Here is a 144,179-nt window from a genome sequence, read left to right as displayed (position 1 = left end):
CACCTAGTTAACCGGTGCAATAACTGGCCACTCTGTTAAATAAATAATTATCAAAATAACACAAGCGCCTATTACCAAATGACCTGGTGCGCTCACTGGAAACTCTGTTAAATAAATAAGTTTGAATATTACAAGTGCCTATAACATTATGACTCCGGGCGCTTACTGGCCACTTTGTTAAACAAATAATGTTAAATAACACAAGCGCTCATCACCTTATGACCTAAGGCGCTTACTGGCCACTTTTTTAAATTAATAATTATTAATAGATAACACAAGCGCTTGTTACTTAATGACTTGGGGTGCTTACTGGCCTTTCTGTTAAACAAATAATATTTAATAACACATGCGCCTATCACCTAATGACCTGAAGCGCTTATTGGCCACTCTGTTCAATATTTAAATACTAAAATAACACAAGTGCTTATCACCAAATAAACCAGGACGCCTACTGGCCACTCTGTTAAATAAATAATTAATAAAACAACACAAGTGCATATTACCTTATGACCCGAGGCGATTATTTGCCACTCCGTTCAATATTGAATTATATAAATAACACAAGCGCCTATCACCAATTGACCCGGGGTGCTTACTGGCCACTCTGTTCAATAAATAATTATTAAAACAACACAAGTGCTTATTACCTAATGACCCGAGGCGACTACTGGCCACTTCATTTAATAAATAATTATTAAAATAACACAAGCGCCTATCACCTGATGACCCGGGGTTCTTACTTGCCATTCTGTTCAATAAATTATTATTAATAACACAAGCGCATATTACCTGATGACCTGGGGCGCTTACTGGCCACTCTGTTAAATAAATAATCATTAAAATAACACAAGTGCCTAACACCTAATGACTCGAGGCGCTTACTGGCTACTCTGTTTGATAAATAATTATTATAATAACACAAGCAGCTATCACCTGATGACCCGGGCGGGTTACTTGCTACTCTGTTAAATGATTAATTATTAAAATAACACAAGTGCCTAACACCTGATGACTCAAGGCGCTTACTGGCTACTTTGTTTAATAAAAAATTATTATAATAACACAAGCAGCTATCACCTGATGACCCGGGCGGGTTACTGGCTACTCTGTTTAATAAATAATAATTAATAACAGAAGGGCCTATCACCCAATGACCCGGGGCGCTTACCTGCCGCTCTGTTATACAAATAATATTTAATAACACAAGCGCCTATCACTAAATGACCTGGGGCGATCACTGGCCACTCTTTTAAATGAATAATTTTTAATAACACAAGTGCCTATCACCTAATGTCCCGAGGCGCTTACTGGCCACTCTGTTTAATATTTAATTATTAAAATAATACAAGCACCTATCACCTGATGACCTGGGGCGCTCGCTTGCCGCTCTGTTAAATGAATAATTTTTAATAACACAAGTGCCTATCACCCAATGACCTGGGGCACTTACTGGCCACTTTGTTAAACAAAAAATATTGAAAAACACAAGCGCCTATTACCCAATGACTTGTGGAACTTACCGGCCACTCTGTTAAACAAATAATTCATAATAACACAAGCGCCTATCACCAAATGACCTGGGGCGCTCACTGGCCACTCTGTTCAATAAATTATTATTAATAACACAAGTGCCTATCACCCACTGACACATGGCTCTTACTGGCATTCGGATCGATAAATTAATATTAATAAGTCAAGCGCCTATCACCTGATGACCCAGGGCGCTTCTTGGCCACTCTGTTAAATAAATAATTTTTTAAATAACACAAGTGCCTATTACCCAATGACTCGGGGCGCTGACTAGCCATTCTTTTGAACAAATAATTATGTAAATAGTACAAGTGCCTATCACCTAATGATCTGGGGTGCTTACTGGCCACTTTGTTGAACAAATAATATTAAATAACACAAGCGCCTATCAACCAATGACCCGGGGCGCTCACCGGCCACTCTGTTAAACAAATAATATTTAAAAACACAAGCACCTATCACCAAATGACCTGGGCCGCTCACTGGCTACTCTGTTAAATAAATTAACAATAATAACACAAGCTCCTATCACCCACTGACACGGGGCCCTTACTGGCAACTCGGATCGATAAATTATTATTAATAACACAAGTGCCTATCACCTAATGACCCGAGGCGCTTATTGGCCACTCTGTTTAATATTTAATTATTAAAATAACACAAGCGCCTATCACCAAATGAACCAGGACGCCAACTGGCCACTCTGTTAAATAAAGAATTATTAAAACAACACAAGTGCTCATTACCTGATGACCCGAGGGAATTACTGGCCGATCCGTTCAATATTTAATTATTGAAATAACACTAGCGCCTATCACCAATTGACCCGGGACGCTTACTGGCCACTTTGTTAAATAAATAATAATCAAAACAACACAAGTGCTTATTACCTGATGACCCGAGGCGACTACTGGCCACTCCATTTAATAAATAATTATTATAATAACACAAGCGCCTATCACCTGATGACCCAGGCCGCTTACTGGCTACTCTGTTAAATAAAGAATTATTAAAACAAAACAAGTGCTCGTTACCTGATGACCCGAGGGAATTACTGGCCACTCCGTTCAATATTTGATTATTTAAATAACACTAGCGCCTATCACCAAATGACCCGGGACGCTTACTGGCCACTTTGTTAAACAAAGAATATTAAATAACACTAGCGCCTATCACCCAATGACCCGGGGCGCTTACCAGCCACTCTGTTAAACAAATAATATTTAATAACACAAGCGCCTATCACCAAATGACCTGGGGCGCTCACTGGCGAATCTGTTAAATATTTAATTATTAAGATAATACAACTGCCTATTACGTGATGACCGGGGGTGCTTACTGGCCACTCTGTTAAATAAATAATTTTTAACAACACAAGCGCCTATTACCCAATGACCCGAGGCGCTGACAACCCACTTTAAAAATAAATAATTGATAAAAGAGCACAAGCGCGTGTTACCTTATGACCTTAGGCGCTTACTGGCCACTCTTTTAAATAAATAATTATTAATAGATAACACAAGCGCCTATCCCCAAATGACCCGGGACGCTTACTGGCCACTTTGTTAAACAAAGAATATTAAATAACACTAGCGCCTATCACCCAATGACCCGGGGCGCTTACCGGCCACTCTGTTAAACAAATAATATTTAATAACACTAGCGCCTATCACCAAATGACCCGGGACGCTTACTGGCCACTTATTTAAATAAATAATAATTAAAACAACACAAGTGCTTATCACCTGATGACCCGGGACGCTTACTGGCTACTCTGTTGAATAAACAATTATCAAAATAACACAAGTGCTCATTACCTGATGACCCGAGGGAATTACTGGATACTCCGTTTAATATTTAATCATTTAAATAACACTAGCGCCTATCACCAATTGACCCGGGACGCTTACTGGCCCCTTTGTTAAATAAATAATAATTAAAACAACACAAGTGCTTATTACCTGATGACCCGAGGCTACTACTGGCCACTCCATTTAATAAATAATTATCATAATAACACAAGCGCCTATCACCTGATGACCGGGGATGTTCACTGGCCACTCTGTTAAATAAATAATTTTTATTAACACAAGCGCCCATACCCAATGACTTAAGGCGCTGACAAGCCACTCTTAAAATAAATAATTATTAAAATAGCACTAGCGCCTATTTTCTTATGACCTTAGGCGCTTACTGGCCACTTTTTTCAATAAATAATTATTAATAGATAATACAAGCGCCTATTACTGAATGACTTGTGGTGCTTACTGGCCATTCTGTTAAATAAATAATTATTAATAAATAACACTAGCGCCTATCACCAAATGACCTGGGACGCTTACTGGCTACTCTGTTGAATAAAGAATTATTAAAACAAAACAAGTGCTCGTTACCTGATGACCCGAGGGAATTACTGGCCACTCCGTTCAATATTTAATTATTTAAATAACACTAGCGCCTATCACCAAATGACCCGGGACGCTTACTGGCCACTTTGTTAATTAAAGAATATTAAATAACACTAGCGCCTATCACCCAATGACCCGGGGCGCTTACCAGCCACTCTGTTAAACAAATAATATTTAATAACACAAGCGCCTATCACCAAATGACCTGGGGCGCTCACTGGCCAATCTGTTAAATATTTAATTATTAAGATAATACAACTGCCTATTACGTGATGACCGGGGGTGCTTACTGGCCACTCTGTTAAATAAATAATTTTTAACAACACAAGCGGCTATTACCCAATGACCCGAGGCGCTGACAACCCACTTTAAAAATAAATAATTGATAAAAGAGCACAAGCGCGTATTACCTTATGACCTTAGGCGCTTACTGGCCACTCTTTTAAATAAATAATTATCAATAGATAACACAAGCGCCTATCCCCAAATGACCCAGGACGCTTACTGGCCACTTTTTTAAATAAATAATTATTAATTAACAACACAAGCGCCTATCACCCAATGACTTAGGACGCTAACTGGCCGACCTTTTAAATAAATAATTATTAATGAATAACACAAGCACCTATCACCAAATGACCTGGGGCGCTCACTGGCCACTCTGTTAAATTAATAATTTTTCACATAACACAAGCGCCTATTACCCAATGACGTGAGGCGCTTACTGGCCACTTTGTTAAACAAATAATATAAAATAACACAAGCGCCTATTACCCAATCACCCAGGGCGCTTACCGGCCACTCCGTTAAACAAATAATATTTAATAACACATGCGCCTATCACCAAATGACCTGCGGCGCTCACTGGCCACTCTGTTAAATGAATTAATAAGAATAACACAAGTCTCTATCACCCACTGACACGGGGCTCTTACTGGCAATTCGGATGAATAAATTATTATTAATAACACAAGTGCCTATCACCAAATGACCCGGGACGCTTACTGGCCAGTTATTTAAATAAATAATTTAAAACAAAACAAGTGCTTATCACCTGATGACCCGGGACGCTTACTGGCTACTCTGTTGAATAAATAATTATTAAAATAACACAAGTGCCTTACGCTTGATAACCTAAGACGCTTTCTCGTTACTCTGTTTAATAAATAATTATTAAAATAACACACGCGCCTATTACCTGATGACCGGGGGTTGTTACTGGCCATTCTGTCGAATAAATAATTATAAATGAATACTACAAGCGCCTATCACCTCATGACGCGGGACGCTAACTGGCCACCCTTTTAAATACATAATTATTAATAAATAACACAAGCGCCTATCACCCAATGACCCGGGGCACTTACTGGCCAATTTGTTAAACAAAGAATATTAAATAACACTAGCGCCTATCACTTAATGACCCAGGGCGCTTACCAGCCACTCTGTTAAACAAATAATTTTTAATAACACAAGTGCCTATCACCTAATGACCCAAGGCGCTTACTGGCCACTCTGTTCAATATTTAATTATTAAAATAATACAAGTGCCTTACTTGCGATGACTAAAGGCGCTTACTGGCTACTCTGTTTGATAAATAATTATTAATAAATAATACAAGCGCCTATCACCTGATGACTCGGGACGCTAACTGGCCACCCTGTTAACTAAATAATTATTAATAAATAACACAAGTGCCTATCACTAAATGACCTAGCGCACTTACTGGACACTCTGTTGAATAAATTATTTTTAATAACAGAAGTGTCTATCACCCAAAGACCCGGGGCACTTATTGGCCACTCTGTTAAAAAAATAATATTTAATAACACAAGTGCCTTTCACCCAATGACCCGGGGCGCTTACTGGCCACTCTGTTAAAAAAATAATATTAATTAACACAAGCACCATTCACCTAATGTTATGGGGCGCTTACTGGCAACTTGGATGGATAAATAATTAATACTAACACGAGTGGCTATTACCCACTGACACGGGTCTCTTACTGGAAACTCGGATTGATAAATAATTATCAATAACACAAGTGCCTATCACCAAATGACCCGAGGCGCTTATTGGCCACTCTTTTTAATATTTAATTATTAAAATAACACAAGCGCCTATAACTAAAGAAACCAGGACGCCAACTGGCCACTCTGTTAAATAAAGAATTATTAAAACAACACAAGTGCTCATATCTGATGACCCGAGGGAATTACTGGCCACTCCGTTCACTATTTAATTTTTTAAATAACACTAGCGCCTATCACCAAATGACCCAGGACGCTTACTGGCCACTCTGTTAAATAAATAATTATTAGAACATTACAATGCTTATTACCTGATGACCCGCGGTGACTACTGGCCACTCCATTTAATAAATAATTATCAAAATAACACAAGTGCCTATCACCTGATGACCCGGGCCACTGACTGGCTACTCTGTTAAATAAATAATTATTAAAATAACACAAGTGCTTTACACCTGATGACCCGAGGCGCTTACTGGTTACTCTGTTTAAAAAAAAATTCTTAAAATAACACAAGCGCCTATCACCTGATGACCGGGGATGTTCACTGGCCACTCTGTTAAATAAATAATTTTTATTAACACAAGCGCCCATACCCAATGACCAGGGGCGCTTACTTGCCACTTTGTTGAACAAATAATATTAAATAACACAAGCGCCTATCACCAAATGACCTGGTCCGCTCACTGGCTACTCTGTTAAATAAATTAACAATAATAACACAAGCTCCTATCACCCACTGACACGGGGCTCTTACTGGCAACTCGGATCGAAAAATTATTATTAATAACACAAGTGCCTATCATCTAATGACCCGAGGCGCTTACTGGCCACTCTGTTCAATATTTAATTATTAAAATAATACAAGCGCCTATTACGTGATAACCAGGGGTGCTTACTGGCCACTCTGTTAAATAAATAATTTTTAATCACACAAGCGCCTATTAGCCAATGACCCGAGTCGCTGACAAGCCACTTTAAAAATAAATAATTATTAAAATAGCACAAGTGCCTATTACCTCATGACCTTAGGCGCTCACTGGCCACTCTTTTCAATAAATAATTATTAATAGACAACACAAGCGCCTATTACTAAATGACCCGGGGTGCTTACTGACCACTTCTTCAAATAAATAATTATTAGTAAATAATACAAGTGCCTATCACCTAATGATCCGAGGCGCTGACATGCCACTCTTAAAATAAATAATTATCAAAATAGCACAAGTGCCTATTACCTTATGACCTTAGGCGCTTACTGGCCACTCTTTTCAATAAATAATTATTAATAGATAACACAAGCGCCTATTACTGAATGACCCAGGGGCTTACTGGCCACTTCTTGAAATAAATTATTATTAATAAATAACACAAAAGCCTATCACATAATGACTCGGGGCGCTTACTGGCCACTTTGTTAAACAAATAATATTAAATAACACAAGCGCCCATCACCTTATGACCTAAGGCGCTCACTGGTCACTTTTTTAAATTAATAATTACTAATAAATAACACAAGCGCCTATTACTAAATGAGCTGGTGTTTTCACTGGCCACTGTGTTAAATAAATATTTATTAGAATAAAACAAGTGCCTATAACCTAATGACCCGAGGCGCTTACTGGCCTCTCTGTTCAATATTTAATTATTAAAATAAAACAAACGCCTATTACGTGATAACCGGGGGTGCTTACTGGCCACTCTGTTAAATGAGAAATTTTTAATAACACAAGCGCCTATTACCCAATGACCCGAGTCGCTGACAAGCCACTTTAAAAATAAATAATTACTAAAATAGCACAAGCGCCTATTACCTCATGACCTTAGCCACTTACTGGCCGCTCTTTTCAATAGATAATTATAATTAGATAACACAAGCACCTATTACTAAATGACCCGAAGTGCTTACTGGCCACTTCATTACATAAATAATTATTAATAAATAACACAAGCGCCTATCACCTTATGACCCGAGGCGCTGACATGCCACTCTTAGAATAAATAATTATTAAATAAGCACAAGCGCCTATTGCCTTATGACCTTAGGCGCTTACTGGCCACTCTTTTCAATAAATAATAATCAATAGATAACACAAGCGCCTATTACTGAATGACCCGGGGTGCTTACTGGCCACTTCTTCAAATAAATAATTATTAATAAATAACACAAGTGCCTATCACATAATGACTCAAGGCGCTTACTGGCCACTTTGTTAAACAAATAATATCAAATAACACAAGCGCCCATCACCTTATGACCTGAGGCGCTTATTGGCCACTCTGTTCAATATTTAATTACTAAAATAACACAAGCGCTTATCACCAAATAAACCAGGACGCCTACTGGCCACTCTGTTAAATAAATAATTAATAAAACAACACAAGTGCATATTACCTTATGACCCGAGACGATTATTTGCCACGCCGTTCAATATTCAATTATTTAAATAACACAAGCGCCTATCACCAAATGACCCGGGGTGCTCCCTGGCCACTCTGTTAAATAAATAATTTTTAATAGATGACACAAGCGCCTATCACCAAAAGACCTGTGGCGCTTACTGGCCACTCTGTTAAATAAATAATTTATAATAACACAAGTGCCTATCACCTAATAACCCACGACGCTAACTAGCCACCCTTTTAAATAAATAATTATTAATAAATAACACAAGCGCCTATCACTAAATGACCAGGGGCGCATACTGGCCACTTTGTTAAACAAATAATATTAAATAACATAAGCGCCTATCACCCAATGACCCGGGGCGCTCACCGGCCACTCTGTTAAACAAATAATATTTAAAAACACAAGCGCCTTTCACCAAATGACCTGGGGCGCTCACTGGCCACTCTGTTAAATAAATTAATAATAATAACACAAGTGCCTATCACCCACTGACACGGGGCTCTTACTGGCAACTCGGTTCGATTAATTTTTATTAATAACACAAGTGCCTATCATCTAATGACCCGAGGCGCTTACCGGCCACTCTGTTCAATATTTAATTATTAAAATAATACAAGCGCCTATTACGTGATGACCTGGGGTGCTTACTGGCTACTCTGTTAAATAAATAATTTTTAATAACACAAAGGCATATTACCTAATGACCCGAGGCACTGACAAGCCACTCTTAAAATAAATAATCATTAAAATAGCACAAGCGCCTATTTTCTTATGACCTTAAGCGCTTACTGGCCACTCTTTTGAAAAAATAATTATTAATAGATAATACAAGCGCCTATTACTGAATGACCCAAGCTGCTTACTGGCAACTCTGTTAAATAAACAATTATTAATAAATTATACAAGTGCCTATCACCTAGTTAACCGGTGCAATAACTGGCCACTCTGTTAAATAAATAATTATCAAAATAACACAAGCGCCTATTACCAAATGACCTGGTGCGCTCACTGGGAACTCTGTTAAATAAATAAGTTTGAATATTACAAGTGCCTATAACATTATGACTCCGGGCGCTTACTGGCCACTTTGTTAAACAAATAATGTTAAATAACACAAGCGCCCATCACCTTATGACCTAAGGCGCTTACTGGCCACTTTTTTAAATTAATAATTATTAATAGATAACACAAGCGCTTGTTACTTAATGACTTGGGGTGCTTACTGGCCTTTCTGTTAAACAAATAATATTTAATAACACATGCGCCTATCACCTAATGACCTGAAGCGCTTATTGGCCACTCTGTTCAATATTTAAATACTAAAATAACACAAGTGCTTATCACCAAATAAACCAGGACGCCTACTGGCCACTCTGTTAAATAAATAATTAATAAAACAACACAAGTGCATATTACCTTATGACCCGAGGCGATTATTTGCCACTCCGTTCAATATTGAATTATATAAATAACACAAGCGCCTATCACCAATTGACCCGGGGTGCTTACTGGCCACTCTGTTCAATAAATAATTATTAAAACAACACAAGTGCTTATTACCTAATGACCCGAGGCGACTACTGGCCACTTCATTTAATAAATAATTATTAAAATAACACAAGCGCCTATCACCTGATGACCCGGGGTTCTTACTTGCCATTCTGTTCAATAAATTATTATTAATAACACAAGCGCATATTACCTGATGACCTGGGGCGCTTACTGGCCACTCTGTTAAATAAATAATCATTAAAATAACACAAGTGCCTAACACCTAATGACTCGAGGCGCTTACTGGCTACTCTGTTTGATAAATAATTATTATAATAACACAAGCAGCTATCACCTGATGACCCGGGCGGGTTACTTGCTACTCTGTTAAATGATTAATTATTAAAATAACACAAGTGCCTAACACCTGATGACTCAAGGCGCTTACTGGCTACTTTGTTTAATAAATAATTATTATAATAACACAAGCAGCTATCACCTGATGACCCGGGCGGGTTACTGGCTACTCTGTTTAATAAATAATAATTAATAACAGAAGGGCCTATCACCCAATGACCCGGGGCGCTTACCTGCCGCTCTGTTATACAAATAATATTTAATAACACAAGCGCCTATCACTAAATGACCTGGGGCGATCACTGGCCACTCTTTTAAATGAATAATTTTTAATAACACAAGTGCCTATCACCTAATGTCCCGAGGCGCTTACTGGCCACTCTGTTTAATATTTAATTATTAAAATAATACAAGCACCTATCACCTGATGACCTGGGGCGCTCGCTTGCCGCTCTGTTAAATGAATAATTTTTAATAACACAAGTGCCTATCACCCAATGACCTGGGGCACTTACTGGCCACTTTGTTAAACAAAAAATATTGAAAAACACAAGCGCCTATTACCCAATGACTTGTGGAACTTACCGGCCACTCTGTTAAACAAATAATTCATAATAACACAAGCGCCTATCACCAAATGACCTGGGGCGCTCACTGGCCACTCTGTTCAATAAATTATTATTAATAACACAAGTGCCTATCACCCACTGACACATGGCTCTTACTGGCATTCGGATCGATAAATTAATATTAATAAGTCAAGCGCCTATCACCTGATGACCCAGGGCGCTTCTTGGCCACTCTGTTAAATAAATAATTTTTTAAATAACACAAGTGCCTATTACCCAATGACTCGGGGCGCTGACTAGCCATTCTTTTGAATAAATAATTATGTAAATAGTACAAGTGCCTATCACCTAATGATCTGGGGTGCTTACTGGCCACTTTGTTGAACAAATAATATTAAATAACACAAGCGCCTATCAACCAATGACCCGGGGCGCTCACCGGCCACTCTGTTAAACAAATAATATTTAAAAACACAAGCACCTATCACCAAATGACCTGGGCCGCTCACTGGCTACTCTGTTAAATAAATTAACAATAATAACACAAGCTCCTATCACCCACTGACACGGGGCCCTTACTGGCAACTCGGATCGATAAATTATTATTAATAACACAAGTGCCTATCACCTAATGACCCGAGGCGCTTACTAGCCACTCTGTTCAATATTTAATTATTATTAATAACACAAGCGCCTATTACCCAATGACCCGAGTCGCTGACAAGCCACTTTAAAAATAAATAATTATTAAAATAGCACAAGCGCCTATTACCTCATGACCTTAGGCGCTCACTGGCCACTCTTTTCAATAAATAATTATTAATAGATAACACAAGCGTCTATTACTGAATGACCCGGGATGCTTACTGGCCACTTCTTCAAATAAATAATTATTAATAAATAACACAAGCGCCTATCACCTAATAATCCAGGACGCTAACTGGCCACCCTTTTAAATAAATAATTATTAATGAATAACACATGCGTATATCACTAAATGACCTGGGGTGCTCACTTGACGCTCTGTTAAATAAATTATTTTTTAATAACACAAGTGCCTATCACCTAATGACCCGAGGCGCTTACTGGCCACGTTGTTAAACAAAAAATATTGAATAACACAAGCGCTTAACACCTATTGACTTGGGGCACTTACCGGCCACTCTGTAAAACAAATAATTCATAATAAAACAAGCGCCTATCACCAAATGACCTGGGGCGCGCACTGTTCACTCTGTTAAATAAATTATTTTTCAAATAACACAAGCGCCTATTACCCAACGACTTGGGGCGCGGACTAGCCACTCTTTTAAATAAATAATTATGCACATAGTACAAGCGCCTATCACCTTACGATCTGGGGCGCTCAGTAACTACTCTGTTAAATAAATAATTTTTAATAACACAAGCGCCTTTCACTTACTAACACGCAGCTCTTACTGGCATCTCGGATCAATAAATAATTATTAATAACACAAGCGCCTATCACCTGATGACCCGGGCTGCTTACTGGCCACTCTGTTTAACAAATAATATTTATTAACACATGCGCCTATCACCCAATGACATGGGGCGCTAACTGGCAACTCGTATGGATAAATAATTATTAATAACACAAGCGGCTATCACCAACTCACACAAATCTCTTACTGGCAACTCGGATCGATAAATAATTGTTAATAACACAAGCACCTATTACCTGATGATCTGGGACGCTTACTAGCCATCCTGTTTATTAAATAATTACTAATAAATAACACAAGCGCCTATTACTAAATGAGCTGGTGTTTTTACTGGCCACTGTGTTAAATAAATATTTATTAAAATAAAACAAGTGCCTATAACCTAATGACCCGAGGCGCTTATTGGCCACTCTGTTCAATATTTAATTATTAAAATAACACAAGCGCCTAACACTAAATGAACAAGGACGCCAACTGGCCACTTTGTTAAATAAAGAATAATTAAAACAACACAAGTGCTCATTACCTGATGACATGAAGGAATTACTGGCCACTCCGTTCAATATTTAATTATTTAAATAACTCTAGTGCCTATCACCAAATGACCCGGGACGCTTACTGGCCACTCTGTTGAATAAATAATTATAAAAACAACACTAGCGCTCATTACCTGATGACCTGAGGCGACTACTGGCCACTTTATTTAATAAATAATTATAAAAATAACACAAGTGCCTATCACCTGATGACACGGGCCGCTTACTGGCCACTCTGTTGAATAAATAATTATAAAAACAACACTAGCGCTTATTACCTGATGACCCGAGGCGACTACTGGCCACTTTATTTAATAAATAATTATAAAAATAACACAAGCTCCTATCACCCAATAACCCGGGACGCTAACTGGCCACCCTTTTAAATAAATAATTATTAATAAATAACACAAGCGCCTATCACCCAATGACCAGGGGCGCTTACTTGCCACTTTGTTGAACAAATAATATTAAATAACACAAGCGCCTATCAACCAATGACCCGGGGCGCTAACTGGCCACTTTGTTAAAGAAATAATATTTAAAAACACAAGCGCCTATCACCAAATGACCTGGTCCGCTCACTGGCTACTCTGTTAAATAAATTAACAATAATAACACAAGCTCCTATCACCCACTGACACGGGGCTCTTACTGGCAACTCGGATCGAAAAATTATTATTAATAACACAAGTGCCTATCATCTAATGACCCGAGGCGCTTACTGGCCACTCTGTTCAATATTTAATTATTAAAATAATACAAGCGCCTATTACGTGATAACCAGGGGTGCTTACTGGCCACTCTGTTAAATAAATAATTTTTAATCACACAAGCGCCTATTAGCCAATGACCCGAGTCGCTGACAAGCCACTTTAAAAATAAATAATTATTAAAATAGCACAAGTGCCTATTACCTCATGACCTTAGGCGCTCACTGGCCACTCTTTTCAATAAATAATTATTAATAGATAACACAAGCGCCTATTACTAAATGACCCGGGGTGCTTACTGACCACTTCTTCAAATAAATAATTATTAGTAAATAATACAAGAGCCTATCACCTAATGACCCGAGGCGCTGACATGCCACTCTTAAAATAAATAATTATCAAAATAGCACAAGTGCCTATTACCTTATGACCTTAGGCGCTTACTGGCCACTCTTTTCAATAAATAATTATTAATAGATAACACAAGCGCCTATTACTGAATGACCCGGGGGCTTACTGGCCACTTCTTTAAATAAATTATTATTAATAAATAACACAAAAGCCTATCACATAATGACTCGGGGCGCTTACTGGCCACTTTGTTAAACAAATAATATTAAATAACACAAGCGCCCATCACCTTATGACCTAAGGCGCTCACTGGTCACTTTTTTAAATTAATAATTACTAATAAATAACACAAGCGCCTATTACTAAATGAGCTGGTGTTTTCACTGGCCACTGTGTTAAATAAATATTTATTAGAATAAAACAAGTGCCTATAACCTAATGACCCGAGGCGCTTACTGGCCACTCTGTTCAATATTTAATTATTAAAATAAAACAATCGCCTATTACGTGATAACCGGGGGTGCTTACTGGCCACTCTGTTAAATGAGAAATTTTTAATAACACAAGCGCCTATTACCCAATGACCCGAGTCGCTGACAAGCCACTTTAAAAATAAATAATTACTAAAATAGCACAAGCGCCTATTACCTCATGACCTTAGCCACTTACTGGCCGCTCTTTTCAATAGATAATTATAATTAGATAACACAAGCACCTATTACTAAATGACCCGAAGTGCTTACTGGCCACTTCTTTACATGAATAATTATTAATAAATAACACAAGCGCCTATCACCTAATGACCCGAGGCGCTGACATGCCACTCTTAGAATAAATAATTATTAAATAAGCACAAGCTTCTATTGCCTTATGACCTTAGGCGCTTACTGGCCACTCTTTTCAATAAATAATAATCAATAGATAACACAAGCGCCTATTACTGAATGACCCGGGGTGCTTACTGGCCACTTCTTCAAATAAATAATTATTAATAAATAACACAAGTGCCTATCACATAATGACTCAAGGCGCTTACTGGCCACTTTGTTAAACAAATAATATTAAATAACACAAGCGCCCATCACCTTATGACTTAAGGCGCTCACTGGCCACTTTTTTAAATTAATAATTTTTAATAAATAACACAAGCGCCTGTTACTTAATGACTTGGGGTGCTTACTGGCCACTCTGTTAAACAAATAATATTTAATAACACATGCGCCTATCACCTAATGACCTGAGGCGCTTATTGGCCACTCTGTTCCATATTTAATTACTAAAATAACACAAGCGCTTATCACCAAATAGACCAGGACGCCTACTGGCCACTCTGTTAAATAAATAATTAATAAAACAACACAAAAGCATATTACCTAATGACCCGAGGCGATTATTTGCCACTCCGTTCAATATTCAATTATTTAAATAACACAAGCGCCTATCACCAAATGACCCGGGGTGCTCCCTGGCCACTCTGTTAAATAAATAATTTTTAATAGATGACACAAGCGCCTATCACCAAAAGACCTGTGGCGCTTACTGGCCACTCTGTTAAATAAATAATTTATAATAACACAAGTGCCTATCACCTAATAACCCAGGACGCTAACTAGCCACCCTTTTAAATAAATAATTATTAATAAATAACACAAGCGCCTATCACTAAATGACCAGGGGCGCATACTGGCCACTTTGTTAAACAAATAATATTAAATAACATAAGCGCCTATCACCCAATGACCCGGGGCGCTCACCGGCCACTCTGTTAAACAAATAATATTTAAAAACACAAGCGCCTTTCACCAAATGACCTGGGGCGCTCACTGGCCACTCTGTTAAATAAATTAATAATAATAACACAAGTGCCTATCACCCACTGACACGGGGCTCTTACTGGCAACTCGGTTCGATTAATTTTTATTAATAACACAAGTGCCTATCACCTAATGACCCGAGGCGCTTACCGGCCACTCTGTTCAATATTTAATTATTAAAATAATACAAGCGCCTATTACGTGATGACCTGGGGTGCTTACTGGCTACTCTGTTAAATAAATAATTTTTAATAACACAAAGGCATATTACCTAATGACCCGAGGCACTGACAAGCCACTCTTAAAATAAATAATCATTAAAATAGCACAAGCGCCTATTTTCTTATGACCTTAAGCGCTTACTGGCCACTCTTTTGAAAAAATAATTATTAATAGATAATACAAGCGCCTATTACTGAATGACCCGGGCTGCTTACTGGCAACTCTGTTAAATAAACAATTATTAATAAATTATACAAGTGCCTATCACCTAGTTAACCGGTGCAATAACTGGCCACTCTGTTAAATAAATAATTATCAAAATAACACAAGCGCCTATTACCAAATGACCTGGTGCGCTCACTGGGAACTCTGTTAAATAAATAAGTTTGAATATTACAAGTGCCTATAACATTATGACTCCGGGCGCTTACTGGCCACTTTGTTAAACAAATAATATTAAATAACACAAGCGCCCATCACCTTATGACCTAAGGCGCTTACTGGCCACTTTTTTAAATTAATAATTATTAATAGATAACACAAGCGCCTGTTACTTAATGACTTGGGGTGCTTACTGGCCACTCTGTTAAACAAATAATATTTAATAACACAAGTGCATATTACCTTATGACCCGAGGCGATTATTTGCCATTCCGTTCAATATTGAATTATTTAAATAACACAAGCGCCTATCACCAATTGACCCGGGGTGCATACTGGCCACTATGTTCAATAAATAATTATTAAAACAACACAAGGGCTTATTACCTAATGACCCGAGGCGACTACTGGCCACTTCATGAAATAAATAATTATTAAAATAACACAGGCGCCTATCACCTGATGACCCGGGGTTCTTACTTGCAATTCTGTTTAATAAATTATTATTAATAACACAAGCGCATATTACCTGATGACCTGGGGCGCTCACTGGCCACTCTGTTAAATAAATAATCATTAAAATAACACAAGTGCCTAACACCTGATGACTCGAGGCGCTTACTGGCTACTCTGTTTGATAAATAATTATTATAATAACACAAGCAGCTATCACCTGATGACCCGGGCGGGTTACTGGCTACTCTGTTCAATAAATTATTATTAATAACACAAGTGCCTATCACCCACTGACACATGGCTCTTACTGGCATTCGGATCGATAAATTAATATTAATAACACAAGCGCCTATCACCTGATGACCCAGGGCGCTTCTTGGCCACTCTGTTAAATAAATAATTTTTTAAATAACACAAGTGCCTATTACCCAATGACTCGGGGCGCTGACTAGCCACTCTTTTGAATAAATAATTATGTAAATAGTACAAGTGCCTATCACCTAATGATCTGGGGTGCTTAGTAACTACTCTGTTGAATAAATAATTTTTAATAACACAAGCGCCTTTCACTTACTGACACGCAGCTCTTACTGGCTTCTCGGATCAATAAACAATTATTAATAAATAATACAAGTGCCTATCACCTAATTAACCGGGGCAATAACTGGCCACTCTGTTAAATAAATAATTATTAAAATAACACAAGCGCCTATTACCAAATGACCTAAGGTTCTTACTGGCCACTTTTTTAAATTAATAATCATTAATTGATAACACAAGCGCCTGTTACTTAATGACCGGGGGTGCTTACTGGCCACTCTGTTAAACAAATAATATTTAATAACACATGCGCCTATCACCCAATGACATGGGGCGCTTACTGGCAACTCGTATGGATAAATAATTATTAATAACACAAGCGGCTATCACCCACTTACACAAATCTCTTACTGGCAACTCGGATCAATAAATAATTATCAATTACACAAGTGCCTATCACCTGATGACCCGGGACGCTAACTTGCCACCCTGTTAAATAAATAATTTTCAATAAATGACACAAGCGCCTATCACCAAAAGACCTGTGGCGCTTTCCGGCCACTCTGTTGAACAAATAATATTTGATAACACAAGTGCCTATCACCTGATGACTCGAGGCGCTTACTGGCTACTCTGTTAAATAAATAATTATTAAAATAACACAAGTGCCTTACACCTGATGACCCGACGCGCTAACTGTTTACTCTGTTTAATAAATAATTATTAATAACAGAAGTGCCTAACACCCAATGACCTGGGGCGCTTACTGGCCACTTTGTTTAACAAATAATATTAAATAACACAAGCGCCTATCACCAAATGACCTGGGGCGCTCACTGGCCACTCTGTTCAATAAATTATTATTAATAACACAAGTGCCTATCACCCACTGACACATGGCTCTTACTGGCATTCGGATCGATAAATTAATATTAATAACACAAGCGCCTATCACCTGATGACCCAGGGCGCTTCTTGGCCACTCTGTTAAATAAATAATTTTTTAAATAACACAAGTGCCTATTACCCAATGACTCGGGGCGCTGACTAGCCACTCTTTTGAATAAATAATTATGTAAATAGTACAAGTGCCTATCACCTAATGATCTGGGGTGCTTAGTAACTACTCTGTTGAATAAATAATTTTTAATAACACAAGCGCCTTTCACTTACTGACACGCAGCTCTTACTGGCTTCTCGGATCAACAAACAATTATTAATAAATAATACAAGTGCCTATCACCTAATTAACCGGGGCAATAACTGGCCACTCTGTTAAATAAATAATTATTAAAATAACACAAGCGCCTATTACCAAATGACCTAAGGTGCTTACTGGCCACTTTTTTAAATTAATAATCATTAATTGATAACACAAGCGCCTGTTACTTAATGACCGGGGGTGCTTACTGGCCACTCTGTTAAACAAATAATATTTAATAACACATGCGCCTATCACCCAATGACATGGGGCGCTTACTGGCAACTCGTATGGATAAATAATTATTAATAACACAAGCGGCTATCACCCACTTACACAAATCTCTTACTGGCAACTCGGATCAATAAATAATTATCAATTACACAAGTGCCTATCACCTGATGACCCGGGACGCTAACTTGCCACCCTGTTAAATAAATAATTTTCAATAAATGACACAAGCGCCTATCACCAAAAGACCTGTGGCGCTTTCCGGCCACTCTGTTGAACAAATAATATTTGATAACACAAGTGCCTATCACCTGATGACTCGAGGCGCTTACTGGCTACTCTGTTACATAAATAATTATTAAAATAACACAAGTGCCTTACACCTGATGACCCGACGAGCTAACTGTTTACTCTGTTTAATAAATAATTATTAATAACAGAAGTGCCTAACACCCAATGACCTGGGGCGCTTACTGGCCACTTTGTTTAACAAATAATATTAAATAACACAAGCGCCTATCACCTAATGACCCGAGGCGCTTACTGGCCACTTTGTTCAATATTAAATTATTAAAATAATACAAGCGCCTATTACCTGATGACCGGGGGTGCCTACTGGCTACTCTGTTAAATAAATCATTTTCAATAACACAAGGGCCTGTTACCTAATGACCGAAGGCGCTGACAAGCCACTTATAAAATAAATAAGTATTAAAATAGCACAAGCACCTATTTTTTTATAACCTTAGGCGCTCACTGGCCACTCTTTTAAATAAATAATTATTAATAGATAATAAAAGCGCCTATTACTGAATGACCCGGGGTGCTTACTGGCCACTCTGTTAAATAAAAGACTATTAATAAATAACACAAGTTTCTATCACCTCATGACCCGGGACGCTGACTGGTCACATTTTTAAATAAATAATTATTAATATATAACACAAGCGTCCATCACCCAATGACCAGGGGTAGTTACCAGCCACTCTGTTAAACAAATAATATTAAAAAACACAAGCGCCTATCATCAAATGACCTGGGGCGCTCACTGGCCACTCTGTTAAATAAATTAATAATAATAACGCAAGCACCTATCACCCACTGACACGGGGCTCTTACTGGCAACTCGGATCGATTAATTATTATTAATAACACAAGTGCCTATCACCTTATGACCCGAGGCGCTTACTGGCCACTCTTTTCAATAAATAATTATTAATAGATAACACAAGTGCCTATTACTGAATGACCCAGGGTGCTTACTGGCCACTTTTTTAAATGAATAATTATTAATAAATAACACAAGCGCCTATCACCTAATGATCCAGGACGCTAACTGGCTACTTTGTTAAACAAAAAATATTGAATAACACAAGCGCCTATTACCCAATGACTTGGGGCGCTTACCGGCCACTCTGTTAAACAAATAATTCATAATAACACAAGCGCCTATTACCAAATCACCTGGGGCGCTCACTGGCCACTCTTTTAAATAAATTATTATGTGAATAGTACAAGCGCCTATCACCTCATGATCTGGGGCGCTTAGTAACTACTCTGTTAAAAAAATAATTTTTAGTAACACAAGCGCCTCTTACTTACTGACACGCAGCTCTTACTGGCAACTCGGATCAATAAATAATTATCAATCACACAAGTGCCTATCACCTGATGACCCGGGACGCTAACTTGCCACCCTGTTAAATAAATAATTTTCAATAAACGACACAAGCGCCTATTACCAAAAGACCTTTGGCGCTTACCGGCCACTCTGTTAAACAAATAATATTTAATAACACATGCGCCTATCACCCAATGACATGAGGCGCTTAATGGCAACACGGATGAATGAATAATTATTAATAACACGAGCGGCTATCACCCACTGACACAGGTCTCTTACTGGCAACTCAGATCGATAAATAATTATCAATAACACAAGCGCCTATCACCTAATGATCCGGGACGCTTACTAGCTACCCTGTTTCATAAATAATTATTAATAAATAACACAAGCGCCTATTACTAAATACCCTAGGGTGCTCACTGGCCACTGTGTTAAATAAATACTTATTAAAGATATACAAGCGCCTATCACCTGATGACCTGGGGCGCTTACTGGCCACTCTGTTAAATAAATAATCATTAAAATAACACAAGTGCCTATCACCTGATGACTCGAGGCGCTTACTGGCTACTATGTTTGATAAATAATTATTATAATAACACAAGCAGCTATCACCTGATGACACGGGCGGGTTACTGGCGACTCTGTTATATAAATAATTATTAAAATGACACAAGTGCCTTACACCTAATGACCCGAGGCGCTAACTAGTTACTCTGTTTAATAAATAATTATTAATAACAGAAGTGCCTAACATCCAATGACCTGGGGCGCTTACTAGCCACTCTGTTAAACAAATAATATTTAATACCACAAGCGCCTATCACTAAATGACCTAGGGCGCTCACTGGCCACTCTGTTTAATATTTAATTATTAAAATAATACAAGCGCCTATCACCTGATGACCAGGGGTGCTTACTGGCTACTCTGTTAAATAAATAATTTTTAATAACACAAGGGCCTATTACCTAATGACCCGAGGCGCTGACATGTAACTCTTAGAATGAATTAGTATTAAAATAGCACAAGCGCCTATTTTCTTATGACCTTAGGCGCTTACTGGCCACTCTTTTGAATAAATAATTATTAATAGATAATACAAGCGCCTATTACTGAATGACCTGGGTTGCTTACTGGCCACTCTGTTAAATGAATAACTATTAATAAATAACACAAGTGCCTATCACCTAATGACCCGGGGCGCTTACCAGCCACTCTGTTAAAAAAATATTATTTAATAACACAAGCGCCTATCACTATATAATATGGGGCGATCACCGGCCACTCTGTTAAATAAATAATTTTTAATAACACAAGTGCCTATCACATAATGACTCGGGGCGCTTACTGGCCACTTTGTTGAACAAATAATATTTAATAACACAAGCGCACATCACCTTATGACCTAAGGCGCTTACTGGCCACTTTTTTAAATTCATAATTATTAATAAATAACACAAGCGTCTGTTACTTAATGACTTGGGGTGCTTACTGGCCACTCTGTTAAACTAATAATATTTAATAACACAAGCGCCTATTATTCAATGACGTGGGGCGCTTACTGGCCACTTTGTTAAACAAATATAATTAAATAACACAAGCGCCTATCGACCAATGACCCGGGGCGCTAACCGGCAACTCTGTTAAACAAATAATATTTAAAAACACAAGCGCCTATCACCAAATGACCTGGGCCGCTCACTGGCTACTCTGTTAAATAAATTAACAATAATAACTTAAGCTCCTATCACCCACTGACACGGGGCTCTTACTGGCAACTCGGATCGATAAATTATTATTAATAACACAAGTGCCTATCACCTAATGACCCGAGGCGCTTACTGGCCACTTTGTTTAAAATTTAATTATTATTAATAACACAAGCGCCTATTACTAAATGACCCGGGGTGCTTACTGGCCACTTTAACAGATAAATAATTATTAATAAATAACACAAGCGCCTATCACTTAATGATCCAGGACGCTAACTGGCCACCCTTTTAAATAAATAATTATTAATGAATAACACATGCACCTATCACCAAATGACCTGGGATGCTCACTTGCCGCTCTGTTAAATAAATAATTTTTAATAACACAAGTGCCTATAATCTATTGACTCGGGGCGCTTACTGGCCACTTTGTTAAACAAATAATATTAAATAACACAAGCGCCTATCACCTTATGACCTAAGGCGCTTACTGGCCACTTTTTTAAATTAATAATTATTAATAGATAACACAAGCGCCTGTTACTTAATGACCCGGGGTTCTTACTGGCCCCTCTATTAAACAAATAATATTTAATAACACATGCGCCTATCACCCAAAGACATGGGGCGCTTACCGGCATATCGTATGGATAAATAATTATTAATAACACGAGCGGCTATCACCTACTCACACAAATCTCTTACTGGCAACTCGGATCGATAAATAATTGTCAATAACACAAGCACCTATTACCTGATGATCCGGGACGCTTACTAGCCACCCTGTTTAATAAATAGTTACTAATAAATAACACAAGCGCTTATTACTAAATGACCTGGTGTTTTCACTGGCCACTGTGTTAAATAAATATTTATTTAAACAAAACAAGCGCCTATAACCTAATGACCCAAGGCTCTTATTGGCCACTCTGTTCAATATTTAATTATTAAAATAACACAAGCGCCTAACACTAAATGAACAAGGACGCCAACTGGCCACTCTGTTAAATAAAGAATTATTAAAACAACACAAGTGCTCATTACCTGATGACCCGAGGGAATTACTGGCCACTCCGTTCAATATTTAATTATTTAAATAACACTAGCGCCTATCACCAAATGACCCGGGACGCTTACTGGCCACTTCGTTAAACAAATAATTTTAAATAACACAAGCGCCTATTAACCAATGACCCGGGGCGCTAACCGGCCACTCTGTTAAACAAATAATATTTAAAAACACAAGCGCCTATCACCAAATGACCTGGGCCACTCACTGGCTACTCTGTTAAATAAATTAACAATAATAACACAAGCTCCTATCACCCACTGACACGGGGCTCTTACTGGCAACTCGGATCGATAAATTATTATTAATAACACAAGTGCCTATCACATAATGAGTCGGGGCGCTTACTGGCCACTTTGTTAAACAAATAATATTAAATAACACAAGCGCCCATCACCTTATGACCTAAGGCGCTCACTGGCCACTTTTTTAAATTAATAATTTTTAATAGATAACACAAGCGCCTGTTACTTAATGACTTAAGGTGCTTACTGGCCACTCTGTTAAACGAATAATATTTAATAACACATGCGCCTATCACCTTATGACCTGAGGCGCTTATTGGCCACTCTGTTAAATAAATAATTTATAATAACACAAGTGCCTGTCACCTAATAACCCAGGACGCTAACTGACCACCCTTTTAAATAAATGATTATTAATAAATAACACAAGTGCCTATCACCCAATGACCCGGGGCGCTTACCGGCCACTCTGTTAAACAAATAATATTTAAAGACACAAGCGCCTATCACCAAATGACCTTGGGCGCTCACTGGCCACTCTGTTAAATAAATTAATAATAATAACACAAGCGCCTATCACCCACTGACACGGGGCTCTTACTGGCAACTCGGTTCGATTGATTATTATTAATAACACAAGTGCCTATCACCTAATAACCCGAGGCGCTCACCGGCCACTCTGTTCAGTATTTAATTATTAAAATAATACAAGCGCCTATTACGTGATGACCTGGGGTGCCTACTGGCCACTCTGTTAAATAAATAATTATTAATAGATAACACAAGCGCCTATTACTGAATGACCCGGGGTGCTTACTGGCCACTTCTTCAAAAAAATAATTATTAATAAATAACACAAGCGCCTATCACCTAATGATCCAGGACGCTAACTGGCCACCCTTTTAAATTAATAATTATTAATGAATAACACATGCACCTATCACCAAATGACCTGGGGCGCTCACTTGCCGCTCTGTTAAATAAATTATTTTTAAATAACTTAGTGCCTATCACATAATGACTCGAAGCGCTTACTGGCCACTTTGTTCAACAAATAATATAAAATAACACAAGCGCCCATCACCTAATGACCTAAGGCGCTTACTGGACACTTTTTTAAATTAATAATTATTAATTGATAACACGAGCGCCTGTTACCTCATGACTTGGGGTGCTTACTGGCCACTTTGATAAACAAATAATATTTAATAACACATGCGCCTATCACCTAATGACCTGAGGCGCTTATTGGCCACTCTGTTCAATATTTAATTACTAAAATAACACAAGTGCTTATCACCAAATGAACCAGGATGCCTACTGGCCACTCTGTTTAATAAATAATTAATAAAACAACACAAGTGCAGATAACTTTTTGACCCGAGAAGATTATTTGCCACTCCGTTCAATATTTAATTATTAAAATAATACAAGCGCCTATTACGTGATGACCTGGGGTGCCTACTGGCCACTCTGGTAAATAAATAATTATTAATAGATAACACAAGCGCCTATTACTGAATGACCCGGGGTGCTTACTGGCCACTTCTTCAAATAAATAATTATTAATAAATAAGACAAGCGCCTATCACCAAATGACCCGGGGTGCTTACTGGCCACTCTGTTCAATAAATTATTATTAATAACACAAGTGCCTATCACCTGATGACTCGAGGCGCTTACTGGCTACTCTGTTTGATTAATAATTATTATAATAACACAAGCAGCTATCACCTGATAACCCGGGCCGCTTACATGCTACTTTGTTAAATAAGTAATTATTAAAATAACACAAGTGCCTTACAACTGATGACCCGAGGCGCTTACTGGTAACTCTGTTTAATAAATAATTATTAAAATAACACAAGCGCCTATCACCTGATGACCGGGGGTGCTTACTGGCCACTCTCTTAAATAAATAATTTTCAATAACACAAGCGCCTATTACTCAATGACCCGAGGCGCTAAAATGCCACTCTTAAAATAAATAATTATTAAAATAGCACAAGTGCCTATTACCTTATGATCTTAGGCGCTTACTGGCCACTCTGTTATGTTGTTCTGTTAATTTCTAATGACACAAGTGCCTATTACCTAATATCCTGGGGCGGTGACAATCCACTCCTTTAAATAAATAATTATTAAAACAACAAAAGTGCTTATCATCTGATGACCCGAGGCGATTACTGGCCACTCTGTTTAATAAATAAGTATTGAAATAACACAAGTGCCTATCACCTAATGACCTGAGGCGCTTTTTAACCACTCTGTTTTATAAATAATAATTAAAATAACACAAGTGCCTATCTCATGATGACCCAAAGTGCTTTCTGACCACTCTGTTCAATAAATAATTATTAAAATAACACAATTGCCTATCACCTACTAATACAGGGCTTTTACTGGCATCTTAGATCGATAGATAATTATTAATAACAGAAGCGTTTATCACCTGATGACCCGGGACGCTCACTGGCCAACCTGTTTAATGAATAATTATTAATAAATAACACAAGCGCCTATTACTTAATGACCTGGGGTGCTTACTGGCCACTCTGTTGAAAAAATAATATTTAATAACATAAGCGCCCATCACCTAATGACACGGGGCGCTTACTAGCCACTTTGTTAAATATATAATTATTAACAAATTATACAAGTGCCTATTGCCTAATTAACCGGTGTGCTTACTGGCCCTCTGTTAAATCAATAATTATTAAAATAACACATGCGCCTATCACCCGATGACCCGGAATGCTTACTGGCCACTCTGTTAAATAAATAATTATCAAAACAACACAAGTGCTTATTACCTAATGACTCAAATCGATTACTGGCCACTCTGTTTAATAAATAATTATTAAAATAACACAAGCGCCTATTACCTAATGACCCGGGGTGCTTACTAGCCACCCTGTTTAATAAATAATTATTAATAAATAACACAAGCGCCTATCACCTAATGACACGGGGCGATTACTAGCCACTTTGTTAAATATATAATTATTAACAAATTATACAAGTGCCTATCACCCAATGAACCGGTGTGCTTACTGGCTCCCTATTAAATCAATAAGTATTAAAATAACACATGCGCCTATCACCTGATGACCCGGAATGCTTACTGGCAACTCTGTTGAATTAATAATCATTAAAACAACACGAGTGCTTATTACCTAATGACCCGAGGTGATTACTGGCCACTCTGTTTAATAAATAATTATTAAAATAACATAAGCGCCTATCATCTAATGACACGGGGCGCTTACTAGCCACTTTGTTAATTATATAATTATGAAAAAATTATACAAGTGCCTTACTCCTAATGACCCAAGGCGCTTACTGGTTACTCTGTTTAATAAATAGTTAATAATAAATAACACAAGCGCCTATAACTTGATGACCCGGAACGCTGACTAGGCACTCTGTTAAATAAATAATTATTAAAATAACACAAGCGCCTATCACCTGATGACTCAGGCCGCTTACTGGCCACTCTGTTAAATCAAAATTTATTAAAATAACACAAGTGCCTTACACCTAATGACCCGAGGCGCTGACAAACCACTCCTTTAAATAAATAATTATTGGAACAACACAAGTGCTTATCACCTGATGACCCGAGGCGATTACTGGCCATTCTGTTAAAAAAATAATTATTAAAATAACACAAATGTCTTACACCTGATGACCCAAGGAGCTTACTGGCCACCCTGTTAAGTACATAATTATAAATAAATAACACAAGCGCCTATCAGTAAATGACCTGGGGCGCTCACTGGCCACTCTGTTTAATAAATAATTTTTAATGACACAAGCGCCTATTACCTAATATCCTGGGGCCCTGACAAGCCACTCCTTTAAATAAATAATTATTAAAACAACAAAAGTGCTTATCATCTGATGACCCGAGGCGATTACTGGCCACTCTGTTTAATAAATAAGTATTGAAATAACACAAGTGCCTATCACCTAATGACCTGAGGCGCTTTTTAACCACTCTGTTTTATAAATAATAATTAAAATAACACAAGTGCCTATCTCATGATGACCCAAAGTGCTTTCTGACCACTCTGTTCAATAAATAATTATTAAAATAACACAATTGCCTATCACCTACTGATACAGGAATTTTACTGGCATCTTAGATCGATAGATAATTATTAATAACACAAGCGTTTATCACCTAATGACCCGGGACGCTCACTGGCCAACCTGTTTAATAAATAATTATTAATAAATAACACAAGCGCCTATTACTAAATGACCTGGGGTGCTTACTGGCCACTCTGTTGAAAAAATAATATTTAATAACATAAGTGCCTATCACCTAATGACACGGGGCGCTTACTAGCCACTTTGTTAAATATATAATTATAAACAAATTATACAAGTGCCTATTACCCAATTAACTCGTGTGCTTACTGGCCCTCTGTTAAATCAATAATTATTAAAATAACACATGCGCCTATCACCCGATGACCCGTAATGCTTACTGGCCACTCTGTTAAATAAATAATTATCAAAACAACACAAGTGCTTATTACCTAATGACCCAAATCGATCACTGGCCACTCTGTTTAATAAATAATTATTAAACTAACACAAGCGCCTATCACCTAATGACCCGGGGTGCTTACTAGCCACCCTGTTTAATAAATAATTATTAATAAATAACACAAGCGCCTATCACCTAATGACACGGGGCGATTACTAGCCACTTTGTTAAATATATAATTATTAACAAATTATACAAGTGCCTATCACCCAATTAACCGGTGTGCTTACTGGCCCTTTGTTAAATCAATAATTATTAAAATTACACATGCGCCTATCACCTGATGACCCGAAATGCTTACTGGAACTCTGTTAAATAAATAATTATCAAAACAACACGAGTGCTTATTACCTAATGACTCGAGGTGATTACTGGCCACTCTGTTTATTAAATAATTATTAAAATAACATAAGCGCCTATCACCTAATGACACGGGGCGCTTACTAGCTACTTTGTTAAATATATAATTATTAACAAATTATACAAGTGCCTATCACCCAATTAACCAGTGTGCTAACTGGCCCTCTGTTAAATCAATAATTATTAAAATAACACATGCGCCTATCACCTGATGACCCGGAATGCTTACTGGCCACTCTGTTGAATAAATAATTATCAAAACAACACGAGTGCTTATTACCTAATGACCCGAGGCGATTACTGGCCACTCTGTTTAATAAATAATTATTAAAATAACACAAGCGCCTATCTCTGATGACCCGAGGCGATTACTTGCCACACTGTTAAATAAATAATATTTAAAATAACACAAGCACCTATCACCTGATGACCTGGGGTGCTTACTGGCCACTCTGTTAAAAAAATTATTATTAATAACACAAGCGCTTATCACCCACTGACACGGGGCTATTACTGGCAACTCGGATCGATAAATTATTATTAATCACACAAGCGCCTATCTCTAAAGACCCTGGGCGCATAATGGTCACTCTGTTTAATAAATAATTATTAAAATAACACAAGCGCCTATTACCTGCTGACCCGGGCCGCTTACTGGCCACTCTGTTAAATAAATAATTATTAAAGCAATACAAGTTTTTAATTCCTAATGACCCGAGGCGATTACTGGCCACTCCATTTAATAAATAATTATTAAAATAACACAAGCGCCTATCTTCTGATGACCCGGGGTGCTTACTAGCTACTCTGTTAAATAAATAATTAATAAATTAACACAAGTGCCTATAACCTGATGACCCGAGGCACTTACAGGCCACTCTGTTTAATAAATAATTATTAAAATATCACAAGCGCCTATCACCTGATGACCCAGGCCGCTTACTGGCCACTCTGTTACATAAGTAATTATTAAAATAACACAAGTGCCTTACACATAATGACCCGAGAAGCTTACTGGCCACCCCGTTAAGTAAATAATTAAAAATAAATAACACAAGCGCCTATTACTAAATGTCCTGGGGCGCTTACTGGCCACTCTGTTTAATAAATAATTTTTAATGACACAAGTGCCTATAACCTGATGACCCGAGGAACTTACTGGCCACTCTGTTTGATAAACAATTATTAAAATAACACAAGTGCCTATTACCTTATGACCCAGGGTGCTTACTGGCCACTCTGTTAAATAAATGATTATTAAAATAACACAAGTGCCTATCACCTAATGACCCAAGGCGCTTACTGGTTACTCTGTTTGATAAATAATTATTAAAACGCCACAAGTGCTTATTACCTGATGACCCAAGGCGATTACTGGCCACTCCGTTCAATAAATAATTATTAAAATAACACATGCGCCTATCACCCGATGACCCGGAATGCTTACTGGCCACTCTGTTAAATAAGTAATCATCAAAACAACACAAGTGCTTATTACCTAATGACTCAAATCGATTACTGGCCACTCTGTTTAATAAATAATTATTAAACTAACACAAGCGCCTACCACCTAATGACCCGGGGTGCTTACTAGCCACCCTGTTTAATAAATAATTATTAATAAATAACACAAGCGCCTATCACCTAATGACACGGGGCGATTACTAGCCACTTTGTTAAATATATAATTATTAACAAATTATACAAGTGCCTATCACCCAATTAACCGGTGTGCTTACTGGCCCTTTGTTAAATCAATAATTATTAAAATTACTTATGCGCCTATCACCTGATGACCCGGAATGCTTACTGGAACTCTGTTAAATAAATAATTATCGAAACAACACGAGTGCTTATTACCTAATGACCCGAGGTGATTACCGGCCACTCTGTTTATTAAATAATTATTAAAATAACATAAGCGCCTATCACCTAATGACACGGGGCGCTTACTAGCCACTTTGTTAAATATATAATTATTAACAAATTATACAAGTGCCTATCACCCAATTAACCGGTGTGCTTACTGGCCCTTTGTTAAATCAATAATTATTAAAATTACACATGCGCCTATCACCTGATGACCCGGAATGCTTACTGGCCACTCTGTTTGATAAACAATTATTAAAATAACACAAGTGCCTATTACCTAATGACCCAGGGTGCTTACTGGCCACTCTGTTAAATAAATGATTATTAAAATAACACAAGTGCCTATCACCTGATGACCCAAGGCGATTACTGGCCACTCCGTTCAATAAATAATTATTAAAATAACACAAGTGCCTATCACCTGATGACCCGTTGTGCTTACTGGCCACTCTGTTAAAAAAATTATTATTAATAACACAAGCGCCTATCAGCCACTGACACGGGGCTCTTACTGGCAACTCGGATCGATAAATTATCATTAATCACACAAGCGCCTATCTCTGATGACCCTGGGCGCGTACTGGTCACTCTGTTAAATAAATGATTATTAAAATAACACAAGTGCCTATCACCTGATGACCCGAGGCGCTTACTGATCACTCTGTTTAATAAAGAATTATTAAAATAACACAAGCGCCTATCACCTGCTGACTCTGGCCGCTTACTGGCCACTCTGTTAAATAAATAATTATTAAAACAATACAAGTTCTTATTACCTAATGACCCGAGGCGATTACTGGCCACTTTTTTTAATAAATAATTATTAAAATAACACAAGCGCCTATCACCTGATGACCCGGGGTGCTTACTGGCCACTCTGTTCAAAAAATAATTAATAAATTAAAACAAGTGCCTATAACCTGATGACCCGAGGCACTTACAGGCCACTCTGTTTAATGAATAATTATTAAAATATCACAAGCGCCTATCACCTGATGACCCAGGCCGCTTACTGGCCCCTCTGTTTAATAAATAATTTTTAATGACACAAGCGCCTATTACCTAATGAACCGGGGTGCTGACAAGCCACTTCTTTAAATAAATTGTTATTAAAACAACACAAGAGCTTATTATCTGATGACCTGAGGCGATTACTGGCCACTCTGTTTAATAAATAATTATTGAAATAACACAAGTGCCTATCACCCAATGACCTGGGGCGCTTACTAACCACTTTGTTTTATAAATAATTATTAAAATAACACAAGTGCCTATCACCTAATGACCCAAGGCGCTTACTCGCCACTCTGTTCAAAAAATAATTATTAAAATAACACAAGCGCCTATCACCCAATGACTTGAAGCGCTTACTGGCAACTCTGTTACGTAAATAATTAATAATAACACAAGCGCCTATCACCTACTGATACAGGGCTCTTACTGGCATCTTGGATCGATAGATAATTATTAATAACACAAGCGTTTATCACCTGATGACCCGGGACGCTTACTGGCCAACCTGTTAAATAAATAATTATTATTAAATAACACAAGCGCCTATTTCTGAATGACCTGGGCTGCTTACTGGCCATTTTGTTGAAAAAATAATATTTAATAACATAAGCGCCTATCACCTAATGACACGGGGCGCTTACTGGCCACTCTGTTAAATAAATAATTATGAACAAATTATACTAGTGCCTATCACCCAATTAACCGGTGCGCTTACTGGCCCTCTATTAAATTAATAATTATTAAAATAACACATGCGCCTATCACCTGATGACCCGGAATGCTTCCTGGCCACTTTGTTGAATAAATAATTATTGAAACATTACAAGTGCTTATTACCTGATGACCCAAGGCGATTACTGGCCACTCCGTTTAATAAATAATTATTAAAATAACACAAGCGCCTATCACCTGATGATCCAGGGTGCTTACTGGCCACTCTGTTAAATAAATAATTATTAAAACAACACAAGCGCCTTACACCTAATAACCCGAGGCGCTTACCATTTACTCTGTTTATTAAATAACTTAAAATAAATAACACAAGCGCCTATCACTAAATGACCTGAGGCGCTAACTGGCTACTCTGTTTAATAAATGATTTTTAATGACACGAGCGCCTATGACCTAATGACCCGGGGCGCTGACAAGCCACTCCTTTGAATAAATAATTATCAAAACAACACAAGTTCTTATCACCTGATGACCCGAGGCGATTACTGGCCATTCTGTTAAATAAATAATTATTAATTTAACTCAAGTGCCTATCACCTGATGACCCCAGGATCTTACTGGCCACTCAGTTTGATAAATAATTATTAAAATAACACAAGCGCCTATCACCTGATAACCCGGGCCGCTTACTGGCCACTCTGTTACATAAGTATATATTAAAATAACAAAAGTGCTATACACCTGATGACCCGAGGAGCTTACTGGAAACCCTGTTAAGTAATTAATTATAAATAAATAACACAAGCGCCAATCACTAAATGACCTGGGGCGCTCACTGGCCACTGTGTTTAATAAATCATTTTTAATGACACGAGCGCCTATTACCTAATGACCCGGGGCGCTGACAAGCCACTCCTTTCAATAAATAATTATTAAAACAACACAAGTGCTTATCACCTGATGACCTGACGCGATTGCTGGCCATTCTGTTAATAAAATAATTATTAAAATAGTACAAACGCCTATCATCTGATGACCCGGGGTGCTTACTGGCCACTATGTTAAATAAATAATTAATAAATTAACACAAGTGCCTATAACCTAATGACTCGAGGCATTTACAGGCCACTCTGTTTAATAAATAATTATTAAAATATCACAAGCGCCTATCACCTAATGATCCGGAACGCTTATAGGCCATTCTGTTTAATATTTAATTACTTAAATAACACAAGCGCCTATCACCAAATAAATCAGGACGCCTACTGGCCACTGTGTTAAATAAATAATTATTAAAACAACACAAGTGCTTATTATCTAAAGACCTGATTCGATTACTGGCCACTCCGTTCAATATTTAATTATTTAAATAACACAAGCGCCTATCACCAATTGACCCAGGGTGCTAACTGGCTAATCTGTTAAATAAATAATTATTAAAACAACACAAGTGCTTATTACCTGATGACCCGGGGCAACTACTGGCCACTCTGTTCAAAAAATAATTAATAAATTAAAACAAGTGCCTATAACCTGATGACCCGAGGCACTTACAGGCCAATCTGTTTAATAAATAATTATTAAAATATCACAAGCCCCTATCACCTGATGACCCAGGCCGCTTACTGGCCCCTCTGTTTAATAAATAATTTTTAATGACACAAGCGCCTATTACCTAATGAACCGGGGTGCTGACAAGCCACTTCTTTAAATAAATTGTTATTAAAACAACACAAGAGCTTATTACCTGATGATCTAAGGCGATTACTGGCCACTCTGTTTAATAAATAATTATTGAAATAACACAAGTGCCTATCACCCAATGACCTGGGGCGCTTACTAACCACTTTGTTTTATAAATAATTATTAAAATAACACAAGTGCCTATCACCTAATGACCCAAGGCGCTTACTCGCCACTCTGTTCAAAAAATAATTATTAAAATAACACAAGCGCCTATCACCCAATGACTTGAAGCGCTTACTGGCAACTCTGTTACGTAAATAATTAATAATAACACAAGCGCCTATCACCTACTGATACAGGGCTCTTACTGGCATCTTGGATCGATAGATAATTATTAATAACACAAGCGTTTATCACCTGATGACCCGGGACGCTTACTGGCCAACCTGTTAAATAAATAATTATTATTAAATAACACAAGCGCCTATTTCTGAATGACCTGGGCTGCTTACTGGCCATTTTGTTGAAAAAATAATATTTAATAACATAAGCGCCTATCACCTAATGACACGGGGCGCTTACTGGCCACTCTGTTAAATAAATAATTATGAACAAATTATACTAGTGCCTATCACCCAATTAACCGGTGCGCTTACTGGCCCTCTATTAAATTAATAATTATTAAAATAACACATGCGCCTATCACCTGATGACCCGGAATGCTTCCTGGCCACTTTGTTGAATAAATAATTATTGAAACATTACAAGTGCTTATTACCTGATGACCCAAGGCGATTACTGGCCACTCCGTTTAATAAATAATTATTAAAATAACACAAGCGCCTATCACCTGATGACCCAGGGTGCTTACTGGCCACTCTGTTAAAAAAATTATTATTAATAACACAAGCGCCTATCACCCACTGAGACAGCGCTCTTACTGGCAATTCGGATCGATAAATTATTATTGATAACACAAGCGCCTATCTCTGATGACCCAGGGCGCTTACTGGCAACTCTGTTAAATGAATAATTAATAAAATAACACAAGTGCCTATCACTGAATAACCTGAGGCGCTTACTGGCCACTCTGTTCAATAAATAATTATTTAAACAACACAAGCGCCTTACACCTCATAACCCGAGGCGCTTACCATTTACTCTGTTTATTAAATAATTTAAAATAAATAACACAAGCGCCTATCACTAAATGACCTGAGGCGCTAACTGGCTACTCTGTTTAATAAATGATTTTCAATGACACGAGCGCCTATGACCTAATGACCCGGGGCGCTGACAAGCCACTCCTTTGAATAAATAATTATCAAAACAACACAAGTTCTTATCACCTGATGACCCGAGGCGATTACTGGCCATTCTGTTAAATAAATAATTATTAATTTAACTCAAGTGCCTATCACCTGATGACCCCAGGATCTTACTGGCCACTCAGTTTGATAAATAATTATTAAAATAACACAAGCGCCTATCACCTGATAACCCGGGCCGCTTACTGGCCACTCTGTTACATAAGTATATATTAAAATAACAAAAGTGCTATACACCTGATGACCCGAGGAGCTTACTGGAAACCCTGTTAAGTAATTAATTATAAATAAATAACACAAGCGCCAATCACTAAATGACCTGGGGCGCTCACTGGCCACTGTGTTTAATAAATCATTTTCAATGACACGAGCGCCTATTACCTAATGACCCGGGGCGCTGACAAGGCACTCCTTTCAATAAATAATTATTAAAACAACACAAGTGCTTATCACCTGATGACCTGAGGCGATTGCTGGCCATTCTGTTAATAAAATAATTATTAAAATATTACAAACGCCTATCATCTGATGACCCGGGGTGCTTACTGGCCACTATGTTAAATAAATAATTAATAAATTAACACAAGTGCCTATAACCTAATGACCCGAGGCATTTACAGGCCACTCTGTTTAATAAATAATTATTAAAATATCACAAGCGCCTATCACCTAATGATCCGGAACGCTTATTGGCCAATCTGTTTAATATTTAATTACTTAAATAACACAAGCGCCTATCACCAAATAAATCAGGACGCCTACTGGCCACTGTGTTAAATAAATAATTATTAAAACAACACAAGTGCTTATTATCTAAAGACCTGATTCGATTACTGGCCACTCCGTTCAATATTTAATTATTTAAATAACACAAGCGCCTATCATCAAATGACCCAGGGTGCTAACTGGCTAATCTGTTAAATATATAATTATTAAAACAACACAAGTGCTTATTACCTGATGACCCGGGGCAACTACTGGCCCCTTCATTTAATAAATAATTATTAAAATAACACAAGCGCCCATCACCTGATGACCCGGGGTTCTTACTAGCCATTCTGTTAAATAAAGTATTATTAAAAACACAAGCGCCTATCACCTGATGACCTGGGGCGCTTACTGGCCACTCTGTTAAATAAAAAATCATTAAAATAACACAAGTGCGTAACACCTGATGACTCGAGGCGCTTACTGGCCACTCTGTTCAATATTTAATTATTAAAATAATACAAGCGCCTATCACCTGATGACCGGGGGTGCTTACTGGCTACTCTGTTAAATAAATAATTTTTAATAACACAAAGGCCTATTACCTAATGACCCGAGGCACTGACAAGCCACTCTTAAAATAAATAATCATTATAATAGCACAAGCGCCTATTTTCTTATGACCTTAAGCGCTTACTGGCCACTCTTTTGAATAAATAATTATTAATAGATAATACAAGCGCCTATTACTGAATGACCCAGGGTTCTTACTGGCCATTCTGTCAAATAAATAATTATTAATAACAGAAGGGCCTATCACCCAATGACCCGGGGCGCTTACCGGCCACTCTGTTAAATAAATTAATAATAATAACACAAGCGCCTATCACCCACTGACATGGGCTCTTACTGGCAACTCGGTTCGATTAATTATTATTAATAACACAAGTGCCTATCACCTAATGACCCGAGGCACTTACCGGCCACTCTGTTCAATATTTAATTATTAAAATAATACAAGCGCCTATTGCGTGATGACCTGGGGTGCTTACTGGCTACTCTGTTAAATAAATAATTTTGAATGACACAAAGGCCTATTACCTAATGACCCGAGGCACTGACAAGCCACTCTTAAAATAAATAATCTTTAAAATAGCACAAGCGCCTATTTTCTTATGACCTTAAGCGCTTACTGGCCACTCTTTTGAATAAATAATTATTAATAGATAACACGAGCGCCTATTACTGAATGACCCGGGGTGCTTACTGGCCACTTTTTAAAATAAATAATTTTTGATAAATAACACAAGCGCCTATCACCAAATGACCTGGGGCGCTCACTTGCCGCTCTGTTAAATAAATAATTTTTAATAAAACAAGTGCCTATCACCCAATGACCTGGGGCGCTTACTGGCCATTTTGTTAAACAAAAAATATTGAATAACACAAGCGCCTATTACCCAATGACTTGGGGCGCTTACCGGCCACTCTGTTAAATAAATAATTAATAATCAATAACACAAGCGCCTATCACCTAATGACCCGGGACGCTAACTGGCCACTCTCTTAAATAAATAATTTTTAATAACACAAGCGCCTATTACCTAATGACCCGAGGCGCTGACATGCCACTCTTAAAATGAATAATTATTAAAATAGCACAAGTGCCTATTACCTTATGACCTTAGGTGCTTACTGGCCACTCTGTTAAATAAATAATTTTTAATAAATGACACAAGCGCCTATCACCAAAAAACCTGTGGCGCTTACTGGCCACTCTGTTAAATAAATAATTTATAATAACACAAGTGCCTATCACCTAATAACCCAGGACGCTAACTGGCCACCCTTTTAAATAAATAATTATTATTAAATAACACAAGCGCCTATCACCAAATGACCTAAACGCTCACTGGCTACTCTGTTAAATTAATAATCTTCAATAAATGACACATGCGCCTATCACCTAATGACATGGGGCACTTACTGGCAACTTGTATAAATGAATAATTATTAATAACACGAGCGGCTATCACCCACTGACACAGGTCTCTTACTGGCACCTCGGATCGATAAATAATTATCAATAACACAAGCGCCTATCACCTAATGATTCGGGACGCTTATTGGCCATTCTGTTTTATATATAATTACTAAAATAACACAAGCGCCTATCACCAAATGAATCAGGACGCCTACTGGCCACTGTGTTAAATAGATAATTATTAAAACAACACAAGTGCTTATTATCTAAAGACCTGATTTAATTACTGGCCACTCCGTTCAATATTTAATTATTTAAATAACACAAGCGCCTATCACCAAATGACCCAGGGCGCTAACTGGCCAATCTGTTAAATAAATAATCATCAAAATAACACAAGTGCGTAACACCTGATGACTCGAATCGCTTACTGGTTACTCTGTTTAATAAATAATTATTATAATAACACAAGCAGCTATCACCTGATGACCCGGGCGGGTTACTGGCTACTCTGTTAAATAAATAATTATTAAAATAACACAAGTGCCTTACACCTGATGACCCGAGGCGCTTACTGGTTACTCTGTTTAATAAACAATTATTAATAACAGAAGGGCCTATCACCCAATGACCCGGGGCGCTTACCTGCTGCTTTGTTAAACAAATAATATTTAATAACACAAGCGCCTATCACTAAATGACCTGGGGCGATCACTGGCCACTCTGTTGAATGAATAATTTTTAATAACACAAGTGCCTATCACTTAATGTACCGAGGCACTTACTGGCCACTCTGTTCAATATTTAATTATTAAAATAATACAAGCGCCTATCACCTGATGACCGGGGGTGCTTACTGGCTACTCTGTTAAATAAATAATTTTGAATGACACAAAGGCCTATTACCTAATGACCCGAGGCACTGACAAGCCACTCTTAAAATAAATAATCTTTAAAATAGCACAAGCGCCTATTTTCTTATGACCTTAAGCGCTTACTGGCCACTCTTTTGAATAAATAATTATTAATAGATAATACAAGCGCCTATTACTGAATGACCCAGGGTTCTTACTGGCCATTCTGTCAAATAAATAATTATTAATAACAGAAGGGCCTATCACCCAATGACCCGGGGCGCTTACCAGCCACTCTGTTAAATAAATAATTTTCAATAAATGACACAAGCGCCTATCACCAAAAGACCTGTGGCGCTTACTGGCCACTCTGTTGAATAAATAATTATCAAAACAACACAAGTGCTTATTACCTGATGACCCGAGGCGACTACTGGCCCCTTTATTTAATAAATAATTATTAAAATAACACAAGCGCCCATCACCTGATGACCCAGGGTTCTTACTGGCCATTCTGTTAAATAAATTATTATTAAAAACACAAGCGCCTATCGCCTGATGACCTGAGGCGCTTACTGGCCACTCTGTTAAATAAATAATTATCAAAACAACACAAGTGCTTATTACCTGATGACCCGAGGCGACTACTGGCCCCTTTATTTAATAAATAATTATTAAAATAACACAAGCGCCCATCACCTGATGACCCGGGGTTCTTACTGGCCATTCTGTTAAATAAATTATTATTAAAAACACAAGCGCCTATCGCCTGATGACCTGTGGCGCTTACTGGCCACTCTGTTAAATAAATAATTATCAAAACAACACAAGTGCTTATTACCTGATGACCCGAGGCGACTACTGGCCCCTTTATTTAATAAATAATTATTAAAATAACACAAGCGCCCATCACCTGATGACCCGGGGTTCTTACTGGCCATTCTGTTAAATAAATTATTATTAAAAACACAAGCGCCTATCGCCTGATGACCTGTGGCGCTTACTGGCCACTCTGTTAAATAAATAATTATCAAAACAACACAAGTGCTTATTACCTGATGACCCGAGGCGACTACTGGCCCCTTTATTTAATAAATAATTATTAAAATAACACAAGCGCCCATCACCTGATGACCCGGGGTTCTTACTGGCCATTCTGTTAAATAAATTATTATTAAAAACACAAGCGCCTATCGCCTGATGACCTGTGGCGCTTACTGGCCACTCTGTTAAATAAATAATTTTCAATAAATGACACAAGCGCCTATCACCAAAAGACCTTTGGCGCTTACTGGCTACTTTGTTAAATAAATGATTTATAATAACACAATTGCCTATCACCCAATGACCCGGGGCGCTTACTGGCCACTCTGTTAAACAGATAATATTTAATAACACATGCGCCTATCACCTAATGACATGAGGCGCTTACTGGCAACTGGGATAAATGACTAATTATTAATAACACGAGCGGCTATCACCCACTGACACAGGTCTCTTACTGGCACCTTGGATCGATAATTTAATTATCAATAACACAAGCGCCTATCACCTTATGATCCGGGACGCTTATTGGCCATTCTGTTTTATATTTAATTACTAAAATAACACAAGCGCCTATCACCAAATAAATTAGGACGCCTACTGGCCACTCCGTTAAATAAATAATTATTAAAACAACACAAGTGCTTATTATCTAAAAGCCTGATTCGATTACTGGCCACTCCGTTCAATATTTAATTATTTAAATAACACAAGCGCCTATCACCAAATGACCCAGGGCGCTAACTGGCTGATCTGTTAAATAAATAATTATCAAAACAACACAAGTGCTTATTACCTGATGACCCGAGGCGACTACTGGCCCCTTTATTTAATAAATAATTATTAAAATAACACAAGCGCCCATCACCTGATGACCCGGGGTTCTTACTGGCCATTCTGTTAAATAAATTATTATTAAAAACACAAGCGCCTATCGCCTGATGACCTGAGGCGCTTACTGGCCACTCTGTTAAATAAAAAATCATTAAAATAACACAAGTGCGTAACACCTGATGACTCGAGGCGCTAACTGGCCACTCTGTTCAATATTTAATTATTAAAATAATAAAAGCGCCTATCACCTGATGACCGGGGGTGCTTACTGGCTACTCTGTTAAATAAATAATTTTTAATAACACAAAGGCCTATTACCTAATGACCCGAGGCACTGACAAGCCACTCTTAAAATAAATAATCATTAAAATAGCACAAGCGCCTATTTTCTGATGACCTTAAGCGCTTACTGGCCACTCTTTTGAATAAATAATTAATAATAAATAACACAAGCGCCTATCACCTAATGACCCGGGACGCTAACTGGCCACCCTTTTAAATAAATAATTATTGATAAATAACACAAGCGCCTATTACCAAATGACCAGGGGCGCCTACTGGCCACTTTGTTAAACAAAAAATAATGAATAACACAAGCGCCTATTACCCAATGACTTGGGGCGCTTACCGGCCACTCTGTTAAATAAATAATTAATAATCAATAACACAAGCGCCTATCACCTAATGACCCGGGACGCTAACTGGCCACTCTCTTAAATAAATAATTTTTAATAACACAAGCGCCTATTACCTAATGACCCGAGGCGCTGACATGCCACTCTTAAAATGAATAATTATTAAAATAGCACAAGTGCCTATTACCTTATGACCTTAGGCGCTTACTGGCCACTCTGTTAAACAGATAATATTTAATAACACATGCGCCTATCACCTAATGACATGAGGCGCTTACTGGCAACTTGGATAAATGAATAATTATAAATAACACGAGCGGCTATCACCCACTGACACAGGTCTCTTACTGGCACCTCGGATCGATAAATAATTATCAATAACACAAGCGCCTATCACCTAATGATCCGGGACGCTTATTGGCCATTCTGTTTTACATTTTATTACTAAAATAACACAAGCGCCTATCAACAAATGAATCAGGACGCCTACTGGCCACTGTGTTAAATAGATAATTATTAAAACAACACAAGTGCTTATTATCTAAAGACCTGATTCAATTACTGGCCACTCCGTTCAATATTTAATTATTTAAATAACACAAGCGCCTATCACCAAATGACCCAGGGCGCTAACTGGCCAATCTGTTAAATAAATAATTATTAAAACAACACAAGTGCTTATTACCTGATGACCCGAGGCAACTACTGGCCACTTCATTTAATAAATAATTATTAAAATAACACAAGCGCCCATCACCTGATGACCCGGGGTTCTTACTGTCCATTCTGTTGAATAAATTATTATTAAAAACACAAGCGCCTATCACCTGATGACCTGGGGCGCTTACTGGCCACTCTGTTAAATAAATAATCATCAAAATAACACAAGTGCGTAACACCTGATGACTCGAATCGCTTACTGGTTACTCTGTTTAATAAATAATTATTATAATAACACATGCAGCTATCACCTGATGACCCGGGCGGGTTACTGGCTACTCTGTTAAATAAATAATTATAAAAATAACACAAGTGCCTTACACCTGATGACCCGAGGCGCTTACTGGTTACTCTGTTTAATAAACAATTATTAATAACAGAAGGGCCTATCACCCAATGACCCGGAGCGCTTACCTGCTGCTTTGTTAAACAAATAATATTTAATAACACAAGCGCCTATCACTAAATGACCTGGGGCGATCACTGGCCACTCTGTTGAATGAATAATTTTTAATAACACAAGTGCCTATCACTTAATGTACCGAGGCACTTACTGGCCACTCTGTTCAATATTTAATTATTAAAATAATACAAGCGCCTATCACCTGATGACCGGGGGTGCTTACTGGCTACTCTGTTAAATAAATAATTTTGAATGACACAAAGGCCTATTACCTAATGACCCGAGGCACTGACAAGCCACTCTTAAAATAAATAATCTTTAAAATAGCACAAGCGCCTATTTTCTTACGACCTTAAGCGCTTACTGGCCACTCTTTTGAATAAATAATTATTAATAGATAATACAAGCGCCTATTACTGAATGACCCAGGGTTCTTACTGGCCATTCTGTCAAATAAATAATTATTAATAACAGAAGGGCCTATCACCCAATGACCCGGGGCGCTTACCAGCCACTCTGTTAAATAAATAATTTTCAATAAATGACACAAGCGCCTATCACCAAAAGACCTGTGGCGCTTACTGGCCACTCTGTTGAATAAATAATTATCAAAACAACACAAGTGCTTATTACCTGATGACCCGAGGCGACTACTGGCCCCTTTATTTAATAAATAATTATTAAAATAACACAAGCGCCCATCACCTGATGACCCAGGGTTCTTACTGGCCATTCTGTTAAATAAATTATTATTAAAAACACAAGCGCCTATCGCCTGATGACCTGAGGCGCTTACTGGCCACTCTGTTAAATAAATAATTATCAAAACAACACAAGTGCTTATTACCTGATGACCCGAGGCGACTACTGGCCCCTTTATTTAATAAATAATTATTAAAATAACACAAGCGCCCATCACCTGATGACCCGGGGTTCTTACTGGCCATTCTGTTAAATAAATTATTATTAAAAACACAAGCGCCTATCGCCTGATGACCTGTGGCGCTTACTGGCCACTCTGTTAAATAAATAATTATCAAAACAACACAAGTGCTTATTACCTGATGACCCGAGGCGACTACTGGCCCCTTTATTTAATAAATAATTATTAAAATAACACAAGCGCCCATCACCTGATGACCCGGGGTTCTTACTGGCCATTCTGTTAAATAAATTATTATTAAAAACACAAGCGCCTATCGCCTGATGACCTGTGGCGCTTACTGGCCACTCTGTTAAATAAATAATTATCAAAACAACACAAGTGCTTATTACCTGATGACCCGATGCGACTACTGGCCCCTTTATTTAATAAATAATTATTAAAATAACACAAGCGCCCATCACCTGATGACCCGGGGTTCTTACTGGCCATTCTGTTAAATAAATTATTATTAAAAACACAAGCGCCTATCGCCTGATGACCTGTGGCGCTTACTGGCCACTCTGTTAAATAAATAATTTTCAATAAATGACACAAGCGCCTATCACCAAAAGACCTTTGGCGCTTACTGGCTACTTTGTTAAATAAATGATTTATAATAACACAATTGCCTATCACCCAATGACCCGGGGCGCTTACTGGCCACTCTGTTAAACAGATAATATTTAATAACACATGCGCCTATCACCTAATGACATGAGGCGCTTACTGGCAACTGGGATAAATGACTAATTATTAATAACACGAGCGGCTATCACCCACTGACACAGGTCTCTTACTGGCACCTTGGATCGATGATTTAATTATCAATAACACAAGCGCCTATCACCTTATGATCCGGGACGCTTATTGGCCATTCTGTTTTATATTTAATTACTAAAATAACACAAGCGCCTATCACCAAATAAATTAGGACGCCTACTGGCCACTCCGTTAAATAAATAATTATTAAAACAACACAAGTGCTTATTATCTAAAAGCCTGATTCGATTACTGGCCACTCCGTTCAATATTTAATTATTTAAATAACACAAGCGCCTATCACCAAATGACCCAGGGTGCTAACTGGCTGATCTGTTAAATAAATAATTATCAAAACAACACAAGTGCTTATTACCTGATGACCCGAGGCGACTACTGGCCCCTTTATTTAATAAATAATTATTAAAATAACACAAGCGCCCATCACCTGATGACCCGGGGTTCTTACTGGCCATTCTGTTAAATAAATTATTATTAAAAACACAAGCGCCTATCGCCTGATGACCTGAGGCGCTTACTGGCCACTCTGTTAAATAAAAAATCATTAAAATAACACAAGTGCGTAACACCTGATGACTCGAGGCGCTAACTGGCCACTCTGTTCAATATTTAATTATTAAAATAATAAAAGCGCCTATCACCTGATGACCGGGGGTGCTTACTGGCTACTCTGTTAAATAAATAATTTTTAATAACACAAAGGCCTATTACCTAATGACCCGAGGCACTGACAAGCCACTCTTAAAATAAATAATCATTAAAATAGCACAAGCGCCTATTTTCTGATGACCTTAAGCGCTTACTGGCCACTCTTTTGAATAAATAATTAATAATAAATAACACAAGCGCCTATCACCTAATGACCCGGGACGCTAACTGGCCACCCTTTTAAATAAATAATTATTGATAAATAACACAAGCGCCTATTACCAAATGACCAGGGGCGCCTACTGGCCACTTTGTTAAACAAAAAATAATGAATAACACAAGCGCCTATTACCCAATGACTTGGGGCGCTTACCGGCCACTCTGTTAAATAAATAATTAATAATCAATAACACAAGCGCCTATCACCTAATGACCCGGGACGCTAACTGGCCACTCTCTTAAATAAATAATTTTTAATAACACAAGCGCCTATTACCTAATGACCCGAGGCGCTGACATGCCACTCTTAAAATGAATAATTATTAAAATAGCACAAGTGCCTATTACCTTATGACCTTAGGCGCTTACTGGCCACTCTGTTAAACAGATAATATTTAATAACACATGCGCCTATCACCTAATGACATGAGGCGCTTACTGGCAACTTGGATAAATGAATAATTATAAATAACACGAGCGGCTATCACCCACTGACACAGGTCTCTTACTGGCACCTCGGATCGATAAATAATTATCAATAACACAAGCGCCTATCACCTAATGATCCGGGACGCTTATTGGCCATTCTGTTTTACATTTTATTACTAAAATAACACAAGCGCCTATCAACAAATGAATCAGGACGCCTACTGGCCACTGTGTTAAATAGATAATTATTAAAACAACACAAGTGCTTATTATCTAAAGACCTGATTCAATTACTGGCCACTCCGTTCAATATTTAATTATTTAAATAACACAAGCGCCTATCACCAAATGACCCAGGGCGCTAACTGGCCAATCTGTTAAATAAATAATTATTAAAACAACACAAGTGCTTATTACCTGATGACCCGAGGCAACTACTGGCCACTTCATTTAATAAATAATTATTAAAATAACACAAGCGCCCATCACCTGATGACCCGGGGTTCTTACTGTCCATTCTGTTGAATAAATTATTATTAAAAACACAAGCGCCTATCACCTGATGACCTGGGGCGCTTACTGGCCACTCTGTTAAATAAATAATCATCAAAATAACACAAGTGCGTAACACCTGATGACTCGAATCGCTTACTGGTTACTCTGTTTAATAAATAATTATTATAATAACACATGCAGCTATCACCTGATGACCCGGGCGGGTTACTGGCTACTCTGTTAAATAAATAATTATAAAAATAACACAAGTGCCTTACACCTGATGACCCGAGGCGCTTACTGGTTACTCTGTTTAATAAACAATTATTAATAACAGAAGGGCCTATCACCCAATGACCCGGGGCGCTTACCTGCTGCTTTGTTAAACAAATAATATTTAATAACACAAGCGCCTATCACTAAATGACCTGGGGCGATCACTGGCCACTCTGTTGAATGAATAATTTTTAATAACACAAGTGCCTATCACTTAATGTACCGAGGCACTTACTGGCCACTCTGTTCAATATTTAATTATTAAAATAATACAAGCGCCTATCACCTGATGACCGGGGGTGCTTACTGGCTACTCTGTTAAATAAATAATTTTGAATGACACAAAGGCCTATTACCTAATGACCCGAGGCACTGACAAGCCACTCTTAAAATAAATAATCTTTAAAATAGCACAAGCGCCTATTTTCTTATGACCTTAAGCGCTTACTGGCCACTCTTTTGAATAAATAATTATTAATAGATAATACAAGCGCCTATTACTGAATGACCCAGGGTTCTTACTGGCCATTCTGTCAAATAAATAATTATTAATAACAGAAGGGCCTATCACCCAATGACCCGGGGCGCTTACCAGCCACTCTGTTAAATAAATAATTTTCAATAAATGACACAAGCGCCTATCACCAAAAGACCTGTGGCGCTTACTGGCCACTCTGTTGAATAAATAATTATCAAAACAACACAAGTGCTTATTACCTGATGACCCGAGGCGACTACTGGCCCCTTTATTTAATAAATAATTATTAAAATAACACAAGCGCCCATCACCTGATGACCCAGGGTTCTTACTGGCCATTCTGTTAAATAAATTATTATTAAAAACACAAGCGCCTATCGCCTGATGACCTGAGGCGCTTACTGGCCACTCTGTTAAATAAATAATTATCAAAACAACACAAGTGCTTATTACCTGATGACCCGAGGCGACTACTGGCCCCTTTATTTAATAAATAATTATTAAAATAACACAAGCGCCCATCACCTGATGACCCGGGGTTCTTACTGGCCATTCTGTTAAATAAATTATTATTAAAAGACAAGCGCCTATCGCCTGATGACCTGTGGCGCTTACTGGCCACTCTGTTAAATAAATAATTATCAAAACAACACAAGTGCTTATTACCTGATGACCCGAGGCGACTACTGGCCCCTTTATTTAATAAATAATTATTAAAATAACACAAGCGCCCATCACCTGATGACCCGGGGTTCTTACTGGCCATTCTGTTAAATAAATTATTATTAAAAACACAAGCGCCTATCGCCTGATGACCTGTGGCGCTTACTGGCCACTCTGTTAAATAAATAATTATCAAAACAACACAAGTGCTTATTACCTGATGACCCGATGCGACTACTGGCCCCTTTATTTAATAAATAATTATTAAAATAACACAAGCGCCCATCACCTGATGACCCGGGGTTCTTACTGGCCATTCTGTTAAATAAATTATTATTAAAAACACAAGCGCCTATCGCCTGATGACCTGTGGCGCTTACTGGCCACTCTGTTAAATAAATAATTTTCAATAAATGACACAAGCGCCTATCACCAAAAGACCTTTGGCGCTTACTGGCTACTTTGTTAAATAAATGATTTATAATAACACAATTGCCTATCACCCAATGACCCGGGGCGCTTACTGGCCACTCTGTTAAACAGATAATATTTAATAACACATGCGCCTATCACCTAATGACATGAGGCGCTTACTGGCAACTGGGATAAATGACTAATTATTAATAACACGAGCGGCTATCACCCACTGACACAGGTCTCTTACTGGCACCTTGGATCGATGATTTAATTATCAATAACACAAGCGCCTATCACCTTATGATCCGGGACGCTTATTGGCCATTCTGTTTTATATTTAATTACTAAAATAACACAAGCGCCTATCACCAAATAAATTAGGACGCCTACTGGCCACTCCGTTAAATAAATAATTATTAAAACAACACAAGTGCTTATTATCTAAAAGCCTGATTCGATTACTGGCCACTCCGTTCAATATTTAATTATTTAAATAACACAAGCGCCTATCACCAAATGACCCAGGGTGCTAACTGGCTGATCTGTTAAATAAATAATTATCAAAACAACACAAGTGCTTATTACCTGATGACCCGAGGCGACTACTGGCCCCTTTATTTAATAAATAATTATTAAAATAACACAAGCGCCCATCACCTGATGACCCGGGGTTCTTACTGGCCATTCTGTTAAATAAATTATTATTAAAAACACAAGCGCCTATCGCCTGATGACCTGAGGCGCTTACTGGCCACTCTGTTAAATAAAAAATCATTAAAATAACACAAGTGCGTAACACCTGATGACTCGAGGCGCTAACTGGCCACTCTGTTCAATATTTAATTATTAAAATAATAAAAGCGCCTATCACCTGATGACCGGGGGTGCTTACTGGCTACTCTGTTAAATAAATAATTTTTAATAACACAAAGGCCTATTACCTAATGACCCGAGGCACTGACAAGCCACTCTTAAAATAAATAATCATTAAAATAGCACAAGCGCCTATTTTCTGATGACCTTAAGCGCTTACTGGCCACTCTTTTGAATAAATAATTAATAATAAATAACACAAGCGCCTATCACCTAATGACCCGGGACGCTAACTGGCCACCCTTTTAAATAAATAATTATTGATAAATAACACAAGCGCCTATTACCAAATGACCAGGGGCGCCTACTGGCCACTTTGTTAAACAAAAAATAATGAATAACACAAGCGCCTATTACCCAATGACTTGGGGCGCTTACCGGCCACTCTGTTAAATAAATAATTAATAATCAATAACACAAGCGCCTATCACCTAATGACCCGGGACGCTAACTGGCCACTCTCTTAAATAAATAATTTTTAATAACACAAGCGCCTATTACCTAATGACCCGAGGCGCTGACATGCCACTCTTAAAATGAATAATTATTAAAATAGCACAAGTGCCTATTACCTTATGACCTTAGGCGCTTACTGGCCACTCTGTTAAACAGATAATATTTAATAACACATGCGCCTATCACCTAATGACATGAGGCGCTTACTGGCAACTTGGATAAATGAATAATTATAAATAACACGAGCGGCTATCACCCACTGACACAGGTCTCTTACTGGCACCTCGGATCGATAAATAATTATCAATAACACAAGCGCCTATCACCTAATGATCCGGGACGCTTATTGGCCATTCTGTTTTACATTTTATTACTAAAATAACACAAGCGCCTATCAACAAATGAATCAGGACGCCTACTGGCCACTGTGTTAAATAGATAATTATTAAAACAACACAAGTGCTTATTATCTAAAGACCTGATTCAATTACTGGCCACTCCGTTCAATATTTAATTATTTAAATAACACAAGCGCCTATCACCAAATGACCCAGGGCGCTAACTGGCCAATCTGTTAAATAAATAATTATTAAAACAACACAAGTGCTTATTACCTGATGACCCGAGGCAACTACTGGCCACTTCATTTAATAAATAATTATTAAAATAACACAAGCGCCCATCACCTGATGACCCGGGGTTCTTACTGTCCATTCTGTTGAATAAATTATTATTAAAAACACAAGCGCCTATCACCTGATGACCTGGGGCGCTTACTGGCCACTCTGTTAAATAAATAATCATCAAAATAACACAAGTGCGTAACACCTGATGACTCGAATCGCTTACTGGTTACTCTGTTTAATAAATAATTATTATAATAACACATGCAGCTATCACCTGATGACCCGGGCGGGTTACTGGCTACTCTGTTAAATAAATAATTATAAAAATAACACAAGTGCCTTACACCTGATGACCCGAGGCGCTTACTGGTTACTCTGTTTAATAAACAATTATTAATAACAGAAGGGCCTATCACCCAATGACCCGGGGCGCTTACCTGCTGCTTTGTTAAACAAATAATATTTAATAACACAAGCGCCTATCACTAAATGACCTGGGGCGATCACTGGCCACTCTGTTGAATGAATAATTTTTAATAACACAAGTGCCTATCACTTAATGTACCGAGGCACTTACTGGCCACTCTGTTCAATATTTAATTATTAAAATAATACAAGCGCCTATCACCTGATGACCGGGGGTGCTTACTGGCTACTCTGTTAAATAAATAATTTTGAATGACACAAAGGCCTATTACCTAATGACCCGAGGCACTGACAAGCCACTCTTAAAATAAATAATCTTTAAAATAGCACAAGCGCCTATTTTCTTATGACCTTAAGCGCTTACTGGCCACTCTTTTGAATAAATAATTATTAATAGATAATACAAGCGCCTATTACTGAATGACCCAGGGTTCTTACTGGCCATTCTGTCAAATAAATAATTATTAATAACAGAAGGGCCTATCACCCAATGACCCGGGGCGCTTACCAGCCACTCTGTTAAATAAATAATTTTCAATAAATGACACAAGCGCCTATCACCAAAAGACCTGTGGCGCTTACTGGCCACTCTGTTGAATAAATAATTATCAAAACAACACAAGTGCTTATTACCTGATGACCCGAGGCGACTACTGGCCCCTTTATTTAATAAATAATTATTAAAATAACACAAGCGCCCATCACCTGATGACCCAGGGTTCTTACTGGCCATTCTGTTAAATAAATTATTATTAAAAACACAAGCGCCTATCGCCTGATGACCTGAGGCGCTTACTGGCCACTCTGTTAAATAAATAATTATCAAAACAACACAAGTGCTTATTACCTGATGACCCGAGGCGACTACTGGCCCCTTTATTTAATAAATAATTATTAAAATAACACAAGCGCCCATCACCTGATGACCCGGGGTTCTTACTGGCCATTCTGTTAAATAAATTATTATTAAAAGACAAGCGCCTATCGCCTGATGACCTGTGGCGCTTACTGGCCACTCTGTTAAATAAATAATTATCAAAACAACACAAGTGCTTATTACCTGATGACCCGAGGCGACTACTGGCCCCTTTATTTAATAAATAATTATTAAAATAACACAAGCGCCCATCACCTGATGACCCGGGGTTCTTACTGGCCATTCTGTTAAATAAATTATTATTAAAAACACAAGCGCCTATCGCCTGATGACCTGTGGCGCTTACTGGCCACTCTGTTAAATAAATAATTATCAAAACAACACAAGTGCTTATTACCTGATGACCCGATGCGACTACTGGCCCCTTTATTTAATAAATAATTATTAAAATAACACAAGCGCCCATCACCTGATGACCCGGGGTTCTTACTGGCCATTCTGTTAAATAAATTATTATTAAAAACACAAGCGCCTATCGCCTGATGACCTGTGGCGCTTACTGGCCACTCTGTTAAATAAATAATTTTCAATAAATGACACAAGCGCCTATCACCAAAAGACCTTTGGCGCTTACTGGCTACTTTGTTAAATAAATGATTTATAATAACACAATTGCCTATCACCCAATGACCCGGGGCGCTTACTGGCCACTCTGTTAAACAGATAATATTTAATAACACATGCGCCTATCACCTAATGACATGAGGCGCTTACTGGCAACTGGGATAAATGACTAATTATTAATAACACGAGCGGCTATCACCCACTGACACAGGTCTCTTACTGGCACCTTGGATCGATGATTTAATTATCAATAACACAAGCGCCTATCACCTTATGATCCGGGACGCTTATTGGCCATTCTGTTTTATATTTAATTACTAAAATAACACAAGCGCCTATCACCAAATAAATTAGGACGCCTACTGGCCACTCCGTTAAATAAATAATTATTAAAACAACACAAGTGCTTATTATCTAAAAGCCTGATTCGATTACTGGCCACTCCGTTCAATATTTAATTATTTAAATAACACAAGCGCCTATCACCAAATGACCCAGGGCGCTAACTGGCTGATCTGTTAAATAAATAATTATCAAAACAACACAAGTGCTTATTACCTGATGACCCGAGGCGACTACTGGCCCCTTTATTTAATAAATAATTATTAAAATAACACAAGCGCCCATCACCTGATGACCCGGGGTTCTTACTGGCCATTCTGTTAAATAAATTATTATTAAAAACACAAGCGCCTATCGCCTGATGACCTGAGGCGCTTACTGGCCACTCTGTTAAATAAAAAATCATTAAAATAACACAAGTGCGTAACACCTGATGACTCGAGGCGCTAACTGGCCACTCTGTTCAATATTTAATTATTAAAATAATAAAAGCGCCTATCACCTGATGACCGGGGGTGCTTACTGGCTACTCTGTTAAATAAATAATTTTTAATAACACAAAGGCCTATTACCTAATGACCCGAGGCACTGACAAGCCACTCTTAAAATAAATAATCATTAAAATAGCACAAGCGCCTATTTTCTGATGACCTTAAGCGCTTACTGGCCACTCTTTTGAATAAATAATTAATAATAAATAACACAAGCGCCTATCACCTAATGACCCGGGACGCTAACTGGCCACCCTTTTAAATAAATAATTATTGATAAATAACACAAGCGCCTATTACCAAATGACCAGGGGCGCCTACTGGCCACTTTGTTAAACAAAAAATAATGAATAACACAAGCGCCTATTACCCAATGACTTGGGGCGCTTACCGGCCACTCTGTTAAATAAATAATTAATAATCAATAACACAAGCGCCTATCACCTAATGACCCGGGACGCTAACTGGCCACTCTCTTAAATAAATAATTTTTAATAACACAAGCGCCTATTACCTAATGACCCGAGGCGCTGACATGCCACTCTTAAAATGAATAATTATTAAAATAGCACAAGTGCCTATTACCTTATGACCTTAGGCGCTTACTGGCCACTCTGTTAAACAGATAATATTTAATAACACATGCGCCTATCACCTAATGACATGAGGCGCTTACTGGCAACTTGGATAAATGAATAATTATAAATAACACGAGCGGCTATCACCCACTGACACAGGTCTCTTACTGGCACCTCGGATCGATAAATAATTATCAATAACACAAGCGCCTATCACCTAATGATCCGGGACGCTTATTGGCCATTCTGTTTTACATTTTATTACTAAAATAACACAAGCGCCTATCAACAAATGAATCAGGACGCCTACTGGCCACTGTGTTAAATAGATAATTATTAAAACAACACAAGTGCTTATTATCTAAAGACCTGATTCAATTACTGGCCACTCCGTTCAATATTTAATTATTTAAATAACACAAGCGCCTATCACCAAATGACCCAGGGCGCTAACTGGCCAATCTGTTAAATAAATAATTATTAAAACAACACAAGTGCTTATTACCTGATGACCCGAGGCAACTACTGGCCACTTCATTTAATAAATAATTATTAAAATAACACAAGCGCCCATCACCTGATGACCCGGGGTTCTTACTGTCCATTCTGTTGAATAAATTATTATTAAAAACACAAGCGCCTATCACCTGATGACCTGGGGCGCTTACTGGCCACTCTGTTAAATAAATAATCATCAAAATAACACAAGTGCGTAACACCTGATGACTCGAATCGCTTACTGGTTACTCTGTTTAATAAATAATTATTATAATAACACATGCAGCTATCACCTGATGACCCGGGCGGGTTACTGGCTACTCTGTTAAATAAATAATTATAAAAATAACACAAGTGCCTTACACCTGATGACCCGAGGCGCTTACTGGTTACTCTGTTTAATAAACAATTATTAATAACAGAAGGGCCTATCACCCAATGACCCGGGGCGCTTACCTGCTGCTTTGTTAAACAAATAATATTTAATAACACAAGCGCCTATCACTAAATGACCTGGGGCGATCACTGGCCACTCTGTTGAATGAATAATTTTTAATAACACAAGTGCCTATCACTTAATGTACCGAGGCACTTACTGGCCACTCTGTTCAATATTTAATTATTAAAATAATACAAGCGCCTATCACCTGATGACCGGGGGTGCTTACTGGCTACTCTGTTAAATAAATAATTTTGAATGACACAAAGGCCTATTACCTAATGACCCGAGGCACTGACAAGCCACTCTTAAAATAAATAATCTTTAAAATAGCACAAGCGCCTATTTTCTTATGACCTTAAGCGCTTACTGGCCACTCTTTTGAATAAATAATTATTAATAGATAATACAAGCGCCTATTACTGAATGACCCAGGGTTCTTACTGGCCATTCTGTCAAATAAATAATTATTAATAACAGAAGGGCCTATCACCCAATGACCCGGGGCGCTTACCAGCCACTCTGTTAAATAAATAATTTTCAATAAATGACACAAGCGCCTATCACCAAAAGACCTGTGGCGCTTACTGGCCACTCTGTTGAATAAATAATTATCAGAACAACACAAGTGCTTATTACCTGATGACCCGAGGCGACTACTGGCCCCTTTATTTAATAAATAATTATTAAAATAACACAAGCGCCCATCACCTGATGACCCAGGGTTCTTACTGGCCATTCTGTTAAATAAATTATTATTAAAAACACAAGCGCCTATCGCCTGATGACCTGAGGCGCTTACTGGCCACTCTGTTAAATAAATAATTATCAAAACAACACAAGTGCTTATTACCTGATGACCCGAGGCGACTACTGGCCCCTTTATTTAATAAATAATTATTAAAATAACACAAGCGCCCATCACCTGATGACCCGGGGTTCTTACTGGCCATTCTGTTAAATAAATTATTATTAAAAACACAAGCGCCTATCGCCTGATGACCTGTGGCGCTTACTGGCCACTCTGTTAAATAAATAATTATCAAAACAACACAAGTGCTTATTACCTGATGACCCGAGGCGACTACTGGCCCCTTTATTTAATAAATAATTATTAAAATAACACAAGCGCCCATCACCTGATGACCCGGGGTTCTTACTGGCCATTCTGTTAAATAAATTATTATTAAAAACACAAGCGCCTATCGCCTGATGACCTGTGGCGCTTACTGGCCACTCTGTTAAATAAATAATTATCAAAACAACACAAGTGCTTATTACCTGATGACCCGAGGCGACTACTGGCCCCTTTATTTAATAAATAATTATTAAAATAACACAAGCGCCCATCACCTGATGACCCGGGGTTCTTACTGGCCATTCTGTTAAATAAATTATTATTAAAAACACAAGCGCCTATCGCCTGATGACCTGTGGCGCTTACTGGCCACTCTGTTAAATAAATAATTTTCAATAAATGACACAAGCGCCTATCACCAAAAGACCTTTGGCGCTTACTGGCTACTTTGTTAAATAAATGATTTATAATAACACAATTGCCTATCACCCAATGACCCGGGGCGCTTACTGGCCACTCTGTTAAACAGATAATATTTAATAACACATGCGCCTATCACCTAATGACATGAGGCGCTTACTGGCAACTGGGATAAATGACTAATTATTAATAACACGAGCGGCTATCACCCACTGACACAGGTCTCTTACTGGCACCTTGGATCGATGATTTAATTATCAATAACACAAGCGCCTATCACCTTATGATCCGGGACGCTTATTGGCCATTCTGTTTTATATTTAATTACTAAAATAACACAAGCGCCTATCACCAAATAAATTAGGACGCCTACTGGCCACTCCGTTAAATAAATAATTATTAAAACAACACAAGTGCTTATTATCTAAAAGCCTGATTCGATTACTGGCCACTCCGTTCAATATTTAATTATTTAAATAACACAAGCGCCTATCACCAAATGACCCAGGGTGCTAACTGGCTGATCTGTTAAATAAATAATTATCAAAACAACACAAGTGCTTATTACCTGATGACCCGAGGCGACTACTGGCCCCTTTATTTAATAAATAATTATTAAAATAACACAAGCGCCCATCACCTGATGACCCGGGGTTCTTACTGGCCATTCTGTTAAATAAATTATTATTAAAAACACAAGCGCCTATCGCCTGATGACCTGAGGCGCTTACTGGCCACTCTGTTAAATAAAAAATCATTAAAATAACACAAGTGCGTAACACCTGATGACTCGAGGCGCTAACTGGCCACTCTGTTCAATATTTAATTATTAAAATAATAAAAGCGCCTATCACCTGATGACCGGGGGTGCTTACTGGCTACTCTGTTAAATAAATAATTTTTAATAACACAAAGGCCTATTACCTAATGACCCGAGGCACTGACAAGCCACTCTTAAAATAAATAATCATTAAAATAGCACAAGCGCCTATTTTCTGATGACCTTAAGCGCTTACTGGCCACTCTTTTGAATAAATAATTAATAATAAATAACACAAGCGCCTATCACCTAATGACCCGGGACGCTAACTGGCCACCCTTATAAATAAATAATTATTGATAAATAACACAAGCGCCTATTACCAAATGACCAGGGGCGCCTACTGGCCACTTTGTTAAACAAAAAATAATGAATAACACAAGCGCCTATTACCCAATGACTTGGGGCGCTTACCGGCCACTCTGTTAAATAAATAATTAATAATCAATAACACAAGCGCCTATCACCTAATGACCCGGGACGCTAACTGGCCACTCTCTTAAATAAATAATTTTTAATAACACAAGCGCCTATTACCTAATGACCCGAGGCGCTGACATGCCACTCTTAAAATGAATGATTATTAAAATAGCACAAGTGCCTATTACCTTATGACCTTAGGCGCTTACTGGCCACTCTGTTAAACAGATAATATTTAATAACACATGCGCCTATCACCTAATGACATGAGGCGCTTACTGGCAACTTGGATAAATGAATAATTATAAATAACACGAGCGGCTATCACCCACTGACACAGGTCTCTTACTGGCACCTCGGATCGATAAATAATTATCAATAACACAAGCGCCTATCACCTAATGATCTGGGACGCTTATTGGCCATTCTGTTTTACATTTTATTACTAAAATAACACAAGCGCCTATCAACAAATGAATCAGGACGCCTACTGGCCACTGTGTTAAATAGATAATTATTAAAACAACACAAGTGCTTATTATCTAAAGACCTGATTCAATTACTGGCCACTCCGTTCAATATTTAATTATTTAAATAACACAAGCGCCTATCACCAAATGACCCAGGGCGCTAACTGGCCAATCTGTTAAATAAATAATTATTAAAACAACACAAGTGCTTATTACCTGATGACCCGAGGCAACTACTGGCCACTTCATTTAATAAATAATTATTAAAATAACACAAGCGCCCATCACCTGATGACCCGGGGTTCTTACTGTCCATTCTGTTGAATAAATTATTATTAAAAACACAAGCGCCTATCACCTGATGACCTGGGGCGCTTACTGGCCACTCTGTTAAATAAATAATCATCAAAATAACACAAGTGCGTAACACCTGATGACTCGAATCGCTTACTGGTTACTCTGTTTAATAAATAATTATTATAATAACACATGCAGCTATCACCTGATGACCCGGGCGGGTTACTGGCTACTCTGTTAAATAAATAATTATAAAAATAACACAAGTGCCTTACACCTGATGACCCGAGGCGCTTACTGGTTACTCTGTTTAATAAACAATTATTAATAACAGAAGGGCCTATCACCCAATGACCCGGGGCGCTTACCTGCTGCTTTGTTAAACAAATAATATTTAATAACACAAGCGCCTATCACTAAATGACCTGGGGCGATCACTGGCCACTCTGTTGAATGAATAATTTTTAATAACACAAGTGCCTATCACTTAATGTACCGAGGCACTTACTGGCCACTCTGTTCAATATTTAATTATTAAAATAATACAAGCGCCTATCACCTGATGACCGGGGGTGCTTACTGGCTACTCTGTTAAATAAATAATTTTGAATGACACAAAGGCCTATTACCTAATGACCCGAGGCACTGACAAGCCACTCTTAAAATAAATAATCTTTAAAATAGCACAAGCGCCTATTTTCTTATGACCTTAAGCGCTTACTGGCCACTCTTTTGAATAAATAATTATTAATAGATAATACAAGCGCCTATTACTGAATGACCCAGGGTTCTTACTGGCCATTCTGTCAAATGAATAATTATTAATAACAGAAGGGCCTATCACCCAATGACCCGGGGCGCTTACCAGCCACTCTGTTAAATAAATAATTTTCAATAAATGACACAAGCGCCTATCACCAAAAGACCTGTGGCGCTTACTGGCCACTCTGTTGAATAAATAATTATCAAAACAACACAAGTGCTTATTACCTGATCACCCGAGGCGACTACTGGCCCCTTTATTTAATAAATAATTATTAAAATAACACAAGCGCCCATCACCTGATGACCCAGGGTTCTTACTGGCCATTCTGTTAAATAAATTATTATTAAAAACACAAGCGCCTATCGCCTGATGACCTGAGGCGCTTACTGGCCACTCTGTTAAATAAATAATTATCAAAACAACACAAGTGCTTATTACCTGATGACCCGAGGCGACTACTGGCCCCTTTATTTAATAAATAATTATTAAAATAACACAAGCGCCCATCACCTGATGACCCGGGGTTCTTACTGGCCATTCTGTTAAATAAATTATTATTAAAAACACAAGCGCCTATCGCCTGATGACCTGTGGCGCTTACTGGCCACTCTGTTAAATAAATAATTATCAAAACAACACAAGTGCTTATTACCTGATGACCCGAGGCGACTACTGGCCCCTTTATTTAATAAATAATTATTAAAATAACACAAGCGCCCATCACCTGATGACCCGGGGTTCTTACTGGCCATTCTGTTAAATAAATTATTATTAAAAACACAAGCGCCTATCGCCTGATGACCTGTGGCGCTTACTGACCACTCTGTTAAATAAATAATTATCAAAACAACACAAGTGCTTATTACCTGATGACCCGAGGCGACTACTGGCCCCTTTATTTAATAAATAATTATTAAAATAACACAAGCGCCCATCACCTGATGACCCGGGGTTCTTACTGGCCATTCTGTTAAATAAATTATTATTAAAAACACAAGCGCCTATCGCCTGATGACCTGTGGCGCTTACTGGCCACTCTGTTAAATAAATAATTTTCAATAAATGACACAAGCGCCTATCACCAAAAGACCTTTGGCGCTTACTGGCTACTTTGTTAAATAAATGATTTATAATAACACAATTGCCTATCACCCAATGACCCGGGGCGCTTACTGGCCACTCTGTTAAACAGATAATATTTAATAACACATGCGCCTATCACCTAATGACATGAGGCGCTTACTGGCAACTGGGATAAATGACTAATTATTAATAACACGAGCGGCTATCACCCACTGACACAGGTCTCTTACTGGCACCTTGGATCGATGATTTAATTATCAATAACACAAGCGCCTATCACCTTATGATCCGGGACGCTTATTGGCCATTCTGTTTTATATTTAATTACTAAAATAACACAAGCGCCTATCACCAAATAAATTAGGACGCCTACTGGCCACTCCGTTAAATAAATAATTATTAAAACAACACAAGTGCTTATTATCTAAAAGCCTGATTCGATTACTGGCCACTCCGTTCAATATTTAATTATTTAAATAACACAAGCGCCTATCACCAAATGACCCAGGGCGCTAACTGGCTGATCTGTTAAATAAATAATTATCAAAACAACACAAGTGCTTATTACCTGATGACCCGAGGCGACTACTGGCCCCTTTATTTAATAAATAATTATTAAAATAACACAAGCGCCCATCACCTGATGACCCGGGGTTCTTACTGGCCATTCTGTTAAATAAATTATTATTAAAAACACAAGCGCCTATCGCCTGATGACCTGAGGCGCTTACTGGCCACTCTGTTAAATAAAAAATCATTAAAATAACACAAGTGCGTAACACCTGATGACTCGAGGCGCTAACTGGCCACTCTGTTCAATATTTAATTATTAAAATAATAAAAGCGCCTATCACCTGATGACCGGGGGTGCTTACTGGCTACTCTGTTAAATAAATAATTTTTAATAACACAAAGGCCTATTACCTAATGACCCGAGGCACTGACAAGCCACTCTTAAAATAAATAATCATTAAAATAGCACAAGCGCCTATTTTCTGATGACCTTAAGCGCTTACTGGCCACTCTTTTGAATAAATAATTAATAATAAATAACACAAGCGCCTATCACCTAATGACCCGGGACGCTAACTGGCCACCCTTTTAAATAAATAATTATTGATAAATAACACAAGCGCCTATTACCAAATGACCAGGGGCGCCTACTGGCCACTTTGTTAAACAAAAAATAATGAATAACACAAGCGCCTATTACCCAATGACTTGGGGCGCTTACCGGCCACTCTGTTAAATAAATAATTAATAATCAATAACACAAGCGCCTATCACCTAATGACCCGGGACGCTAACTGGCCACTCTCTTAAATAAATAATTTTTAATAACACAAGCGCCTATTACCTAATGACCCGAGGCGCTGACATGCCACTCTTAAAATGAATAATTATTAAAATAGCACAAGTGCCTATTACCTTATGACCTTAGGCGCTTACTGGCCACTCTGTTAAACAGATAATATTTAATAACACATGCGCCTATCACCTAATGACATGAGGCGCTTACTGGCAACTTGGATAAATGAATAATTATAAATAACACGAGCGGCTATCACCCACTGACACAGGTCTCTTACTGGCACCTCGGATCGATAAATAATTATCAATAACACAAGCGCCTATCACCTAATGATCCGGGACGCTTATTGGCCATTCTGTTTTACATTTTATTACTAAAATAACACAAGCGCCTATCACCAAATGAATCAGGACGCCTACTGGCCACTGTGTTAAATAAATAATTATTAAAACAACACAAGTGCTTATTATCTAAAGACCTGATTCGATTACTGGCCACTCCGTTCAATATTTAATTATTTAAATAACACAAGCGCCTATCACCAAATGACCCAGGGCGCTAACTGGCCAATCTGTTAAATAAATAATTATTAAAACAACACAAGTGCTTATTACCTGATGACCCGAGGCAACTACTGACCACTTCATTTAATAAATAATTATTAAAATAACACAAGCGCCCATCAACTGATGACCCGGGGTTCTTACTGTCCATTCTGTTCAATAAAATATTATTAAAAACATTAGCGCCTATCACCTGATGACCTGGGGCGCTTACTGGCCACTCTGTTAAATAAATAATCATTAAAATAACACAAGTGCGTAACACCTAATGACTCGAATCGCTTACTGGCTACTCTGTTTAATAAATAATTATTATAATAACACAAGCAGCTATCACCTGATGACCCGGGCGGGTTACTGGCTACTCTGTTAAATAAATAATTATTAAAATAACACAAAAGCCTTACACCTGATGACCCGAGGCGCTTACTGGTTACTCTGTTTAATAAACAATTATTAATAACAGAAGGGCCTATCACCCAATGACCCGGGGCGCTTACCTGCCGCTCTGTTAAACAAATAATATTTAATAACACAAGCGCCTATCACTAAATGACCTGGGGCGATCACTGGCCACTCTGTTAAATGAATAATTTTTAATAACACAAGTGCCTATCACTTAATGTACCGAGGCACTTACTGGCCACTCTGTTCATTATTTAATTATTAAAATAATACAAGCGCCTATCACCTGATGACCGGGGGTGCTTACTGGCTACTCTGTTAAATAAATAATTTTTAATAACACAAAGGCCTATTACCTAATAACCCGAGGCACTGACAAGCCACTCTTAAAATAAATAATCATTAAAATAATACAAGCGCCTATTTTCTTAAGACCTTAAGCGCTTACTGGCCACTCTTTTGGATAAATAATTATTAATAGATAATACAAGCGCCTATTACTGAATGACCCAGGGTTCTTACTGGCCATTTTGTTAAATAAATAATTATTAATAACAGAAGGGCCTATCACCCACTGACACATGGCTCTTACTGGCAACTCGGATCGATGAATTAATATTAATAACACAAGCGCCTATCACCTGATGACCTAAGGCACTTACTGGCCACTTTTTTAAATTAATAATTATTAATCGATAACACAAGCGCCTGTTACTTACTGACCCGGGGTGCTTACTGGCCACTCTGTTAAACAAATAATATTCAATAACACATGCGCCTATCACCCAATGACATGGGGCGCTTACTGGCAACTCGTATGGATAAATAATTATTAATAACACAAGCGGCTATCACCCACTTACACAAATCTCTTACTGGCAACTCGGATCAATAAATAATTATCAATAACACAAGTGCCTATCACCTGATGACCCGGGACGCTAACTTGCCACCCGGTTAAATAAATAATTTTCAATGAATGACACAAGCGCCTATCACCAAAAGACCTGTGGCGCTTACCGCCCACTCTGTTGAACAAATAATATTTAATAGCACATGCGCTAACCACCCAATGACATGAGGCGCTTACTGGCAACTCGGATGAATGAATAATTATAACTAACACGAGCGGCTATCACCCACTGACACAGGTCTCTTACTGGCAACTCGGATCGATAAATAATTATCAATAACACAAGCGCCTATCACCTAATAATCCGGGACGCTTACTAGCCAGCCTGTTTAATAAATCTTTATTAAAAAGTAACACAAGCACCTATTACTTAATGACCTAGGGTGCTCACTGGCCACTCTGTTAAAAAAATTATTATTAATAACACAAGCGCCTATCACCCACTGAGACAGCGCTCTTACTGGCAATTCAAGTCGATAAATTATTATTAATAACACAAGCGCCTATCTCTGATGACCCAGGGCGCTTACTGGCAACTCTGTTAAATAAATAATTAACAAAATAACACAAGTGCCTATCACTGAATAACCTGAGGCGCTTACTGGCCACTCTGTTCAATAAATAATTATTAAAACAACACAAGCGCCTTACACCTAATAACCCGAGGCGCTTACCATTTACTCTGTTTATTAAATAATTTAAAATAAATAACACAAGCGCCTATCACTAAATGACCTGAGGCGCTAACTGGCTACTCTGTTTAATAAATGATTTTCAATGACACGAGCGCCTATGACCTAATGACCCGGGGCGCTGACAAGCCACTCCTTTGAATAAATAATTATCAAAACAACACAAGTTCTTATCACCTGATGACCCGAGGCGATTACTGGCCATTCTGTTAAATAAATAATTATTAATTTAACTCAAGTGCCTATCACCTGATGACCCCAGGATCTTACTGGCCACTCAGTTTGATAAATAATTATTAAAATAACACAAGCGCCTATCACCTGATAACCCGGGCCGCTTACTGGCCACTCTGTTACATAAGTATATATTAAAATAACAAAAGTGCTATACACCTGATGACCCGAGGAGCTTACTGGAAACCCTGTTAAGTAATTAATTATAAATAAATAACACAAGCGCCAATCACTAAATGACCTGGGGCGCTCACTGGCCACTGTGTTTAATAAATCATTTTCAATGACACGAGCGCCTATTACCTAATGACCCGGGGCGCTGACAAGCCACTCCTTTCAATAAATAATTATTAAAACAACACAAGTGCTTATCACCTGATGACCTGAGGCGATTGCTGGCCATTCTGTTAATAAAATAATTATTAAAATATTACAAACGCCTATCATCTGATGACCCGGGGTGCTTACTGGCCACTATGTTAAATAAATAATTAATAAATTAACACAAGTGCCTATTACCTAATGACCCGAGGCATTTACAGGCCACTCTGTTTAATAAATAATTATTAAAATATCACAAGCGCCTATCACCTAATGATCCGGAACGCTTATTGGCCATTCTGTTTAATATTTAATTACTTAAATAACACAAGCGCCTATCACCAAATAAATCAGGACGCCTACTGGCCACTGTGTTAAATAAATAATTATTAAAACAACACAAGTGCTTATTATCTAAAGACCTGATTCGATTACTGGCCACTCCGTTCAATATTTAATTATTTAAATAACACAAGCGCCTATCATCAAATGACCCAGGGTGCTAACTGGCTAATCTGTTAAATAAATAATTATTAAAACAACACAAGTGCTTATTACCTGATGACCCGGGGCAACTACTGGCCCCTTCATTTAATAAATAATTATTAAAATAACACAAGCGCCCATCACCTGATGACCCGGGGTTCTTACTAGCCATTCTGTTAAATAAAGTATTATTAAAAACACAAGCGCCTATCACCTGATGACCTGGGGCGCTTACTGGCCACTCTGTTAAATAAAAAATCATTAAAATAACACAAGTGCGTAACACCTGATGACTCGAGGCGCTTACTGGCCACTCTGTTCAATATTTAATTATTAAAATAATACAAGCGCCTATCACCTGATGACTGGGGGTGCTTACTAGCTACTCTGTTAAATAAATAATTTTTAATAACACAAAGGCCTATTACCTAATGACCCGAGGCACTGACAAGCCACTCTTAAAATAAATAATCATTATAATAGCACAAGCGCCTATTTTCTTATGACCTTAAGCGCTTACTGGCCACTCTTTTGAATAAAAAATTATTAATAGATAATACAAGCGCCTATTACTGAATGACCCGGGGCGCTTACCGGCCACTCTGTTAAATAAATTAATAATAATAACACAAGCGCCTATCACCCACTGACATGGGCTCTTACTGGCAACTCGGTTCGATTAATTATTATTAATAACACAAGTGCCTATCACCTAATGACCCGAGGCACTTACCGGCCACTCTGTTCAATATTTAATTATTAAAATAATACAAGCGCCTATTGCGTGATGACCTGGGGTGCCTACTGGCCACTCTGTTAAATAAATGATTTTTAATAACACAAGCGCCTATTACCCAATGACCCGAGTCACTGACAAGCCACTTTAAAAATAAATAATTATCAAAATAGCACAAGCGCCTATTACCTTATGACCTCAGGCGCTTACTAGCCACTCTTTTTAATAAATAATTATTAATAGATAACACGAGCGCCTATTACTGAATGACCCGGGGTGCTTACTGGCCACTTTTTAAAATAAATAATTTTTGATAAATAACACAAGCGCCTATCACCAAATGACCTGGGGCGCTCACTTGCCGCTCTGTTAAATAAATAATTTTTAATAACACAAGTGCCTATCACCCAATGACCTGGGGCGCTTACTGGCCACTTTGTTAAACAAAAAATATTGAATAACACAAGCGCCTATTACCCAATGACTTGGGGCGCTTACCGGCCACTCTGTTAAATAAATAATTAATAATCAATAACACAAGCGCCTATCACCTAATGACCCGGGACGCTAACTGGCCACTCTCTTAAATAAATAATTTTTAATAACACAAGCGCCTATTACCTAATGACCCGAGGCGCTGACATGCCACTCTTAAAATGAATAATTATTAAAATAGCACAAGTGCCTATTACCTTATGACCTTAGGTGCTTACTGGCCACTCTGTTAAATAAATAATTTTTAATAAATGACACAAGCGCCTATCACCAAAAGACCTGTGGCGCTTACAAGCCACTCTGTTAAATAAATAATTTTCAATAAATGACACAAGCGCCTATCACCAAAAAACCTGTGGCGCTTACTGGCCACTCTGTTAAATAAATAATTTATAATAACACAAGTGCCTATCACCTAATAACCCAGGACGCTAACTGGCCACCCTTTTAAATAAATAATTATTATTAAATAACACAAGCGCCTATCACCAAATGACCTACACGCTCACTGGCTACTCTGTTAAATTAATAATCTTCAATAAATGACACATGCGCCTATCACCTAATGACATGGGGCACTTACTGGCAACTTGTATAAATGAATAATTATTAATAACAAGAGCGGCTATCACCCACTGACACAGGTCTCTTACTGGCACCTCGGATCGATAAATAATTATCAATAACACAAGCGCCTATCACCTAATGATTCGGGACGCTTATTGGCCATTCTGTTTGATATATAATTACTAAAATAACACAAGCGCCTATCACCAAATGAATCAGGACGCCTACTGGCCACTGTGTTAAATAGATAATTATTAAAACAACACAAGTGCTTATTATCTAAAGACCTGATTCAATTACTGGCCACTCCGTTCAATATTTAATTATTTAAATAACACAAGCGCCTATCACCAAATGACCCAGGGCGCTAACTGGCCAATCTGTTAAATAAATAATTATTAAAACAACACAAGTGCTTATTACCTGATGACCCGAGGCAACTACTGGCCACTTCATTTAATAAATAATTATTAAAATAACACAAGCGCCCATCACCTGATGACCCGGGGTTCTTACTGTCCATTCTGTTCAATAAATTATTATTAAAAACACAAGCGCCTATCACTAAATGACCTGGGGCGATCACTGGCCACTCTGTTGAATGAATAATTTTTAATAACACAAGTGCCTATCACTTAATGTACCGAGGCACTTACTGGCCACTCTGTTCAATATTTAATTATTAAAATAATACAAGTGCCTATCACCTGATGACCGGGGGTGCTTACTGGCTACTCTGTTAAATAAATAATTTTGAATGGCACAAAGGCCTATTACCTAATGACCCGAGGCACTGACAAGCCACTCTTAAAATAAATAATCTTTAAAATAGCACAAGCGCCTATTTTCTTATGACCTTAAGCGCTTACTGGCCGCTCTTTTGAATAAATAATTATTAATAGATAATACAAGCGCCTATTACTGAATGACCCAGGGTTCTTACTGGCCATTCTGTCAAATAAATAATTATTAATAACAGAAGGGCCTATCACCCAATGACCCGGGGCGCTTACCAGCCACTCTGTTAAATAAATAATTTTCAATAAATGACACAAGCGCCTATCACCAAAAGACCTGTGGCGCTTACTGGCCACTCTGTTGAATAAATAATTATCAAAACAACACAAGTGCTTATTACCTGATGACCCGAGGCGACTACTGGCCCCTTTATTTAATAAATAATTATTAAAATAACACAAGCGCCCATCACCTGATGACCCGGGGTTCTTACTGGCCATTCTGTTAAATAAATTATTATTAAAAACACAAGCGCCTATCGCCTGATGACCTGAGGCGCTTACTGGCCACTCTGTTAAATAAATAATTATCAAAACAACACAAGTGCTTATTACCTGATGACCCGAGGCGACTACTGGCCCCTTTATTTAATAAATAATTATTAAAATAACACAAGCGCCCATCACCTGATGACCCGGGGTTCTTACTAGCCATTCTGTTAAATAAATTATTATTAAAAACACAAGCGCCTATCGCCTGATGACCTGTGGCGCTTACTGGCCACTCTGTTAAATAAATAATTATCAAAACAACACAAGTGCTTATTACCTGATGACCCGAGGCGACTACTGGCCCCTTTATTTAATAAATAATTATTAAAATAACACAAGCGCCCATCACCTGATGACCCGGGGTTCTTACTGGCCATTCTGTTAAATAAATTATTATTAAAAACACAAGCGCCTATCGCCTGATGACCTGTGGCGCTTACTGGCCACTCTGTTAAATAAATAATTTTCAATAAATGACACAAGCGCCTATCACCAAAAGACCTGTGGCGCTTACTGGCCACTCTGTTAAATAAATAATTAATAATAACACAAGTGCCTATCACCTAATAACCCAGGACGCTAACTGGCCACCCTTTTAAATAAATAATTATTATTAAATAACACAAGCGCCTATCACCAAATGACCTTAACGCTCACTGGCCACTCTGTTAAATAAATAATCTTCAATAAATGACACAAGCGCCTATCACCAAAAGACCTTTGGCGCTTACTGGCTACTTTGTTAAATAAATGATTTATAATAACACAATTGCCTATCACCCAATGACCCGGGGCGCTTACTGGCCACTCTGTTAAACAGATAATATTTAATAACAAATGCGCCTATCACCTAATGACATGAGGCGCTTACTGGCAACTAGGATAAATGACTAATTATTAATAACACGAGCGGCTATCACCCACTGACACAGGTCTCTTACTGGCACCTTGGATCGATGATTTAATTATCAATAACACAAGCGCCCATAACCTTATGATCCGGGACGCTTATTGGCCATTCTGTTTTATATTTAATTACTAAAATAACACAAGCGCCTATCACCAAATAAATTAGGACGCCTACTGGCCACTCCGTTAAATAAATAATTATTAAAACAACACAAGTGCTTATTATCTAAAGACCTGATTCGATTACTGGCCACTCCGTTCAATATTTAATTATTTAAATAACACAAGCGCCTATCACCAAAGGACCCAGGGCGCTAACTGGCTGATCTGTTAAATAAATAATTATCAAAACAACACAAGTGCTTATTACCTGATGACCCGAGGCGACTACTGGCCCCTTTATTTAATAAATAATTATTAAAATAACACAAGCGCCCATCACCTGATGACCCGGGGTTCTTACTGGCCATTCTGTTAAATAAATTATTATTAAAAACACAAGCGCCTATCGCCTGATGACCTGAGGCGCTTCCTGGCCACTCTGTTAAATAAAAAATAATTAAAATAACACAAGTGCGTAACACCTGATGACTCGAGGCGCTAACTGGCCACTCTGTTCAATATTTAATTATTAAAATAATAAAAGCGCCTATCACCTGATGACCGGGGGTGCTTACTGGCTACTCTGTTAAATAAATAATTTTTAATAACACAAAGGCCTATTACCTAATGACCCGAGGCACTGACAAGCCACTCTTAAAATAAATAATCATTAAAATAGCACAAGCGCCTATTTTCTGATGACCTTAAGCACTTACTGGCCACTCTTTTGAATAAATAATTAATAATAAATAACACAAGCGCCTATCACCTAATGACCCGGGACGCTAACTGGCCACCCTTTTAAATAAATAATTATTGATAAATAACACAAGCGCCTATTACCAAATGACCAGGGGCGCCTACTGGCCACTTTGTTAAACAAAAAATAATGAATAACACAAGCGCCTATTACCCAATGACTTGGGGCGCTTACCGGCCACTCTGTTAAATAAATAATTAATAATCAATAACACAAGCGCCTATCACCTAATGACCCGGGACGCTAACTGGCCACTCTCTTAAATAAATAATTTTTAATAACACAAGCGCCTATTACCTAATGACCCGAGGCGCTGACATGCCACTCTTAAAATGAATAATTATTAAAATAGCACAAGTGCCTATTACCTTATGACCTTAGGCGCTTACTGGCCACTCTGTTAAACAGATAATATTTAATAACACATGCGCCTATCACCTAATGACATGAGGCGCTTACTGGCAACTTGGATAAATGAATAATTATAAATAACACGAGCGGCTATCACCCACTGACACAGGTCTCTTACTGGCACCTCGGATCGATAAATAATTATCAATAACACAAGCGCCTATCACCTAAGGATCCGGGACGCTTATTGGCCATTCTGTTTTACATTTTATTACTAAAATAACACAAGCGCCTATCACTAAATGAATCAGGACGCCTACTGGCCACTGTGTTAAATAAATAATTATTAAAACAACACAAGTGCTTATTATCTAAAGACCTGATTCGATTACTGGCCACTCCGTTCAATATTTAATCATTTAAATAACACAAGCGCCTATCACCAAATGACCTAGGGCGCTAACTGGCCAATCTGTTAAATAAATAATTATTAAAACAACACAAGTGCTTATTACCTGATGACCCGAGGCAACTACTGGCCACTTCATTTAATAAATAATTATTAAAATAACACAAGCGCCCATCAACTGATGACCCGGGGTTCTTACTGTCCATTCTGTTCAATAAATTATTATTAAAAACATTAGCGCCTATCACCTGATGACCTGGGGCGCTTACTGGCCACTCTGTTAAATAAATAATCATTAAAATAACACAAGTGCGTAACACCTAATGACTCGAATCGCTTACTGGCTACTCTGTTTAATAAATAATTATTATAATAACACAAGCAGCTATCACCTGATGACCCGGGCGGGTTACTGGCTACTCTGTTAAATAAATAATTATTAAAATAACACAAGTGCCTTACACCTGATGACCCGAGGCGCTTACTGGTTACTCTGTTTAATAAACAATTATTAATAACAGAAGGGCCTATCACCCAATGACCCGGGGCGCTTACCTGCCGCTCTGTTAAACAAATAATATTTAATAACACAAGCGCCTATCACTAAATGACCTGGGGCGATCACTGGCCACTCTGTTAAATGAATAATTTTTAATAACACAAGTGCCTATCACTTAATGTACCGAGGCACTTACTGGCCACTCTGTTCATTATTTAATTATTAAAATAATACAAGCGCCTATCACCTGATGACCGGGGGTGCTTACTGGCTACTCTGTTAAATAAATAATTTTTAATAACACAAAGGCCTATTACCTAATAACCCGAGGCACTGACAAGCCACTCTTAAAATAAATAATCATTAAAATAGCACAAGCGCCTATTTTCTTAAGACCTTAAGCGCTTACTGGCCACTCTTTTGGATAAATAATTATTAATAGATAATACAAGCGCCTATTACTGAATGACCCAGGGTTCTTACTGGCCATTTTGTTAAATAAATAATTATTAATAACAGAAGGGCCTATCACCCACTGACACATGGCTCTTACTGGCAACTCGGATCGATGAATTAATATTAATAACACAAGCGCCTATCACCTGATGACCTAAGGCACTTACTGGCCACTTTTTTAAATTAATAATTATTAATCGATAACACAAGCGCCTGTTACTTACTGACCCGGGGTGCTTACTGGCCACTCTGTTAAACAAATAATATTCAATAACACATGCGCCTATCACCCAATGACATGGGGCGCTTACTGGCAACTCGTATGGATAAATAATTATTAATAACACAAGCGGCTATCACCCACTTACACAAATCTCTTACTGGCAACTCGGATCAATAAATAATTATCAATAACACAAGTGCCTATCACCTGATGACCCGGGACGCTATTTTGCCACCCGGTTAAATAAATAATTTTCAATGAATGACACAAGCGCCTATCACCAAAAGACCTGTGGCGCTTACCGCCCACTCTGTTGAACAAATAATATTTAATAGCACATGCGCTAACCACCCAATGACATGAGGCGCTTACTGGCAACTCGGATGAATGAATAATTATAACTAACACGAGCGGCTATCACCCACTGACACAGGTCTCTTACTGGCAACTCGGATCGATAAATAATTATCAATAACACAAGCGCCTATCACCTAATAATCCGGGACGCTTACTAGCCAGCCTGTTTAATAAATCTTTATTAAAAAGTAACACAAGCGCCTATTACTTAATGACCTAGGGTGCTCACTGGCCACTGTGTTAAATAAATATTTATTAAAGATATACAAGTGCCCATCACCTAATGATCTGAGGCGCTTATTGGCCACTCTGTTCAATATTTAATTACTAAAATAACACAAGCGCTTATCACCAAATGAACCAGGACGCCTACTGGCCACTCTGTTAAATAAATAATTAATAAAACAACACAAGTGCATATTACCTTATGACCCGAGGCGATTATTTGCCACTCCGTTCAATATTTAATTATTCAAGTAACACAAGCGCCTATCACTTAATGACCCGGGGTGCTTACTGGCCATTTTGTTCAATAAATAATTATTAAAACAACACAAGTGCTTATTACCCGATGACCCGAGGCTACTACTGGCCACTTCATTTGATAAATGATTATTAAAATATCACAAGCGCCTATCACCTGATGACCCGGGGTTCTTACTGGCCATTCTGTTTAATAAATTATTATTAATAACACAAGCGCCTATCACCCACTGACACGGGGCTCTTACTGGCAACTTACATCGATAAATTAGTATTAATAACACAAGTGCCTATCACCTAATGACCCGAGGCGCTTACTGGCCTTTCTGTTCAATATTTAATTATTAAAATAATACAAGCGCCTATAACGTGATGACCGGGGGTGCTTACTGGCCACTCTGTTAAATAAATAATTATTAATAAATAACACAAGAGCCTATCACCTAATGACCCGGGACGTCAACTGGCCACCCTTTTAAATAAATAATTATTAATAAATAACACAAGCGCCTATCACCAAATGACCTAGGGCGCTTACTGGCCACTCTGTTAAATAAATAATTTTTAATAACACAAGGGCCTATTACTCAATGACCCAAGGCGCTGACAAGCCACTCTTCAAATAAATAATTATTTAAATAGCACAAGCGCCCATTACCTTATGACCTAGGGCGCTTACTGGCCACTCTTTTGAATGAAAAATTATTAATAGATAATACAAGCGTCTATTACTGAATGACCTGGGGTGCTTACTGGCCACTCTGTTGAATAAATTATTTTTATTAACAGAAGTGCCTATCACCCAATGACCCGGGGCACTTATTGGCCACTCTGTTAAAATAATAATATTTAATAACACAAGTGCCTTTCACCTTATGACCCGGGGCGCTTACTGGCCACTCTGTTAAAAAAATAATAATTATTAACACAAGCAACAATCACCTAATGTTATGGGGCGCTTACTGGCAACTTGCATGGATAAATAATTAATAATAACACGAGCGGCTATCAACCACTGACACAGGTCTCTTACTGGAAACTCGGATCGATAAATAATTATCAATAACACAAGTTCCTATCATCAAATGATCCGAGGCGCTTATTGGCTACTCTGTTTGATATTTAATTATTAAAATAACACAAGTGCCTATCACCAAAGGAACCCTGACGCCAACTGGCCACTCTGTTAAATAAAGAATTATTAAAACAACACAAGTGCTTATTACCTGATGACCCGAGGGAATTACTGGCCACTCCGTTCACTATTTAATTTTTTAAATAACACTAGCGCCTATCACCAAATGACCCAGGACGCTTACTGGCCACTCTGTTAAATAAATAATTTTTATTAACACAAGCGCCTATTACCCAATGACTTAAGGCGCTGACAAGCCACTCTTAAAATAAATAATTATAAAAATAGCACTATCGCCTATTTTCTTATGAACTTAGGCGCTTACTGGCCACTTTTTTCAATAAATAATTATTAATAGATAATACAAGCGCCTATTACTGAATGACCCGTGGTGCTTACTGGCCATTCAGTTAAATAAATAATTATTAATAAATAACACAAGCGCTTATCACCTCATGACGCGGGATGCTAACTGGCCACCCTTTCAAATACATAATTATTAATAAATAACACGAGCGCCTATCACCCAATGACCCGGGGCGCTTACTGGCCACTTTGTTTAATAAAGAATATTAAATAACACAAGCGCCTATCACCCAATGACCCGGGGCGCTTACCGGCCACTCTGTTAAACAAATAATATTTAATAACACAAGCGCCTATCACCAAATAACCTGAGGCGCTTACTGGCCACTCTGTTAAATAAATTAATAATAATAACACAGCGCCTATCACCCACTGACACGGGGCTCTTACTGGCAACTCGGATCGATAAATTATTATTAATAATACAAGTGCCTATCACCTAATGACTCAAGGCGCTTACTGGCCACTCTGTTGAATATTTAATTATTAAAATAATACAAGCGTCTATTACGTGATGACCGGGGGTGCTTACTGGCCACTCTGTTAAATAAATAATTATCAAAATAACACAAGCGCCTATCACCAAATGACCTGGTGCGCTCACTGGGCACTCTGTTAGATAAATAATTTTTAATAACACAAGTGCCTATCTCCTAATGACTCGGGGCGCTTACTGGCCACTTTTTTACATAAATAATTATTAATTAATATCACAAGCGCCTATCACCTAATGACCCAGGACGCTAACTGGCCGATCTTTTAAATAAATAATTATTAATGAATAACACAAGCACCTATCACCATATGACCTTGGGCGCTCACTGGCCACTCCCTTAAATGAATAATTTTTAATAACACAAGTGCCTTTCACCTAATGACCTCAGGCGCTTACTGGCCACTCTGTTAAATGAATAATTATTAATAACACAAGCGCCTATCACCCACTGATACATGGCTCCTACTGGCAACTCGGATCGATGAATTATTATTAATAACACAAGCGCATATCACCTGATGACCTAGGGAACTTACTGGCCACTCTGTTAAATAAATAATTTTTCAAATAACACAAGCGCCTATTACCCAATGACCTGGGGCGCTTACTGGCCACTTTGTTAAACAAATAATATTAAATAACACAAGCGCCTATCACCCAATGACCCGAGGCGCTTACCGGCCACTCTGTTAAACAAAAAATATTAATTAACACAAGCGCCTATCACCCACTGACACGGGGCTCTTACTGGCAACTCGGATCGATAAATTATCATTAATAACACAAGTGCCTATCACCTAATGACCCGAGGCGCTTACTGGCCACTTTGTTCAATATTTAATTATTAAAATAATACAAGCGCCTATTACGTGATGACCAGGGGTGCTTACTGGCCACTCTGTTAAATAAATAATTTTTAATAACACAAGCGCCTATTACCTAATGACCCGAGGCGCTGAGAAGCCACTTTAAAAATAAATAATTATTAAAATAGCACAAGCGCCTATTACCTTATGACCTAAGGCGCTCACAATCCACCCTTTTGAATAAATAATTATTAATAGATAACACAAGTGCCTATCACCTAATGACCCAGGACGCTAACTGGCCGACCTTTTAAATAAATAATTATTAATGAATGACACAAGCACCTATCACCCAATGACCCGGGGCGCTTACTGGCCACTTTGTTAAACAAATAATATTAAATAACACAAGCGCCTATCACCTTATGACCTGAGGCGCTTACTGGCCACTCTTTAAAATTAATAATTTATTAATAGATAACACAAGCGCCTGTAACTGAATGACCCGGGGTGCTTACTGGCCACTCTGTTAAACAAATAATATTTAATAACACATGCGCTTATCACCCAATGACATGGGGCGCTGACTAGCCACTCTTCTAAATAAATAATTATGTTAATAGTACAAGCGCCTATCACCTTATGATTTGGGGCGCTTAGTAACTACTCTGTTTAATAAATAATTTTTAATAACACAAGCGCCTATCACTTACTGACACGCAGCTCTTACTGGCATCTCGGACAAATAAATAATTATTAATAACACAAGTGCCTATCACCTGATGACCCTCGCCGCTTACTGGCCACTCTGTTAAATAAATAATATTTAATAACACAAGTGCCTTTCACCTAATGACTCGGGGCACTTACTGGCCACTTTGTTAAACAAATAATATTAAATAACACAAGCGCCAATCACCTTATGACCTAAGGCGCTTACTGGCCACTCTTTTAAATTAATAATTATTAATAGATAACACAAGCGCCTGTTACTTAATAACCCGGGGTGCTGACTAGCCACTCTTTCAAATAAATAATTATTAATGAATAACACAAGCGCCTATTATCTAATAACCTGGGGCGCTCATTGGCCACTCTGTTAAATAAATAAATTTCAATAACACAAGTGCCTATCACCCAATTACCTGGGGCGCTTACTGGCCACTTTGTTAAACAAATAATATTAAATAACGCAAGCGCCTATCACCTAATGACCCGGAGCACTTACCGGCCACTCTTTTAAACAATTAATATTTAATAACACAAGCGCCTATCACCAAATGACATGGGGCGCTCACTGTCCACTCTCTTAAATAAATAATTTTCAATAACACAAGTGCCTATCACCTAATGACCCAAGGCGCTTACTGGCCACTCTGTTCAATATTTAATTATTAAAATATTACAAGCGCCTATCACCTGATGACTCGGGACGCTAACTGGCCACACTTTTAAACATATAATTATCGATAAATAACACAAGTGCCTATCACTCAATGCCCTAGCGCACTCACTGGCCACTCTGTTGAATAAATTATTTTTAATAACAGAAGTGCCTATCACCTAATGACCCAAAGTGCTTACTGGTCACTCTGTTCAATATTTAATTATTAAAATAACACAAGCACCCATTACCTGATGATCCGGGACGCTTACTTGCCACCCTGTTTAATGAATAATTACTAATAAATAACACAAGCGCCTATTACTAAATGACCTGGTGTTTTCACTGGCCACTGTGTTAAATAAATATTTATTGAAATAAAACAAGTGCCTATAACCTAATGACCCGAGGCGCTTATTGGCCACTCTGTTCAATATTTAATTATTAAAATAACACAAGCGCCTGACCCCAAATGAACAAGGACGCCAACTGGCCACTCTGTTAAATAAAGAATTATTAAAACAACACAAGTGCTCATTACCTGATGACCCGAGGGAATTACTGGCCACTCCGTTCAACATTTAATTATTTGAATAACACTAGCGCCTATCACCAAATGACCTGGGACGCTTACTGGCCACTCTGTTGAATAAATAATTATTAAAAAGACACAAGCGCTTATTACCTGATGACCCGAGGCGACTACTGGCCACTCCATTTAATAAATAATTATTGAAATAACACAAGCGCCTATCACCTGATGACCCGGGCCGCTTACTGGCTACTCTGTTGAATAAATAATTATTAAAATAGCACAAGCGCCTATTTCCTTATGACGTTAGGCGCTTACTGGCCACTTTTTTCAATTAATAATTATTAATAGATAATACAAGCGCCTATTACTGAATGACCCGGTAAGCCTACTGGCCATTCTGTTAAATAAATAATTATTAATAAATAACCCAAGCGCCTATCACCTAATGACCCGGGACGCTAACTGGCAACCCTTTCAAATAAATAATTATTAATAAATAACACAAGCGCCTATCACCCAATGACCAGGGGCGCTTACTGGCTACTTTGTTGAACAAATAATATTAAATAACACAAGCGCCTATCAACCAATGACCCGGGGCGCTAACCGGCCACTCTGTTAAATAAATAATATTTAAAAACACCAGCGCCTATCACCAAATGACCTGGGCCGCTCACTGGCTACTCTGTTAAATATATTAACAATAATAACTTGAGCTCCTATCACCCACTGACACGGGACTCTTACTGGCAACTCGGATCGATAAATTATTATTAATAACACAAGTGCCTATCACCTAATGACCCGAGGCGCTTACTGGCCACATTGTTTAAAATTTAATTATTATTAATAACACAAGCGCCTATTACCCAATGACCCGAGTTGCTGACAAGCCACTTTAAAAATAAATTATTATTATAATAGCACAAGCGCCTATTACCTCAATACCTTAGGCGCTCACTGGCCACTCTTTTCAATAAATAATTATTAATAGATAACACAAGCGCCTATTACTAAATGACCCGGGGTGCTTACTGGCCACTTCTTCAAATCAATAATTATTAATAAATAACATAAGCGCCTATTACCTAATGATCCAGGACGCTAACTGGCCACCCTTTTAAATAAATAATTATTAATGAATAACACATGAACCTATCACCAAATGACCTGGGCTGCTCACTTGCCGCTCTGTTAAATAAATTATTTTTTAATAACACAAGTGCCTATTACCCGATGACCCGGGGCGCTTACTGGCCACGTTGTTAAACAAAAAATATTAAATAACACAAGCGCTTATCATCCAATGACTTGGGGCACTTACTGGCCACTCTGTTAAACAAAAAATTCATAATAAAACAAGCGCCTATCACCAAATGACCTAGGGCGCTCACTGGCCACTCTGTTAAATAAATTATTATTAATAGCACAAGCGCCTATCACCCACTGAAACATGGCTCTTACTGGCAACTCGGATCGATGAATTTTTATTAATAACACAAGCGCCTATCACCTGATGACCCAGGGCGCTTACTGGCCTCTCTGTTAAATAAATAATTTTTCAAATAACACAAGCGCCTATTACCCAATGACCCGGGGCGCTGACTAGCCACTCTTTTAAATAAATAATTATGTAAATAGTACAAGCGCCTATCACCTTATGATCTGGGGCGCTTAGTAACTACTCTGTTAAATAAATAATTTTTAATACCACAAGCGCCTTTCACATACTAACACGCAGCTCTTACTGGCATCTCGGATCAATAAATAATTATTAATAACACAAGCGCCTATCACCTGATGACTCGGGCCGCTCACTGGCAAATCTGTTAAATAAACAATTATTAATAAATAATACAAGTGCCATATCACCTAAATAACTGGTGCAATAATTGGCCACTCTGTTAAATAAATAATTATCAAAATAACACAAGCGCCTATTACCAAATGACCTAGAGCGCTCACTGGGCACTCTGTTAAATAAATAATTTTTAATAACACAAGTGCCTATCACTTATTGACTCGGGGCGCTTACTGGCCACTTTAATAAACAAATAATATTAAATAACACAAGCGCCTATCACCTTATGACCTAAGGCACTTACTGGCCACTTTTTTAAATTAATAATTATTAATAGATAACACAAGCGCCTGTTACTTAATGACCCGTGGTGCTTACTGGCCACTCTGTTAAACAAATAATATTTAATAACACATGTGCCTATCACCCAATGACATGGGGCGCTTACTGGCAACTCGTATGGATAAATAATTATTAATAACACAAGCGGCTATCACCCACTCACACAAATCTCTTACTGGCAACTCGGATCGATAAATAATTGTCAATAACACAAGCACCTATTACCTGATGATCCGAGACGCTTACTAGCCAACCTGTTTAATGAATAATTACTACTAAATAACACAAGCGCCTATTACTAAATGACCTGCTGTTTTCACTGGCTACTGTGTTAAATAAATATTTATTAAAATAAAACAAGCGCCTATAACCTAATGACCCAAGGCGCTTATTGGCCACTCTGTTCAATATTTAATTACTAAAATAACACAAGCGCCTAACACTAAATGAACAAGGACGCCAACTGGCCACTCTGTTAAATAAATAATTATTAAAACAACACAAGCGCTTATTACCTAATGACCCGAGGCGACTACTGGCCACTCCATTTATAAATAATTTTTAAAATAACACAAGTGCCTATCACCTGATGACACGGGCCGCTTACTGGCTACTCTGTTGAATAAATAATTATTAAAATAGCACAAGCGCCTATTTCCTTATGACGTTAGGCGCTTACTGGCCACTTTTTTCAATTAATAATTATTAATAGATAATACAAGCGCCTATTACTTAATGACCCGGGGTGCCTACTGGCCATTCTGTTAAATAAATAATTATTAATAAATAACACAAGCGCCTATCACCTAATGACCCGGGACGCTAACTGGCCACCCTTTCAAATAAATGATTATTAATAAATAACACAAGCGCCTATCACCCAATGACCAGGGGCGCTTACTGGCCACTTTGTTAAACAAATAATATTAAATAACACAAGCGCCTATCAACCAATGACCCGGGGCGCTAACCAGCCACTCTGTTAAACAAATAATATTTAAAAACACAAGCGCCTATCACCAAATGACCTGGGCCGCTCACTGGCTACTTTGTTAAATAAATTAACAATAATAACACAAGCTCCTATCACCCACTGACACGGGGCTCTTACTGGCAACTCGGATCGACAAATTATTATTAATAACACAAGTGCCTATCACCTAATGACCTCTGGCGCTTACTGGCCACTCTTTTCAATAAATAATTATTAATAGATAACACAAGCGCCTATTACTTAATGACCCAGGGTGCTTACTGGCCACTTCTTCAAATAAATAATTATTAATAAATAACACAAGCGCCTATTACCTAATGACCCGAGGCGCTGACATGCCACTCTTAAAATAAATAATTATTAAAATAACACAAGTGCCTATTACCTTATGACCTTAGGCGCTTACTGGCCACTCTTTTTAATAAATAATTATTAATAGATAACACAAGCGCCTATTACTGAATGACCCGGGGTGCTTACTGGCCACTTCTTCCAATAAATAATTATTAATAAATAACACAAGTGCCTATCACATAATGACTCGGGGCGCTTACTGGCCACTTTGTTAAACAAATAATATTAAATAACACAAGCGCCCATCACCTTATGACCTAAGGCGCTCACTGGCCACTTTTTTAAATTAATAATTATTAATAGATAACACAAGCGCCTGTTACTTAATGACCCGGGGTGCTTACTGGCCACTCTGTTAAACAAATAATATTTAATAACACATGCGCCTATCAACCAATGACCCGGGGCGCTAACCAGCCACTCTGTTAAACAAATAATATTTAAAAACACAAGCGCCTATCACCAAATGACCTGGGCCGCTCACTAGCTACTCTGTTAAATAAATTAACAATAATAACATAAGCTCCTATCACCCACTGACACGGGGCTCTTACTGGCAACTCGGATCGATAAATTATTATTATAACACAAGTGCCTATCACCTAATGACCTCTGGCGCTTACTGGCCACTCTTTTCAATAAATAATTATTAATAGATAACACAAGCGCCTATTACTTAATGACCCAGGGTGCTTACTGGCCACTTCTTCAAATAAATAATTATTAATAAATAACACAAGCGCCTATCACCTAATGACTCGAGGCGCTGACATGCCACTCTTAAAATAAATAATTATTAAAATAGCACAAGTGCCTATTACCTTATGATCTTAGGCGCTTACTGGCCACTCTTTTTAATAAATAATTATTAATAGATAACACAAGCGCCTAATACTGAATGACCCGGGGTGCTTACTGGCCACTTCTTCCAATAAATAATTATTAATAAATAACACAAGTGCCTATCACATAATGACTCGGGGCGCTTACTGGCCACTTTGTTAAACAAATAATATTAAATAACACAAGCGCCCATCACCTTATGACCTAAGGCGCTCACTGGCCACTTTTTTAAATTAATAATTTTAATAGATAACACAAGCGACTGTTACTTAATGACTTAAGGTGCTTACTGGCCACTCTGTTAAACAAATAATATTTAATAACACATGCGCCTATCACCTAATGACCTGAGGCGCTCATTGGCCACTCTGTTCAATATTTAATTACTAAAATAACACAAGTGCTTATCACCAAATGAACCAGGACGCCTACTGGCCACTCTGTTAAATAAATAATTAATAAAACAACTCAAGTCCATATTACCTTATGACCCGAGGCGATTATTTGCCACTCCGTTCAATATTTAATTATTTAAATAACACAAGCGCCTATCACCAAAAGACCTGTGGCGCTTACTGGCCACTTTGTTGAACAAATAATATTAAATAACACAAGCGCCTATCACCCAATGACCCGGGGCGCTTACCGGCCACTTTGTTAAACAAATAATATTTAAAAACACAAGCGCCTATCACCAAATGACCTAGGGCGCTCACTGGCCACTCTGTTAAGTAAATTAATAATAATAACACAAGCGCCTATCACCCACTGACACGGGGCTCTTACAGGCAACTCGGTTCGATTAATTATTATTAATAACACAAGTGCCTATCACCTCATGACCTGAGGCGCTTACAAGCCACTCTGTTCAATATTTAATTATTAAAATAATACAAGCGCCTATTACGTGATGACCTGGGGTGCTTACTGGCCACTTTGTTAAATAAATAATTATTAATAGATAACACAAGCGCCCATTACTGAATGACCCGGGGTGCTTACTGGCCACTTCTTCAAATAAATAATTATTAATAAATAACACAAGCGCCTATCGCCTAATGATCCAGGACGCTAACTGGCCACCCTCTTAAATTAATAATTATTAATGAATAACACATGCACCTATCACCAAATGACCTGGGGCGCTCACTTGCCGCTCTGTTAAATAAATTATTTTTTAATAACACAAGTGCCTATCACCCAATGACCCGGGGCGCTTACTGGCCACGTTGTTAAACAAATAACTCATAACAAAACAAGCGCCTATCACCAAATGACCTGGGGCGTTCACTGGCCACTCTGTTAAATAAATTATTGCTAATAGCACAAGCGCCTTTCACCCACTGACACATGGCTCTTACTGGCAACTCGGATCGATGAAATATTATTAGTAACACAAGCGCCTATCACCTGATGACCCAGGGCGCTTACTGGCCACTCTGTTAAATAAATAATTTTTCAAATAACACAAGCGCCTATTACCCAATGACCCGGGGCGCTCACTGGCCACTTTGTTAAACAAATAATATTAAATAACACAAGCGCCTATCACCTTATGACCTGAGGCGCTTACTGGCCACTCTTTAAAATTAATAATTTATTAATAGATAACACAAGCGCCTGTAACTGAATGACCCGGGGTGCTTACTGGCCACTCTGTTAAACAAATAATATTTAATAACACATGCGCTTATCACCCAATGACATGGGGCGCTTACTGGCAACTCGTATGGATAAATAATTATGAATAACACAAGCGGCTATCACCCACTTACACAAATCTCTTACTGGCAACTTGAATCAATAAATAATTATCAATAACACAAGTGCCTATCACCTGATGACCCGGGACGCTAACTTGCCACCCTGTTTAATAAATAATTTTCAATAAATGACACAAGCGCCTATCACCAAAAGAGCTGTGGCGCTTACTGGCCACTGTGTTAAATAAATAATTTATAAAAACACAAGTGCCTATCACCCAATGACGTGAGGCGCTTACCGGCCACTCTGTTAAACAGATAATATTTAATAACTCATGCGCCTATTACCTTATGACCTAAGGCGCTACGGCCACTTTTTTAAATTAAAAATTTATTAATAGATAACACAAGCGCCTGTAACTGAATGACCTGTGGCGCTTACTGGCCACTCTGTTAAATAAATAATTTTCAATAAATGACACAAGCGCCTATTACCAAAAGACCTGTAGCGCTTACTGGCCACTCTGTTAAATAAATAATTTTTAGAATAACACAAGCGCTTATTACCCAATGACCCGGGGCGCTGACTAGCCACTCTTCTAAATAAATAATTATGTAAATAGTACAAGCGCCTATCACCTTATGATTTGGGGCGCTTAGTAATTACTCTGTTAAATAAATAATTTTTAATAACACAAGCGCCTTTCACTTACTGACACGCAGCTCTTGCTGGCATCTCGGATCAATAAATAATTATTAATAACACAAGCGCCTATCACCTGATGACCCGGGCCGCTTGCTGGCCACTCTGTTAAATAAACAATTATTAATAAATAATACAAGTGCCTATCACCTAATTAACCGGTGCAATAACTGGCCACTCTGTTAAATAAATAATTATCAAAATAACACAAGCGCCTATTACCAAATGACCTGGTGCGCTCACTGGGCACTCTGTTAAATGAATAATTTTTAATAACACAAGTGCCTATCACATAATGACTCGAAGCGCTTACTGGCCACTTTGTTAAACAAATAATATTCAATAACACAAGCGCCCATCACCTTATGACCTGAGGCGCTTACTGGCCACTTTTTTAAATTAATAATTATTAATAGATAACACAAGCGCCTGTTACCTCATGATTTGGGGTGCTTACTGGCCACTTTGATAAACAAATAATATTTAATAACACATGCGCCTATCACCTAATGACCTGAGGCGCTTATTGGCCCCTTTGATCAATATTTAATTACTGAAATAACACAAGCGCTTATCACCAAATGAACCAGGACGCCTACTGGCCACTCTGTTAAATAAATAATTAATAAAACAACACAAGTGCATATTACCTTATGACCCGAGGCGATTATTTGCCACTCCGTTCAATATTTAATTATTTAAATAACACAAGCATCTATCACCAAATGACCCGGGGTGCTTACTGGCCACTCTGTTCAATAAATTATTATTAATAACACAAGTGCCTATCACCTGATGACTCGAGGCGCTTACTGGTAACTCTGTTTAATAAATAATTATTAAAATAACACAAGCGCCTATCACCTGATGACCGGGGGTGCTTACTGGCCACTCTCTTAAATAAATAATTTTTAATAACACAAGCGCTTATTACCCAATGACCCGAGGCGCTAAAATGCCACTCTTAAAATAAATAATTATTAAAATAGCACAAGTGCCTATTACCTTAAGACCTTAGGCGCTTACTGGCCACTCTGTTGAATAAATAATTTTTAATAAATGACACAAGCGCCTATCACCAAAAGACCTGTGGTGCTTACTGGCCACTTTGTTAAATAAACAATTTCCAATAAATGACACAAGCGCCTATCACCTAATGACCAGGGGCCCTTACTAGCCACTTTGTTGAACAAATAATATTAAATAACACAAGCGCCAATCACCAAATGACCTAAACGCTCACTGGCCACTCTGTTAAATAAATAATCTTCAATAAATGACACAAGCGCCTATCACCAAAAGACCTGTGGCGCTTACTGGCCACTCTGTTAAATAAATAATTTTCAATAAATGACACAAGCGCCTATCACCAAAAGACCTGTGGCGCTTACTGGCCACTCGGTTAAATAAATAATTTATAATAACACAAGGGCCTATCACCTAATAACCCAGGACGCTAACTGGCCACCCTTTTAAATAAATAATTATTATTAAATAACACAAGCGCCAATCACCAAATGACCTAAACGCTCACTGGCCACTGTGTTAAATAAATAATCTTCAATAAATGACACAAGCGCCTATCACCAAAAGACCTTTGGCGCTTACTGGCCACTCTGTTAAATAAATGATTTATAATAACACAATTTCCTATCACCCAATGACCCGGGGCCCTTACTGGCCACTCTGTTAAACAAATAATATTTAATAACACATGCGCCTATCACCTAATGACATGAGGCGCTTACTGGCAACTTGGATAAATGAATAATTATTAATAACACGAGCGGCTATCACACACTGACAGAGGTCTCTTACTGGCACCTCGGATTGATAAATAATATTTAATAACACAAGCGCCTATCACCTAATGATCCGGGACGCTTATTGGCGCTTCTGTTTTATATTTAATTACTAAAATAACACAAGCGCCTATCACCAAAAGACCTGGGGCGATCACTGGCCACTCTGTTAAATGAATAATTTTTAATAACACAAGTGCCTATCACTTAATGTCCCGAGGCACTTACTGGCCACTCTGTTCAATATTTAATTATTAAAATAATACAAGCGCCTATCACCTGATGACCGGAAGTGCTTACTGGCCACTCTGTTCAATATTTAATTTTTAAAATAATACAGAAGCCTATCACCAAAAGACCTGTGGCGCTTACTGGCCACTCTGTTAAATAAATAATTTATAATAACCAAGTGCCTATCACCTAATAACCCAGGACGCTAACTGGCCACCCTTTTAGATAAATAATTATTATTAAATAACCCAAGCGCCTATCACCAAATGAACTGAACGCTCACTGGGCACTCTGTTAAATAAATAATCTTTAATAAATGACACAAGCGCCTATTACCAAAAGACCTTTGGCGCTTACTGGCCACTCTGTTAAATAAATGATTTATAATAACACAATTTCTTATCACCCAATGACCCGGGGCTTTTACTGGCCACTCTGTTAAACAAATAATATTTAATAACACATGCGCCTATCACCTAATGACATGAGCCGCTTACTGGCAACTTGGATAAATGAATAATAATTAATAACACGAGAGGCTATCACCCACTGACACAGGTCTCTTACTGGCACCTCGGATCGATAAATAATTATCAATAACACAAGCGCTGATCACCTAATGATCCGTGTCGCTTACTAGCCATCCTGTTTAATAAATAATTATTAATAAATAACACAAGCGCCTATTTCTAAATGACCTGGGGTGCTCACTGGCCACTGTGTTGAATAAATATTTAATAAAGATACACAAGTGCCTATCACCTAATGACCCGAGGCGCTTATTGGCTATTCTGTTTTATATTTAATTACTAAAATAACACAAGCGCCTATCACAAAATAAATCAGGACGCCTACTGGCCACTGTGTTAAACAAATAATTATTAAAACAACACAAGTGTTTTTTATCTAAAGACCTGATTTTATTACTGGCCACTCCGTTCAATATTTAATTATTTAAATAACACAAGCGCCTATCACCAAATGACCCAGGGCGCTAACTGGCCGATCTGTTAAATAAATAATTATTAAAACAACACAAGTGCTTATTACCTGATGACCCGAGGCGACTACTGGCCTTTTCATTTAATAAATAATTATTAAAATAACACAAGCGCCTATCACCTGATGACCCGGGGTTCTTACTGGCCATTCTGTTCAATAAATTATTATTAATAACACAAGCGCCTATCATCTGATGACCTGGGGCGCTCACTGGCCACTTTGTTAAATAACTAATCATTAAAATAACACAAGTGCCCAACACCTGATGACTCGAGGCGCTTACTGGCTACTCTGTTTAATAAATAATTATTATAATAACACAAGCAGCTATCACCTGATGACCCGGGCGGGTTACTGGCTACTCTGTTAAATAAATAATTATTAAAATAACACAAGTGCCTTACACCTGATGACCCGAGGCGCTTACTGGTTACTCTGTTTAATAAATAATTATCAATAACAGAAATGCCTATCACCCAATGACCCGGGGCGCTTACCTGCCGCTCTGTTAAACAAATAATATTTAATAACACAAGCGCCTATCACTAAATGACCTGGGGTGATCACTGGCCACTCTGTTAAATAAATAATTTTTAATAACACAAAGGCCTATTACCTAATGATTCAAGGCACTGACAAGCCACTCTTAAAATAAATAATCATTAAAATAGCACAAGCGCCTATTTTCTTATGACCTTAAGCACTTACTGGCCACTCTTTTGAATAAATAATTATTAATAGATAATACAAGCGCCTATAACTGAATGACCTAGGGTGCTTACTGGCTATTCTGTTAAATAAATAATTAATAATAAATAACACAAGCGCCTATCACCTAATGACCCGGGACGCTAACTGGCCACCCTTTTAAATAAATAATTATTAATAAATAACACAAGCGCCTATCACCAAATGACTTGGGGCGCTTACTTGCCGCTCTGTTAAAGAAATAATTTTTAATAACACAAGTGCCTATCACCCAATGACCTGGGGCGCTTACCGGCCACTTTGTTAAACAAAAAATATTGAATAACACAAGCGCCTATTACCCATTGACTTGGGGCGCTTACCGGTTAATCTGTTAAACAAATAATTCATAATAACACAAGCGCCTATCACCAAATGACCTGGGACGCTCACTGGCCACTCTGCTCAATAAATTATTATTAATAACACAAGCGCCTATCACCCACTGACACATGGCTCTTACTGGCAACTCGGATCGATGAATTATTATTAATAACACAAGCGCCTATCACCTGATGACCCAGGGCGCTTACTGGCCACTATGTTAAATAAATAATTATCAAAATAACACAAGCGCTTATTACCAAATGACCTGGTGCGCTCACTGGGCACTCTGTTAAATAAATAATTTTTATTAACACAAAGGCCTCTCACCTATTTACTCGGGGCGCTTACTGGCCACTTTGTTAAACAAAAAATATTGAATAACACAAGCGCCTATTACCCAATGACTTGGGGCGCTTACCGGCCACTCTGTTAAACAAATAATTCATAATAACACAAGCGCATATCACCAAATGACCTGGGGCGCTCACGGGCCACTCTGTTTAATCATTTATTATTAATAACACAAGCGCCTATCACCCACTGACACATGGCTCTTACTGGCAATTCGGATCGATAAATTAATATTAATAACACAAGCGCCTATCAACTGATGACCCAGGGCGCTTACTGGTTACTCTGTTAAATAAATGATTTTTTAAATAACACAAGTGCCTTTTACCCAATGACTCGGGGCGCTGACTAGCCACTCTTTTAAATAAATAATTTTGAAAATAGTACAAGCGCCTATCACCTCATGATCTGGGGCGCTTAGGAACTACTCTGTTAAATAAATAATTTTTAATAACACAAGCGCCTTTCCCTCACTGACACGCAGCTCTTACTGGCTTCTTGGATCAATAAACAATGATTAATAAATAATGCAAGTGCCTATCACCTAATTAACCGGGGCAATAACTGGCCACTCTGTGAAATAAATAATTATCAAAATTACACAAGCGCCTATTACTAAATGACCTGGTGCGCTCACTGGGCACTTTGCTAAACAAATAATATTAAATAACACAAGCGCCTATCACCTTATGACCTAAGGCGCTTACTGGCCACTTTTTTAAATTAATAATTATTAATAGATAACACAAGCGCCTGTTACTTAATGACCCGGGGTGCTTACTGGCCATTATGTTAAACAAATAATATTTAATAACACATGCGCCTATCACCCAATGACATCGGGCGCTTACTGGCAACTCGTATGGATAAATAATTATTAATAACACAAGCGGCTATCACCCACTGACACAGGTCTCTCACTGGCAACTCGGATCGATAAATAATTATTAATATTACAAGTGCCTATCACCTAATGATCCGGGACGCTTACTAGCCATCCTGTTCAATGAATATTTATTAATAAATAACACAAGCGCCTATTTCTAAATGACCTGGGGTGCTCACTGGCCACTGTGTTAAATAAATATTTATTAAAGATATACAAGTTCCTTTCACCTAATGACCTGAGGCGCTTATTGGCCACTCTGTTCAATATTTAATTACTAAAATAACACAAGCGCTTATCACCAAATGAACCAGGACGCCTACTGGCCACTCTGTTAAATAAATAATTAATAAAACAACACAAGTGCATATTACCTGATGACCCGAGGCGATTACTGGCCACTCCGTTCAATATTTAATTATTTAAATAACACAAGCGCCTATCACCAAATGACCCGGGTTGCTTACTGGCCACTATGTTAAATAGATGATTATTAGAACAACACAAGTGCTTATTATCTGATAACCCGTTTCGATTACTGGCCACTCCGTACAATATTTAATTATTTAAATAACACAAGCGCCTATCACCAAATGACCCAGGGTGCTTACTGGCCACTCTGTTCAATAAATTATTATTAATAACACAAGCGCCTATCAACAGATGACCTGGTGCGCTTACTGGCCACTCTGTTAAACAAATAATCATTAAAATAACGTAAGTGCCTATCACCTGATGACTCGAGAAGCGTACTGGCTACTCTGTTAAATAAATAATTATTAAAATAACACAAGTGCCTTACACCTGATGACCCGAGGCGCTAACTGGTTACTCTGTTTAATAAATAATTATTAATAACAGAAGTGCCTAACACCCAATGACCTGGGGCGCTTACTGGCCACTTTGTTCAACAAATAATATTAAATAACACAAGCGCCTATCACCCAATGACCCGGGGCGCTTACTGGCCACTCTGTTAAACAAATGATATTTAAAAACACAAGCGCCTATCACCAAAAGACCTGTGGCGCTTACTGGCCACTCTGTTAAATAAATAATTTTACATAAATGACACAAGCGCCTAATACCTAATGACCAGGGGCGCTTACTAGCCACTTTGTTGAACAAATAATATTAAATAACACAAGCGCCTATCACCTAATGACCCGGGGCGCTTACCGGCCACTCTGTTAAACAAATGATATTTAAAAACACAAGCGCCTATCACCAAAAGACCTGTGGCGCTTACTGGCCACTCTGTTAAATAAATAATTTTACATAAATGACACAAGCGCCTATCACCAAAAGACCTGTGGCGCTTACTGGCCACTCTGTTAAATAAATAATTTTACATAAATGACACAAGCGCCTATCACCCAATGACCCGGGGCGCTTACTGGCCCCTCTGTTAAACAAATAATATTTAATAACACATGCGCCTATCACCTACTGACATCAGCCGCTTACTGGCAACTTGGATAAATGAATAATTATTAATAACACGAGCGGCTATCACCCACTGACACAGGTCTCTTATTGGCACCTCGGATCGATAAATAATTATCAATAACACAAGCGCTGATCACCTAATGATCCGGGACGCTTACTAGCCATCCTGTTTGATAAATAATTATTAATAAATAACACAAGCGCCTATTTCTAAATGACCTGGGGTGCTCACTGGCCACTGTGTTGAATAAATATTTATTAAAGATATACAAGTGCCTATCACCTAATGACCCGAGGCGCTTATTGGCTATTCTGTTTTATATTTAATTACTAAAATAACACAAGCGCCTATCACCAAATAAATCAGGACGCCTACTGGCCACTGTGTTAAACAAATAATATTAAATAACACAAGCGCCTATCACCCACTGACACGGGGCTCTTACTAGCAACTCGGTTCGATTAATTATTATTAATAACACAAGTGCCTCTCACCTATTGACTCGGGGCGCTTACTGGCCACTTTGTTAAACAAATAATATTAAATAACACAAGCGCCTATTACCTTATGACCTAAGGCACTTACTGGCCACTTTTTTAAATTAATAATTATTAATCGATAACACAAGCGCCTGTTACTTACTGACCCGGGGTGCTTACTTGCCACTCTGTTAAACAAATAATATTTAATAACACATGCGCCTATCACCTAATGACATGGGGCGCTTACTGGCAACTCGTATGGATGAATAATTATTAATAACACAAGCGGCTATCACCCACTTACACGAATCTCTTACTGGCAACTCGGATCAATAAATAATTATCAATAACACAAGTGCCTATCACCTGATGACCCGGTACGCTAACTTGCCACCCTGTTAAATAAATAATTTTTAATAAATGACACAAGCGCCTATCACCTAATGATCCGGGACGCTTACTAGCCAGCCTGTTTAAGAAAAATTTATTAATAAATAACACAAGCGCCTACTACTTAATGACCTAGGGTGCTCACTGGCCACTGTGTTAAATAAATATTTATTAAAGATATACAAGTGCCTATCACCTAATGATCTGAGGCGCTTATTGGCCACTCTGTTCAATATTTAATTACTAAAATAACACAAGCGCTTATCACCAAATAAACCAGGACGCCTACTGGCCACTCTGTTAAATAAATAATTAATAAAACAACACAAGTGCATATTACCTTATGACCCGAGGCGATTACTGGCCATTCCGTTTAATATTTAATTATTTAAATAACACAAGCGCCTATCACCAAATGACCCAGGGTGCTTACTGGCCACTCTGTTCAATAAATTATTATTAATAACACAAGCGCCTATTATTTAATGACCTGGGGCGCTTACTGGCCACTCTGTTAAACAAATAATTCATAATAACACAAGCGCATATCACCAAATGACCTGAGGCGCTCACGGGCCACTCTGTTCAATCATTTATTATTAATAACACAAGCGCCTATCACCCACTGACACATGGCTCTTACTGGCAATTCGGATCGATAAATTAATATTAATAACACAAGCGCCTATCAACTGATGACCCAGGGCGCTTACTGGTTACTCTGTTAAATAAATGATTTTTTAAATAACACAAGTGCCTTTTACCCAATGACTCGAGGCGCTGACTAGCCACTCTTTTAAATAAATAATTTTGAAAATAGTACAAGCGCCTATCACCTCATGATCTGGGGCGCTTAGGAACTACTCTGTTAAATAAATAATTTTTAATAACACAAGCGCCTTTCCCTCACTGACACGCAGCTGTTACTGGCTTCTCGGATCAATAAACAATGATTAATAAATAATGCAAGTGCCTATCACCTAATTAACCGGGGCAATAACTGGCCACTCTGTGAAATAAATAATTATCAAAATTACACAAGCGCCTATTACTGAATGACCTGGTGCGCTCACTGGGCACTTTGTTAAACAAATAATATTAAATAACACAAGCGCCTATCACCTTATGACCTAAGGCGCTTACTGGCCACTTTTTTTGATTAATAATTATTAATAGATAACACAAGCGCCTGTTACTTAATGACCCGGGGTGCTTACTGGCCATTATGTTAAACAAATAATATTTAATAACACATGCGCCTATCACCCAATGACATCGGGCGCTTACTGGCAACTCGTATGGATAAATAATTATTAATAACATAAGCGGCTATCACCCACTTACACAAATCTCTTACTGGCAACTCGGATCAATAAATAATTATTAATAACACAAGTGCCTATCACCTGATGACCCGGGACGCTAACTTGCTACCCTGTTAAATAAATAATTTTCAATAAATGACACAAGCGCCTATCAACAAAAGACCTGTGGCGCTTTCCGGCCACTCTGTTGAACAAATAATATTTGATAACACATGCGCCTACCATCCGATGACATGAGGCGCTTACTGGCAACTCGGATGAATGAATAATTATAAATAACACGAGCGGCTATCACCCACTGACACAGGTCTCTTACTGGCAACTCGGATCGATAAATAATTATTAATATTACAAGTGCCTATCACCTAATGATCCGGGACGCTTACTAGCCATCCTGTTCAATAAATATTTATTAATAAATAACACAAGCGCCTATTTCTAAATGACCTGGGGTGCTCACTGGCCACTGTGTTAAATAAATATTTATTAAAGATATACAAGTTCCTTTCACCTAATGACCTGAGGCGCTTATTGGCCACTCTGTTCAATATTTAATTACTAAAATAACACAAGCGCTTATCACCAAATGAACCAGGACGCCTACTGGCCACTCTGTTAAATAAATAATTAATAAAACAACACAAGTGCATATTACCTGATGACCCGAGGCGATTACTGGCCACTCCGTTCAATATTTAATTATTTAAATAACACAAGCGCCTATCACCAAATGACCCGGGTTGCTTACTGGCCACTATGTTAAATAGATGATTATTAGAACAACACAAGTGCTTATTATCTGATAACCCGTTTCGATTACTGGCCACTCCGTACAATATTTAATTATTTAAATAACACAAGCGCCTATCACCAAATGACCCAGGGTGCTTACTGGCCACTCTGTTCAATAAATTATTATTAATAACACAAGCGCCTATCACCTGATGACCTGGTGCGCTTACTGGCCACTCTGTTAAACAAATAATCATTAAAATAACGTAAGTGCCTATCACCTGATGACTCGAGAAGCGTACTGGCTACTCTGTTAAATAAATAATTATTAAAATAACACAAGTGCCTTACACCTGATGACCCGAGGCGCTAACTGGTTACTCTGTTTAATAAATAATTATTAATAACAGAAGTGCCTAACACCCAATGACCTGGGGCGCTTACTGGCCACTTTGTTCAACAAATAATATTAAATAACACAAGCGCCTATCACCCAATGACCCGGGGCGCTTACTGGCCACTCTGTTAAACAAATGATATTTAAAAACACAAGCACCTATCACCAAAAGACCTGTGGCGCTTACTTGCCACTCTCTTAAATAAATAATTTTACATGAATGACACAAGCGCCTAATACCTAATGACCAGGGGCGCTTACTAGCCACTTTGTTGAACAAATAATATTAAATAACACAAGCGCCTATCACCTAATGACCCGGGGCGCTTACCGGCCACTCTGTTAAACAAATGATATTTAAAAACACAAGCGCCTATCACCAAAAGACCTGTGGCGCTTACTGGCCACTCTGTTAAATAAATAATTTATAATAACACAAGTGCCTATCACCTAATAACCCAGGACGCTAACTGGCCACCCTTTTAAATAAATAATTATTATTAAATAACACAAGCGCCTATCACTAAATGACCTAAACGCTCACTGGCCACTTTGTTGAATAAATAATCTTCAATAAATGACACAAGCGCCTATCACCAAAAGACCTTTGGCGCTTACTGGCCACTCTGTTAAATCAATGATTTATGATAACACAATTTCCTATCACCCAATGACCCGGGGCGCTTACTGGCCCCTCTGTTAAACAAATAATATTTGATAACACATGCGCCTATCACCTACTGACATCAGCCGCTTACTGGCAACTTGGATAAATGAATAATTATTAATAACACGAGCGGCTATCACCCACTGACACAGGTCTCTTATTGGCACCTCGGATCGATAAATAATTATCAATAACACAAGCGCTGATCACCTAATGATCCGGGACGCTTACTAGCCATCCTGTTTGATAAATAATTATTAATAAATAACACAAGCGCCTATTTCTAAATGACCTGGGGTGCTCACTGGCCACTGTGTTGAATAAATATTTATTAAAGATATACAAGTGCCTATCACCTAATGACCCGAGGCGCTTATTGGCTATTCTGTTTTATATTTAATTACTAAAATAACACAAGCGCCTATCACCAAATAAATCAGGACGCCTACTGGCCACTGTGTTAAACAAATAATTATTAAAACAACACAAGTGCTTTTTATCTAAAGACCTGATTCGATTACTGGCCACTCCGTTCAATATTTAATTATTTAAATAACACAAGCGCCTATCACCAAATGACCCAGGGCGCTAACTGGCCGATCTGTTAAATGAATAATTATTAAAACAACACAAGTGCTTATTACCTGATGACCCGAGGCAACTGTTGGCCACTTCATTTAATAAATAATTATTAAAATAACACAAGCACCTATCACCTGATGACCCAGGGTTCTTACCTGCCATTTTGTTCAATAAATTATTATTAATAACACAAGCGCCTATCACCTGATGACCTAGGGCGCTTACTGGGCACTCTGTTAAATAAATAATCATTAAAATATCACAAGTGCCCAACACCTAATGACTCGAGGCGCTTACTGGCTACTCTGTTTAATAAATAATTATTATAATAACACAAGCAGCTATCACCTGATGACCCGGGCGGGTTATTGGCTACTCTGTTAAATAAATAATTATTAAAATAACACAAGTGCCTTACACCTGATGACCCGAGGCACTTACTGGTTACTCTGTTTAATAAATAATTATTAATAACAGAAGGGCCTATCACCCAATGACCCGGGGCGCTTACCTGCCGCTCTGTTAAACAAATAATATTTAATAACACAAGCGCCTATCACTAAATGACCTGGGGCGATTACTGGCCACTCTGTTGAATAAATAATTTTTAATAACACAAGTGCCTATCACTAAATGTCCCGGGGCGCTTACTGGCAACTCTGTTCAATATTTAATTATTAAAATAACACAAGTGCCCAACACCTGATGACTCGAGGCGCTTACTGGCTACTCTGTTTAATAAATAATTATTATAATAACACAAGCAGCTATCACCTGATGACCCGGGCGGGTTACTGGCTACTCTGTTAAGTAAATAATTATTAAAATAACACAAGTGCCATACACCTGATGACCCGAGGCGCTTACTGGTTACTTTGTTAAATAAATAATTTTTAATAACACAAAGGCCTATTACCTAATGACCCGAGGCACTGACAAGCCACTCTTAAAATAAATAATCATTAAAATAGCACAAGCGCCTATTTTCTTATGACCTTAAGCGCTTACTGGCCACTCTTTTGAATAAATAATTATTAATAGATAATACAAGCGCCTATTACTGAATGTCCCGGGGTGCTAACTGGCCATTCTGTTAAATAAATAATTAATAATAAATAACACAAGCGCCTATCACCTAATGACCCGGGACGCTAACTGGCCACCCTTTTAAATAAATAATTATTAATAAATAACACAAGCGCCTATCACCAAATGACCAGGGGCGCTTACTGGCCACTTTGTTAGACAAATAATATTAAATAACACAAGCGCCTATCACCCACTGACACGGGGCTCTTACTGGCAACTCGGTTCGATTAATTATTATTAATAACACAAGTGCCTCTCACCTATTGACTCGGGGCGCTTACTGGCCACTTTGTTAAACAAATAATATTAAATAACACAAGCGCCTATTACCTTATGACCTAAGGCACTTACTGGCCACTTTTTTAAATTAATAATTATTAATCGATAACACAAGCGCCTGTTACTTACTGACCCGGGGTGCTTACTTGCCACTGTGTTAAACAAATAATATTTAATAACACATGCGCCTACCACCTAATGACATGGGGCGCTTACTGGCAACTCGTATGGATGAATAATTATTAATAACACAAGCGGCTATCACCCACTTACACAAATCTCTTACTGGCAACTCGGATCAATAAATAATTATCAATAACACAAGTGCCTATCACCTGATGACCCGGTACGCTAACTTGCCACCCTGTTAAATAAATAATTTTTAATAAATGACACAAGCGCCTATCACCTAATGATCCGGGACGCTTACTAGCCAGCCTGTTTAAGAAATATTTATTAATAAATAACACAAGCGCCTACTACTTAATGACCTAGGGTGCTCACTGGCCACTGTGTTAAATAAATATTTATTAAAGATATACAAGTGCCTATCACCTAATGATCTGAGGCGCTTATTGGCCACTCTGTTCAATATTTAATTACTAAAATAACACAAGCGCTTATCACCAAATAAACCAGGACGCCTACTGGCCACTCTGTTAAATAAATAATTAATAAAACAACACAAGTGCATATTACCTGATGACCCGAGGCGATTACTGGCCATTCCGTTTAATATTTAATTATTTAAATAACACAAGCGCCTATCACCAAATGACCCAGGGTGCTTACTGGCCACTCTGTTCAATAAATTATTATTAATAACACAAGCGCCTATTATCTAATGACCTGGGGCGCTTACTGGCCACTCTGTTAAACAAATAATTCATAATAACACAAGCGCATATCACCAAATGACCTGGGGCGCTCACGGGCCACTCTGTTTAATCATTTATTATTAATAACACAAGCGCCTATCACCCACTGACACATGGCTCTTACTGGCAATTCGGATCGATAAATTAATATTAATAACACAAGCGCCTATCAACTGATGACCCAGGGCGCTTACTGGTTACTCTGTTAAATAAATGATTTTTTAAATAACACAAGTGCCTTTTACCCAATGACTCGGGGGGCTGACTAGCCACTCTTTTAAATAAATAATTTTGAAAATAGTACAAGCGCCTTTCCCTCACTGACACGCAGCTCTTACTGGCTTCTCGGATCAATAAACAATGATTAATAAATAATGCAAGTGCCTATCACCTAATTAACCGGGGCAATAACTGGCCACTCTGTGAAATAAATAATTATCAAAATTACACAAGCGCCTATTACTAAATGACCTGGTGCGCTCACTGGGCACTTTGTTAAACAAATAATATTAAATAACACAAGCGCCTATCACCTTATGACCTAAGGCGCTTACTGGCCACTTTTTTAATTTAATAATTATTAATAGATAACACAAGCGCCTGTTACTTAATGACCCGGGGTGCTTACTGGCCATTATGTTAAACAAATAATATTTAATAACACATGCGCCTATCACCCAATGACATCGGGCGCTTACTGGCAACTCGTATGGATAAATAATTATTAATAACACAAGCGGCTATCACCCACTTACACAAATCTCTTACTGGCAACTCGGATCAATAAATAATTATTAATAACACAAGTGCCTATCACCTGATGACCCGGGACGCTAACTTGCTACCCTGTTAAATAAATAATTTTCAATAAATGACACAAGCGCCTATCAACAAAAGACCTGTGGCGCTTTCCGGCCACTCTGTTGAACAAATAATATTTGATAACACATGCGCCTACCATCCGATGACATGAGGCGCTTACTGGCAACTCGGATGAATGAATAATTATAAATAACACGAGCGGCTATCACCCACTGACACAGGTCTCTTACTGGCAACTCGGATCGATAAATAATTATTAATATTACAAGTGCCTATCACCTAATGATCCGGGACGCTTACTAGCCATCCTGTTCAATAAATATTTATTAATAAATAACACAAGCGCCTATTTCTAAATGACCTGGGGTGCTCACTGGCCACTGTGTTAAATAAATATTTATTAAAGATATACAAGTTCCTTTCACCTAATGACCTGAGGCGCTTATTGGCCACTCTGTTCAATATTTTATTACTAAAATAACACAAGCGCTTATCACCAAATGAACCAGGACGCCTACTGGCCACTCTGTGAAATAAATAATTATCAAAATTACACAAGCGCCTATTACTAAATGACCTGGTGCGCTCACTGGGCACTTTGTTAAACAAATAATATTAAATAACACAAGCGCCTATCACCTTATGACCTAAGGCGCTTACTGGCCACTTTTTTAATTTAATAATTATTAATAAATAACACAAGCGCCTACTACTTAATGACCTAGGGTGCTCACTGGCCACTGTGTTAAATAAATATTTATTAAAGATATACAAGTGCCTATCACCTAATGATCTGAGGCGCTTACTGGCCACTCCGTTCAATATTTAATTATTTAAATAACACAAGCGCCTATCACCAAATGACCCGGGTTGCTTACTGGCCACTATGTTAAATAGATGATTATTAGAACAACACAAGTGCTTATTATCTGATAACCCGTTTCGATTACTGGCCACTCCGTACAATATTTAATTATTTAAATAACACAAGCGCCTATCACCAAATGACCCAGGGTGCTTACTGGCCACTCTGTTCAATAAATTATTATTAATAACACAAGCGCCTATCACCTGATGACCTGGTGCGCTTACTGGCCACTCTGTTAAACAAATAATCATTAAAATAACGTAAGTGCCTATCACCTGATGACTCGAGAAGCGTACTGGCTACTCTGTTAAATAAATAATTATTAAAATAACACAAGTGCCTTACACCTGATGACCCGAGGCACTAACTGGTTACTCTGTTTAATAAATAATTATTAATAACAGAAGTGCCTAACACCCAATGACCTGGGGCGCTTACTGGCCACTTTGTTCAACAAATAATATTAAATAACACAAGCGCCTATCACCCAATGACCCGGGGCGCTTACTGGCCACTCTGTTAAACAAATGATATTTAAAAACACAAGCGCCTATCACCAAAAGACCTGTGGCGCTTACTGGCCACTCTGTTAAATAAATAATTTTACATAAATGACACAAGCGCCTAATACCTAATGACCAGGGGCGCTTACTAGCCACTTTGTTGAACAAATAATATTAAATAACACAAGCGCCTATCACCTAATGACCCGGGGCGCTTACCGGCCACTCTGTTAAACAAATGATATTTAAAAACACAAGCGCCTATCACCAAAAGACCTGTGGCGCTTACTGGCCACTCTGTTAAATAAATAATTTTACATAAATGACACAAGCGCCTATCACCAAAAGACCTGTGGCGCTTACTGGCCACTCTGTTAAATAAATAATTTATAATAACACAAGTGCCTATCACCTAATAACCCAGGACGCTAACTGGCCACCCTTTTAAATAAATAATTATTATTAAATAACACAAGCGCCTATCACTAAATGACCTAAACGCTCACTGGCCACTTTGTTGAATAAATAATCTTCAATAAATGACACAAGCGCCTATCACCAAAAGACCTTTGGCGCTTACTGGCCACTCTGTTAAATCAATGATTTATAATAACACAATTTCCTATCACCCAATGACCCGGGGCGCTTACTGGCCCCTCTGTTAAACAAATAATATTTAATAACACATGCGCCTATCACCTACTGACATCAGCCGCTTACTGGCAACTTGGATAAATGAATAATTATTAATAACACGAGCGGCTATCACCCACTGACACAGGTCTCTTATTGGCACCTCGGATCGATAAATAATTATCAATAACACAAGCGCTGATCACCTAATGATCCGGGACGCTTACTAGCCATCCTGTTTGATAAATAATTATTAATAAATAACACAAGCGCCTATTTCTAAATGACCTGGGGTGCTCACTGGCCACTGTGTTGAATAAATATTTATTAAAGATATACAAGTGCCTATCACCTAATGACCCGAGGCGCTTATTGGCTATTCTGTTTTATATTTAATTACTAAAATAACACAAGCGCCTATCACCAAATAAATCAGGACGCCTACTGGCCACTGTGTTAAACAAATAATTATTAAAACAACACAAGTGCTTTTTATCTAAAGACCTGATTCGATTACTGGCCACTCCGTTCAATATTTAATTATTTAAATAACACAAGCGCCTATCACCAAATGACCCAGGGCGCTAACTGGCCGATCTGTTAAATGAATAATTATTAAAACAACACAAGTGCTTATTACCTGATGACCCGAGGCAACTGTTGGCCACTTCATTTAATAAATAATTATTAAAATAACACAAGCACCTATCACCTGATGACCCAGGGTTCTTACCTGCCATTTTGTTCAATAAATTATTATTAATAACACAAGCGCCTATCACCTGATGACCTGGGGCGCTTACTGGGCACTCTGTTAAATAAATAATCATTAAAATATCACAAGTGCCCAACACCTAATGACTCGAGGCGCTTACTGGCTACTCTGTTTAATAAATAATTATTATAATAACACAAGCAGCTATCACCTGATGACCCGGGCGGGTTATTGGCTACTCTGTTAAATAAATAATTATTAAAATAACACAAGTGCCTTACACCTGATGACCCGAGGCACTTACTGGTTACTCTGTTTAATAAATAATTATTGATAACAGAAGGGCCTATCACCCAATGACCCGGGGCGCTTACCTGCCGCTCTGTTAAACAAATAATATTTAATAACACAAGCGCCTATCACTAAATGACCTGGGGCGATTACTGGCCACTCTGTTGAATAAATAATTTTTAATAACACAAGTGCCTATCACTAAATGTCCCGGGGCGCTTACTGGCAACTCTGTTCAATATTTAATTATTAAAATAACACAAGTGCCCAACACCTGATGACTCGAGGCGCTTACTGGCTACTCTGTTTAATAAATAATTATTATAATAACACAAGCAGCTATCACCTGATGACCCGGGCGGGTTACTGGCTACTCTGTTAAGTAAATAATTATTAAAATAACACAAGTGCCATACACCTGATGACCCGAGGCGCTTACTGGTTACTTTGTTAAATAAATAATTTTTAATAACACAAAGGCCTATTACCTAATGACCCGAGGCACTGACAAGCCACTCTTAAAATAAATAATCATTAAAATAGCACAAGCGCCTATTTTCTTATGACCTTAAGCGCTTACTGGCCACTCTTTTGAATAAATAATTATTAATAGATAATACAAGCGCCTATTACTGAATGTCCCGGGGTGCTAACTGGCCATTCTGTTAAATAAATAATTAATAATAAATAACACAAGCGCCTATCACCTAATGACCCGGGACGCTAACTGGCCACCCTTTTAAATAAATAATTATTAATAAATAACACAAGCGCCTATCACCAAATGACCAGGGGCGCTTACTGGCCACTTTGTTAAACAAATAATATTAAATAACACAAGCGCCTATCACCCACTGACACGGGGCTCTTACTGGCAACTCGGTTCGATTAATTATTATTAATAACACAAGTGCCTCTCACCTATTGACTCGGGGCGCATTACTGGCCACTTTGTTAAACAAATAATATTAAATAACACAAGCGCCTATTACCTTATGACCTAAGGCACTTACTGGCCACTTTTTTAAATTAATAATTATTAATCGATAACACAAGCGCCTGTTACTTACTGACCCGGGGTGCTTACTTGCCACTGTGTTAAACAAATAATATTTAATAACACATGCGCCTACCACCTAATGACATGGGGCGCTTACTGGCAACTCGTATGGATGAATAATTATTAATAACACAAGCGGCTATCACCCACTTACACAAATCTCTTACTGGCAACTCGGATCAATAAATAATTATCAATAACACAAGTGCCTATCACCTGATGACCCGGTACGCTAACTTGCCACCCTGTTAAATAAATAATTTTTAATAAATGACACAAGCGCCTATCACCTAATGATCCGGGACGCTTACTAGCCAGCCTGTTTAAGAAATATTTATTAATAAATAACACAAGCGCCTACTACTTAATGACCTAGGGTGCTCACTGGCCACTGTGTTAAATAAATATTTATTAAAGATATACAAGTGCCTATCACCTAATGATCTGAGGCGCTTATTGGCCACTCTGTTCAATATTTAATTACTAAAATAACACAAGCGCTTATCACCAAATAAACCAGGACGCCTACTGGCCACTCTGTTAAATAAATAATTAATAAAACAACACAAGTGCATATTACCTGATGACCCGAGGCGATTACTGGCCATTCCGTTTAATATTTAATTATTTAAATAACACAAGCGCCTATCACCAAATGACCCAGGGTGCTTACTGGCCACTCTGTTCAATAAATTATTATTAATAACACAAGCGCCTATTATCTAATGACCTGGGGCGCTTACTGGCCACTCTGTTAAACAAATAATTCATAATAACACAAGCGCATATCACCAAATGACCTGGGGCGCTCACGGGCCACTCTGTTCAATCATTTATTATTAATAACACAAGCGCCTATCACCCACTGACACATGGCTCTTACTGGCAATTCGGATCGATAAATTAATATTAATAACACAAGCGCCTATCAACTGATGACCCAGGGCGCTTACTGGTTACTCTGTTAAATAAATGATTTTTTAAATAACACAAGTGCCTTTTACCCAATGACTCGGGGGGCTGACTAGCCACTCTTTTAAATAAATAATTTTGAAAATAGTACAAGCGCCTTTCCCTCACTGACACGCAGCTCTTACTGGCTTCTCGGATCAATAAACAATGATTAATAAATAATGCAAGTGCCTATCACCTAATTAACCGGGGCAATAACTGGCCACTCTGTGAAATAAATAATTATCAAAATTACACAAGCGCCTATTACTAAATGACCTGGTGCGCTCACTGGGCACTTTGTTAAACAAATAATATTAAATAACACAAGCGCCTATCACCTTATGACCTAAGGCGCTTACTGGCCACTTTTTTAATTTAATAATTATTAATAGATAACACAAGCGCCTGTTACTTAATGACCCGGGGTGCTTACTGGCCATTATGTTAAACAAATAATATTTAATAACACATGCGCCTATCACCCAATGACATCGGGCGCTTACTGGCAACTCGTATGGATAAATAATTATTAATAACACAAGCGGCTATCACCCACTTACACAAATCTCTTACTGGCAACTCGGATCAATAAATAATTATTAATAACACAAGTGCCTATCACCTGATGACCCGGGACGCTAACTTGCTACCCTGTTAAATAAATAATTTTCAATAAATGACACAAGCGCCTATCAACAAAAGACCTGTGGCGCTTTCCGGCCACTCTGTTGAACAAATAATATTTGATAACACATGCGCCTACCATCCGATGACATGAGGCGCTTACTGGCAACTCGGATGAATGAATAATTATAAATAACACGAGCGGCTATCACCCACTGACACAGGTCTCTTACTGGCAACTCGGATCGATAAATAATTATTAATATTACAAGTGCCTATCACCTAATGATCCGGGACGCTTACTAGCCATCCTGTTCAATAAATATTTATTAATAAATAACACAAGCGCCTATTTCTAAATGACCTGGGGTGCTCACTGGCCACTGTGTTAAATAAATATTTATTAAAGATATACAAGTTCCTTTCACCTAATGACCTGAGGCGCTTATTGGCCACTCTGTTCAATATTTAATTACTAAAATAACACAAGCGCTTATCACCAAATGAACCAGGACGCCTACTGGCCACTCTGTTAAATAAATAATTAATAAAACAACACAAGTGCATATTACCTGATGACCCGAGGCGATTACTGGCCACTCCGTTCAATATTTAATTATTTAAATAACACAAGCGCCTATCACCAAATGACCCGGGGTGCTTACTGGCCACTATGTTAAATAGATGATTATTAGAACAACACAAGTGCTTATTATCTGATAACCCGTTTCGATTACTGGCCACTCCGTACAATATTTAATTATTTAAATAACACAAGCGCCTATCACCAAATGACCCAGGGTGCTTACTGGCCACTCTGTTCAATAAATTATTATTAATAACACAAGCGCCTATCACCTGATGACCTGGTGCGCTTACTCGCCACTCTGTTAAACAAATAATCATTAAAATAACGTAAGTGCCTATCACCTGATGACTCGAGAAGCGTACTGGCTACTCTGTTAAATAAATAATTATTAAAATAACACAAGTGCCTTACACCTGATGACCCGAGGCGCTAACTGGTTACTCTGTTTAATAAATAATTATTAATAACAGAAGTGCCTAACACCCAATGACCTGGGGCGCTTACTGGCCACTTTGTTCAACAAATAATATTAAATAACACAAGCACCTATCACCCAATGACCCGGGGCGCTTACTGGCCACTCTGTTAAACAAATGATATTTAAAAACACAAGCGCCTATCACCAAAAGACCTGTGGCGCTTACTGGCCACTCTGTTAAATAAATAATTTTACATAAATGACACAAGCGCCTAATACCTAATGACCAGGGGCGCTTACTAGCCACTTTGTTGAACAAATAATATTAAATAACACAAGCGCCTATCACCTAATGACCCGGGGCGCTTACCGGCCACTCTGTTAAACAAATGATATTTAAAAACACAAGCGCCTATCACCAAAAGACCTGTGGCGCTTACTGGCCACTCTGTTAAATAAATAATTTTACATAAATGACACAAGCGCCTATCACCAAAAGACCTGTGGCGCTTACTGGCCACTCTGTTAAATAAATAATTTATAATAACACAAGTGCCTATCACCTAATAACCCAGGACGCTAACTGGCCACCCTTTTAAATAAATAATTATTATTAAATAACACAAGCGCCTATCACTAAATGACCTAAACGCTCACTGGCCACTTTGTTGAATAAATAATCTTCAATAAATGACACAAGCGCCTATCACCAAAAGACCTTTGGCGCTTACTGGCCACTCTGTTAAATCAATGATTTATAATAACACAATTTCCTATCACCCAATGACCCGGGGCGCTTACTGGCCCCTCTGTTAAACAAATAATATTTAATAACACATGCGCCTATCACCTACTGACATCAGCCGCTTACTGGCAACTTGGATAAATGAATAATTATTAATAACACGAGCGGCTATCACCCACTGACACAGGTCTCTTATTGGCACCTCGGATCGATAAATAATTATCAATAACACAAGCGCTGATCACCTAATGATCCGGGACGCTTACTAGCCATCCTGTTTGATAAATAATTATTAATAAATAACACAAGCGCCTATTTCTAAATGACCTGGGGTGCTCACTGGCCACTGTGTTGAATAAATATTTATTAAAGATATACAAGTGCCTATCACCTAATGACCCGAGGCGCTTATTGGCTATTCTGTTTTATATTTAATTACTAAAATAACACAAGCGCCTATCACCAAATAAATCAGGACGCCTACTGGCCACTGTGTTAAACAAATAATTATTAAAACAACACAAGTGCTTTTTATCTAAAGACCTGATTCGATTACTGGCCACTCCGTTCAATATTTAATTATTTAAATAACACAAGCGCCTATCACCAAATGACCCAGGGCGCTAACTGGCCGATCTGTTAAATGAATAATTATTAAAACAACACAAGTGCTTATTACCTGATGACCCGAGGCAACTGTTGGCCACTTCATTTAATAAATAATTATTAAAATAACACAAGCACCTATCACCTGATGACCCAGGGTTCTTACCTGCCATTTTGTTCAATAAATTATTATTAATAACACAAGCGCCTATCACCTGATGACCTGGGGCGCTTACTGGGCACTCTGTTAAATAAATAATCATTAAAATATCACAAGTGCCCAACACCTAATGACTCGAGGCGCTTACTGGCTACTCTGTTTAATAAATAATTATTATAATAACACAAGCAGCTATCACCTGATGACCCGGGCGGGTTATTGGCTACTCTGTTAAATAAATAATTATTTAAATAACACAAGTGCCTTACACCTGATGACCCGAGGCACTTACTGGTTACTCTGTTTAATAAATAATTATTAATAACAGAAGGGCCTATCACCCAATGACCCGGGGCGCTTACCTGCCGCTCTGTTAAACAAATAATATTTAATAACACAAGCGCCTATCACTAAATGACCTGGGGCGATTACTGGCCACTCTGTTGAATAAATAATTTTTAATAACACAAGTGCCTATCACTTAATGTCCCGGGGCGCTTACTGGCAACTCTGTTCAATATTTAATTATTAAAATAACACAAGTGCCCAACACCTGATGACTCGAGGCGCTTACTGGCTACTCTGTTTAATAAATAATTATTATAATAACACAAGCAGCTATCACCTGATGACCCGGGCGGGTTACTGGCTACTCTGTTAAGTAAATAATTATTAAAATAACACAAGTGCCATACACCTGATGACCCGAGGCGCTTACTGGTTACTTTGTTAAATAAATAATTTTTAATAACACAAAGGCCTATTACCTAATGACCCGAGGCACTGACAAGCCACTCTTAAAATAAATAATCATTAAAATAGCACAAGCGCCTATTTTCTTATGACCTTAAGCGCTTACTGGCCACTCTTTTGAATAAATAATTATTAATAGATAATACAAGCGCCTATTACTGAATGTCCCGGGGTGCTAACTGGCCATTCTGTTAAATAAATAATTAATAATAAATAACACAAGCGCCTATCACCTAATGACCCGGGACGCTAACTGGCCACCCTTTTAAATAAATAATTATTAATAAATAACACAAGCGCCTATCACTAAATGACCAGGGGCGCTTACTGGCCACTTTGTTAAACAAATAATATTAAATAACACAAGCGCCTATCACCCACTGACACGGGGCTCTTACTTGCAACTCGGTTCGATTAATTATTATTAATAACACAAGTGCCTCTCACCTATTGACTCGGGGCGCTTACTGGCCACTTTGTTAAACAAATAATATTAAATAACACAAGCGCCTATTACCTTATGACCTAAGGCACTTACTGGCCACTTTTTTAAATTAATAATTATTAATCGATAACACAAGCGCCTGTTACTTACTGACCCGGGGTGCTTACTTGCCACTCTGTTAAACAAATAATATTTAATAACACATGCGCCTATCACCTAATGACATGGGGCGCTTACTGGCAACTCGTATGGATGAATAATTATTAATAACACAAGCGGCTATCACCCACTTACACAAATCTCTTACTGGCAACTCGGATCAATAAATAATTATCAATAACACAAGTGCCTATCACCTGATGACCCGGTACGCTAACTTGCCACCCTGTTAAATAAATAATTTTCAATAAATGACACAAGCGCCTATCACCTAATGATCCGGGACGCTTACTAGCCAGCCTGTTTAATAAATATTTATTAATAAATAACACAAGCGCCTACTACTTAATGACCTAGGGTGCTCACTGGCCACTGTGTTAAATAAATATTTATTAAAAATATACAAGTGCCTATCACCTAATGATCTGAGGCGCTTATTGGCCACTCTGTTCAATATTTAATTACTAAAATAACACAAGCGCTTATCACCAAATAAACCAGGACGCCTACTGGCCACTCTGTTAAATAAATAATTAAGAAAACAACACAAGTGCATATTACCTGATGACCCGAGGCGATTACTGGCCATTCCGTTTAATATTTAATTATTTAAATAACACAAGCGCCTATCACCAAATGACCCAGGGTGCTTGCTGGCCACTCTGTTCAATAAATTATTATTAATAACACAAGCGCCTATTATCTAATGACCTGGGGCGCTTACTGGCCACTCTGTTAAACAAATAATTCATAATAACACAAGCGCATATCACCAAATGACCTGGGGCGCTCACGGGCCACTCTGTTCAATCATTTATTATTAATAACACAAGCGCCTATCACCCACTGACACATGGCTCTTACTGGCAATTCGGATCGATAAATTAATATTAATAACACAAGCGCCTATCAACTGATGACCCAGGGCGCTTACTGGTTACTCTGTTAAATAAATGATTTTTTAAATAACACAAGTGCCTTTTACCCAATGACTCGGGGCGCTGACTAGCCACTCTTTTAAATAAATAATTTTAAAAATAGTACAAGCGCCTATCACCTCATGATCTGGGGCGCTTAGGAACTACTCTGTTAAATAAATAATTTTTAATAACACAAGCGCCTTTCCCTCACTGACACGCAGCTCTTACTGGCTTCTCGGATCAATAAACAATGATTAATAAATAATGCAAGTGCCTATCACCTAATTAACCGGGGCAATAACTGGCCACTCTGTGAAATAAATAATTATCAAAATTACGCAAGCGCCTATTACTAAATGACCTGGTGCGCTCACTGGGCACTTTGTTAAACAAATAATATTAAATAACACAAGCGCCTATCACCTTATGACCTAAGGCGCTTACTGGCCACTTTTTTAAATTAATAATTATTAATAGATAACACAAGCGCCTGTTACTTAATGACCCGGGGTGCTTACTGGCCATTATGTTAAACAAATAATATTTAATAACACATGCGCCTATCACCCAATGACATCGGGCGCTTACTGGCAACTCGTATGGATAAATAATTATTAATAACACCAGCGGCTATCACCCACTTACACAAATCTCTTACTGGCAACTCGGATCAATAAATAATTATTAATAACACAAGTGCCTATCACCTGATGACCCGGGACGCTAACTTGCTACCCTGTTAAATAAATAATTTTCAATAAATGACACAAGCGCCCATCAACAAAAGACCTGTGGCGCTTTCCGGCCACTCTGTTGAACAAATAATATTTGATAACACATGCGCCTACCATCCGATGACATGAGGCGCTTACTGGCAACTCGGATGAATGAATAATTATAAATAACACGAGCGGCTATCACCCACTGACACAGGTCTCTTACTGGCAACTCGGATCGATAAATAATTATTAATATTACAAGTGCCTATCACCTAATGATCCGGGACGCTTACTAGCCATCCTGTTCAATAAATATTTATTAATAAATAACACAAGCGCCTATTTCTAAATGACCTGGGGTGCTCACTGGCCACTCTGTTAAATAAATAATTAATAAAACAACACAAGTGCATATTACCTGATGACCCGAGGCGATTACTGGCCACTCTGTTCAATATTTAATTATTTAAATAACACAAGCGCCTATCACCAAATGACCCGGGTTGCTTACTGGCCACTATGTTAAATAGATGATTATTAGAACAACACAAGTGCTTATTATCTGATAACCCGTTTCGATTACTGGCCACTCCGTACAATATTTAATTATTTAAATAACACAAGCGCCTATCACGAAATGACCCAGGGTGCTTACTGGCCACTCTGTTCAATAAATTATTATTAATAACACAAGCGCCTATCACCTGATGACCTGGTGCGCTTACTGGCCACTCTGTTAAACAAATAATCATTAAAATAACGTAAGTGCCTATCACCTGATGACTCGAGAAGCGTACTGGCTACTCTGTTAAATAAATAATTATTAAAATAACACAAGTGCCTTACACCTGATGACCCGAGGCGCTAACTGGTTACTCTGTTTAATAAATAATTATTAATAACAGAAGTGCCTATCACCAAATGACCAGGGGCGCTTACTGGCCACTTTGTTAAACAAATAATATTAAATAACACAAGCGCCTATCACCCACTGACACGGGGCTCTTACTGGCAACTCGGTTCGATTAATTATTATTAATAACACAAGTGCCTCTCACCTATTGACTCGGGGCGCTTACTGGCCACTTTGTTAAACAAATAATATTAAATAACACAAGCGCCTATTACCTTATGACCTAAGGCACTTACTGGCCACTTTTTTAAATTAATAATTATTAATCGATAACACAAGCGCCTGTTACTTACTGACCCGGGGTGCTTACTTGCCACTCTGTTAAACAAATAATATTTAATAACACATGCGCCTATCACCTAATGACATGACGCGCTTACTGGCAACTCGTATGGATGAATAATTATTAATAACACAAGCGGCTATCACCCACTTACACAAATCTCTTACTGGCAACTCGGATCAATAAATAATTATCAATAACACAAGTGCCTATCACCTGATGACCCGGTACGCTAACTTGCCACCCTGTTAAATAAATAATTTTCAATAAATGACACAAGCGCCTATCACCTAATGATCCGGGACGCTTACTAGCCAGCCTGTTTAATAAATATTTATTAATAAATAACACAAGCGCCTACTACTTAATGACCTAGGGTGCTCACTGGCCACTGTGTTAAATAAATATTTATTAAAGATATACAAGTGCCTATCACCTAATGATCTGAGGCGCTTATTGGCCACTCTGTTCAATATTTAATTACTAAAATAACACAAGCGCTTATCACCAAATAAACCAGGACGCCTACTGGCCACTCTGTTAAATAAATAATTAATAAAACAACACAAGTGCATATTACCTGATGACCCGAGGCGATTACTGGCCATTCCGTTTAATATTTAATTATTTAAATAACACAAGCGCCTATCACCAAATGACCCAGGGTGCTTACTGGCCACTCTGTTCAATAAATTATTATTAATAACACAAGCGCCTATTATCTAATGACCTGGGGCGCTTACTGGCCACTCTGCTAAACAAATAATTCATAATAACACAAGCGCATATCACCAAATGACCTGGGGCGCTCACGGGCCACTCTGTTCAATCATTTATTATTAATAACACAAGCGCCTATCACCCACTGACACATGGCTCTTACTGGCAATTCGGATCGATAAATTAATATTAATAACACAAGCACCTATCAACTGATGACCCAGGGCGCTTACTGGTCACTCTGTTAAATAAATGATTTTTTAAATAACACAAGTGCCTTTTACCCAATGACTCGGGGCGCTGACTAGCCACTCTTTTAAATAAATAATTTTGAAAATAGTACAAGCGCCTATCACCTCATGATCTGGGGCGCTTAGGAACTACTCTGTTAAATAAATAATTTTTAATAACACAAGCGCCTTTCCCTCACTGACACGCAGCTCTTACTGGCTTCTCGGATCAATAAACAATGATTAATAAATAATGCAAGTGCCTATCACCTAATTAACCGGGGCAATAACTGGCCACTCTGTGAAATAAATAATTATCAAAATTACGCAAGCGCCTATTACTAAATGACCTGGTGCGCTCACTGGGCACTTTGTTAAACAAATAATATTAAATAACACAAGCGCCTATCACCTTATGACCTAAGGCGCTTACTGGCCACTTTTTTAAATTAATAATTATTAATAAATAACACAAGCGCCTGTTACTTAATGACCCGGGGTGCTTACTGGCCATTATGTTAAACAAATAATATTTAATAACACATGCGCCTATCACCCAATGACATCGGGCGCTTACTGGCAACTCGTATGGATAAATAATTATTAATAACACAAGCGGCTATCACCCACTTACACAAATCTCTTACTGGCAACTCGGATCAATAAATAATTATTAATAACACAAGTGCCTATCACCTGATGACCCGGGACGCTAACTTGCTACCCTGTTAAATAAATAATTTTCAATAAATGACACAAGCGCCTATCAACAAAAGACCTGTGGCGCTTTCCGGCCACTCTGTTGAACAAATAATATTTGATAACACATGCGCCTACCATCCGATGACATGAGGCGCTTACTGGCAACTCGGATGAATGAATAATTATAAATAACACGAGCGGCTATCACCCACTGACACAGGTCTCTTACTGGCAACTCGGATCGATAAATAATTATTAATATTACAAGTGCCTATCACCTAATGATCCGGGACGCTTACTAGCCATCCTGTTTAATAAATATTTATTAATAAATAACACAAGCGCCTATTTCTAAATGACCTGGGGTGCTCACTGGCCACTCTGTTAAATAAATAATTAATAAAACAACACAAGTGCATATTACCTGATGACCCGAGGCGATTACTGGCCACTCCGTTCAATATTTAATTATTTAAATAACACAAGCGCCTATCACCAAATGACCCGGGTTGCTTACTGGCCACTATGTTAAATAGATGATTATTAGAACAACACAAGTGCTTATTATCTGATAACCCGTTTCGATTACTGGCCACTCCGTACAATATTTAATTATTTAAATAACACAAGCGCCTATCACCAAATGACCCAGGGTGCTTACTGGCCACTCTGTTCAATAAATTATTATTAATAACACAAGCGCCTATCACCTGATGACCTGGTGCGCTTACTGGCCACTCTGTTAAACAAATAATCATTAAAATAACGTAAGTGCCTATCACCTGATGACTCGAGAAGCGTACTGGCTACTCTGTTAAATAAATAATTATTAAAATAACACAAGTGCCTTACACCTGATGACCCGAGGCGCTAACTGGTTACTCTGTTTAATAAATAATTATTAATAACAGAAGTGCCTAACACCCAATGACCTGGGGCGCTTACTGGCCACTTTGTTCAACAAATAATATTAAATAACACAAGCGCCTATCACCCAATGACCCGGGGCGCTTACTGGCCACTCTGTTAAACAAATGATATTTAAAAACACAAGCGCCTATCACCAAAAGACCTGTGGCGCTTACTGGCCACTCTGTTAAATAAATAATTTTACATAAATGACACAAGCGCCTAATACCTAATGACCAGGGGCGCTTACTAGCCACTTTGTTGAACAAATAATATTAAATAACACAAGCGCCTATCACCTAATGACCCGGGGCGCTTACCGGCCACTCTGTTAAACAAATGATATTTAAAAACACAAGCGCCTATCACCAAAAGACCTGTGGCGCTTACTGGCCACTCTGTTAAATAAATAATTTTACATAAATGACACAAGCGCCTATCACCAAAAGACCTGTGGCGCTTACTGGCCACTCTGTTAAATAAATAATTTATAATAACACAAGTGCCTATCACCTAATAACCCAGGACGCTAACTGGCCACCCTTTTAAATAAATAATTATTATTAAATAACACAAGCGCCTATCACTAAATGACCTAAACGCTCACTGGCCACTTTGTTGAATAAATAATCTTCAATAAATGACACAAGCGCCTATCACCAAAAGACCTTTGGCGCTTACTGGCCACTTTGTTAAATCAATGATTTATAATAACACAATTTCCTATCACCCAATGACCCGGGGCGCTTACTGGCATCTCTGTTAAACAAATAATATTTAATAACACATGAGCCTATCACCTACTGACATCAGCCGCTTACTGGCAACTTGGATAAATGAATAATTATTAATAACACGAGCGGCTATCACCCACTGACACAGGTCTCTTATTGGCACCTCGGATCGATAAATAATTATCAATAACACAAGCGCTGATCACCTAATGATCCGGGACGCTTACTAGCCATCCTGTTTGATAAATAATTATTAATAAATAACTTAAGCGCCTATTTCTAAATGACCTGGGGTGCTCACTGGCCACTGTGTTGAATAAATATTTATTAAAGATATACAAGTGCCTATCACCTAATGACCCGAGGCGCTTATTGGCTATTCTGTTTTATATTTAATTACTAAAATAACACAAGCGCCTATTACCAAATAAATCAGGACGCCTACTGGCCACTGTAATAAACAAATAATTATTAAAACAACACAAGTGCTTTTTATCTAAAGACCTGATTCGATTACTGGCCACTCCGTTCAATATTTAATTATTTAAATAACACAAGCGCCTATCACCAAATGACCCAGGGCGCTAACTGGCCGATCTGTTAAATGAATAATTATTAAAACAACACAAGTGCTTATTACCTGATGACCCGAGGCAACTGTTGGCCACTTCATTTAATAAATAATTATTAAAATAACACAAGCACCTATCACCTGATGACCCAGAGTTCTTACCTGCCATTTTGTTCAATAAATTATTATTAATAACACAAGCGCCTATCACCTGATGACCTGGGGCGCTTACTGGGCACTCTGTTAAATAAATAATCATTAAAATATCACAAGTGCCCAACACCTAATGACTCGAGGCGCTTACTGGCTACTCTGTTTAATAAATAATTATTATAATAACACAAGCAGCTATCACCTGATGACCCGGGCGGGTTATTGGCTACTCTGTTAAATAAATAATTATTTAAATAACACAAGTGCCTTACACCTGATGACCCGAGGCACTTACTGGTTACTCTGTTTAATAAATAATTATTAATAACAGAAGGGCCTATCACCCAATGACCCGGGGCGCTTACCTGCCGCTCTGTTAAACAAATAATATTTAATAACACAAGCGCCTATCACTAAATGACCTGGGGCGATTACTGGCCACTCTGTTGAATAAATAATTTTTAATAACACAAGTGCCTATCACTTAATGTCCCGGGGCGCTTACTGGCAACTCTGTTCAATATTTAATTATTAAAATAACACAAGTGCCCAACACCTGATGACTCGAGGCGCTTACTGGCTACTCTGTTTAATAAATAATTATTATAATAACACAAGCAGCTATCACCTGATGACCCGGGCGGGTTACTGGCTACTCTGTTAAGTAAATAATTATTAAAATAACACAAGTGCCATACACCTGATGACCCGAGGCGCTTACTGGTTACTTTGTTAAATAAATAATTTTTAATAACACAAAGGCCTATTACCTAATGACCCGAGGCACTGACAAGCCACTCTTAAAATAAATAATCATTAAAATAGCACAAGCGCCTATTTTCTTATGACCTTAAGCGCTTACTGGCCACTCTTTTGAATAAATAATTATTAATAGATAATACAAGCGCCTATTACTGAATGTCCCGGGGTGCTAACTGGCCATTCTGTTAAATAAATAATTAATAATAAATAACACAAGCGCCTATCACCTAATGACCCGGGACGCTAACTGGCCACCCTTTTAAATAAATAATTATTAATAAATAACACAAGCGCCTATCACCAAATGACCAGGGGCGCTTACTGGCCACTTTGTTAAACAAATAATATTAAATAACACAAGCGCCTATCACCCACTGACACGGGGCTCTTACTGGCAACTCGGTTCGATTAATTATTATTAATAACACAAGTGCCTCTCACCTATTGACTCGGGGCGCTTACTGGCCACTTTGTTAAACAAATAATATTAAATAACACAAGCGCCTATTACCTTATGACCTAAGGCACTTACTGGCCACTTTTTTAAATTAATAATTATTAATCGATAACACAAGCGCCTGTTACTTACTGACCCGGGGTGCTTACTTGCCACTCTGTTAAACAAATAATATTTAATAACACATGCGCCTATCACCTAATGACATGGGGCGCTTACTGGCAACTCGTATGGATGAATAATTATTAATAACACAAGCGGCTATCACCCACTTACACAAATCTCTTACTGGCAACTCGGATCAATAAATAATTATCAATAACACAAGTGCCTATCACCTGATGACCCGGTACGCTAACTTGCCACCCTGTTAAATAAATAATTTTCAATAAATGACACAAGCGCCTATCACCTAATGATCCGGGACGCTTACTAGCCAGCCTGTTTAATAAATATTTATTAATAAATAACACAAGCGCCTACTACTTAATGACCTAGGGTGCTCACTGGCCACTGTGTTAAATAAATATTTATTAAAGATATACAAGTGCCTATCACCTAATGATCTGAGGCGCTTATTGGCCACTCTGTTCAATATTCAATTACTAAAATAACACAAGCGCTTATCACCAAATAAACCAGGACGCCTACTGGCCACTCTGTTAAATAAATAATTAATAAAACAACACAAGTGCATATTACCTGATGACCTGAGGCGATTACTGGCCATTCCGTTTAATATTTAATTATTTAAACAACACAAGGCCTATCACCAAATGACCCAAGGTGCTTACTGGCCACTCTGTTCAATAAATTATTATTAATAACACAAGCGCCTATTATCTAATGACCTGGGGCGCTTACTGGCCACTCTGTTAAACAAATAGTTCATAATAACACAAGCGCATATCACCAAATGACCTGGGGCGCTCACGAACCACTCTGTTCAATCATTTATTATTAATAACACAAGCGCCTATCACCCACTGACACATGGCTCTTACTGGCAATTCGGATCGATAAATTAATATTAATAACACAAGCGCCTATCAACTGATGACCCAGGGCGCTTACTGGTTACTCTGTTAAATAAATGATTTTTTAAATAACACAAGTGCCTTTTACCCAATGACTCGGGGCGCTGACTAGCCACTCTTTTAAATAAATAATTTTGAAAATAGTACAAGCGCCTATCACCTCATGATCTGGGGCTCTTAGGAACTACTCTGTTAAATAAATAATTTTTAATAACACAAGCGCCTTTCCCTCAATGACACGCAGCTCTTACTGGCTTCTCGGATCAATAAACAATGATTAATAAATAATGCAAGTGCCTATCACCTAATTAACCGGGGCAATAACTGGCCACTCTGTGAAATAAATAATTATCAAAATTACACAAGCGCCTATTACTAAATGACCTGGTGCGCTCACTGGGCACTTTGTTAAACAAATAATATTAAATAACACAAGCGCCTATCACCTTATGACCTAAGGCGCTTACTGGCCACTTTTTTAAATTAATAATTATTAATAGATAACACAAGCGCCTGTTTCTTAATGACCCGGGGTGCTTACTGGCCATTATGTTAAACAAATAATATTTAATAACACATGCGCCTATCACCCAATGACATCGGGCGCTTACTGGCACCTCGTATGGATAAATAATTATTAATAACACAAGCGGCTATCACCCACTTACACAAATCTCTTACTGGCAACTCGGATCAATAAATAATTATTAATAACACAAGTGCCTATTACCTGATGACCCGGGACGCTAACTTGCTACCCTGTTAAATAAATAATTTTCAATAAATGACACAAGCGCCTATCAACAAAAGACCTGTGGCGCTTTCCGGCCACTCTGTTGAACAAATAATATTTGATAACACATGCGCATACCATCCGATGACATGAGGCGCTTACTGGCAACTCGGATGAATGAATAATTATAAATAACACGAGCGGCTATCACCCACTGACACAGGTCTCTTACTGGCAACTCGGATCGATAAATAATTATTAATATTACAAGTGCCTATCACCTAATGATCCGGGACGCTTACTAGCCATCCTGTTCAATAAATATTTATTAATAAATAACACAAGCGCATATTTCTAAATGACCTGGGGTGCTCACTGGCCACTGTGTTAAATAAATATTTATTAAAGATATACAAGTTCCTTTCACCTAATGACCTGAGGCGCTTATTGGCCACTCTGTTCAATATTCAATTACTAAAATAACACAAGCGCTTATCACCAAATGAACCAGGACGCCTACTGGCCACTCTAATAAATAAATAATTAATAAAACAACACAAGTGCATATTACCTGATGACCCGAGGCGATTACTGGCCACTCCGTTCAATATTTAATTATTTAAATAACACAAGCGCCTATCACCAAATGACCCGGGTTGCTTACTGGCCACTATGTTAAATAGATGATTATTAGAAAAACACAAGTGCCTATCACTAAATGACCTAAACGCTCACTGGCCACTTTGTTGAATAAATAATCTTCAATAAATGACACAAGCGCCTATCACCAAAAGACCTTTGGCGCTTACTGGCCACTCTGTTAAATCAATGATTTATAATAACACAATTTCCTATCACCCAATGAACCGGGGCGCTTACTGGCCCCTCTGTTAAACAAATAATATTTAATAACACAAGCGCCTATCACCTGATGACTCGGGCCGCTCACTGGCAAATCTGTTTAATAAACAATTATTAATAAATAATACAAGTGCCATATCACCTAAATAACTGGTGCAATAATTGGCCACTCTGTTAAATAAATAATTATCAAAATAACACAAGCGCCTATTACCAAATGACCTAGAGCGCTCACTGGGCACTCTGTTAAATAAATAATTTTTAATAACACAAGTGCCTCTCACCTATTGACTCGGGGCGTTTACTGGCCACTTTGTTAAACAAATAATATTAAATAACACAAGCGCCTATTACCTTATGACCTAAGGCACTTACTGGCCACTTTTTTAAATTAATAATTATTAATCGATAACACAAGCGCCTGTTACTTACTGACCCGGGGTGCTTACTTGCCACTCTGTTAAACAAATAATATTTAATAACACATGCGCCTATCACCTAATGACATGGGGCGCTTACTGGCAACTCGTATGGATGAATAATTATTAATAACACAAGCGGCTATCACCCACTTACACAAATCTCTTACTGGCAACTCGGATCAATAAATAATTATCAATAACACAAGTGCCTATCACCTGATGACCCGGTACGCTAACTTGCCACCCTGTTAAATAAATAATTTTCAATAAATGACACAAGCGCCTATCACCTAATGATCCGGGACGCTTACTAGCCAGCCTGTTTAATAAATATTTATTAATAAATAACACAAGCGCCTACTACTTAATGACCTAGGGTGCTCACTGGCCACTGTGTTAAATAAATATTTATTAAAGATATACAAGTGCCTATCACCTAATGATCTGAGGCGCTTATTGGCCACTCTGTTCAATATTTAATTACTAAAATAACACAAGCGCTTATCATCAAATAAACCAGGACGCCTACTGGCCACTCTGTTAAATAAATAATTAATAAAACAACACAAGTGCATATTACCTGATGACCCGAGGCGATTACTGGCCATTCCGTTTAATATTTAATTATTTAAATAACACGAGCGCCTATCACCAAATGACCCAGGGTGCTTACTGGCCACTCTGTTCAATAAATTATTATTAATAACACAAGCGCCTATTATCTAATGACCTGGGGCGCTTACTGGCCACTCTGTTAAACAAATAATTCATAATAACACAAGCGCATATCACCAAATGACCTGGGGCGCTCACGGGCCACTCTGTTCAATCATTTATTATTAATAACACAAGCGCCTATCACCCACTGACACATGGCTCTTACTGGCAATTCGGATCGATAAATTAATATTAATAACACAAGCGCCTATCAACTGATGACCCAGGGCGCTTACTGGTTACTCTGTTAAATAAATGATTTTTTAAATAACACAAGTGCCTTTTACCCAATGACTCGGGGCGCTGACTAGCCACTCTTTTAAATAAATAATTTTGAAAATAGTACAAGCGCCTATCACCTCATGATCTGGGGCGCTTAGGAACTACTCTGTTAAATAAATAATTTTTAATAACACAAGCGCCTTTCCCTCACTGACACGCAGCTCTTACTGGCTTCTCGGATCAATAAACAATGATTAATAAATAATGCAAGTGCCTATCACATAATTAACCGGGGCAATAACTGGCCACTCTGTGAAATAAATAATTATCAAAATTACACAAGCGCCTATTACTAAATGACCTGGTGCGCTCACTGGGCACTTTGTTAAACAAATAATATTAAATAACACAAGCGCCTATCACCTTATGACCTAAGGCGCTTACTGGCCACTTTTTTAAATTAATAATTATTAATAGATAACACAAGCGCCTGTTTCTTAATGACCCGGGGTGCTTACTGGCCATTATGTTAAACAAATAATATTTAATAACACATGCGCCTATCACCCAATGACATCGGGCGCTTACTGGCAACTCGTATGGATAAATAATTATTAATAACACAAGCGGCTATCACCCACTTACACAAATCTCTTACTGGCAACTCGGATCAATAAATAATTATTAATAACACAAGTGCCTATCACCTGATGACCCAGGACGCTAACTTGCTACCCTGTTAAATAAATAATTTTCAATAAATGACACAAGCGCCTATCAACAAAAGACCTGTGGCGCTTTCCGGCCACTCTGTTGAACAAATAATATTTGATAACACATGCGCATACCATCCGATGACATGAGGCGCTTACTGGCAACTCGGATGAATGAATAATTATAAATAACACGAGCGGCTATCACCCACTGACACAGGTCTCTTACTGGCAACTCGGATCGATAAATAATTATTAATATTACAAGTGCCTATCACCTAATGATCCGGGACGCTTACTAGCCAGCCTGTTTAATAAATATTTATTAATAAATAACACAAGCGCCTACTACTTAATGACCTAGGGTGCTCACTGGCCACTGTGTTAAATAAATATTTATTAAAGATATACAAGTGCCTATCACCTAATGATCTGAGGCGCTTATTGGCCACTCTGTTCAATATTTAATTACTAAAATAACACAAGCGCTTATCACCAAATAAACCAGGACGCCTACTGGCCACTCTGTTAAATAAATAATTAATAAAACAACACAAGTGCATATTACCTGATGACCCGAGGCGATTACTGGCCATTCCGTTTAATATTTAATTATTTAAATAACACAAGCGCCTATCACCAAATGACCCAGGGTGCTTACTGGCCACTCTGTTCAATAAATTATTATTAATAACACAAGCGCCTATTATCTAATGACCTGGGGCGCTTACTGGCCACTCTGTTAAACAAATAATTCATAATAACACAAGCGCATATCACCAAATGACCTGGGGCGCTCACGGGCCACTCTGTTCAATCATTTATTATTAATAACACAAGCGCCTATCACCCAATGACACATGGCTCTTACTGGCAATTCGGATCGATAAATTAATATTAATAACACAAGCGCCTATCAACTGATGACCCAGGGCGCTTACTGGTTACTCTGTTAAATAAATGATTTTTTAAATAACACAAGTGCCTTTTACCCAATGACTCGGGGCGCTGACTAGCCACTCTTTTAAATAAATAATTTTGAAAATAGTACAAGCGCCTATCACCTCATGATCTGGGGCGCTTAGGAACTACTCTGTTAAATAAATAATTTTTAATAACACAAGCGCCTTTCCCTCACTGACACGCAGCTCTTACTGGCTTCTCGGATCAATAAACAATGATTAATAAATAATGCAAGTTCCTATCACATAATTAACCGGGGCAATAACTGGCCACTCTGTGAAATAAATAATTATCAAAATTACACAAGCGCCTATTACTAAATGACCTGGTGCGCTCACTGGGCACTTTGTTAAACAAATAATATTAAATAACACAAGCGCCTATCACCTTATGACCTAAGGCGCTTACTGGCCACTTTTTTAAATTAATAATTATTAATAGATAACACAAGCGCCTGTTTCTTCATGACCCGGGGTGCTTACTGGCCATTATGTTAAACAAATGATATTTAATAACACATGCGCCTATCACCCAATGACATCGGGCGCTTACTGGCAACTCGTATGGATAAATAATTATTAATAACACAAGCGGCTATCACCCACTTACACAAATCTCTTACTGGCAACTCGGATCAATAAATAATTATTAATAACACAAGTGCCTATCACCTGATGACCCAGGACGCTAACTTGCTACCCTGTTAAATAAATAATTTTCAATAAATGACACAAGCGCCTATCAACAAAAGACCTGTGGCGCTTTCCGGCCACTCTGTTGAACAAATAATATTTGATAACACAAGCGCCTATCACCTGATGACCTGGTGCGCTTACTGGCCACTCTGTTAAACAAATAATCATTAAAATAACGTAAGTGCCTATCACCTGATGACTCGAGAAGCGTACTGGCTACTCTGTTAAATAAATAATTATTAAAATAACACAAGTGCCTTACACCTGATGACCCGAGGCGCTAACTGGTTACTCTGTTTAATAAATAATTATTAATAACAGAAGTGCCTAACACCCAATGACCTGGGGCGCTTACTGGCCACTTTGTTCAACAAATAATATTAAATAACACAAGCGCCTATCACCCAATGACTTGGGGCGCTTACTGGCCACTCTGTTAAACAAATGATATTTAAAAACACAAGCGCCTATCACCAAAAGACCTGTGGCGCTTACTGGCCACTCTGTTAAATAAATAATTTTACATAAATGACACAAGCGCCTAATACCTAATGACCAGGGGCGCTCACTAGCCACTTTGTTGAACAAATAATATTAAATAACACAAGCGCCTATCACCTAATGACCCGGGGCGCTTACCGGCCACTCTGTTAAACAAATGATATTTAAAAACACAAGCGCCTATCACCAAAAGACCTGTGGCGCTTACTGGCCACTCTGTTAAACAAATAATATTTAATAACACATGTGCCTATCACCCAATGACATGGGGCGCTTACTGGCAACTCGTATGGATAAATAATTATTAATAACACAAGCGGCTATCACCCACTCACACAAATCTCTTACTGGCAACTCGGATCGATAAATAATTGTCAATAACACAAGCACCTATTACCTGATGATCCGAGACGCTTACTAGCCAACCTGTTTAATGAATAATTACTACTAAATAACACAAGCGCCTATTACTAAATGACCTGGTGTTTTCACTGGCTACTGTGTTAAATAAATATTTATTAAAATAAAACAAGCGCCTATAACCTAATGACCCAAGGCGCTTATTGGCCACTCTGTTCAATATTTAATTATTAAAATAACACAAGCGACTAACACTAAATGAACAAGGACGCCAACTGGCCACTCTGTTAAATAAAGAATTATTAAAACAACACAAGTGCTCATTACCTGATGACCCGAGGGAATTACTGGCCACTCCGTTCAATATTTAATTATTTAAATAACACTAGCGCCTATCACCAAATGACCCGGGACGCTTACTGGCCACTCTGTTAAATGAATAATTATTAAAACAACACAAGCGCTTATTACCTGATGACCCGAGGCGACTACTGGCCACTCCATTTATAAATAATTATTAAAATAACACAAGTGCCTATCACCTGATGACACGGGCCGCTTACTGGCTACTCTGTTGAATAAATAATTATTAAAATAGCACAAGCGCCTATTTCCTTGTGACGTTAGGCGCTTACTGGCCACTTTTTTCAATTAATAATTATTAATAGATAATACAAGCGCCTATTACTTAATGACCCGGGGTGCCTACTGGCCATTCTGTTAAATAAATAATTATTAATAAATAACACAAGCGCCTATCACCTAATGACCCGGGACGCTAACTGGCCACCCTTTCAAATAAATGATTATTAATAAATAACACAAGCGCCTATCACCCAATGACCAGGGGCGCTTACTGGCCACTTTGTTGAACAAATAATATTAAATAACACAAGCGCCTATCAACCAATGACCCGGGGCGCTAACCAGCCACTCTGTTAAACAAATAATATTTAAAAACACAAGCGCCTATCACCAAATGACCTGTAGCGCTTACTGGCCACTCTGTTAAATAAATAATTTTTAATAACACAAGCGCCTTTCACTTACTGACACGCAGCTCTTGCTGGCATCTCGGATCAATAAATAATTATTAATAACACAAGCGCCTATCACGTGATGACCCGGGCCGCTTGCTAGCCACTCTGTTAAATAAACAATTATTAATAAATAATACAAGTGCCTATCACCTAATTAACCGGTGCAATAACTGGCCACTCTGTTAAATAAATAATTATCAAAATAACACAAGCGCCTATTACCAAATGACCTGGTGCGCTCACTGGGCACTCTGTTAAATGAATAATTTTTAATAACACAAGTGCCTATCACATAATGACTCGAAGCGCTTACTGGCCACTTTGTTAAACAAATAATATTCAATAACACAAGCGCCCATCACCTTATGACCTGAGGCGCTTACTGGCCACTTTTTTAAATTAATAATTATTAATAGATAACACAAGCGCCTGTTACCTCATGATTTGGGGTGCTTACTGGCCACTTTGATAAACAAATAATATTTAATAACACATGCGCCTATCACCTAATGACCTGAGGCGCTTATTGGCCCCTTTGATCAATATTTAATTACTGAAATAACACAAGCGCTTATCACCAAATGAACCAGGACGCCTACTGGCCACTCTGTTAAATAAATAATTAATAAAACAACACAAGTGCATATTACCTTATGACCCGAGGCGATTATTTGCCACTCCGTTCAATATTTAATTATTTAAATAACACAAGCATCTATCACCAAATGACCCGGGGTGCTTACTGGCCACTCTGTTCAATAAATTATTAATAATAACACAAGTGCCTATCACCTGATGACTCGAGGCGCTTACTGGTAACTCTGTTTAATAAATAATTATTAAAATAACACAAGCGCCTATCACCTGATGTCCGGGGGTGCTTACTGGCCACTCTCTTAAATAAATAATTTTTAATAACACAAGCGCTTATTACCCAATGACCCGAGGCGCTAAAATGCCACTCTTAAAATAAATAATTATTAAAATAGCACAAGTGCCTATTACCTTAAGACCTTAGGCGCTTACTGGCCACTCTGTTGAATAAATAATTTTTAATAAATGACACAAGCGCCTATCACCAAAAGACCTGTGGTGCTTACTGGCCACTTTGTTAAATAAATAATTTTCAATAAATGACACAAGCGCCTATCACCTAATGACCAGGGGCCCTTACTAGCCACTTTGTTGAACAAATAATATTAAATAACACAAGCGCCAATCACCAAATGACCTAAACGCTCACTGGCCACTCTGTTAAATAAATAATCTCCAATAAATGACACAAGCGCCTATCACCAAAAGACCTGTGGCGCTTACTGGCCACTCTGTTAAATAAATAATTTTCAATAAATGACACAAGCGCCTATCACCAAAAGACCTGTGGCGCTTACTGGCCACTCGGTTGAATAAATAATTTATAATAACACAAGGGCCTATCACCTAATAACCCAGAACGCTAACTGGCCACCCTTTGAAATAAATAATTATTATTAAATAACACAAGCGCCAATCACCAAATGACCTAAACGCTCACTGGCCACTCTGTTAAATAAATAATCTTCAATAAATGACACAAGCGCCTATCACCAAAAGACCTTTGGCGCTTACTGGCCACTCTGTTAAATAAATGATTTATAATAACACAATTTCCTATCACCCAATGACCCGGGGCGCTAACCAGCCACTCTGTTAAACAAATAATATTTAAAAACACAAGCGCCTATCACCAAATGACCTGGGCCGCTCACTGGCTACTTTGTTAAATAAATTAACAATAATAACACAAGCTCCTATCACCCACTGACACGGGGCTCTTACTGGCAACTCGGATCGACAAATTATTATTAATAACACAAGTGCCTATCACCTAATGACCTCTGGCGCTTACTGGCCACTCTTTTCAATAAATAATTATTAATAGATAACACAAGCGCCTATTACTTAATGACCCAGGGTGCTTACTGGCCACTTCTTCAAATAAATAATTATTAATAAATAACAAAAGCGCCTATTACCTAATGACCCGAGGCGCTGACATGCCCCTCTTAAAATAAATAATTATTAAAATAACACAAGTGCCTATTACCTTATGACCTTAGGCGCTTACTGGCCACTCTTTTTAATAAATAATTATTAATAGATAACACAAGCACTATTACTGAATGACCCGGGGTGCTTACTGGCCACTTCTTTCAATAAATAATTATTAATAAATAACACAAGTGCCTATCACATAATGACTCGGGGCGCTTACTGGCCACTTTGTTAAACAAATAATATTAAATAACACAAGCGCCCATCACCTTATGACCTAAGGCGCTCACTGGCCACTTTTTTAAATTAATAATTATTAATAGATAACACAAGCGCCTGTTACTTAATGACCCGGGGTGCTTACTGGCCACTCTGTTAAACAAATAAAATTTAATAACACATGCGCCTATCAACCAATGACCCGGGGCGCTAACCAGCCACTCTGTTAAACAAATAATATTTAAAAACACAAGCGCCTATCACCAAATGACCTGGGCCGCTCACTAGCTACTCTGTTAAATAAATTAACAATAATAACATAAGCTCCTATCACCCACTGACACGGGGCTCTTACTGGCAACTCGGATCGATAAATTATTATTATAACACAAGTGCCTATCACCTAATGACCTCTGGCGCTTACTGGCCACTCTTTTCAATAAATAATTATTAATAGATAACACAAGCGCCTATTACTTAATGACCCAGGGTGCTTACTGGCCACTTCTTCAAATAAATAATTATTAATAAATAACACAAGCGCCTATCACCTAATGACTCGAGGCGCTGACATGCCACTCTTAAAATAAATAATTATTAAAATAGCCTAAGTGCCTATTACCTTATGACCTTAGGCGCTTACTGGCCACTCTTTTTAATGAATAATTATTAATAGATAACACAAGCGCCTAATACTGAATGACCCGGGGTGCTTACTGGCCACTTCTTCCAATAAATAATTATTAATAAATAACACAAGTGCCTATCACATAATGACTCGGGGCGCTTACTGGCCACTTTGTTAAACAAATAATATTAAATAACACATGCGCCTATCACCTAATGACCTGAGGCGCTCATTGGCCACTCTGTTCAATATTTAATTACTAAAATAACACAAGTGCTTATCACCAAATGAACCAGGACGCCTACTGGCCACTCTGTTAAATAAATAATTAATAAAACAACTCAAGTCCATATTACCTTATGACCCGAGGCGATTATTTGCCACTCCGTTCAATATTTAATTATTTAAATAACACAAGCGCCTATCACCAAAAGACCTGTGGCGCTTACTGGCCACTTTGTTGAACAAATAATATTAAATAACACAAGCGCCTATCACCCAATGACCCGGGGCGCTTACTGGCCACTTTGTTAAACAAATAATATTTAAAAACACAAGCGCCTATCACCAAATGACCTAAGGCGCTTACTGGCCACTCTGTTAAGTAAATTAATAATAATATCACAAGCGCCTATCACCCACTGACACGGGGCTCTTACAGGCAACTCGGTTCGATTAATTATTATTAATAACACAAGTGCCTATCACCTCATGACCTGAGGCGCTTACTAGCCACTCTGTTCAATATTTAATTATTAAAATAATACAAGCGCCTATTACGTGATGACCTGGGGTGCCTACTGGCCACTCTGTTAAATAAATAATTATTAATAGATAACACAAGCGCCCATTACTGAATGACCCGGGGTGCTTACTGGCCACTTCTTCAAATAAATAATTATTAATAAATAACACAAGCGCCTATCGCCTAATGATCCAGGACGCTAACTGGCCACCCTCTTAAATTAATAATTATTAATGAATAACACATGCACCTATCACCAAATGACCTGGGGCGCTCACTTGCCGCTCTGTTAAATAAATTATTTTTTAATAACACAAGTGCCTATCACCCAATGACCCGGGGCGCTTACTGGCCACGTTGTTAAACAAATAACTCATAACAAAACAAGCACCTATCACCAAATGACCTGGGGCGCTCACTGGCCACTCTGTTAAATAAATTATTGCTAATAGCACAAGCGCCTTTCACCCACTGACACATGGCTCTTACTGGCAACTCGGATCGATAAAATATTATTAGTAACACAAGCGCCTATCACCTGATGACCCAGGGCGCTTACTGGCCACTCTGTTAAATAAATAATTTTTCAAATAACACAAGCGCCTATTACCCAATGACCCGGGGCGCTGACTAGCCACTCTTTTAAATAAATAATTATGCAAATAGTACAAGCGCCTATCACCTTATGATCTGGGGCGCTTAGTAACTACTCTGTTAAATAAATAATTTTTTATAACACAAGCGCCTTTCACTTACTGACACGCAGCTCTTACTGGCATCTCGGATCAATAAATAATTATTAATAACACAAGCGCCTATCACCCAATGACCCGGGGCGCTTACTGGCCACTTTGTTAAACAAATAATATTAAATAACACAAGCGCCTATCACCTTATGACCTGAGGCGCTTACTGGCCACTCTTTAAAATTAATAATTTATTAATAGATAACACAAGCGCCTGTAACTGAATGACCCGGGGTGCTTACTGGCCACTCTGTTAAACAAATAATATTTAATAACACATGCGCTTATCACCCAATGACATGGGGCGCTTACTGGCAACTGGTATGGATAAATAATTATGAATAACACAAGCGGCTATCACCCACTTACACAAATCTCTTACTGGCAACTTGAATCAATAAATAATTATCAATAACACAAGTGCCTATCACCTGATGACCCGGGACGCTAACTTGCCACCCTGTTTAATAAATAATTTTCAATAAATGACACAAGCGCCTATCACCAAAAGAGCTGTGGCGCTTACTGGCCACTCTGTTAAATAATTAATTTATAATAACACAAGTGCCTATCACCCAATGACGTGAGGCGCTTACCGGCCACTCTGTTAAACAGATAATATTTAATAACTCATGCGCCTATTACCTTATGACCTAAGGCGCTACGGCCACTTTTTTAAATTAAAAATTTATTAATAGATAACACAAGCGCCTGTAACTGAATGACCTGAGGTGCTTACTGGCCACACTGTTAAATAAATAATTTTTAATAAATGACACAAGCGCCTATCACCAAAAGACCTGTGGCGCTTACTGGCCACTCTGTTAAATAAATAATTTTCAATAAATGACACAAGCGCCTATTACCAAAAGACCTGTAGCGCTTACTGGCCACTCTGTTAAATAAATAATTTTTAGAATAACACAAGCGCTTATTACCCAATGACCCGGGGCGCTGACTAGCCACTCTTCTAAATAAATAATTATGTAAATAGTACAAGCGCCTATCACCTTATGATTTGGGGCGCTTAGTAACTACTCTGTTAAATAAATAATTTTTAATAACACAAGCGCCTTTCACTTACTGACACGCAGCTCTTGCTGGCATCTCGGATCAATAAATAATTATTAATAACACAAGCGCCTATCACCTGATGACCCGGGCCGCTTGCTGGCCACTCTGTTAAATAAACAATTATTAATAAATAATACAAGTGCCTATCACCTAATTAACCGGTGCAATAACTGGCCACTCTGTTAAATAAATAATTATCAAAATAACACAAGCGCCTATTACCAAATGACCTGGTGCGCTCACTGGGCACTCTGTTAAAAGAATAATTTTTAATAACACAAGTGCCTATCACATAATAACTCGAAGCGCTTACTGGCCACTTTGTTAAACAAATAATATTCAATAACACAAGCGCCCATCACCTTATGACCTGAGGCGCTTACTGGCCACTTTTTTAAATTAATAATTATTAATAGATAACACAAGCGCCTGTTACCTCATGATTTGGGGTGCTTACTGGCCACTTTGATAAACAAATAATATTTAATAACACATGCGCCTATCACCTAATGACCTGAGGCGCTTATTGGCCCCTTTGATCAATATTTAATTACTGAAATAACACAAGCGCTTATCACCAAATGAACCAGGACGCCTACTGGCCACTCTGTTAAATAAATAATTAATAAAACAACACAAGTGCATATTACCTTATGACCCGAGGCGATTATTTGCCACTCCGTTCAATATTTAATTATTTAAATAACACAAGCATCTATCACCAAATGACCCGGGGTGCTTACTGGCCACTCTGTTCAATAAATTATTATTAATAACACAAGTGCCTATTACCTGATGACTCGAGGCGCTTACTGGTAACTCTGTTTAATAAATAATTATTAAAATAACACAAGCGCCTATCACCTGATGACCGGGGGTGCTTACTGGCCACTCTCTTAAATAAATAATTTTTAATAACACAAGCGCTTATTACCCAATGACCCGAGGCGCTAAAATGCCACTCTTAAAATAAATAATTATTAAAATAGCACAAGTGCCTATTACCTTAAGACCTTAGGCGCTTACTGGCCACTCTGTTGAATAAATAATTTTTAATAAATGACACAAGCGCCTATCACCAAAAGACCTGTGGTGCTTACTGGCCACTTTGTTAAATAAATAATTTTCAATGAATGACACAAGCGCCTATCACCTAATGACCAGGGGCCCTTACTAGCCACTTTGTTGAACAAATAATATTAAATAACACAAGCGCCAATCACCAAATGACCTAAACGCTCACTGGCCACTCTGTTAAATAAATAATCTTCAATAAATGACACAAGCGCCTATCACCAAAAGACCTGTGGCGCTTACTGGCCACTTTGTTAAATAAATAATTTTTAATAAATGACACAAGCGCCTATCACCAAAAGACCTGTGGCGCTTACTGGCCACTCGGTTAAATAAATAATTTATAATAACACAAGGGCCTATCACCTAATAACCCAGGACGCTAACTGGCCACCCTTTTAAATAAATAATTATTATTAAATAACACAAGCGCCAATCACCAAATGACCTAATTGCTCACTGGCCACTCTGTTAAATAAATAATCTTCAATAAATGACACAAGCGCCTATCACCAAAAGACCTTTGGCGCTTACTGGCCACTCTGTTAAATAAATGATTTATAATAACACAATTTCCTATCACCCAATGACCCGGGGCGCTTACTGGCCACTCTGTTAAACAAATAATATTTAATAACACATGCGCCTATCACCTAATGACATGAGGCGCTTACTGGCAACTTGGATGAATGAATAATTATTAATAACACGAGCGGCTATCACCCACTGACAGAGGTCTCTTACTGGCACCTCGGATTGATAAATAATTATCAATAACACAAGCGCCTATCACCTAATGATCCGGGACGCTTATTGGCGCTTCTGTTTTATATTTAATTACTTAAATAACACAAGTGCCTATCACCAAATAAATCAGGACGCCTACTGGCCACTGTGTTAAATAAATAATTATTAAAACAACACAAGTGCTTATTATCTAAAGACCTGATTCGATTACTGGCCTCTCCGTTCAATATTTAATTAATTACATAACACAAGCGCCTATCACTAAATAACCTAGGGCGCTAACTGGCCGATCTGTTAAATAAATAATTATTAAAACAACACAAGTGCTTATTACCTGATGACCCGAGGCGACTACTGGCCACTTCATTCATTAAATAATTATTAAAATAACACAAGCGCCTATCACCTGATGACCCGGGGTTCCTACTGGCCATTCTGTTCAATAAATTATTATTAAAAACACAAGCAGCTATCACCTGATGACCTGGGCAGGTTACTGGCTACTCTGTTAAATAAATAATAATTAAAATAACACAAGTTCCTTAGACCTGATGACCCGATGCGCTTACACTTGTTACTCTGTTTAATAAATAATTATTAATAACAGAAGGGCCTAACACCCAATGACCCGGGGCGCTTACCTGCTGCTCTGTTAAACAAATAATATTTAATGACACAAGCGCCTATCACTAAATGACCTGGGGCGATCACTGGCCACTCTGTTAAATGAATAATTTTTAATAACACAAGTGCCTATCACTTAATGTCCCGAGGCACTTACTGGCCACTCTGTTCAATATTTAATTATTAAAATAATACAAGCGCCTATCACCTGATGACCGGGGGTGCTTACTGGCCACTCTGTTCAATATTTAATTTTTAAAATAATACAGAAGCCTATCACCAAAAGACCTGTGGCGCTTACTGGCCACTCTGTTAAATAAATAATTTATAATAACCAAGTGCCTATCACCTAATAACCCAGGACGCTAACTGGCCACCCTTTTAAATAAATAATTATTATTAAATAACCCAAGCGCCTATCACCAAATGACCTAAACGCTCACTGGGCACTCTGTTAAATAAATAATCTTTAATAAATGACACAAGCGCCTATTACCAAAAGACCTTTGGCGCTTACTGGCCACTCTGTTAAATAAATGATTTATAATAACACAATTTCCTATCACCCAATGACCCGGGGCTTTTACTGGCCACTCTGTTAAACAAATAATATTTAATAACACATGCGCCTATCACCTAATGACATGAGCCGCTTACTGGCAACTTGGATAAATGAATAATTATTAATAACACGAGAGGCTATCACCCACTGACACAGGTCTCTTACTGGCATCTCGGATCGATAAATAATTATCAATAACACAAGCGCTGATCACCTAATGATCTGGGACGCTTACTAGCCATCCTGTTAAATAAATAATTATTAATAAATAGCACAAGCGCCTATTTCTAAATGACCTGGGGTGCTCACTGGACACTGTGTTGAATAAATATTAAATAAAGATACACAAGTGCCTATCACCTAATGACCCGAGGCGCTTATTGGCTATTCTGTTTTATATTTAATTACTAAAATAACACAAGCGCCTATCACAAAATAAATCAGGACGCCTACTGGCCACTGTGTTAAACAAATAATTATTAAAACAACACAAGTGTTTTTTATCTAAAGACCTGATTTTATTACTGGCCACTCCGTTCAATATTTAATTATTTAAATAACACAAGCGCCTATCACCAAATGACCCAGGGCGCTAACTGGCCGATCTGTTAAATAAATAATTATTAAAACAACACAAGTGCTTATTACCTGATGACCCGAGGCGACTACTGGACTTTTCATTTAATAAATAATTATTAAAATAACACAAGCGCCTATCACCTGATGACCCGGGGTTCTTACTGGCCATTCTGTTCAATAAATTATTATTAATAACACAAGCGCCTATCATCTGATGACCTGGGGCGCTCACTGGCCACTTTGTTAAATAACTAATCATTAAAATAACACAAGTGCCCAACACCTGATGACTCGAGGCGCTTACTGGCTACTCTCTTTAATAAATAATTATTATAATAACACAAGCAGCTATCACCTGATGACCCGGGCGGGTTACTGGCTACTCTGTTAAATAAATAATTATTAAAATAACACAAGTGCCTTACACCTGATGACCCGAGGCGCTTACTGGTTACTCTGTTTAATAAATAATTATCAATAACAGAAATGCCTATCACCCAATGACCCGGGGCGCTTACCTGCCGCTCTGTTAAACAAATAATATTTAATAACACAAGCGCCTATCACTAAATGACCTGGGGCGATCACTGGCCACTCTGTTAAATAAATAATTTTTAATAACACAAAGGCCTATTACCTAATGATTCAAGGCACTGACAAGCCACTCTTAAAATAAATAATCATTAAAATAGCACAAGCGCCTATTTTCTTATGACCTTAAGCACTTACTGGCCACTCTTTTGAATAAATAATTATTAATAGATAATACAAGCGCCTATAACTGAATGACCTAGGGTGCTTACTGGCCATTCTGTTAAATAAATAATTAATAATAAATAACACAAGCGCCTATCACCTAATGACCCGGGACGCTAACTGGCCACCCTTTTAAATAAATAATTATTAATAAATAACACAAGCGCCTATCAACAAATGACTTGGGGCGCTTACTTGCCGCTCTGTTAAATAAATAATTTTTAATAACACAAGTGCCTATCACCCAATGACCTGGGGCGCTTACTGGCAACTCGGATCGATGAATTATTATTAATAACACAAGCGCCTATCACCTGATGACCCAGGGCGCTTACTGGCCACTCTGTTAAATAAATAATTATCAAAATAACACAAGCGCTTATTACCAAATGACCTGGTGCGCTCACTGGGCACTCTGTTAAATAAATAATTTTTATTAACACAAAGGCCTCTCACCTATTTACTCGGGGCGCTTACTGGCCACTTTGTTAAACAAATAATATTAAATAACACAAGCGCCTATCACCTTATGACCTCAGGCACTTACTGGCCACTTTTTTAAATTAATAATTATTAACCGATAACACAAGCGCCTGTTACTTACTGACCCGGGGTGCTTACTGGCCACTCTGTTAAACAAATAATATTTAATAACACATGCGCCTATAACCCAATGACATGGGGCGCTTACTGGCAACTCGTATGGATAAATAATTATTAATAACACAAGCGGCTATCACCCACTTACACAAATCTCTTACTGGCAACTCGGATCATTAAATAATTATCAAAAACACAAGTGCCTATCACCTGATGACCCGGGACGCTAACTTTCCACCCTGTTAAATAAATAATTTTCAATAAATGGCACAAGCGCCTATCACCAAAATACCTGGGGCGCTTACCGGCCACTCTGTTGAACAAATAATATTTAATAGCACATGCGCTAACCACCCAATGACATGAGGCGCTTACTGGCAACTCAGATGAATGAATAATTATAAATAACACGAGCGGCTATCACCCACTGACACAGGTCTCTCACTGGCAACTCGGATCGATAAATAATTATCAATAACACAAGCGCCTATCACCTCATGATCCGGGACGCTTACTAGCCAGCCTGTTTAATAAATATTTATTAATAAATAACACAAGCGCCTATTACTTAATCACCTAGGGTGCTCACTGGCCACTGTGTTAAATAAATATTTATTAAAGATATACAAGTGCCTATCACCTAATGATCTGAGGCGCTTATTGGCCACTCTGTTTAATATTTAATTACTAAAATAACACAAGCGCTTATCACCAAATGAACCAGGACGCCCACTGGCCACTCTGTTAAATGAATAATTAATAAAACAACACAAGTGCATATTACCTGTTGACCCGAGGCGATTACTGGCCACTCCGTTTAATATTTGATTATTTAAATAACTCAAGCGCCTATCACTAAATGACCCAGGGCTCTTACTGGCCACTCTGTTCAATAAATTATTATTAATAACACAAGCGCCTATCATCTGATGACCTAGGGCGCTTACTGGCCACTCTGTTAAAAAAATAATCATTGAAATAACACAAGTGCCTATCACCTGATGACTCGAGGCGCTTACTGGCTACTCTGTTAGATAAATAATTATTAAAATAACACAAGTGCCTTACACCTGATGACCCGAGGCGCTAACTGGTTACTCTGTTTAATAAATAATTATTAATAACAGAAGTGCCTAACACCTAATGACCTGGGGCGCTTACTGGCCACTTTGTTAAACAAATAATATTAAATAACACAAGCACCTATCACCTAATGACCCGGGGCGCTTACTGGCCACTCTGTTAAACAAATAATATTTAATAACACAAGCGCCTATAACTTAATGACCTAGGGCGCTCACTGGCCACTCTGTTAAATGAATAATTTTTTAAAACGCAAACTCCTATCACCTAATGACCCGAGGCGCTTGACGGCCACTCTGTTCAATAATTAATTATTAAAATAATACAAGCGCCTATCACCTGATGACCTGGGGCGCTCACTTGCCGCTCTGTTAATTAAATTATTTTTTAATAACACAAGCGCCTATCACCCAATGACTTGGGGCACTTACTGGCCACTCTGTTAAACAAATAATTTATAATAAAACAAGCGCCTATCACCAAATGACCTGGGGCGCTCACTGGCCACTCTGTTAAATAAATTATTATTAATAGCACAAGCGCCTATCAACCACTGACACATGGCTTTAACTGGCAACTCGGATCGATAAATTATTATTAATAACACAAGCGCCTATCACCTGATGTCCCAGGGCGCTTACTGGCCATTCTGTTAAATAAATAATTTTTCAAATAACACAAGCGCCTATTACCTAATGACCCGGGGCGCTGACTAGCCACTCTTTTAAATAAATAATTATGCAAATAGTACAAGCGCCTATCACGTTATGATCTGGGGCGCTTACTGGCCACTTTGTTAAACAAATAATATTAAATAACACAAGCGCATATCACCCAATGACCTGGGGCGCTCACTGGCCACTCTGTTAAATAAATTAATAATAATAACACGAGCGCCTATCACTCACTGACACGGAGCTCTTACTGGCAACTCGGTTTGATAAATTATTATTAATCACACAAGTGCCTATAACCTAATGACCCGAGGCGCTTACCGGCCACTCTGTTCAATATTTAATTATTAAAATAATACAAGCGCCTATTACGTGATGACCTGGGGTGCCTACTGGCCACTCTGTTAAATAAATAATTTTAAATAACACAAGCGCCTATTACCCAATAACCCGAGTCGCTGACAAGCCACTTTAAAAATAAATAATTATCAAAATAGCACAAGCGCCTATTACCTTATGACCTCAGGCGCTTACTGGCCACTCTTTTCAATAAATAATTATTAATAGATAACACAAGCGCCTATTACTAAATGACCCAGGGTGCTAACTGGCAACTTTTTTAAATAAATAATTATTAATAAATAATACAAGCGCCTATCACCTAATGATCCAGGTTGCTAACTGGCCACCCTTTTAAATAAATAATTATTAATGAATAACACAAGCACCTATTAACAAATGACCTGGGGCGCTCACTTGCCGCTCCGTTAAATGAATAATTTTTAATAACACAAGTGCCTATTGACCAATGACCTGGGGCGCTTACTGGCCACTTTGTTAAACAAAAAATATTGAATAACACAAGCGCCTATTACCCAATGACTTGGGGCGCTTACCGGCCACTCTGTTAAACAAATAATTCATAATAACACAAGCGCATATCACCAAATGACCTGGGGCGCTCACGGGCCACTCTGTTCAATCATTTACTATTAATAACACAAGCGCCTATCACCCACTGACACATGGCTCTTACTGGCAATTCGGATCGATAAATTAATATTAATAACACAAGCGCCTATCAACTGATGACCCAGGGCGCTTACTGGTTACTCTGTTAAATAAATGATTTTTTAAATAACACAAGTGCCTTTTACCCAATGACTCGGGGCGCTGACTAGCCACTCTTTTAAATAAATAATTTTGAAAATAGTACAAGCGCCTATCACCTCATGATCTGGGGCACTTAGGAACTACTCTGTTAAATAAATAATTTTTAATAACACAAGCGCCTTTCCCTCACTGACACGCAGCTCTTACTGGCTTCTCGGATCAATAAACAATGATTAATAAATAATGCAAGTGCCTATCACCTAATTAACCGGGGCAATAACTGGCCACTCTGTGAAATAAATAATTATCAAAATTACACAAGCGCCTATTACTAAATGACCTGGTGCGCTCACTGGGCACTTTGTTAAACAAATAATATTAAATAACACAAGCGCCTATCACCTTATGACCTAAGGCGCTTACTGGCCACTTTTTTAAATTAATAATTATTAATAGATAACACAAGCGCCTGTTACTTAATGACCCGGGGTGCTTACTGGCCATTATGTTAAACAAATAATATTTAATAACACATGCGCCTATCACCCAATGACATCGGGCGCTTACTGGCAACTCGTATGGATAAATAATTATTAATAACACAAGCGGCTATCACCCACTTACACAAATCTCTTACTGGCAACTCGGATCAATAAATAATTATTAATAACACAAGTGCCTATCACCTGATGACCCGGGACGCTAACTTGCTACCCTGTTAAATAAATAATTTTCAATAAATGACACAAGCGCCTATCAACAAAAGACCTGTGGCGCTTTCCGGCCACTCTGTTGAACAAATAATATTTGATAACACATGCGCCTACCATCCGATGACATGAGGCGCTTACTGGCAACTCGGATGAATGAATAATTATAAATAACACGAGCGGCTATCACCCACTGACACAGGTCTCTTACTGGCAACTCGGATCGATAAATAATTATTAATATTACAAGTGCCTATCACCTAATGATCCGGGACGCTTACTAGCCATCCTGTTCAATAAATATTTATTAATAAATAACACAAGCGCCTATTTCTAAATGACCTGGGGTGCTCACTGGCCACTGTGTTAAATAAATATTTATTAAAGATATACAAGTTCCTTTCACCTAATGACCTGAGGCGCTTATTCGCCACTCTGTTCAATATTTAATTACTAAAATAACACAAGCGCTTATCACCAAATGAACCAGGACGCCTACTGGCCACTCTGTTAAATAAATAATTAATAAAACAACACAAGTGCATATTACCTGATGACCCGAGGCGATTACTGGCCACTCCGTTCAATATTTAATTATTTAAATAACACAAGCGCCTATCACCAAATGACCCGGGTTGCTTACTAGCCACTATGTTAAATAGATGATTATTAGAACAACACAAGTGCTTATTATCTGATAACCCGTTTCGATTACTGGCCACTCCGTACAATATTTAATTATTTAAATAACACAAGCGCCTATCACCAAATGACCCAGGGTGCTTACTGGCCACTCTGTTCAATAAATTATTATTAATAACACAAGCGCCTATCACCTGATGACCTGGTGCGCTTACTGGCCACTCTGTTAAACAAATAATCATTAAAATAACGTAAGTGCCTATCACCTGATGACTCGAGAAGCGTACTCGCTACTCTGTTAAATAAATAATTATTAAAATAACACAAAGGCCTTACACCTGATGACCCGAGGCGCTAACTAGTTACTCTGTTTAATAAATAATTATTAATAACAGAAGTGCCTAACACCCAATGACCTGGGGCGCTTACTGGCCACTTTGTTCAACAAATAATATTAAATAACACAAGCGCCTATCACCCAATGACCCGGGGCGCTTACTGGCCCCTCTGTTAAACAAATAATATTTAATAACACATGCGCCTATCACCTACTGACATGAGCCGCTTACTGGCAACTTGGATAAATGAATAATTATTAATAACACGAGCGGCTATCACCCACTGACACAGGTCTCTTATTGGCACCTCGGATCGATAAATAATTATCAATAACACAAGCGCTGATCACCTAATGATCCGGGACGCTTACTAGCCATCCTGTTTGATAAATAATTATTAATAAATAACACAAGCGCCTATTTCTAAATGACCTGGGGTGCTCACTGGCCACTGTGTTGAATAAATATTTATTAAAGATATACAAGTGCCTACCACCTAATGACCCGAGGCGCTTATTGGCTATTCTGTTTTATATTTAATTACTAAAATAACACAAGCGCCTATCACCAAATAAATCAGGACGCCTACTGGCCACTGTGTTAAACAAATAATTATTAAAACAACACAAGTGCTTTTTATCTAAAGACCTGATTCGATTACTGGCCACTCCGTTCAATATTTAATTATTTAAATAACACAAGCGCCTATCACCAAATGACCCAGGGCGCTAACTGGCCGATCTGTTAAATGAATAATTATTAAAACAACACAAGTGCTTATTACCTGATGACCCGAGGCGACTGTTGGCCACTTCATTTAATAAATAATTATTAAAATAACACAAGCACCTATCACCTGATGACCCAGGGTTCTTACCTGCCATTTTGTTCAATAAATTATTATTAATAACACAAGCGCCTATCACCTGATGACCTGGGGCGCTTACTGGGCACTCTGTTAAATAAATAATCATTAAAATATCACAAGTGCCCAACACCTAATGACTCGAGGCGCTTACTGGCTACTCTGTTTAATAAATAATTATTATAATAACACAAGCAGCTATCACCTGATGACCCGGGCGGGTTATTGGCTACTCTGTTAAATAAATAATTATTAAAATAACACAAGTGCCTTACACCTGATGACCCGAGGCACTTACTGGTTACTCTGTTTAATAAATAATTATTAATAACAGAAGGGCCTATCACCCAATGACCCGGGGCGCTTACCTGCCGCTCTGTTAAACAAATAATATTTAATAACACAAGCGCCTATCACTAAATGACCTGGGGCGATTACTGGCCACTCTGTTAAATAAATAATTTTTAATAACACAAGTGCCTATCACTTAATGTCCCGGGGCGCTTACTGGCAACTCTGTTCAATATTTAATTATTAAAATAACACAAGTGCCCAACACCTGATGACTCGAGGCGCTTACTGGCTACTCTGTTTAATAAATAATTATTATAATAACACAAGCAGCTATCACCTGATGACTCGGGCGGGTTACTGGCTACTCTGTTAAGTAAATAATTATTAAAATAACACAAGTGCCTTACACCTGATGACCCGAGGCGCTTACTGGTTACTTTGTTAAATAAATAATTTTTAATAACACAAAGGCCTATTACCTAATGACCCGAGGCACTGACAAGCCACTCTTAAAATAAATAATCATTAAAATAGCACAAGCGCCTATTTTCTTATGACCTTAAGCGCTTACTGGCCACTCTTTTGAATAAATAATTATTAATAGATAATACAAGCGCCTATTACTGAATGTCCCGGGGTGCTAACTGGCCATTCTGTTAAATAAATAATTAATAATAAATAACACAAGCGCCTATCACCTAATGACCCGGGACGCTAACTGGCCACCCTTTTAAATAAATAATTATTAATAAATAACACAAGCGCCTATCACCAAATGACCAGGGGCGCTTACTGGCCACTTTGTTAAACAAATAATATTAAATAACACAAGCGCCTATCACCCACTGACACGGGGCTCTTACTGGCAACTCGGTTCGATTAATTATTATTAATAACACAAGTGCCTCTCACCTATTGACTCGGGGCGCTTACTGGCCACTTTGTTAAACAAATAATATTAAATAACACAAGCGCCTATTACCTTATGACCTAAGGCACTTACTGGCCACTTTTTTAAATTAATAATTATTAATCGATAACACAAGCGCCTGTTACTTACTGACCCGGGGTGCTTACTTGCCACTCTGTTAAACAAATAATATTTAATAACACATGCGCCTATCACCTAATGACATGGGGCGCTTACTGGCAACTCGTATGGATGAATAATTATTAATAACACAAGCGGCTATCACCCACTTACACAAATCTCTTACTGGCAACTCGGATCAATAAATAATTATCAATAACACAAGTGCCTATCACCTGATGACCCGGTACGCTAACTTGCCAGCCTGTTTAATAAATATTTATTAATAAATAACACAAGCGCCTACTACTTAATGACCTAGGGTGCTCACTGGCCACTGTGTTAAATAAATATTTATTAAAGATATACAAGTGCCTATCACCTAATGATCTGAGGCGCTTACTGGCTACTCTGTTAAATAAATAATTATTAAAATAACACAAGTGCCTTACACCTGATGACCCGAGGCGCTAACTGGTTACTCTGTTTAATAAATTATTATTAATAACAGAAGTGCCTAACACCCAATGACCTGGGGCGCTTACTGGCCACTTTGTTAAACAAATAATATTGAATAACACAAGCGCCTATCACCTATTGACCCGGGGCGCTTACTGGCCACTCTGTTTAACACATAATATTTAATAACACAAGCGCCTATCACTTAATGACCTAGGGCGCTCACTGGCCACTCTGTTAAATGAATAATTTTTTAAAACGCAAACTCCTATCACCTAATGACCCGAGGCGCTTGACGGCCACTCTGTTCAATATTTAATTATTAAAATAATACAAGCGCCTATCACCTGATGACCTGGGGCGCTCACTTGCCGCTCTGTTAAATGAATTATTTTTTGATAACACAAGCGCCTATCACCAAATTACCTAGGGCGCTCACTTACCACTCTGTTGAATAAATTATTATTAATAGCACAAGCGCCTATCACCCACTAACACATGGCTTTTACTGGCAACTCGGATCGATAAATTATTATTAATAACACAAGCGCCTATCACCTGATGACCCAGGGCGCTTACTGGCCATTCTGTTAAATAAATAATTTTTCAAATAACACAAGCGCCTATTACCTTATGACCCGGGGCGCTGACTAGCCACTCTTTTAAATAAATAATTATGCAAATAGTACAAGCGCCTATCACCTTATAATCTGGGATGCTTACTGGCCACTTTGTTAAACAAATAATATTAAATAACACAAGCGCCTATCACCCAATGACCCGGGGCGCTTACCTGCCACTCTGTTAAACAAATAATATTGAAAAACACAAGCGCCTATCACCAAATGACCTGGGGCGCTCACTGGCCACTCTGTTAAATAAATTAATATTAATAACACAAGCGCCTATCACCCACTGACACGGGGCTCTTACTGGCAACTCGGTTCGATTAATTATTATTAATAACACAAGTGCCTATCACCTAATGACCCGAGTCGCTGACAAGCCACTTTAAAAATAAATAATTATTAAAATAGCACAAGCACCTATTACCTTATGACCTCAGGCGCTTACTGGCCACTCTTTTCAATAAATAATTATTAATAGATAACACAAGCGCCTATTACTGAATGACCCAGGGTGCTTACTGGCCACTTTTTTAAATAAATAATTATTAATGAATAACACAAGCACCTATTACCAAATGACCTGGGGCGCTCACTTGCCGCTCTGTTAAATGAATAATTTTTAATAACACAAGTGCCTATCATCCAATGACCTGAAGCGCTTACTGGCCACTTTGTTAAACAAAAAATATTGAATAACACAAGCGCCTATTACCCAATGACTTAGGGCGCTTACCAGCCACTCTGTTAAACAAATAATTCATAATAACACAAGCGCATATCACCAAATGACCTGGGGCGCTCACTGGCCACTCTGTTCAATCAATTTTTATTAATAACACAAGCGCCTATCACCCACTGACACATGGCTCTTACTGGCAATTTGGATCGATGAATTAATATTAATAACACAAGCGCCTATCACCTGATGACCCACGGCGCTTACTGGCCACTCTGTTAAATAAATGATTTTTTTAATAACACAAGTGCCTTTTACCCAATGACTCGGGGCGGTGACTAGCCACTCTTTTGAATAAATAATTATGAAAATAGTACAAGCGCCTATCACCTCATGATCTGGGGCACTTAGTAACTACTCTGTTAAATAAATAATTTTTAATAACACAAGCGCCTTTCACTTACTGACACGCAGCTCTTACTGGCTTCTCGGATCAATAAACAATGATTAATAAATAATACAAGTGCCTATCACCTAATTAACCGGGGCAATAACTGGCCACTCTGTTAAATAAATAATTAACAAAAGAACACAAGCGCCTATTACCAAATGACCTTGTGCGCTCACTGGGCACTCTGTTAAATAAATAATTTTTAATAACACAAGTGCCTATCACCTAATGACTCGGGGCGCTTACTGGCCACTTTGTTAAACAAATAATATTAAATAACACAAGCGCCTATCACCTTATGACCCAAGGCGCTTACTGGCCACTTTTTTAAATTAATAATTATTAATAGATAACACAAACGCCTGTTACTTAATGACCCGGGGTGCTTACTGGCCACTCTGTTAAACAAATAATATTTAATAACACATGCGCCTATCACCTAATGACATCGGGCGCTTACTGGCAACTCGTATGGATAAATAATTATTAATAACACAAGCGGCTATCACCCACTTACACAAATCTCTTACTGGCATTTCGGATCAATAAATAATTATTAATAACACAAGTGCCTATCACCTAATGACCCGGGACGCTAACTTGCTACCCTGTTAAATAAATAATTCACAATAAATGACACAAGCGCCTATCACCAAAAGACCTGTGGCGCTTTCCGGCAACTCTGTTGAACAAATAATATTTAATAACACATGCGCCTATCATCCAATGACATGAGGCGCTTACTGGCAACTTGGATGAATGAATAATTATAAATAACACAAGCGGCTATCACCCACTGACACAGGTCTCTTACTGGCAACTCGGATCGATAAATAATTATCAATATTACAAGCGCCTATCACCTAATGATCCAAGACGCTTACTAGCCACCCTGTTCAATAAATATTTATTAATAAATAACACAAGCGCCTATTACTAAATGACCTAGAGAGCTCACTGGCCACTGTGTTAAATAAATATTTATTAAAGATATACAAGTTCCTATCACCTAATGACCTTAGGCGCTTATTGGCCACTCTGTTCAATATTTAATTACTAAAATATTACAAGCGCTTATCACCAAATGAACCAGGACGCCTACTGGCCACTCTGTTTAATAAATTATTATTAATAACACAAGCGCCTATCACCAAATGACCCGGGTTGCTTACTGGACACTATGTTAAATAGATGATTATTAAAACAACACAAGTGCTTATTATCTGATAACCCGATTCGATTACTGGCCACTCCGTACAATATTTAATCATTTAAATAACACAAGCGCCTATCACCAAATGACCCAGGGTGCTTACTGGCCATTCTGTTCAATAAATTATTATTAATAACACAAGCGCCTATCACCTGATGACCTGAGGCGCTTACTGGCCACTCTGTTAAAAAAATAATCATTTAAATAACACAAGTGCCTATCACCTGATGACTTGAGGCGCTTACTGGCTACTCTGTTAAATAAATAATTATTAATATAAAACAAGTGTTTTACACCTGATGACCCGAGGCGCTAACTGGTTACTCTGTTTAATAAATAATTAATAA

This window comes from Copidosoma floridanum, unplaced genomic scaffold (assembly GCF_036245765.1).
Source record: "Copidosoma floridanum isolate Cflo_tuat_1 unplaced genomic scaffold, Cflo_Japanese_pri ptg000016l, whole genome shotgun sequence".
Taxonomy (NCBI): Eukaryota; Metazoa; Arthropoda; class Insecta; order Hymenoptera; family Encyrtidae; genus Copidosoma; species Copidosoma floridanum.
Note: the sequence above shows the minus strand (reverse complement) of the source record.